We start from the raw sequence: 135049 nt of genomic DNA, 5'->3' as shown, positions 1-135049 counted from the left end.
ATAAACCCTGCATCTCCACTGGAGCTGGGCCTTTAAAGTTCAGTAAAATGTCCCAGTTTTTGGCGGGGCCGGCCCTAACTGAGAACACACTCATCCTCAGTAGTCATGCTGATGCTTTTTGTGTCTGAGCCAAGGTTTTGTAAATCTAAGTCAGCCCCGTCTCTTGTGCCTCATAATGTGAAACAAGAAATAGCCCAGGCTTATAAAAATTGTGAGGTTTGGCCTCAGCTCTTATTGATTATGCAGCTCATAAATGAAGACCAAACTTCTGGTTCCTGTCCAGACAACAGTTGTCATGGAGCTCAGTGGCAGACATGGGCTGCTCTCTGTTAGCTCGGGCTTGCACTTCACAGTTTAAGTTGAACTTGCTTTTGTTTGTATACATTTCTCCTAAATAAAGATTTTGGTTTTTTTTTTTTCAGTGTTGTGCTCTTCCCAGGATCAAAATACTGAATTCTATAGACTGGTTTCGGTTAAATACTGCTGCCATTAAAATAAAGGCAAAAACGTTGCTGATTTTATTGTAATCAGGATGTCCCCCCTGGGAAACTGTAGTCCTCAGGACAGCTGCTGGAAAGGAGTGCTATGGGCAGTGCATGCGAGCAGGCAGATGTTCTGCCACCCCTTTAGTATCCACAGAAATGAGGGCTAAACAGACATCTGAGCTACTGATGTTGGCTCAGCTGGGAAAAACATAAATCTCTGACTAGCGCTGGTCACCTCTGAGTGCCACCCTCTGTCATCTGATCTGCAGCAGGAATTCTTTCAGTCCACGACTCATCTCATAAAGAAAGCTGGCAGAAGTTAGCCCAGAGTGTCTCTCTGTCACCCTGGGTGACATGGGCCTGGCAGAGGTCTATAATAGCTTCTCCTGTGTTTGCATGTCTGCAAATTACAGCCACTGATTGTCTGAAATGACTGTGCTCTGCTGAGAGGTTCCCTCCTCCTCTCTTTGCACCTGGAATCCATTTATGCCACTAAAACACCATTTGTAGATTTTAAAAGTGCACATAAAGGCTGCACTGAAATGCTGCTCCAATTATGCCAAATTAAGCACATGCATTTGAAGAGGTGAACTGGGCTCATAATGAGCTTTAATTCTCAGGTTATTGATGTGAGGATTTCAGCTGCATAGGCAAGCATGCCCCCTACAAGCCAGTTTGGCCCTGGGGCCTCAGTCAGCATGCTTCTGGCAGAACAAGGCTTCATTTCGAGGGCTGGTTCAGTCGCTGTCCCTCCTTCCCTGAGGCACAGAGCTGCAGCTCTCCAGAGAAGAGGGGGAAAATTCCTCCACTTGGCACGGGGACACTGATGGAAAGCTCTTGAGCGTGGATGACTTTCCATCCAGCTGGAGAGCCCTTGCACAGGCTGATGGCTACCACCCAGGTTGAATTCGTTTCCTCAGCACTGAACAGCAGGGAAGGGATAAAGCAGCCACCAAATGGGAGGTTTCAATCAGTCAGTGAAGGGCACTGGTGCTGTGAAAAGGAGTCCCTGCTGCCTGTTTGGCCAGCTGGGAAGGATGACTATCCTAGGACACTGTGGGTTTTTGCCCTGCCCAGGCAGCTGCAGCCTCAGGGAACACTTTGTGAATGATGGAGCTCCTTCACAGACTTTGGGAAAAGCCCTCAACATGGCAGGAATATGCTTGTATAAAATGTGCACTATTATTCACTCTGAACTGTTTTGTGTGCTGACTGAAGAACTTACTGATCCTTTACAAAAACACATGCATCTCTTCACTTGAGTTCCGCACAGGTCCTTGAAGAGGCAGGTTGTATTCTGGGTGCCCTCAGGAGTTATGGTCCAAAGCCACATCATGTGAGTAGGAGGGAAGGAAAAGTATCCTGGGGTTCATGAGAGCTGTTTTGCTATGAAGCACCATGTCCTGCAGGCAAACACTGCTTGTGCACTATAAATGTGGCAGGGGAAGCTGGGAAGAGTAAGAGTTATTCTGGAGTCCTGCTCTGAGGAAGGGAAGCCTTAGAGAAATCCAGTCCAGCACAAAAGGACATTACGAGCCCTCCACAACAGATGGCTTGAATTATTCAGGCTTAAACTAATGCAAGCTTTCCATGTCAGACACTGTGCGTTTCACTTAATGAGGACTAAAATGTTTTGGGCAGTGTCTCTTTAACGTGCTGCTGAAGTTTACATAGAGAGATATGTATTTTGGGCTGCTAAAATAATTCTGTGTAAGAGGGAAACTATGAACAACCGAGGGAGGAAATAACACTTCTGAAAACTAAAATCTGTTTCAGAAACTGATGTATGCTTTAAAGAAGAAAACACGTTATCGCTGAGAATTCCTGGCTTTCCACTGTGTGCCAATCTGAATCCAGTTTTGCAATTTCCACTCAGCCCTATCAGTTCTTGCTCCTGGTGGAATTTCTGAGTGAAAACAGGAGCAGTGGGCCCTCTGACAGTACGGCTGTTCCTCCCCAGGGAGTGCTGGGGCAGTGGGGTATGGTGGTGGTTTTCCTAGGAACGTGACGCCACAAATGTGTGCATCTATTTAGCTGCTCAGCTCACCCTGGCAATATTTATTTCTGGCCCTAGTTCTTCCAGACAAGCTTAAAAGCAGCCTCCTTGAAACAAAGTTGAGTACATGCTTGCGTATTTTGCAGGACATTTTCATAGCCTGAGGTCCAAATAACAGGGTTTTGTGTTTGTTTTTTTTTTTTTTGCTTTGTGAGACACCAAGCTGTTCAAGGCGCACGCTCTCAAGCTGAACACTATCAGTTCAGCTGATGGAGTTAACAACAAAAATGAAGAAGGAAACAGAGCTGGTAAAATAGCTTGTGATTATTATCTGAGGGCTGGGTGGAGTACCTATTGGAGAGGCAGCAGTGCAAGCAAGCACATCCAGATTAGAGAAGCTGATGTTACAGAACTTCTTTCCCTGCTGAATGTTTTGCTTCTCTTTGAACTTCCCAGCTCACTGGAAGTGACAGCTCTGTGACCTGCATGCACCAGGGAGACAGGTCCCAGCTTCCCATCAGGGAACATCAGGTCATGCTGAGGAGACAGAAAAGAACTGCCTTTCTTTTTCAGGAATATACTTCGAGTTATTCATGTGCTCCTGAAGTCTGTTTGGTTCCTTACTACGTGAGCTATGAGGCTTTCTAATTACAAGTATTTAAGCCAGCCAAGATGAATGCTGCTTTAAAGGTTACAGGTATTACTCTTGCAACTGCAGCCAAGAAACTTTGATACGTGTGAGGTGAGACACACAACAACTGTCAGCATCTTACAAACTATCTGAAGTTCAGTAAAAAGAGATGAGGCTCCCAGAGTATCCTGGAAATTCCTAGGCACCTCATGCCTGCTCCTCAGGTGTATGGCTGGGCTCACCTATCCCTGGACACTTTAAGAACCTTTTGAAGGTCCAGGAGGACTATGACCTGGTTCTAGGAGTCATCTGCCCAAAGCACTGCTGTTCACGTGCCACAGGAGAACAGCAGCTGGTTTTCCCTGGCTCCCCACCCTTTTTTGCTTTCTTGCCAGCCTCGGGAAGGCGTTTTGTGAAATCCTCACCAATATTCAGTGGTTGCGCTGGGGAAAAAATGACAACATAGAACATAAGCACTGACATGCAGAGACTCCACGGGTGGTGGTGACACTGACAGAGGCAGACTTCTGAGAATGCATGGCAGACTTCAGATGTCAAGTTACTTCTGGAGCCCTAAGTAGCTGCTTAGTCTGCTGCTTTTGTTTTCACGGCTGCAAATCTAGCTCCTTGCTAACACACTCTGTGATCTTTCGCTGTGTTCAGAGTCATGAGTTTGTGTCTCAGACATTCTGCCCAAGAGCCTTAAAATGGCCCGAAGCAAAGCTGGCAAAATACACAGTTGTTATGGGATGCAATGAAATCACGCTCCTGCTGCAGTCAGATGCAGGGTGCTGCGCTCAGGCTGCAGCCGGATGCTCTCTGGCAGCGAGCAGCTGGGGGCAGCAAGCACCGCTCAGATGGAGCCGGAGCCACACACCCCACCTCCAAAGGTGGCTGTCTGTGTGAGGAAGGTCCTCAGCCCTCAGAAACTCACATCTGGGCCTGTGCAAAGCTCTGGCTTTCAAAGCAGGACTTCCAGGGGACAAAAGCAGAGACTAAACATGTGAGATACAGGGACTGGATATGCTTAGCCCACACACCATGCCAAGCAACGATGTCTCCTTCATCTGGGTGTTTTTAGCTGTGTTACTCATCCTCAGAGGGGGCCTCATATTTCAGCATAGTGTGAGGAGGACTTCAGGATGTACTGAAGCACCTGTACCAACTGTCCGCCAGTGCAGGGGTTCAGTGACATTGCCTGTTTTCTCTGCAGAAAGCCTCCAAACTGAGTGACAGCCTTGAGATCACTTCAGTGTCCAAAACGATGGTACCAGACCCTTTGTACCCATAACCCTCTGCAGCAGAATACTCCAACCAGTTGTTAATGGTGCTTAATACCTGCACCAGCAAACGCATCACCAGGAGCCTTTTCTCTGGGCCTGAGGACTGCACCTGCACAGCCCACCTCATATCCTTTGGACCAAACTTCTTCCTTCACAGGATGGGGCTAATACATCCCCTTGTGCTGTTTGGACCAGGCCTGGGCTAGGCTGCCCAGGGAGAACCCAGGATGCCACAAGCCAAAGCTTCCCTTTGCTGAAGGTCCTGTGGTCTCTTCTCCCTGTCTCCTCGCCACCTCTCCCTGCTCTCTCAACCAGATGGGACATGGGCTTTGAGCACAACAAGGCTCTGCTCTGGAAGCCCTGGAAACACAGCAAGTTTACAGCTTTATGCTGTCTATGGATAAGCTTGCTCCACAATGGGGCTTTTATTACATGGATCTGGCTGCAGCCTGGTGTCACTCTGCAGAGGCTGCTGAGCTGCATGGAGCAGCTTCACTTGGATGGCAAAAATGCGTGAGTCAGACCCAAGCTTGGTGTAACCTGCTTGTTTATAAGGACCTGTATACAAAGACAGTTCTTTTCTCCTCCTTGGCTCCCACAGGTACTTAAAGCACAGAGAAGCCTCTGCTCTGAACTCACAGAGAGTTCTTCTAGCGAGTTCTTCCTTGGAGGAACCTCACTTCTCCATTTCTCTGCAGGATGTTCTCAGACCATCTGTACTCCCTGGAGCTAGCAGCAAGGCACAAAAGCCTGATATTTGCACTTGTGCACTTTCAATCTTCAGCGAGTATCCAGGGCAGAGCACTAGCTGTGGCAGTCAGGTTGCAGGCAAGGCCTGCAAATGCATGTAGCTTCCCGAGGCTCGACCAAAGAGAACCAAAATGCTGAAGTGCATAGTTCTGACACCCTCTCCACCCAAAAAATCCAAGACCCTTTCAGTTTCCACCTAACTTTACAGGCAGCACCATTCATGTTTGACCTTATTTTTTTTCTAAGCACTGCACGAGTCCAGCCAACCAAGTCTGCTTCCTGCCATGAGCCAGGTATTATTGAAATGACATAGCAGGGCAGGGCTTCAGGCATGCCAAGACCATGTTCATTTGCCTACATGTAGTCATGTTGTGCTATTTTAAGTACATTAGCTCCCCCTGCACAGCCTCCAACCAGCTGCTTTACCCATCCCAGAACATCCAAAACACCCGTATGAGACTGGTGTGTCTGACACAGAGTCCAGCAGGGATGAGCAAAGCGGGATGCATACACATGCCTGAAATAGCATCAAGCAGCTCCAGCTGGGCATCCCCACTGTCCATCAAGCTCAGACCATGCAGTGACTGCGAGTGCATGCAGTCTGCAACAACAGCAACCGCTCAGCAATTGCATAGCATTGCATGCAGCAAGGTGCTGAGACCGCTGCCCCAAGAGCAAGGAAAAGCAGAGCAAGGAAAGGAGGGATAGAGGCACAGCAGTGCTCCCTCCAAACATTAAACTGTCCTGGGAATAGCAAGAGAACTTAAATAAGGGTTTTTAAATAAAGGTAGGTTTAATTAGAACTGCTCAGAAATTAACTGCAGAGGCAGAGTGTATTTATGTGTGCACTCAAAAATCCTCAGGCAGATCTGGGTCAGCATAGCTCCAGTAGGATCAATGGGAAATGCAGCATGCAGGAGGCACTTGCATGCCCTGCATGCCAGCCCTCAAGGCTGCACTGCCTGCATTCAGAGGCCTCAGTTACAGAGCAAATCACGGACCCTCTCCCCTTCAGCTTTCATAGCCCATCTGCTGCATGTCATGAGAACCAGGAGTGTTTTAACTTTCTTCAATAAGGCTGAGATTCTCTTGAAGTCATATGATTTGATGCCATAGGTCTGAGGAAAACACAGAGCCTTGAAACAAACTCCCACATACGATGACCCCAAGCTGCATTGCTAAGCTGCCGTGCCCTAAAAAGACAAAAATAAAGGGTGCTTTTGTTCTCCCAACAACAGCACCTGGGGTTGGGGTGCTGCTCCTGACACGGAGCACTGAGCACAGAGCAGACTGCTACCACAGGGGCAGCTGAGGGAGGGCCCGAAGAAATCAGGGCAGCGGTGGAAATTCCGGGAGTTGTCAGAATTCCAGATTTTTGCGCCAAGAAATCTCAGCATTGTCTAATATCATTTCAGGCTGATTCAGCACAAAGCGAGCAGCACAAAGCGAGCTGCCCTCGCTCTGCGTTTGGCTTTGGTTGGGACAGCAGCGGGAGAGCCAAGCATGCTCCTCGGCCCACCACTGAGCCCTCAGCCACAGCCTGCAGCACGCCAACACAACCCCGGGGCTTGCCGCTGTCATGGTGCAGCGTGGAGCAGCTCAGCACCACGCAGAGCAGTGCAGAACAAGAACGGGGCAGGGCGATGCAACGCACCACCGCGCACTGCAGCTCCGGGCGGTGCAATGCAGAGGAGGGCAGGGTGCTGCGACGCACAGCAAGCTCCCGTGGAGGCAGGAAGACAGCGGGAACGCGGGCGGCAGTAGCGAACCGAGGCACAGCCTGCCCGCTGCCGGGCGCTGCAGCCCCACGGGGCCGTAGTTGACCGCGCGCTTGCACAACCCTAGCCCCACCCCCACGTGACCCGCAGGCCCCGCCCCTCCATGCAAATCGTGGGGCAGCGGCGGCCAATGGGGAGGCGAGCTCCGCTGTTGTATTTATAGACGCTATTTAAAGAGCCCCTGGGAGTCTCCGCGCGGCGCTGGGCGGCGGCTGGGCGAGAGAGGGGAGGGTGGGCACGTGCGGCCGAGGCGGGGGGAGGGGGGGCGTGCGTGACCCGGCGGACCTGCGCGCTCCTAACCGCCGCCACCACGGCCCGTGCAGACCGAGCGGGAGGGTAGGGCAGGGCAGGGCAGCCGTTGCAGTGGCCTGGGGAGTGCGATCCCCAGGCTTGAGGCTCGCTGAAGTGCGTTCTGCTCCGGCCCTACGGTTCTCGAGGCGGTCGGGGGCGTTCTTAGTTTTGAAAGCGACATCTCCCAGAAGAGCTCGGAAGCATAGCGGTTCTGGATCGCCCTCTTTGGCCGTGGGCTTGTGGCAAACTCATTTGCTGCTCCCTTCTTTTCACGCTTAAAGAAAGGCATTCCTTTTCTTCTTCTTCTTTTTTTTTTTTTTTAAATCAGGATATTTTTTTTTTACCAGTGAAACTGAAATGGAGATGCAGCGCATCTCAGTGTTTGTGTCATTTCCAGGAGGCAGTGAAAGGCAGCGCTTTGTCATTGCTGTGCTGCTATACGAGCGATGAGGTGCTGCTCTCGTGCACTCATCACTTAGGAATGGCCACCTGAGCGTTGCCCTGTCCGAATTCGCAGACATAAACAGAACTGTGTGACTTCGTGTCTCTGTCAGTAATAATTGCTTCTTGTGCAGTTTGAGTCACAGTGTGAAGTCTTGCTGAAACCCACAGCGTTCCCCCTCCACCTGGACACAAAGCTCTCCGTCTGTAGGTGTGTTTTTGTACAAATTCTCACGCCCAGGTGATGGTTGCCCCCCTCTCCTTCCCACAGCACCTCAGAGTGCTGGTTCTGTAGTAAATTGCAAATATCTTCTGCTGTGTTTTTCCTTTAAAACTCCAGAATGTGCCTGTAGCAAGGCAACTTGCCTGCTGCTGACTGGACGGGGGCAAGAACTGCTCCTAATGCTTGGCACACTCCCACATAAAGGTAGGCTGAAAGGTTTCCCTCTAGCTTTTATTTGGGTTTCCTCAAGCAACCAGGAAAGGGAGAAGGAAAACAAAACCAAGACATTGGGGGAAAAAAAAAACAACAACAACCACACACACACACACAAAAAAAAACACAAAAACACACCCCAGAGCCCACCGCTGTGAAGAGAACTGACTGACCGAAGGCTTCCAGGAGCCTCAAATATGTGCTGCTAGTTCCTGGCCAACCATTTGCTTTGATGGTGCTGTGAGTGAGCAGATTGACTTGACCTCTGTTTTGTTTGTGCCTGACAGTTGTTTCCAGGATAAAGCGTAAGTGGAGCTGGGGAAGGGAGAGGCACCGTGAGTAAATCAGTAAAAAGCAACAGATTTCTCATGCTTGCACTCTTAACCTTACATCTGATGTCCATGCAATCAGTTCAAAGATTCTAGTCCTCCAACAACCTTCATGCTAAAATGCTGTAATGGGTAAAGTAAATCTTATGAGAGCTTTTTGAGACACTTAGGCTGCCAATTTCCTTTCCTGTTAAGGATCTCATTGCTGCCACAGTGGGAGAGAGGATGAAACATATTTCACAGATGGAATGTTCTTCAAGTGAGCTGTTTCAGTTTGGTTGTGGGTTTTTTTTCCTCTGTTTACTCTAACCCTATTACTTGCACTTCTGTTGGCATCTACTGTAAAAATGACTATGATGTCTACATTTGGTTTTAAAGTTCTGTGTTTTAAGACACCCTGCAGTTTAAGTGAATATAAGGAAATTTGTGTACTAAGCTCCTTTTAGAGTATGACATTGCCCAGATCAGCAATTCTGCAGCTTCTTATGAATAGTACATCATAATCGATGAAAGCACAAATCAACCAGATCCAGAAGTGTGGAGTTACACTTTTTGTGAAGTGTCATTGGTAAATGCCATCTGCCCAGCAGTTGCAATGCAAAGGATGCTCAGTCTCCACCTTTATCCTCAGTGTGCACAAAGATGTGAACCGCTTTCAGTTTTAAAATGAGCAGATATCTGAGGGCTGAGTGGGAGAAAGGAAGGGAGGAGGCTTTTGCATGTCCAAATGTGTTGGAGCAGAAGAGCAGGGACAGATGCTCACACCAGACCCCTGTGGCTGATGAGCAGAAGGCTTGTCCTGCAGGGCAACGTCAGGTGGAGAGGAAGGTCCTGTGCTGACAGAAGGGAGGAAAACAAGCTCCATCTGTGACTGTGCAGTAGGCTTGCTGGAAGGTTCGTACTGAAATCCAAGAACCCCCTACGTGTGCTGGCAGGGACTGCTACTTGCTGGTGAGCAGCCTGAGTCAGGAAATGATGCTGAAGTCTCTCTGTTCCTCTTTCAGGCTCTTACCTGTGTTTGTTAGTCTACTCAAGACTCATTCTACTTATCAATCCTGAAGCAATTTTTGTTTGTTTGTTTTGTTGGTTGGTTTATTGCTGTCCCTGAGAATGGGATAGCGTAGGGTGTATCTTGGGCTATGTCCTATTACCAGACTTGCAGCCCCATTGGTATGAGTATCAAATCCCCCATAGCTCTGGAAGCAGCACACATCTGATTACCATAATTGTGTCCACACCAAGACTTATGCCAATCACTCTCTTTAGTGGAGATGTTGAATATTAATCAAGTAGTCGTAGCAAAATATATATATATTAAGGGAGAAATGTGGTTTTACTTTCTTGCGAATGTTTCTCAAAGGTGTAAGTTGGAATTCTCTGAACATAGAAGTGAGCTGGCTTAAACTGCATTGGCAGAATTAAAGCTGAATTATTTGCCTTGTCTTCCGATCAGCAATAAGGACAATGCAAGGGGCCCAACAGGGCAGCTTAAAGAGGGCGAAGTGGAAGCGCTACCTGTTTGGGTGGCAACAAGCCACCAGGTAGCTGCAGGATAAGGCCAGGTGGTACAGCTAAGGCATTATTATACCAGAGTTGCCACACTTGCTTTCCTAGTGTAGTTATGTCAGTAGGGTTGTAGGAAGATGTCAGTTCTCACATACAGCTTTTTGGCTGTTTGTCAGTCTGAAGTCTGCTGTTCCCATCAAGCTGCCAATCTGTAGAAGCACATCCTGAAACCCTGTCAGGCAGAAATCAGGCAGGATGGTTTGAATGGTAGGTCTGAGTTTGAATACTTGGTCTGGTCTCTTCAAAAGTGAAAGGAGTGCTTGCTGGAACTGCTCCATAGGCATTTGGATGAGGCCAGTAGCCAGCAGAAGGGCTTGGGATGGAAACAGATTTTACCAGCACAGCCAGATTCAGGAGATGCAATGTGTTTATAGTCAAAAATAGAAGAAAAAAAAAGAAAAAAAAAAAAAAAACAGCTCTAAATCCAAAATATATCATACCCTGACAAAAAGAAGTATTCAAGCCTTCTTTGGAGTAGTGTTCAGACTGCTTTAGTGTATATTTTTCAGCCCTAAAATTGCAGTAGTCTTTCAGTCCTCATACCAGCTTGAGTTGTGTCTATCAGCCTTGGGTCTGAGGGCATTTGAGCATATGAGAAGGAGTCAGAGTACAAAAACTGGACTTCGAGTTGTGAGTTTGGCTTGCCATCTGCTTAACGGGCTCAAGGAACTGGTGGAGTGCAGATATGCAGAGTAGTATCCCACGGGAAAGGTCAACTCAGAGGAGCTGTTGTGGAAGGTGATTATATTTTTCACTTACAGTGGAAATCCAAGCGGGGTTTTTCAGTTGGATAAAGTGTACTCCAAAGGAACATTCCAATAATGTATTTGGGCCTTCTGGAGGTAGCCCTAAATTTGACTGTCGCTACAGGCTTTTCTCTTCTTCCTTCTGTCTGTCTTGTTAATTATTAATCCAGCGTGTTGGGAGCCACATTCTTCTGAGTGACTCCTCCCATGTTTCCAACCTGGGCAACTTGTCTTGCGTTATTAGTTCTGCAGACTAAAATTACTCCTTCATGAAGTACTGCACTCTGGAAAGAAGCGGGCAGCAGAGTGTACAGAAGGTGTGTCATCCAGGCCTTGTGGCACGTTATAATACGAGAACTGTCTTGCTTATTCATTATGCTACATTCTTAAATGACCTTTACAGCATTCGGTAAAATGGCTTCAGGTTATTGTGGACTTTGTGGTCTTTTCAGCACATGCAATTAATGAGGAGGGAGAAATAAATCTAGCATCAGAATTAGTATTTTATTGGAACTGAATCCTGTGCATAATTTAACATTTTGGGTAGTGAACATTCTCTGCTTTCTTGAAATAATTTAGAGGCAGTTTTGAAATAGAACGCATTTGTATAAACATGTCTTGGGATGAAAGATCTGCTATTTAGTTTTCTCCTACATTGCTGTCTATAGGATGTGCCATGCAGTAATCTCTAGACTGTGATTTGCAAAGTGTTTCTCTTGTAAGTAGGCTCAAAATAGTGTGGCATAATTTCATCCCCTTTCTCCTAAATAAAGGACTGCAGGATAAAAATCCAATGCAGTATATTTCTGTGTTTGTATTATAGATGGGAAAACAGAGGAGAAGCTTGGTTGACTGTATCCTCAATCTAGTGGTTCACATTTTTCAGTACTTAGCAAGGAAAGCAACTGTTACAACAAATGGATTTCTCCAAAACTATACCCTTCAGAGTTACAAATGGCTTTTAAAAACTGTCCCAAAGTTACCCAGTCAATCTGCAGCAGAACCAAGTGTATTGTTCAAAGGCACTCCTTTTTTGTCCTCTCCTACCTCAGTGGAAAGCTGGCTTTATAGATCCATAGCGAGAGATCCCACATTGATAAAATCAATAGTACTGGTATGACATTTGCATGAAATTGGATATGAAATTTGCAAATATATTCATGCCCATTAAATACATTGTTCTGCTTACAGAAAAAACTTTGTTTCTCCTAAATCCTTCTAAAACTAGCTTATTTAGGATCTGATATTGTTAATCTGACTCTTGGAAAAGCCTACAGATTCTGTTGAAGCGCTGAAGAAGCTCTCAGCATGCACCAGAGCAGCAGAATCTGAATCTCAGGCAACAGACGCTGGTGATGGCATTTAGAGAGAGCTTTTTGCTGTAACTGTTGTGATGTTTACTCAGCTAAGAACATGTAGTTATAATAAGTGTTTCATATATGCTTTCAGTACCTGTAAACAAAAGCTTTCTCAAGTAAATGAACACCAGTGTTGTTGTTTAATATGTTTGTAAAGCTGGGGCTCATTTATTTTAAAGTTAAATGAAGCCTGTAGGGTAAGTTAGGGTGTCGGATACCACACTTCAGACTACAGTAATTTGCACTCTTTTGCCAGTGACCTCAGCATTTACCTGCATATGTGTTATCTGCCAGAAAGCAGAAATTTTGAATTTCTCCAGGATGAGGAATCCTGTAAATTAGCACAGAAATGCATTTTCAAGTGCCTGGATCAGAGCTGTTTTTCCAGTGTCAGTGACACCATGCTCATACCCCTGCATGGAAGAGATTGTACTGAGTTACCCTGCTGTGCTTTGGGGCTGTGGGCTTGGAGCTATGCACAGAGCTGAAAACCAGAACCAGCAGATTCAATCATAGAATCACTCAGGTTGGAAAAGACCTTAAAGATCACTGAGTCCAACCATGAGTTAACTAACCATAGTACCCTAACGAACAACCCTCTGCTAAATCATGTCCCTGAGCATCACATCCAAACGGATTTTAAACACATCTAGGGATGGTAACTCACCATCCCTACCTCCGTAGGGAGCCTATTCCAGTGGATTGAGGGTTGTAAGCTTTAGAGGACAAGTTAGGACTCAAATGGAGCAGGAAGTACAACAAGCTAAGGTGTCACGAGAATATCGCTTGGATACTTTCATGGTTGTCCTGGTCTGATCTGCTCAGGGAACAGGCCCCTGAGGACGACATATCAGAACTTTCATTCAGTCCACCTCTGTGCATTTTCATTTCACATCTTAGAGGTGAATTGCTGTTGGTCAGAGGAAACCTGCAGCTCCAAAGCCTGAACCTGATAGCTTGCTTTGTACAGTTACGGTCAGGTTCCTGGTTCATCAGGTACAGCTGACATCATTTTCCTGTTGATCTGGTAAGCAAGAATTTTCAGTCTGCTGTGTTCAGGGTACAGAATATTCAGGACTTCAGCAAGGAATGCTCCTTTCTGGAGCACAAGAGCAATGCAGCCTTCCTTCCTAGAACCACTGGAGCAGCCTGCAGGGGTTCCCACTGATCTCCTCAAATTAATGGGGAGCTGCTGTGTTTTGTTCTTGTCAATGGTTTACAGGCTGGTTTAGCCTGGTTCCATGACTAGCAGGGTGGAGGGACCCACTGATCTACACCCTGGAAAAGGGAAACAGGGAAAAGGGTTGAGAGATGGGCCAAAAACAAAACAACAGCAATGATCTGAGGAGAAGCAAACAATTTTACTAAATAAGATATTGGGATACAAGATAACACACTGTAATACAGTATAATTAGAATTGAAACAAATAAATCAAATATATATATAGAGAGAGAGTCTGAAAGCTGAAGACCTTACTCTAATGCTGAGGTGAGGCGATCTAGGGAGCACACATACTGCCGAGGTCAAAAGGGAAGGATGGAAAATGTTTTGTGGATGGTATTTATCTTCTCCCACTGAGCAGAAATGGTAACAGAACAGTGATCAGTTCTCTGGAGGATGTAGTAGTTTTTCTCTTCTGGGACAGGTACCTGGAGCATTAACTCTTTAACTCCCAGTGCACTACATGATGTTATGATGTGGAATACCAATAACCAAACATCATAAAACCATGACAGTTCTTTTCTCCATCTTGTGCTTCTGTTCACCCAGAGCTGGTTAGCTTTACCCCCCACTCTTGGTACTGCTCTGAATGTATTAGTGGCCCATAATTCCTGGAGAAACCCAAAATGGAACCATGTGCTTGGTTTTGGCTATTATATCAAAAGTGGGATTTTTTATACTGGTATCACAACTGCTACTAGTGATAGGGTTGTTTTGTTTTGTTGGTTTTTGTTTTGTTTTTGTTTTCTTTTAGGGTATAATTGCTTGATTGTAAAGCAAGTTAGAACTTTGCCAGGAATTAATTTGTCCAAGTGTTCTCAGAACTGCAGAACACTACCAGTGAAAACCTATACTAGCCTCGAGAGATGTTGTTAATGGTCGGGGGAAAGATACTTCTTCAAAGGAGACAAAAGCTGCATCAAACTACCTGCATGGAATATCACACTGAGAAAGAAAAACACCTGTTGCAGAGTAGAGAAATGGCTTATTTGTGAAACTGAATACGTTGGATTCTCTTCTCTTGCCTGGCTGAGTTGTGTGCATACACGTTGAGCTTGAATTCTCTCACAATCAAATCTGAAATTCATTTGCTGCAGGTGTTTGTGTGTACAACCAAGGAAGTGCCCAGGCATCTCAAGTGCTTGCAGAAGCTCACAACAAAAATAAAACAAACAAACAAAAAAGCTGTAAAGACTGTTAAAGAGACGAACTGAATAAACTGAATATATTAGAATATTTGTATTTCCCATTCCCATACTGTAACAAACAATAGCTTTACAAGGTATTGTTGGAAGAAAAATGCTGGCTCTTGGAAGAAAAATGCATAGACAAGAAATACAGAAGTGAAACCACAATGTTGTAAGTGAAGTCCGTTAACAACTGCTTCAGTAAACAGTTCACACATACAAAAAGTTAAGGCTGGACAGCTGTGGTTCTGTAATGTGTTATCCCTCATCAAACTGAAGTAATAAGAAAATTATATGCTGACAATTCCTATCATTAGCTTATGACTTTCTTGGGCTTTATTCCTGGGCTGTTGCAGATTTACTGTGTCATCTTGGGCAAGTGATACGAACCTGTGATGGCTCAGTTTCCACTACTGCAAAATGAAGGCAATGCATAAAGGTGCATAAGGATGATTTGGCCTCTGAAAGAAACTTGCAAAATCAAATTGAGAGCTGTTGAAACAGGCAAGATGCTGTTCTGTGGATTGTGTGTAAAAGATTGTAATAAAAAATAGCTTCATTTCTTAATGTCAGGCCATGTCTTGGCCAATATCCATTTTCTCTATAAAACTCATGATGCCATATGCAATTCGTTGCTGAAAATGTCTGCTTTCACACTGTCAGGCTAACTTACTAGCACAAAGGCTCTCACATCTGTAGTGTAAAACAGTGTACTTTTAGTATCTTCAGTACTTTGTATCACAGGCTGAGTAGAGCTGACTTTCCCTCCCTCCTTCTTTCCCTCCTTCTTTCCCTCCTTCCCTCCCTTTCATCCATCCATCCATCCATCCAACCATCCATCCATCCATCCATCCATCCATCCATCCATCCATCCATCCATCGAATGTAGTTTTGGTGAGGGAAGGACCTGTTTCTGAATTCAGTGGATATGCTCATTCAAATGTAGGAAAAGTGCTGGAAAAGTTAAATGTTTCCATTAAATTCAAGGTTAACTGAATAATAAACAATAAGAAAAAAAGAATTGTTTTTTGTTTTAGGAATTACCAAAATAACACAATAGCAAAGTTTAGGAAGCAAAAAACTGCCTGAGGTGTTTTTTTTTTTTTTTCCTTTTTAATTAAAAGGGAAAAAAAAAATCTAAATTGAAAGGATTACTTTCTCCCCCCCCCCTTCTTTCCCCATATCCACACAGACAAACAAAAGGCCAGGCTAATCATTGTGGGGCATTATAAATTGAAAATGTACTTATGCCTATGATAAGAGAACACAGTTTCAAAATAAGAGCTAATTCAAATCAGAAACTAGGATCCAAACAGTGAGCACTTTTGAGGACCTCAGATATCCAAGCATTGGTACTCCAGGATTAAAGAATAAAGCAGAACCTTGTAAAAAACTGAGATGATTATTTAATGTTTGTCTGATCTTCAACTTTTCATCTTCTGTTGTTTAACTCTTTTTCAGTAGCTGTGGTGGCCATTCAGATGGTCTCTTCCTTTCAGAGCAATTCTAGAAATCAAAAACTGGTGGACCTATTCTTTCTGTCAACAGACTTCCACTGAATCTCCATCACTTGGTGTCAACAGTATTTTCACTCACCACGGCTGTCTTTTGTTGCATCACTGGCGGTGAGAATTTGCTTGGAGTGGACATGCTGCAACATGGTCTGCAATGGGATGTGATACTGCCTTGGCTTTGAGAAATATCAACAGAAAGTGATTTTGATTAATTGTTATTATTTATACAGTCATTATTTTAGGTTATTCTGCTAGAATACTGAAAACATTTCTGCTTTAACTTAGTTGTACAGTGTTACTGAGGTTTTGAAGTATTGTAAGGATGGCTCTCTTTTATTAAATACTCTTATTCATCATGTTATCTTGTCATTATACAGATAGCCTAGTCTATACTTTTATTTATTGCAGATCTGATCTTCAGTTTTTCATGTGTTTCAGTTTTAAATAGAAACAGTAGTATGGCCTATCTTTCGTTGTTGTCTTTTTAAAAGAATAATTTGGACACAATAAGGGAGAGAACATGGCAGAAAAGCTCTCTCATGGGGACTTCAAAGTCTTTCTAGCACCCGGTGGCATTCTTTAGCATGGTTTTTTTGGGGGTGGACACTGGGAAAATGCCTATGGAGACTTTGCTACAGTTTTGGCCACTAAGAAGAGTGTGAATATTTGACTCCGGGGTGGAAATGAGAAACAAAGAGAACGCTTCACCCTTCCCCAACGCTGTTCCCCCCCAGTGTCTTTGAAGCTGTTCACATAGCAGAAATGGTTTTCTTTGGAGTCCTGTGCTGAGAGAGAGAACAAAAACAGTTGTTGGCTGCTTACCATTCTCCCGCCTTACTCCCAACATTGGTATGTGCCAAACACGGAGCAGATGAACAGGGCAGAGGTTGCATGGAGAGTGTTTGCCTACTCCTCGAGATATAATCCTCTAGCTCTTCTAACGTATACTGAACTCTGGGCCAGTCCTGTGAAGAGACAAATATCAGAGGGCACTATGGTGGTCTAGAGTAAGGGAGGTGCCATGATGTAGAGTCTGATATGAACTTGAAACAAAGCATGTAAAATCCTTTCAGTACTTTGAGCTTAATATGAAGGTATTCAGAGTGAAACTGATGGCATTAAAATGCTTTCTGCTTTCCTAGTTACAAAGCAGGCTGTTTGCAGCAAAGATTATAGACCATGGAAAATTGATTTGGGAGCACTGATGTTGAATCACACTGCGTTACCTCCATTGAAATCATCATAGGATCATTAGAACTGAGTACTGTATGTATTTCCAGAGCCACATAGGACACAAAGACACTCTGCTTACCCAAAGAGAACTGTCAGGATACACTATAGAGCTATGTAGAACCAATTCGTGGTCACAAAAAATATTTTTGACAGCATATATTATGTCATCTGGAAGAACTGATGAACTCTTCTTTTCCTGATGGTGCAAAAAGTGTTTTTTTTTCAAGGAAAGCTGTTCTGGAAAGAAGTGGGGGATTTATTTCCACATATCTACACCGAAACTCTTGTTTTCCTGTAACTATACTGGCTTTATTTTTAATTGCAGACCTGAACAAAGACTTAATGCCTTCACAATTAGCAGTTGTAAATGGATATGATGTAAGGACTAACTTTGACTCAAAATTCTATTTTTTATCCAATTTAGATGGATGATCTCATATATGAAGTTACATGAATGAAAGTCTGAGCCTCTTCACTGAGACTTCAACAGAATGTGCCTGAGTCCTTAGAGCTTAGCACCTGAAGCTGCTAATGTTTCCAAGATAGCTTGATGTAGCTGGAGTAAGTGCACTATTCTGTGTTGACAATCCTGTCCTAGAACTGAGCTAATAAAGCTGTGGAACTTTGACCATCACTGCTGGTGAAGTAGGCAAGCTCTGTAGCCTTGCCCTTAAGCAAACTCTTTCCAGTTCTTTGTATGCTGGCAATGTTGAATATGTCTGTTAAGCTCATTTTAGGTCTAAACTGTTGTCTGTTTGGGACAAACTCAACGGCAGGTTTAGATTTAAACTTCTCATTTGTTTTATTTTAACTACAGATTAATGTGCACTGCCCATCCCATCACCATGATAGATGGGAGAACAGAAAACAAAATGGAACAATGTGTTTAAACCTTGGACATAAAATGCTGGATTCTTTCTCCACATGATATTTTATGACAGCAGAAATTATTCTGTTATTTGGTACAATATTAATTAAGGTGAAGATGCTGTTGTAAGACAGGAGACTGATGTGGTCTTCAGATAACCTTCAAATAGGAAGCATAAGTAGATGCAGCAGCCTACTGTATGAAAGCCAGCAATTAGGAATTTCAGTGAGACAGTTAGATGAATGCACAAAACATTGCAAATTAAAGAAAAGGGAAAGAAAAATGAAAGAGTAATTCTCAAGGGAGACGTTATATGGAGAAGCAATAAAGTTGTCTTCTATGCTGTCAAGAAGCTGGCCTGTTTCCAGACATGATTAGGTGAGGCTGCATGGCTGCTGGAATACCTGTAAATGATGTGAATACTGCCGTGTGGCTTGTTTCCTTACAAAACTGCCCCTGGATAAGAGGTGCAATCTCCAGCTCCAGAGTAATAGCTGAGAACAAATGGGCAAGAACTCTAGTCAGTACAAAATTTCACTGAAGTCACTGGTGGCTTGTAGGTGTAGGAGCTTGCTTGCTCACTTTTGATTGCAGGATCCTGGGCCTTAGCTGCCAAAAAATCTTATGAATTGCTAGTCTTGGAATCTGTTATTTCTCAATCTTTCAAACATGCCAGAACTTGGCTGGCAATGAACTATTCTTGCTGGACAGGACCATATAAAACCTCTTTGAGTGAACTGATCACTTGATTAGATTGTCTCCTAGGGAACTGATTTAGTGTAATAATGATAGTGAATGAAAGTGGCTGTTGCTTCACGGGAACGAGACTGTTCTGCTGCTCATTGGCGGGTTCTTTGATCAGTGTTCAAGGGTTAAGCTAATGGAAGCTAGCTGGTATGCAGTGGAGTGTTGAGTAGACATTACACTCCTAACTATGCCTTTGGTGAGGGCATGAGAATGGCGTGTGAGTATTTTTGCTCTTGTCTTTTGAGTAATCAGGGCTCTCTCCTGCAACTTTTACAAAACCGAAATTCTGAAATGTCTGAGATAATAGATCCAGAAGAGATGAGCAAGGAGTACAGAGGCAGCAGGAGGTCAGAGCAGGTGATCTGTTTTGTTGTTGTTGTTTTGTTGTTTTTGTTGTTTTTTTGCAGTTCGATTACTGATTTTTATGTCTGTCTGAGATATTTATGTACAGCTTCCTGTGCCTTACATTTCCATACAATGGGAATAGTAGTGTTTCTTTTATTTAATAACAGTGATCTGTAGTCCTTGGACAATGTGCTGCTATGGTTAAAAGTACAGTGTGAGCTCCTTGTGATGGGAGGTATACTCTTCACAGTGTTTTGGGTAGTTCAAGTCATCTGGTACACATTCACAGAGTTGCAGTCAGACCTCCCTAGCCTAGGTTTTTCGAGGTCTCTGTGGGGTAGGAAGCGAGACCAGCAGGGGTTAATGTGGTGATGACCTTTGCAGCTGGACTCCAGCTGCTGGTTCCAGCTGCCAGTTGTACAAAGAAGGGAAGGGGGTGGGGAGAAATGCTGCTAGTCCAAAGGTAGGGAAAGCTTTGCACTTGAAGAAATTAAAGAGCTCTATGCTCATTTGCCTTCTGAGAAGCCCATTGTACTTCATTTTCCCCCAGTTCCCTAGTGAAGTGAGAATCCTTTCTAAACATGAAGGTATCCTGGAAAAGACAGAGACCATCCTCTATAATGAGAGCAAACATAGCAGACTGTGTAGAAGAGCCTGAATGTGAGCTGGCCTTCCATACTGAAGACGTACATATACCTACATAGCCTTGGAGCAGCTGTTTTCAGTCTAAGTTGATATGGTTCGTCTTTGTTCCACTTTACCTCTCTATTGCTTAAATGGAAGGTCTTTTTTTTTCTGGGGATGACTGTGAAACTGTCTCTAAAAGTATTTTTTCAGCTGTATTTCTACAGGGAGTGCAGAGAGAAGCTTAACTGATTAGTGTAAAGTCTAGGAGTAATAAACTCAAAAAAATGTTCTGGAAATAATATCATTACCTATTTTTACTGTCAAACCTTACTTCCCTTCCTCTCTCTAATGTGACATTTGCTTTTTACACCTCTGCACAAACACCTGAAAACAGGCTATGTGTTCACTGTAATTATGAGTCAGCCTTTACCAATGGTGACTCAAATATGCGACTCTGGCACCTGTTTCATGTCTGTCTGGGTTTTGGATAGCACTGATGGTGGCACGTAAAGCAAAGGTAAACACGAGTGTGTTCCTTTCCCAGAAGCTATTTGTTCAATGCGTTGGATGATAAAGAACAAAAGCTGTTATAAGAAAAGGTGTTTACAAAATTGCAGCTGCAATAATAGGACTTTGTGGGGGGTGTCTTGTATCACTTGTTTCAGAGAGGGAGCGGCATTCAGACTGAGTGCCACTGACTCTAACACTTCCTTTGGAGTGTCGTTTTGTCTGTTTTATGCAATTTTGGTGACAGGAGGAGTGAGAATAACGTTAGCGAATTGTATTAACGCTAGCAAGGCATATTGTGAATGAAGAATGCTATTTAAGTGTCCACTATTACTATTATTCTCAAGGGGAAAAAAAAATCTCAAGTGAGTAAAATGTTCTGCATCTTGCCCAGCAACTGCAGGTCTGTGAAGGAAGGGAGAGTCAAGGCAACATTCTACCCTTGTCTTCCCATGTATATCATTCCTTGAAGTAACGAATTACTGTTGTGTGCAATCTCAATCAGAGTCAGCACTGCACGAAGAAGACCTGGATAGGTATCTGTCTGAAATGTGGTTGCTGAGGTACAAATTCACATGAAAAGTAAGCTGAAGTGTAGGGAAATGCTCCTTGCTGAGTGTTGCATTTGAACCTGGCAGGTAAAAAGGGCTTTTTACACCTTCTCAAGGACATTTGTGACACAACAAATGGCAAATTATTAGTATTTACAAAAAAAGTTACAATTTCAGTAAATAAAGTTTGAAACCAGTTCTTGAATAGAAATCCATCTTTACTGAAAACAGGGTCAAGATGGGGGAAGAGCGAGACACGAATCTGCGTCGGGCTCCAGTCAAAATCTAAAAAAAGGTAAAGCTAAAGAGCCTGTGTGGTTATTCTGCCTGCAAATACTGTCCAAGGGCAGGAGTGTGCAGAGGGGATCGAGTCCTGATCAAGTAGGTTAAGAGTGGATCTGCAGCTTATCAGCTTATGAATGTGGGGGAGGATGACTTAAGGATTTGGTCTTGGGACAAATGGTTTTCTTTCTGTCTTTGTCATTTCTACCTTTATAAACCTTTACAACACACTACAGGTTTTGGATCTTGCACATAAATGCTCTTAATTGCTTTTACCTGATTATGTTAAAGGCAATTGTAAGTAAGGGTCTAACATCAACACATACTCTACTGGCATGATTGGCAGACTTAAAATCAGGATACTGGAACATTGTCACTGTGTCAGCAGCTAAAAAACCATTCCACGGGATTCCAAGAGCTCTCCAACATATCTCCAGTGATCCCCATTGGCCTGTTTATGTCTCATAGTTCAGGAGTCTATGTACAAGTGTTTTCTAGTGGTTGGCATTAATCATAATAGTCAGAACAATGCCAGAAGCCCAGAGCTGTGGAAGAAATCTTTATGGCTGTGGTTGAATTAACTAGGACATGTTTTTTTGCCAGTTAGCATGAATCACAGTCTATTCCTGATAAATACAGTGATAGCTGAGCTGTAGTGCTTCACTGGCAGAGGGGGAACACGACAGGTGTTTGTTTTTCCTGTGTTTTTTAAGCGTGCACATTTGCTAGCATAAAACACAATTCCAAGAAGCAATATTCTTCCAAGGACCTAGGGCACAGACACAGAGGAAACATTTGGGAAATTCTCCCAAAGGAAGAAGTATGCTTCTGTTTACCCTAAGAAGTATTTGGTTTGGTTTCTCAAGGAATAGAAGATACCATCTTGCACCTCACATGTGTCATGCACAATATTTTAACTGAGAGGAATAGCACAATGCACCAATATAGTCTAGGGGCTAATCAGCTGGAAGTAGCTTTGCCAAAAAGAACCTGTGACTGGTGAGCAAGTTGTCTCTCAGCCAGCAATGTGTCTTGTGTTAAGGAAGACAAGAGCCTCCATTCTTGGAAAAACGTTCCAAGCAGATTAAAGGAGGTTTTCCATCCTTTTTATTCAGCACTGGATGAGAGACTTCTGGCATGCTGGGTTCAGTTCTAGAATCCTCAACATGAGCAAGATGTGGAAATATGGAAATGAGCCCAGCAAAAGGTTACTAAGATGATTAAGGGATTGGAGCATCTGTCATATAAGGAGAAGCTGAGAGCTGGGCTGAGGAGGCTCCACAGGTTTTTGTCAGTGTGTATAAATATCTGACAGAGGGATATAAAGCAAAGCATGTCAAACCCATGGGCTGCCCAGAACAACTACTGTGGCCTGACCCCTGCAGCCATGCCATCTTGGAGTTTGCTCTTCCCCACCAAGCAGGCAAGCCCAGCCCAGTCCATCATTCAGCAACAACCAAAACATCAGCCCCAGACAATTCCTATTCTCTCAATGCAGCCCAGACAAGCCAAAACGTTGGTCTCTCAGGATATAAAGCAAATGGAGACTGGCCTTTTCAAGTAGCATCCAGTGACAAAACAAGAGAAAATGGGCACAAACTTTCTACTTTAATCAGGAAAAAGCTTTTTTACTGTATGGGTGATCAAACACGAGAACAGATTGCACTAGAGGTGCTATCTCTGTCCTTGGAGCTATTCAACACTCAGTTGTGCATGGTCCTGAGCAGCCTGGCCTGGGTGACCCTGCTTTGAGCAGGGGGCTGAACAAGTCATGAGTGTCCAACTGTTTGGCTTACCTGGGCTGTACTGAGTAAAGAGGAATTGTCTTGGGCTACATATAACATATAAAATATAGTTAATTATATAAGTAACAAAAATTTTACTTTTTAATATATTTTTCATTAAAGCAACCAAAAAGGGGGCAAAAATAAAACATAAAACTAGTGGGTTGGACATGTATGGACTAGATGATTTTCAGATTTGCTTTCCAGCCATAACTGTTCTGATTTTGTGCAGAAAATGCTAATTCAGGACAGGGAAATGAGAAGTGATTTGCTTCCTTTAAGACCAGCTAGACAAATCCTCATGTAACATGCTGGAATGTGCGTGGAGTCAATGAATGAGGCTCTGAAAATTTTAGAAAGTTATTCAGACGTGGAGGCATTGTTGGTGTGAGGAAAAGCCACAGTTAACTCTGTGTGTTGCTAATTGCACATGACCATAGAGAAGCTGATGGATCAGGTTTGTTCCTTGTTGGTAAGTCGTGATTTGGGATAGACAAAAACATCTTTAGCTTCCTTGGCTGGTTGTGTGGTTGAAGAGACTGGATTCAAACCAGGCATCATGGGAGGCTTAAGCTATTCTAAGCTAGGAGTGAGAAAAGCAGGCGCTCACCAGAAAGCCTCAGAAATGAAGTTTGGTGAGATGAGTAGAACTGAGGGAACAGGGACAAAGATCCAGCCAGAGTAGGATATGTTACAACAGAGGCAAATTGGCATCAGGCAGCTCAGCAGCACCAGCTCACCTGTTGCATCATCTGTCCGTGGGGGAATGCATTACAAGGGAGGCTCCTGTTGCCGTGATATCTTGCATCTTTCAAAAGGCTATGAGATTGCCTGTAGCCAAAGTTTGCTTTGGTTGAAGGACACTTCCTCAGAAAATCTGGAATTTCAAGAAGCAAAAAGATGCAAGTATTGTGGAAGATCATGTTAAAATTTGTATTTATGCAAAGAAATTAGCTGATAACAATAGAACATAAGAAACAGTGTTTATTTTTATTATTATTATTTTTTAATTTCCTTCTTTTTTTCCTTGAATAGGAGACAGAAAGGAAAGAAAAGTACGGTTATCTACTTTATTTAGGAACACATCCAGGAAACAAATGCCCCTCGCTCTTTCTCTCTTCCCTGCATCTAGTTGACAAGCTATCAAAAATTTGGACATTCAGTCTTAGTGTCTAAAGACATTCTATGTCTTTAGATCATGTATGAGAATCTAAGTTTGAGAAGGTATTCTAGCTTTATGTGCTCCACCTCCAATTTATGTTTGGAATCAGGTGACTGGATTGAATTTTTCCATTTCTGTTCTGCATCCTTCCCATCCCCGCTAAATATTGATCTTTAATTTATCCAGAGAGTGATTTAATCATTTCCCATAGATTATCCAGGCTCAGGCACCTTCTGGTCTTTATCCTTGATAAATTGATAACCTGGGAAGATTTAAAATGTTCTTTGCCTTTCTCAGTGATGTGATGACCTCAGTCTGAAGTGCGTCCTTCCTGAATGTATAGATGTGTGAACTGAGGGCCATACTTCATGCGCACATGCATCTGGCATCCAAGGACCTGGTTCTTGATAGAACTACATCCTGTGGCAGTCAGCTGCTCTGGCTGACAAAGGGTGTGGAGTGAAGCAGCCCATTTTCCTATTAGAGAGAGGCTTCTGCAAATAAACAGTTGATGTCTATGCCACATGGGTGGGCTGTTCAAGTGTTTGAAAAGGCTTTCCAGAGGACTGAAGCATTTCAGAAGCAGTGGTGAGCTTTGCCCAGAAGCTGAAATGAGGGGACGGAAAAATTCTTCATGTTGTGAAGACCCCAACAGCTAATTAACAAGAACAAAGTGCTCTAGTTTGCCTTGACCACTCCTTAGCCCTCTAGACAAATCCAAGGGGACACAAGGCACTTCATTGAGTTGCAGTATGCATACGTGCAAAACTGCCACTGAAGTCATCATTTTCTTTGCTAAAATCATTTTAACTCACTGAGACAAACTTATTTTTTCCCACAAACACATCAACAAATAACTTGCTCCCACCCACGAACATGCAAACAAATGTATAAGTTACACCAAGTGTTTCTCCTCCTGGCTGCCAAATAAGAAAGGGAGATTGTTACTGTGACTTCTATTTTTAAATACTTGGGAGGTGCTCTAATGCTACAGCTAGAGAGACTGTATAATACCTAGGCTCAGTCTCAAAAAACTCCAGTAATACTGCAAAGGCTCACAGAAATAGCTGAGTGGTGAAATTCTCCTCCTAAATGATGTTAGCAGAATCATACCTTCTGCTTTAAGTTGAATGCATGTATCAACCTCCTTAAGGGTAGCTACCTTGCTAACTGCTAGCAGGCTGCAAATATCCTAAGTGCTTTCCACAGCTTTGTTGTACGTGAAACCCAGCCTATTAAAACATAGCCCAGTGCTGGCCCAGCTGTCCCCCTCCTTTCTCTATTTTGGGCTGTGGCTAGGTGTATGGACTAAGATGTTTCACCGGACAGAAGCTGGAAGAAAGGGCCTGTTGTTCTGAATGGGAGGTGTGCTATGTGACATACTGCGCAAAGGATGTGTGCTTGGATGGGCTGATGTGCAGAAATCATTAGTAGGGTGTGTCAGCACAGAGGGGGGAACCCAGGCCTAGGAGAAAGAGACAGAGAAGTGAGAGCAAGGGAAGATGAGGGTGGAAGGAGCAAGGGGTGGAGAAGCAGAGACTAAGACTTTCCTCTTTTAGCTGTTGGTTTGGTACAGCCTTCATGTGCAATAGCACTCTTAATAGACCTTAGAAATCTGTTCCAAGTATTCAATGGACTTACTGATATGAAGAAAGGAGACTTACTACAGAGCTAATCTGTAAGTGACGTTTATTCAAGGATAATAAATGATTCAGTGATGACAATTGAAGTTAGTGGCAGCATTTGGGCCTACAGAAGTCACTGCTGGATATAAAATATCTGAAGATACACAAAGAAGCAAACTCTGGAGTGCATAAAAGAGAGAGTTCCACTTAACCGCTGATTTGCCCACCTTAATTAGCCAGATCTTCTGCTCAGAGAAGCTGAGTTGAATGTAGAACCTGTTGCAAGAGGTAAATAGAGCCAACTTTTCCCTTCCCTTAGAACTTTGTGAGGTTGGGATTAATTTGTCTCATACGGGTGGTTCTGTTGCAAGAAGTACCTCAGAACTGACCCAAACAGTACCCTAAAGAGTTTCCTGGTCTACACTTGGAGCGAGTGGTATGAACCATCTTTACACTGACAACAACACAGTTGAATTGGTGTCAAGATATTGCCAGCTTCTCCTTTAGGACAGCCCTTTGCCCTGCAGGTACAACACAAAGAGGCTAGTGGTAGGAGGCAGTGCTGAATTTGGCCAACTGCATTAAAGGGACTCTCAGTAACAGAAAGGTGATTGTGCAGGAGGAGCAAACAAGAGGGTGTAAGTTAAGGTCCAGAAATGGATATTCCTGTTTGCTCTCCCTGCTCCACACCTTTTCTAACCACTCTCCTTAGTTCTACCTGTGGCTTAGCTTCTAGTCTCCCTGGAACCACTAATTCAAATCCTGGCAGGATTACTCAGCCCCTCTGTAATTTTGAGGTTAAATGAAACTGTAAACCAAAGATTTTGTGGCAAAGTGTTTGCCCTGGTATGCTTAACCGAAGTTGTCCCAATGCTTTTTGTACGTGGCATGCTGAATTCACTGCCGTCCTGTCACTGGTTCTTCATTCCTCCTGATGTATTAATTTATTTAATTGCTTTACTGCTCCGGTATTATTAGATTAGTCATGTGTTTTGAGGGAGATAGTGTAATATACATTTACTGTCCACAACTTCTGCGTGTCCTAATTGATGTAGTTTTCTTTCCATTCCTGAATTTACAATGAATTATATATGAGTTGAATATCTGCTCATTTAACATAGCCATTAATTTTCACAATGGTACTTTGAGTTCAATGTTTAAGAATTATCAGCTGAGATGGATTCTTTATTCTTGAATATGAAATAGGCTGTGGGCAATTTGGAAAGGATAAATCCAAAATGTTTTTCATTATCTGTCAAGCTAGAAGCAGATTGGATGGAGATTTTGTTGTTTTCCTGTAAGAGGAAAAAAAACAACAGCAAAACATCGGTGTCAAATTGTGACCCAACCCATGCTTTTTTAAACTCTCTCTTTAACTTTCTAAACTTAAAAACAACCTTCTATGTTTTTCTTTTTTTTTTTTTAAATAAAATATTGCCAAAAATATTCTCCTGACCTGAAACCTTTAGCTGCCAGGATTCAAGTCTTCAAACATGCTTTTATAGCCAAGTTACAAATCCATGAAAAATAGATTTATCGTCTAAGTAGAAATTAACTCGAACATCCTTAAGCCAAGATTCACATAATTCCTCTATATTTCAGGATAAAACGTCTGTTATTCTCCCTCTTCCCACCCAACTCTTGAAATGCTGTATATAAAAGCCAGGTATAAAAACAAATGCTTTTTAAAAATAGGTAATAACTCATGTTGTTAAAAGATAAACCTTTGCAACCTAAAAACAACTCAAGGCAACTTATCATTCATTTATTTTCTCAAAAGGTCTTCCATGCTTTAAGCGAAATAATGAAAACTAAGTCATGATGATGTTGCCAAAAACAGTGGTGACTAAGTGGACTCCTGAGCAATTGCAGCACCAGCAGCATTTAACTTGTTGTTCAGGAGTTCATATTATTACTTTTTTTAATTATTATTTTATTTTTGGAAATAAAATTCTAGCCCCATTGGACAAAGATTTAACTCTCTAGGTTTCTGGGACTCCTGGAGAGCACATCAACATGGTGGAGCTTTGCCAGCACATAAAGCTGTTCTTACCATACCTCATATGCTCCATGTGCTATTCTGGCTCACGTTCAGCTCTCAATCCAGAAGTCAATGAATTTATTAATGAGTTTCTTTGTGCATGGGTACGTGGCTGTAGCAGCTCCTGGGGAGGCCCAGCACCCCTGCAGCCACTCCTGGGTCCTGCTGCAGCAAGTCCTTTGAAATCTGTTATGAGCCCCACAAGCAATTAGGGCAGAGTTTTGAAGTGATCTACCGTATTTCTAACAATACAAATGAAGATATGGAAGCTAAAGATAATTGATAGGATAGTAGCATTAAATAATTCTTTGTGACTTGTCTAACTGGAAATTTCTGTTTAATCCATGCAAATACAATTTTGGTCTCCAAGCATCCCCACTATCCATCCAAAGCCCATTTCCCACCAGCACACTCTGCTCCTTCCAAAGCCCAAAGCCCTTCCTCAGGACGCACCCTAGAAGCACCTATCTCTCCCTAATTGTGCACTGACTCTGCCTGCTTGACTCCTCCAGTTCTGCCTGCTGAAATCCTGCTGCCTCATGAGAACTGCAGAAAACTTGGCTTAGTTTGCACTTCCTACAAAGTGTGCCCAGATGGGACTCTAGGAGAATAAAAGGAACACATCAGAAGAAAAAGTGTATTTGCAGTAGCTCTCTTCAAGAGTCCTGCTGATTGGTCGGTTGGTTGATTTTCAGAGCTGCAAAGGATGTAAGTATTTGTCTTTTTTTTCCCCCATCACAATGGTTGCAGATTAAAGCTGTTTGTATTTTAATAATTTCCATAGCAACATCTCACCAGCATTAATTTGGCTAAAAAAAGCTGTGTTTTATTTGTGATATTACAGTAAAGTCTATAAAACGTCACTCATAAAAGGCATTTTGAAATGTGTGTGAAAAAAATAGGGAAATCAGGGAAGATCATATTTTATGAAGCCAGATGAAGTTGCTGGCAGTTGGTAGCATGGAAGAGATAACAGAAAGTAGGGTTTGTTTGTATGTTTTATAAAAATACACAGTATTTAATTCAGAAGTGTAGAGTTGGAATAATAATCTCCATATATGTAGCAAGGAATAGCTACTCTGTACTATTTTTTTCACGTAGATGAGTCCATGTGGTTTTACCATAGGCTGCTTGGGAACCACAAAAAGGCCCTTTCACTACAGAGTATGAGCATTCACATGGGCACTTAGACCACAGTAACTAAATTCACACCCTGGCAAGTGTCACAATAGATTCCCCAAACAGTAACAAGTAATTGCTGTGAGCTGGCTGCTGTTGAGAGGGACTTGCAGGACTCCCATGGTGGAGAGGTGGTTAGTGTCATTTGTAGGCTAAAAGAGCTTGAAGCTACGGAAGAGGAAATGACTCAGGGTAAGAGAGGAAAATCAACTGATGGCACTGTTTATTAAAGGAGGTGGAGGAAAAATAAGCATAACATCATCAGGTCTGTGCAAAGTATTTCCAAGGTATGAAATTGCTAGCATGAATTATGTATCAGTATATCAGAGAATCCTTTATTTAGAACATAGATAGACAATAACTGAAATGTTCTTGCTTTATTTTTCCCCCGGCCTCCCCTCCCTTTTCTTCTCCTCCCACCCACTCTTTTTCTCCTTTGTAAACTCTGGTGGTTTAGATAAACTGAAACATTGATCTAGCCTCATCTCCCATTAGAGTCTGCAAAAGGAAATATCTGCAAGCAAGATGTTATATAACCAGAACCAGTTAACCATGTGCATCCTTCCTTTATAGTGACTCCTCTGTTGTGGATTCAACCTCCAAGTTATGCGTTTTCAGTACGGGTAAAACATACAATTTGAAAATGAAAGTATAAACAGTCTACCTTATTTATTCATACCCCAATTTGTACGTATGAACAACAGTAGCATAACCACTTACATTAATTTGACAGTAAACCAAAAGAAAAAATGCCTTGAAATGAGCAAAAAGCAGTTCTATATGTCATTTATAAAAGTCCCCTCACACAAAGAGATTTCAAAACCATTGATGTGCACTATGCTCTGTGCAAATTTTTACTCCCTTTTGTGTCTGTGTCTGAAATAGAGCACATTTTGACAGACTCTATACATTTACGTTGTATGAGCTTTGTAAAAAAAAAACTGCAATGTAAAAACTGCTGCACAGATTTGTTTGTGTTTTATTTAATAATTTAAATTAAGTAGGCTAAGCAGAGAGAATGCATTTGCTAGCTGAAGTTTCGACAGGATTTTGAGTTTAATATTACTCTTGTTAGTCTGGGAAAAGCTTGGAATAGTCTAAGAAGTAGGATTTAGGTAAAAGGTACCATTATTTTATGTAGGAGCCAGCCTCCTACATAATAGGCTAGAGGACAAATAGGGCGTCAGCGTTCACAAGAAAGAGCTAAATCTAAGCATATAATTTGGTGTCTGGCAGTTCATATTGACATAAACACACCCATTTGGGTCAATTTTTGTGTTTGGGGATAGGGCACACTACTTTCTTGAGCTTGTGTTTGAAAACTGTCCTTCAAGCATTAGAATTTGTAACACTGGCTTCTTTCATCAAGCATCTGAGCTATTTGTTTGCCACATTTTCATTATAACAAGTTTAGCAGTGAAGAAGTATGCTTTGAAAAAGCATATTGGATAAAGACAATAGCATCTGTTAAGGGTTGAGGAGGGACTTCTGATGTGACATCGTTAAATGCCACACAAAATATTTCAAAAATTTGTCAGAAACCGTTCTTGAAATGTTGCTAAAGAAAAGATGCATTCTTCCCCTGCCCCCACACAGCTAAAACTCTGCTTTGCTACGTTTATCCATTGTAGCTCATGCTTTCAATGTAGGATTTGTGTACCTTCTCCTTTAATAGAACAGCTTGTTTAAATGAAAATGCACGCCTGTTTTGTTCTATAAAAATACCTTATTTCTAGTCTCCTTTGCTACTGCTCAAGACAGATCTTCCCTCATTACCTGCTTCTGTCATAGTACAACTGTTGGAAGCACACATATGTGAAGAGAATGGCGGCAATTAAACAATGTAGGTATTGATTTCATTGCCAAGTAAAGCCTGGATTCCTATTTCAGTGTGATCTTGTACTCTAATATGCACAGTCACTCCAAGACCTGCATCTAAGTTAAATGTAAATGTAGGCGGAACGTTTTTTTTTTTTATGTATGTGTGCACACATACATGTGTATGGACAGATATGGTCTGAAAGCAAGGGAAGTCAATGGAAAGACTCAGCACTGACATTACTGTGCTCTATGTTAAGATTTACCTCTGTAAAAATTGATTTTTCTTCCCTTTTGCTTTTAATGTGTCATCACACAGGAATTCTGTTTGTCTCTATACAATCTCTTGCACAATACGGCTTTTGAATAGGATTTTACTAACTGGTTCCTGCACGTGAATGTATGTGAGACACATTTGTACTCACCTAGCCAGCCTTTATCTTGTTTCTCCTTAAAGCAAACAAACTGCAGGACAGAATAGACTCAAATCAAGTCAGCTGAATTAGATTTCTGTAATGCACTCTAACTATATTGTTTGTTCACATATATATACACAACCTCTATTTCTGATTGTACTGTGATAGTAATTCTTTCTCTGCCTTCAGTCAATGAGTATTTTTGTAATTAAAGTTTAAAAGATGGACATAAACTGCGAAGTTCATGCGCAAATATGACCGTATCTTTTTAAGGAGTAAAGTTAATTTTAAGCTTTTTTAAAACTGGAAAAAATATTTATTTGAGCTTCATAGACAAATGAAATTTCAGACTGATTTCACTCTCTAAGCTTGGGGAAACTTAGATATTAACTATTTCTAAGGAGCGTTTCTCTGTTAAAAAGAAAATTTTGATGAAAATACAAGAGTGACATAAGATAATACTGGTCTATAAGGAGCAGGAGCAGAACATATATAAGACATACAAGCTGAAAAAGAAAATCGAAAGACTTGTGAAAGCAAGTCAGAAATCACTCTTTCATTTAGGAATCTATGTGGCAAAGGGGAATTTTTATCTCAAAGAGAGCTATTGAGGAAAAAAAGCAAGCTAAGCTCATTCTCTGCTGCCTTCTGTCAGACTGACTGTAGGCTCTTGAAATCTGTTTGAAATGGTAAGAGATCTTCTAGCTTTAAGGTGATACAGCAAGAATGAAATGGAAGAGTAGAGAGCGAGAAGGAACATAAGAAAATAATCTTGCATTACATGCTTTAGCTGTCAAGAAAGCATGAGTTAAGTGAACTAACTGGGTAGAGATGGGGGTTGATTTGTTTCTAGGAGAAAAAGCAAAAGAGAAGAGAGAAATGATTTTACTGCCTTGATTATTGCCCACCCCCCAAAAATCTCTTTGTTCTGTTTTTTTCACAGCCACGAGTCCTAAACAAACATCAGCATCCTTGCTAATTATGTATGTCAAGGTGCTCTGAGAACTGCCTGGAAGCCAAATGTATTCCATGGTGTCCTAAACACCGTGCTCCACAGTCATTCGCTCTCCATAATTGTAGGGTGAGGACAGGGGTAACAGTTTTCAGGATCTTATTTTTGGTGAACTATACTATTCGCACAATGACATTTTGCAGTCCTATATCATCTTCCATTCCTGGGTCTCAAACAGATTTGTAAGCTTTACTAGCAGAGATGCTTTATAGGCATTTCAGAAGAATTCTTTAAAGGCCGCTAAGTGACATTCCTTGTTTGTGAAGAACTGCTCTTGACAAAAAGCAGAGCTGTGCTTCTGTGTTTGTCTTCCTGATAGAAAATGATCTGTCGGCTCTTATGTCGATACATTGCTATATCCACCTTTCACATCATCAAGCTTTCACTCTTCCCCTTGCCCCATCCACGTGCCCTGGTTAAGTAGATCATTCTTCTCATGCTCCTTACACTAGCAGCATTGGTGGCAGGTGAGCCCTCCCTGGCAAGCACGCTGTGGAAAGAGCAGAAGTACATCTCCTACAGAGATGTATTTGCTTCAGCATCTTTATCCTTTTGTACCACGAAGCTTAAGTCGATACATGACATGAAGAAAGATTTAGCATCACTAGTAGGTGATGCTTTCACAGGCATGTGAAACCTCACAGATGAGCTCTGAGCCTGCTGCAGAAGCGCCTGGGCAAGCTTTGTTCTATGCTATGTGAGAGGTCAGGCTGGCCTCCCTCTGCAAAAGCAGGGAGGTCAAACCATGGGGTTCACGTTGCTTGTGCTCATCAGTGGCTTATAGAACTAATGTTTATAGAGGGCTGCTAACCTGCACACGTGACTTACTGGGAAGAGATAGTGTAAATGAATTTAGATTGTTATTTTGGGGCTGATCTGAGAATGTGAGTAGCCACTCCCTGTACACAAAAAATCACATGGAGAATGCCACCAAAATTATCTAGCCTCTTAAAACATAATTTGGAAACTTAAACAAGGCCATAGGGAATCTCAGAATCTTGTACTGACAGTGTGCTTAGGAGCACTCATCAGTGTGACTTCTCAGTCATTGTGAATAAGGCTTTCAAACACATCTATGGTGCCTGCAGTAGGTGGGAGAAAGCTCATGCCAGTCATGAGTGGGGTAGTTCCAACAAGAAAAAGAAAACTTTTGAGGATTTCATTAACTCTTTAGCTACGTTCTCCATAAAGCTGTGCAGTCTCTGCTCCTTTAATATCACTAGCCATAGACTGTATCTTCCAGACAGGCCAAATAAAGCAGAAGCCTGCACAGTGTCATGTCAGAAACATGTATGCTACATCTACACAGCATAGGGCAACTCTCCCTTCTCCAGTTTTGACACTGCTTGCATCCAGATGGATGCAAACTGCGTGTGATAACATTTCTTAAGCATGCCCATAAGCTAATCTGTCTCCTCACAAGTAGGGCCTGGGGGCAAGTGCCACATTGGTCCCCACTCCTGGTATGGTTCAGCCTTCCTGCAGAAGATTGAGAGCATCTTTATCAGTAACCACATGCTTCCATCTCCACAATTGGCAATACTGGCTGCTGCAGAGCTCAGAGCTCAGCAGGAGATGCAAGTCAGAAGCCCTGGCCTCTCACTGAAGTGAGATCTTGCCTCTGAGAGGAGCAGGGATGCCTGCCATCTGGACAGACTTAAGACAAAGCCAGAAGGGTGATTTGGCCACAGCTCAGTCATGCTCAGTCCTCATGCCGCATGTGAGCGTGAATGCAGCAAAATCAAGAGCTGACAGGGTGACAAGCCCAGTGATTCACGTTTGCTTCTTAACAATGATACTTTTCATCCTTTGACCTATTCGGGAAAGGTCCGCTGACAAGGAACTGCTCCAGAAATGCCTATCCCTCTGACTTGGGGCTACATGAATGAAGTGGGATGTCAGCTAAGTCCAAGGAATCACTTAGATGTCTTTGAAAACTGAGAATGCGAATTAACAATTCAAAAGGCAAATTTGGGATAAAGATGGGCTTTATGGAAGGAGGGAAATGTAAGGAATTCCCACTCTAACACGTGAGAGGCTGATGTGTATGTTTGTAAAGCTGATTTCCCTGGACTTACTCTTACAAAAAACTTTAAGTGTATTTGTTTCCTTGCGTACTTTGGTGTATTTATTGCATTTCCTCCAAAAAATACATTTTTATAAATGGTGGATTTTTCAGCTAAGTCTGAACAATGTCTGACAAATAATAAAGGAAAGGTGTTAGGGAAGAAAAAAAACATTTCTCCCACTGAATCTGATGTTAATGAAGTTTTAAGAAATAATATGCTTTTACAGTTACTTCTGATCTCACTTATAATAGGATCATTCCTGAGTAGCTTAATTGACTTCAGTATATTTATGTTAGTTTATAAAACTAGATTCTGATGTAAAACACTGTACAAAATATCTAGTGTGCTAAGCTGTCTGCTTCTTGTTCATAACTGTTAGGTTCCTGACTACACTGAGATAACAAAATTCAGTTTTAATGGATATGTCTGTTGCTATAGTCCAAAATGCCTTTTCCGTGCCTTTTTTTTTTTTTTTTTCCCCTTCTCTCTTCTATATATGTACTTAAATACTATTTTGGAAGTCACATTTTTCCAAGCGTCACCTGGTTACGAGGACCTCTTTAGAGAGAAGTATTTCAGTGAAGCTCCTTTTAGAATTACTGTCCCAAGCACCACGGCTGTTTAAAATCTCCAGTGCAAAACTGACTTCTATAGACATTGAGAAAGGGAGAAGACTGTCTTGTCTGTTTTCCTGATCAGCTGTAACTTTGTCTTCATTTTGCTCAACACGGTCTCTGGTGGTTTGTCTTGTCCAGTTTTAAATGATTCATGTGGTAAAAGTTGCATATTAGACAAAAGAGCACTAACTTTGTGGGATAAATATTTGGAAATATATATTTTCAACAGAAATTAGTGAGAAGAAAAATGAGTAAGGTAGAATCTAATCAATTATTGGATCACAGCCTTCTTGCTTTTCTTAGGAAGCAGGTGCTTGAAGCTGGGCTCTTCTCTCATTGCTACTCTTGTGATTATGGAGCAATTCCTCTAAGTAACTGCAATCACTCCACTAGAAAACTGACACTTGTGAGAACAGAACTGAGTGTGATGGCCACATCTCTCCAAGAAAAGCAAGCAGCAGTGTTAGTTGAAATATTTTGGCCCCTTCCCCAAGCAGCAGCAAATTTTGATGCTTTGTAGGTCAGGTTTCCTCTCTGAGAGCAGGATACAGAGGTGCTGACTTGGGTATTTCCTTAGGGTAATGTGTCTATTTAAAGTACGTACAGACACTTGCTGATTACCACAAGAGTGGCTAAAAACAGCATGCAGTCAATTCCCCCTTGCACAAACACTACTTGCCCCAAGAAACCGATGCTTTGGCATCCTTTCTTTTCAGGGTGCTCCCAAAACCCAGAGCAGCTGCTCAGGCACATCCAACACCCCTTTCTTGCCTCCATCCCAGCCTTTGACTGGGAGGAATCCTTCCCCGGGGCTGACCCCATAGTGTGGAAAAGTGCCTGGATCATTATGCCTGGCTTTTATATTGCTGCTTCATTACACAAAGGGAATTAAAAAAGGTCTAAATTCCCAGACAAAGAGGAGAGAGCTTCAACTCACAGAGTGTCCTTAACAATTTTGTGTGCGTGGTTACTGCTTGGGATTTTTAACTTTTCTGTGAAGAAATTCATCGGGGTGTGATACATCATGCGCAAGTCATCAACTCCTTTCACCATAGCAATATATTTTCAAACAACAATAGTGCTCTTTATTAAAGCACTTAAAAATAGCATTCTAGTGCAAAAGGTTATCCAGTGCCTTTCTACTGTATAGTGTGTCCATGGCTCTGACAATTTGCACTGCATGTCAGTGATTTATTTGTGAAATCCCCAGAGAAAAGGGGCAACCTGCGTTAAGGTCTTAATGCATCAAATTCAATAATATATATTTAAAAAATTAAGAGTTGATAATATAAACATATTGAGGAGGTTGTGAAGAATATGCTTTCTACCTGTAAAGATGTTGAGAATTGGTATCTAAGGCCAAATGAACTGGCATCTCTGTTGCAAAGCTCAAATTTTATTTTAATGCGATGTGGGAGAGACTCACCAGGGTGGTGGGAGGAGAGAAAGAGGCTGAGACCCAGTGGCACATAGCAAGGGACTGGGGCTGCTCCCTGGCTCTACTGCCACAGATCTGATCTGGATCTGACCCTGGGATGATACCCTGGCCTTGCAGGACTCTGGCAGGACACTGGCCTGTAGCAGGGTTCTATAATGCTGGCCCTTCTTAGGGCCTCAAAGCACCAACCAGTGGAACTCATCGCTGCAGGATTGCTTTCTGTCGATGCAGGACATGAACTGCTTCCAATAATTTTAACCTAGACTGCAGATTTACACCAGCTGAAAACCTGGCTCCAAGCAGACTGCGAGGGAATTTCCTTGACTTTTCTCCTCCTTCCCTTTAGAAATGAATTACTGCTGCATGTTTTCCATTTTCCTATAAGCTTTCTATCCAATGACCCAAACACTCCAAAATAAACATGTACATTTCCTTCCTTGGTACTCTATGTCAGGATCTATTTAACTGCCTCTGCAAAAGCAAGTGATCCTAAAAATCCCACAGTCGTGGTTAAACAGAAGTTTCCTTTATATTTTTAGGACCATCTCTGAGTATATGCACTACCCTTCAGCATGCATTCACATTCTTGCAGCGGTTATAGGTGCATCTCCTAGGGCTGCATACTGCTGCTGGACTCTACTAACTGGCGTTAGACAATTTTGCTGTGATTTATTCCAGTTCATGTCTGGAACAAACGCAGCTGTTCCTGATCAATTCTGAGTGTGTGAGCTGATAAATAAATGTACAGTGGAATCTTCTGAAATGAAATGGGATGACAACTGAGTTACAGTGCAGCAAAGCAGAACCTATTATCTCCATGATGGTGACCTTTCCTGAAAATGCAATTCTAGCATTGGAGTGTGTCAAGGTGTGAGGAAACAGTTATCTGTGCTGCTGCTGCTGCAGATACATGCTACTTCTTTCTGTGTTTATTTGTGTATTATCACTTGTATTATAGTAGCAACTAAAGGCCTAAACTGAGATCAAATAATTGTTTTGCAGGTTGCTGTAAAATACATACACTAAGATAAGTGTAATTGGTCTGGCTGTAGGTGTTGTGCAAAGACAGCGGAGCAGGATGGTGAGGCAAGGGGTAGAAGCTGTATGTGGGAAGCCGTGCTGTTGCTGCTGCTGCACTAAAGGAGAACTTGCTACCAGGAGACATGCTGGTATCACCCTGCTTGTACCATATCTCATCATGCTGCTGGAGGGTCTGGCCACAGGACTTGTCCCATGTAGTATACTTTCTACCAAGTGAGAGCACAAAAATTAGTATATTCAGACTTGGTTTTGGTTTACAGGATAATCTACTAAGAGTACAAGCAGGCTCTGTTTTAAGGGCCCTGTGTCTGGAAACGTAGATGATGCTTGCTTCTCTCCCCACATAAAATCCCATCACTGTGATTTAGTGGTGTGGTAAATGCACTGTGACCACACAGATTTTGGCACTGGTGTGCGTGAACACTGAAGTCACAGGGATTCGATGCTGCCATCATTTGGACAACCCAACTGATGGGCCATGTTCTAGCCAAAGAGCTGCATATGTGTGCCACTCACGCAGGACCTGCACACACCTTGCTGTGTGCAGGTTTTCTGGCTTTTCCAGCAACTAGGTCTCCTGGGCTGGCTCATACCTTGACTCAGCCACCTCCCAAATGAAGCAGTTTGTGATGAAAGCTTGCCCTGGGATTCTGCTTTCATTTTCCCAGGGGAGATGGGGAAATACATCCTGTCCAAGACATATGTGAACAGCTACTTACGCTGGAATGCTTTCAACTTCTTTAAAAAAGATACATTAGGTCCTCATGCACTGTCCTGAGCTGTAGCAACACGTCCAACCTAGAGGTCTAAGCAAAACAGGCAAAAGACCATTGGTGTGGAAAAGGGGATGTAATTTTCAAAGTCCTGACAACATTTTTTTTTCCTGAAGTAAAAAGTCTGCAGAAAAAAGAGTAGCTGGAAAGAAAGAAATTCATTCTTTTTTTCTTTATGCAACATTTTAATATTTTTCCATGTGTTTCTGATTATCTCAAGGAGATGTATAGTTTTACCACACTCCAGAGAAACAAAACCCTTGGTGAGCTAGAAATCAGCTAGGTCTCAAAGATTTTAATAATACTCAGGGATGTGTGTGAAGACCAGTGAGTGAAGGCCAGCGATGCTGAAGGGAAGGAGAAGCTAACACACAGAGCCAGACATATGCAGGTGACAGAACTGCCATTTCCTGAGAGCTGCTGAGGACTGCTGTTAAAAGGCAGGATTAATCCAGTGTTTGGCTCCAGTGTGGCTCCTACCCTGGCTCAGCCACACATGTAGAATCCCCCTCACCGCTGGCACAGTGCTTTAAGCAGGAGGGATTTTGCTGACACTGTTTAGCTCTGGGCAAAGTACAGGATCTGCTCAGGCACTCATCTTTCTCCCAAGATCTCCCCAGCTGAAGAAGGAATCACAAAATTCATCAGCAGAGCATCACCGAGCAGCCAACCCTCACATAACACAGAAGACACAGATTGCAGCAACATGCAAGTGTGCTGGCAGCACACACAGAGGTTTTGGAAAGCTGGCTTCAGCTTTCATGTCGCAATTCATGGCTCAGTTCAGGTGCCACTCATGTGAGTTAGCTGTATTTTAATTGCAACGTGCCATTTTCCCTCCACTACTTGATTTCTCCAGTCAGCTTCTATTTGGCACGGGCACAAAGGGATGGTGAACTCGTACTGTGTCCAATGCTCTCCTTCCCCTTCAGATGTAGCCTTCAGTCCCATGGGAGACATATCAGCTCTGCAGAGCTGCATATCAGGGTGTCTTGCGTGCTGTGCTGCACCAACAATAGGAGCTAAGTACCTAATTGCTTGATTTAGAGAGGCAGTTTGGACACACCGCTGATTTTTCCAAATGTTTTTGGGCCAAATCTGAAGAAAGCCCATTAACTTCATTGGGTTTGGATGATATCCCATATACACACAAAACTTGAAGAATGATGCTTTAAAAGAAATACCAGAGTTAAATTGGGACATTTTAACAATTCTCTTTGTATTTGAATTTAGTGGCTGTATGCTGACAATGTAATTAGCAACATGCTATGTTAATTAATGCCAGATGACATTGGTGGGATGGCAAAACATCCAGTTTTCTGAAGAATAGCTCACAGTTGAACTGTTCCTCTCTCCCCACCCCATTTTTAGCAGAGGAACATACTCAAAAAGTCAGAGATAGCTGAGTTAAACTGGAAGTCAAACCATTTTCAAATATTTAAAATGTGGCATATCTCAGCGCATCACTTTCAAGCGAAATCTAATGTTATTGCAGAAAAATACATTAACTGTTTCTCCTTAGATCCTACATACAGAAAAGGAGAATTTGAAAAGCATTGCACAGTGGACAAATTAGCTGTCACTGAAGCTGAAGGAGCAGAATTTAGACTTGTCCTTCACATAGCGGAACATTTCAAAGGTAATTTTCAGTGTAAGGACTGTGGATTTCTTGGGATCAAGCAGATAATTTGAAAAGAATTTGCAGTAACATAGAGAAATACATTCACATACAATCTGAGTTCATACATGTTAAACTTCAGTCTGTACATGTAAAATTACTAAGCAAATTTGATAGGGCACAGAAATTAACACCATGTGAGAACTATAGTGTGTAAAATTTTAATTCATATATTTTAAATTGCATGCATAGAGATATTTATCTATGGATATGAAAACTTCTGTATTTAAGTTCATGGTCTTTTACTGTACATCTCTTGTAGATCCTGTCTTGAGTAGAATTAGAGACTATGATTGTACTCTACTGTGCCAGATGAGAAAAATTTGTAAGGGCATTTGTGCTACTCTAAATAGGACTTCAAATCTAGTGGTCTCACTAGCAATAGGGTGGTATAAGGAAGTTGGCAGGATTTCCTTAAAAGTCTTTATTTTCCTGGGAAGAGAAGCCAAAATGGTAAAAACTAAAGGCTGATACACCCCACACAGCAGACAAGTCTCCAGTGCCGCTCAGGAGTGACACATGGACTTGTATCAGAGCCAAATAATGTGCCATGAAACCAAATGCACAGCCAACACAAACTCACACAGCCAGGTCATGAACATTGTCATCCACACACCTTACCTGCCACTTCAGGAAGCATCTGTCCTCAAACAAGGCACCATAATGATAGCCTAAAAGCACAAAACCACCAGAAACCCTAGCACTGTGGCCTCTGGCAAAATTACATGCTCTTGCCTGGCCAGGACAGAAGGTTTGATGGTGATGATCTGACAATATGTGCCACACTGCTGGTTGCAATGGCCATGAACCCTTGGCCTAACTGTGTGTGACAAATTCTCTTTACTGGTATTTTTTTTAATTCACAGCAGGCAAACTTTTAAGCTGCACAAACCCACCCATCTTCCTGTAGTCATTCTCCATTGGCTTTGCATCTGCTTTGCATAGGGTTAAACACCAGGAAAAACCACAGGAAAATTAACTCTTGTCTCAGCTTGTCCAACAATCTCTGTCAGAGAAAGCTTATTATTTATCCTGAGTCTGGAGCTGTATTTTTACATTTCCTCTCCCCACCCCACAAGTGCTGACATTCAGGTGGTGAAAACTCATGCATTCTCAATGTTAAAATGACATCAACTTTACTGTATAATGTTTGGGATTGGGTATATCTGAATAAGGTAAATGTGTGGCTGAAGGGGTTATACCTGCATTTGGGCCTGGTACTTGATTTCACAAGGGAGCTGATATTGGTGGTTTGTCCTGCGAGTCCTCAAAGATCCATATCCTGGGAGGATCCGGAGGACTGAAACATTTCAATGCAAATATGAGGAAGCCTTTGAATTCATAAATATGCTTTAACTTAACAGAAGCATTTAGCTTCAGCACATGGAAGTGTCTGGTATTTTAGACATCTTCACCTGTGCAAAGATAATAATTGTCTGTGCAAATTGCTCTGAGGAAACAATCACTAGAATGAAGTTGATATCTCATTGAACAACAATTCTGTAAAATGTAGGAGGCTTTGCATTACTTGTGCCGACTTTTCAACAACATGTAACAATATTTTTGACCAGTTCATTTATTTCAGCTTGTTGTCAAACCACTTCACCCATATTTTTAAAATAATTTTAAATGAGAGCAAACAGCAACTTTGAAGTGACATTTATGAACAAATCTGTACACAGCAAAGAAATCAAAACTTGCATCCTGCTTTTTCCAGAATCTCAGCAATTCCTTTTGTCTTCCAACTATTCGCCCAATGATTGTTTGCACATTTCACTAAGATCATATGGAGACACAGGGATTCAAGCTGTCATAAGGACCTGAATCTTTCACAGAGGAGGTTCTCTCAACTTCTGATCCCAGCAGTGACTGCGTGGGCTTAAAGATGAACAGCCTCTCCCCATATAAAACTCCATAGATGAGAGCAAGCCATCAAAGCTGTTTGCGGAACATCAGCATTATATGTACAGGACTGGGAAAGTTCTCCTGTGACACAGGCATTTTCCCACTGCGTTAGGAAGAACCACAACACTCACACAGTTTTCCTAGGGGAAGCAAAATACCAAAGCGAGATCCTGTTATCCTAAGAGAGCTGATCAAGGACTTAACTTCAGTTACCGAACATCTGCATTCAAATCCTTTCTTTGCTTCTTTCGCACCACAGATGGGAATGTGGGTTTCCCACATCCCAAGCTTGTGGTTTTACCACCAGGCTACTTGTTCTTTGAAAGCAGGTTTTTCTTTAGGTTTTTACATCTGCTCATGTGAGACAGTCTACTTAATAAGCAATCTGAATCACTCAGTTTTAGCACTCATTTGTGAGATGATTTTGTATGTTACACTGCCATATGTATTTTCATGAGTATTAGAAACAGTCTAGTAAGAACACTGAACACAAAAATGATGTCTAAGGAGTGAGGAGAAACAGGGATCATAAGATGCTTACCAATTTCATTTCCTCTGCGGTTCATAATAACATATACCCTCCCATTGCATATATGCATCCTTGCACAGGCTCCCATAGGAATGCATAGAACTTCTGTCACTGGGTTCAATGACAGAGAAAGCTGATTTCCAGAACACAAGGAGAGCAGCTCGTCTGACCTTTCCTAGGCTCTGCCTGAAAAGACAGCATTTTTCACACAACAGCTCCAAGACGCGTTTGCTATCTGAGCAAACACCTTAGCGTCAGGGAGCAGCGTTAAAAAGCGGCAAGGGGGCTTCAGCTTATTTGAGTGAATTAATCACAGGAACACACTTTCTAAATTAGATGGCACAGTCCCAAAGGGTTAATGGCTTTGCTGCTTAGATAGGTATGGCCCAGAATCACGCTGAGAACTAAAGAAGCTGGAAGTTAGGTCACAGGCAGTTGTGGAAAACAAAGCTCCGGCCTCTCAAACTAAATCTCTTGATCACCAGATGTGTAGGCATGCTGTGTTTGTTTTTGACCTTCCATTTTTAAGAGGGAAAGCAAAACGGCTCCAATTAATCCCTGGTGTAAGCCAGTCAGCATGGCTGCAGCCAGGCCTGGAGCAGGCTCTGTTATTAGGAGCAAGCTTCGACATCTGAAAACATCCCGCCACTTTGGGTGCAGTGCGTGCGTTCAGAGGGTCCCGCGTCACACCTCCTCAGTTACCAGGAATTACGCTTTTGGCCTTTCGTAAGAAAACGGGCTTAATTATGCAATTGTCAGCTCGTTTAACAACAAAACAAAGCAAAACGTTTATATTCGTTAACTTTTGGACTGAACATCTCGGCGGCAAAATGCCGAAGCCTCGCATGTTATTTTGAAATCAGCCAATGGCCATCAGCTGCCTGAGCTTCACGAAGACCCCGCGAGGCCCGTCTGACATTTCTCTGACCGGCTACGGATAAAACCGCTTTATTTTATTCTTGCCGAGGCGGCTTCCCACGCCGCCGCGGCCCAGCAGCTGGCGCGGCCCGCTCGGGGCACGGGGCATTGCCCGCAAGGCGAAGGCGAAGGCGGGCGCAGGCGGCGCAGGCTCCACTCGCCCAGCGACCCGCTTCTTGAGAGAACGCGCACCCCTCCTGCTGCCGCCACCGCCCTCCAAGCGGGTGGCCCCTCCCACGGGCTGCGGAGGGAAGCACCGCCCTCCCCCCTCCGCACACCGCCTCTCCCACCCCCGGCCGGCTGAGGCGGCGCGGCGAGGGGAGGGGAGGGGCCGAGGAGCGCGGAGCGCATCGATCGCTCTCATCCATCGGACGGCCCGCTCGGCGCTCGGCTCCCTCGGCAGCTCCAGCCCCGGCCCTCCCCGTCCCCCGCCATTTCAGACCGGGACGGAAAGGGACGCGGAGCGGGTGCCGCGCGCGGCGGGCAGGGAGACGCCGGCGTGCTCCCGCGGCCCGCGCAGCGCCGGGCAGGTACCGGTACCCGATCCCCCGGGCCGCGCTCTCCCCTCTCCCTCTTTCCCTCTCTCCCCACCGAGGCGGGGCAGGAGAAGCGACTCCCCGCAGCCGGTCGCCCCCCTTCTTCCCCCCCGCCCTCGGTGCCGCTTATCGCGGGAAGCGGCCGGACGGCGGTCACCCGAGCGGCCCGCGTCCGCTCCTCGCCTTCCGTCCCCGCGGAGCGGCGGGACAGGTGGCCAACGCCCTCCGGGAGCCCGGCACCTGGTGCTGAGTCAATCCCGCGCCTCGCGCCGCTCCCCCTTTCCTCCTCTCATCACCCCGCATCCTACCCGTGAGGCCGGCTCGCAAACTTAGGCGGCCCCGGCGGCTCCTCGCTGGGGGAGCCGGGGCGGGGCGGGCGGCGGCCGGGCCGCGGAGGTGCCGAGCCCGTGCTAGCGCCCTCGCAGCGCTGCGGTGCCGGGGCTGGGCGGGCGGATGGGGGAGAGGTGAGAGCCGCGGCCGCGTCCCGCCGAGCCTCTGCGGCCAGCGGCTGCGCTCCCGGCTCGATGGGCGGCGGGGCGGGCTGCCGTGCCGCTGGAACTTGGGAAGAAAGCGGTGGGGAACGAGAGTCTGTCTGAGGAATCTCTTCCCTTCGTAGCTTTTTGTCCTCTCTTTCCGGGAAGGATCCGCTTTCCGGCAGTAGTAAAGGAACGCGTTAGTGAATGAAGCTGCACCGACGGCATCCTCGCTGGTCTGATCCCAACCCTTTCTGCCTAACGTTGCTTTCTTTGCCTCCAGGTCTGCTAAAAAATGACAGAGTATAAGCTTGTTGTCGTTGGAGCTGGTGGTGTGGGCAAGAGCGCCTTGACAATACAGCTAATTCAGAACCACTTTGTGGATGAGTATGACCCTACCATAGAGGTAAACACCTCCGTCTTAGCTTCGTGTGGTGGGAGGTTAGCAGTGCTGTTGGGAGTTGTTTGCTGTTGGACGTTACTGCAAAAACACTATGGAACAAGACTGTATTAAATCAAAAGTAAAGAACAGCATCACACTGGCGTTAGCAAACTGCTGTATTTCTTGAGCTGGCTGTAGATCAACAGCTACAGTGAAAAATGAGCAGTGCTGTGAAGTGGAAATGTGGCGCGTGTTAGTTGCTGTGTTGTGTTGGACACTTTGAACGTGAGTTTGTAGGATCTTGGTAAGGAAGTACTTGCCAAACTCTATTGGAGGAAGGGTGCCAAAACTCACTGTAGCTCCACATCAACCTCTTAATATCAAAATGGAAAGTCACACATAAGGAGAGATTTTATTTCTGAAATGCGTGTGTCAGGCTTTCTCAGCTCTTATCACCAGGATCTGTGTCACATGGTGAGGAATGTGTTCTGGGATGTTATGCTGAATGAGGCAAAAATTTGGAACTCGATTTTTTTTAATTTTTTTTTAACAAGCAGTTGTATATTCCTGTGTGTCTAGAAAAAGATGTAAGATAACTGCTGTAGTGAATTCTTTGCAGTACATGGCACAGTCCTTCAGAATCTGAAAATCTGTTTAAACTTACAGTTTGTTAACAGTTCTGTTATTTTAGAGACTTTTAATGAGTAGGCAGGTCTGGCATTGTAAATATAAAAAAATACGAGTGTTGTCTGAAATCTCCTGTGGGTAGTTTGATTTAATAACCTCAGACTGTATGAAAGGAGAAATGACATTATAACTTACCCAGGATTTTTATGTTCCCAGCACTGAAACTCTGTAACTTATGACTTCATTTATATGTTTACACAATGAGGTGCTTCCAAGCTCACTTGAAGGGATCGTAAGGGTATAAATCTGGGCTTAATGTGGTGACTCAGAAATGGTTCTGGAGTCACTCTCAGGTAGACATGAGTGAAAGGAACCAGTGCCCCAAGATGGTAGGAGGCTGTCTTTCTTCAGTGAAGTACAGGCCTGAGTTGGTGTTCCCCCAAAGAGGGATGCATCAGACTGTGTTAGGGATTACCTTTAATGTGCCTGTGTACTTTGTCTCGTGTGTGGCCAGGTAGAATAACCTATGCTTGCTGGAAGTTTTGTGAACAGATAGGAAGAATGTTTACCTTGCACTAGGAAGGTAGCTCTTTCAGTTATTAAAATTTGAAATCTGAAAACAAAATGTCAACACAGAACATTCTTAAAAAAAAAAAAAAAAAAAAAAAACAAACAAGAAACACAACTCATTGAGAGGAACAGGCAAAATGGGATTTTACTTCTTGTTGCAAAAGGAACTTACAGAGTTGTTGGTAATGCTTGTACTACTTGCTCATCATGTAGGTTTCTTGGATTAGAGGTACATTTAAATATTGCAGAAAGCACTGTTGCGATTCTACGTTAGAAGTTGTCTGAAAAGGACAAACCTGTGTAAACAATTTAGGAACGCAAGAACTTAAATGTCAGTTCTAAATCACTTGAGGGATTTTTGCTAATCAGCAAGTTGAGTATTTTGAGGAATGCCGAAGGCACTTTAATGATAATAAAACATGCGGTTCTTGTAGGAGGGACATTGAATTCTAGAACAGTGGCTTTTATTCAGTAATGGACAAGGTAGGTTGTCTGTAAGGCTGTGGTGTGGTCTGCAGTCAACCAGTATGATTTTCTGGGAGAAACCTATAGCCTAATGGATTTTACCTTCATCAACAGCTTGTTGAGTGTAACAGTATTAGTCTGCTTGTACTCAGCCAAGAACTTGTAGGGAGTTAGTTGCTGTTTTTGCCTTGTGAATCCTGAGACCTTATGGGTGGATGTTCTATCTTTCTACCCACCTGGTAGATCACCTTGTGTGCTCATGGTGTTATAGAATAATCATGGTTAAGTTTATAGGGAGTACATAGTTCAGTTACTGTGGGGCGCTCTGTCATTTGAGAGGCAGATGGGTTCCAGCTGGTGGGCTTGTAGTTGGGCTTAAATGCTTCACTTTTTGCTAGGGCACAATCCCTTCAGAAGGGTTTGGTTGTGCTTCCTGTATATAGATGTAGTTCTGATACGGGGCTGCCCAAAGAACAGTAGCTGTAGGAAGGCTTGCTTTCCATGCAATAGGAGGAAATAAGGCTACAGCTGTGACCAGTAAATAAGTGGTTCAGTAGTGTCACAACTATTATTTTTCACTGACTACTGTTTCTTTTTCTACTGTTTTTTTTGTTGTTGTTGCCAAAACATGCCCTTTTCCTCAAAAATAATGAAGTATTTTGGAGTAGGCAGAGGAAAGATCTGAATGTGTGTTGTACACCATGGATTTCATACCTACCTGGTTGTTCATTTGTTTTAAATCTTTCATGATAACCATTGTGAAACTCATCTCTTTTTAAATTCTTACATTGCTGAAACAGTGCAGGAGAGGGAAAAAAAAAAAACCAAAAAAAAAACAACTGGTTGCTTAACTACGGATGCATTCTCTAACATTCACGGTTGTATTCTTTTAGTGGAATTAGTGAATGAACAAATAACTTACCTGCTTGGGAAGCTTCATGTCTCATGATCCAGTAAAAAAAAAAAAAAAAAGTATTTTTTAACTTGTGTCTGAATTTATTACAGTTGATGACAGGGAAAGACTTTGTGCTTGAGTAACTCCTGTTATTCAGAAATAAACTTGTTGTGTTTATCACAATTTCATATCTTTCTTGAAATGGATGTCAAAACACATTTATAGCCAAGCAATTTTAAGTGGTTTTTTCCTAAGTGTGTACGCTCACCCTCCGAGATCTGGCTTAATGCACAGAGCAGTTGGACTGGTGCCCTCTACTGGTCGAGATTCGTTAAATCTTTATTTGCAATATCTTCTGTGATTCTTTAAAATCAATTCTTTTTATAGTGTCAGCATACATGTACTGGCATTTAGATCATGTTTTCAGTGACTTGGAGAAGGAGCAGTCCTCCTTGCTGGCTGTCAAAGGATTTTTCAATTGGATTAGCAAAATCCCTTGAGCGATTTAGGAATACTGATATTTAAGTCTGTGTGTTTTTCAATGACCTTTGCACCTGTGGAACTTCCACCAACATGTAGTAGTAGCTTTATAATAACTATGATATTTTAATGAAGCTGCTGGATTTCAAAAACATCAAGAGAAGGGTTTTTTTGTTGTTAAAGGGAGTCTGCCCATGTTGGGTTCTGCTATTCCATTTTGAAGTAGAGGGCCACTAAGATGATAGAGGCCTGGAGCACCTCTCCTGTGAGGAAAGGTTGAGGGAACTGGACTTGGTTAGCTTGGAGAAAAGAAGGCTCTGGGGAGACCTCATTGTGGCCTTCCAGTACTTGAAGGGAGGATATAAACAGGAGGGGAATGGCTGTTTACAAGGGTGGATAGTGATAGGACAAGGGGAAATGGTTTTAAACTAAGACAAGGGAGGTTTAGGTTAGATATTAGGAGGACGTTTTTCACACAGTGGGTGGTGACGCAGTGGAACAGGTTGCCCAAGGAGGTTGTGGATGCCCCATCCCTGGAGGCATTCAAGGCCAGGCTGGATGTGGCTCTGGGCAGCCTGGTCTGGTGTTGGTGACCCTGCACATAGCAGGGGGCTTGAAACTACATGATCATTGTGGTCCTTTTCAACCCAGGTCAGTCTGTGATTCCATGATGATTCTATGACAGGTATTGTAGCAGTGTAACTAGCTTTGAATTCTTCAGTTCATCCTGCACTATTTTTTTTTTTCCTGGACTTGGTAATTTCTTACAGTATGGTAACATTTGAATGTTATCTGCAGTCTGTGTGGGCAGGTATTCACTGTGGTGCTGCTGTGGGGGTCTCAGCAACCTGAGCTGTTGATGTGGTGGTTTGATTTTCTTACAGTGCCAAATAGGATTTTTTTTAGGCTTGACTTTTTGCAGGGGAGAGGGTGGAAAAAAAACAACAACTGAAAAAGCCAAGTATTTATTTTTTCAGCAACTTGGTAGGAAATCATAAACTTAAGCTTTCTCTCCCACATCCTTAGTCTTTTCCATCTCAGATCCTCTCTTCTAGTTTTCTTTCAGAACAAACTAGCCGAAGGCATTCCTTTGCTCGTCTACCTGTGGTGTGCTTTGTGCTCGTGCAGCTTTACTGCTGCTGGTGTGGCATAGTAAAATTAGCATTTCTTGCAGGAAAAATTTAAAAATGGTTTTCTTTGAAAATAACTTAAAGCTTTTGTTTAGAGCTCAGCTTTGGGGAGTTGCTTTCCCTCTGGAGTGATGAATTACACAGAAATTTGTATTTTTAAAGTAGCAGTCAAATTGTAAGAAGAAAGTGAAATAGGTTTTTTTATGACTGATGCAATGCCAGAAGTTCTGTTAATACATTGCTGAACTATGATAAAGTTGATAGGATGTAGGAGATCTCCAGTTGATTGGAGTGAATTGGGATAAAGATGGGCAAGCTTTTTTTCCTTCTCATTTAAGCACTGAGATGGAACATTAACCTTATCTTAAAATACACTGGAGCTTGTGTATTTCGCTCAGCTTTTATATTTCTGAGACTGCTATTGCTTACTTGAACACTGAATTTGCACTTCTGTGACATAAATACTTCCAAATCACGTTGGAGCTGTACTTGTATGTTAAGGATAAGAAGTCAGTGTCGTTTTACCTGATACTGTTGAATTGTATCCAGGCTCGAGATAAATAAGAGCCCAGCATTTGTTTACTTGAGCATACTGATTCTATACAGCTGTCTTCTGCTTGTTTTTAGGATTAGCAACAAGAAAGAACAAACCTGTTTTAAAAAACAAACCAAACCACCGAATTGATAAAGTGCACAGCGTATAGTGCTTAAAATTCATGCAAAAGAAGGAAGGTCATGCAGAATTCATCTCCAAGTTGACTAGAATTGCAACTTCAGCTCATCTCACAGCAGCTTAGGTTTGGTTTTTTTTTTGTAGAGTATTAAAAAGATCCTGCTTATATAACAAGAACACAAGCAACATTATGTTAATCTCCAGCTGAAGGATCCGAAAGGTTATGCCATGATTTCCTCTTGACGCCTTTTATTTGCTATGAGTGTTATTAACTGAGAATCAGTTGTTGTACTCAGTGACATTTTTAATGTTTATTGACGTGGTCTTATTATAAGAGATAATGCTTATAGGAAATAGAGGTTTGGATGAAAAAATAGGACTCGCGCGCTCTCGTTATTGCTGAAACTATGTGCTTACAGAAGCCTAGCACCAAAAGGCCTGTAAATAAGCATTACTTTTAGCTGCTTGGGACTCTGTACAGATTTTAGCTACTTGAGTCAGTGACCTGAAAACTTTGAGTTGATAGTGTTGAAATAATTTGTTCCAACATCTCTCGGAACCTATCAGGGCTTGTGTCTGATTTTGTGCTTTGTGTTGCTCTGTCTTGTCTGAAAAACTTGAACTTCAAATGTATTTACTACATTTTGGTAATTTGATAACAAATGTTATATGCAGCTGCTTAGGGATATAAAACAGCTTTTTCTGTCTCAAACTCTGAAGGCTGCTTATGCTTTACTTCCTTTTCAGAGGCATAGCTTTTTGGAGTAGTTGTTCTGCATGTGAACTTTTTCTATTTTATTATTTTGTACATTGTTGTGGCATGATGTTTTTATTAACATCCATAGAATGAAGGCCACATTTCACTTATTTTTTTTTAAAATTGAGTAAGCTTATAGTTAAATCTTTTCAAATCAGGATTACAGCTTTCTTCAATTCTCATATGAAAAAAGGGAGAGGCTTTTGATCTGGATTCAATTTGTACTTTTTGTCCCTTTGTACAAAATGAGAAATAAGAATGCTGTGTGTATGTGCACATGTGCATACGCATGCAGTGTTACTTGCTGAAGATGTAGAATGCAAATCAGAACATGTCCTTCCAGTGGTATTTTCATTTCTGGATTAATGTCTGAGCAGAAATATGGACTACCAACGTTCTTATGCTTTCATTTGCCTATCTGTAAAATTGGATTGTAAGTGTTTTCAGTTATGATCAACTACTGTTAACAACTTTAATATCTTTTGAACTATCTGTGCTTAAAAACTTTGTTCATATTTAACCATGTTTTTTTTTTTCTCTTCTTTAGGATTCCTACAGAAAGCAAGTAGTAATTGATGGGGAAACCTGTCTCTTGGATATTCTTGATACAGCAGGTCAAGAAGAATATAGTGCAATGAGGGACCAATATATGAGAACAGGAGAAGGCTTTCTGTGTGTATTTGCTATAAACAATACAAAATCTTTTGAAGATATTCACCATTATAGGTGTGTATGCTGAAAGATAAATGACTAACTCTTGTATTAGCTGCGTGGGTTGTTTGCTTTTTACACTGGATAATGAATTGACCTCTCATGAAATAGCACTTAAAGGGAAATTTCCAAATTAGCAATGTTGCAGTTTACTTGTCCATTTGTAATTCTGTAATTTTTGGTAATTGAAAATCTGTTGTTTCATTCTGGAGTTAAGCAGGCAATATATCTGAAAGCTCTTCTGTTATGAATATGACTGCCTTAGTAGATATTATTTATGTAGTAAGAAATTATCTAAAGGTAAACTCTGCCTATTCCATAAATAAAATTGTGGATTAAAGATGAAAAACAGTTTAAATTTTACGAATAATACATTGTTAGCCTTTCTTCTCTGGGGAAGAGGAGGAAAATACCCATGCAAGGGTATCTAAATGGGTACCTTAAGTAGTAACGTGGGCTCTGACACCTAAAGAAAAACAAAAAGGATACCCATATGAAATTTCACATCCAGGATGATGGCTGATTGAGTTAGTTCAAAATTGAAACTCATGTTTGCTTGATGTCAGCTACACTAAAATGGAAGTAGAAGCAGTCTCTATTTCTGTTATCAGTACCAGGACAGTTATTGCTTTTTAGCTTCATATTACATTGAATTCTGCTTGGGAGTTGTGTTAGAAGGCAAATCCTACCAAAGATCACTGATTTTAGCAGCATCAGTTTAAGGTTGGTCCCAAATGCATAAGTTAAGCTATTCAAGTTAAATATTTAAATGCTGTTGAGTTTGTGTTGCTGTATAGCATAGGAGTGACTTGCTGTAAGTAATAACCACAAACTCAACTACTTTTCAATCTACTTTGAAACTGAAGTTGCCCATTTTGTAACAAATTAAAGTCACTGTTCCCCACGTAAGGTGGGATACAATGATAGTTCCAGGTAATCAGAGTGAGGAGCTGTAGCTGTCTGGATTGTGTAGCTTTATTTCTCCTGTATGCTAGCAGTTCAGCTCATTTGGTAGTGTAGTGTTGATTTGAGTTGCTAAACTGGTGGAATTCTAGCTACAAAACTAGTTCACTGCTGGCTTACCTTCCTGTAGCAACTGTGGGATCAGGAGAGTTCTGTACGCCCTTTGTTTTCAGGACTGTTGCTTTTCCAAACTGAAATTGAGCTAGCCAGTCTTTGTATACCTTTCACTATGTCTAAATGTGGTAAGTGAAGAATGTGATGGTACCAGCAGCTTCCTAATAAAAATGGAATAGTTTAGAGTTCTCAAGTAGAGATGAAAAATATAAAATATCTCGCGCTCAGAAGACCACCCTACATCTCTCTTCACTGTGTAACCAGATTATTAGAAAGGAGTTTCCTCTGTCTGTAGAGGAGGAAGGAAATGGTAAGGTGTTGACGTAAGGCAAAAAGGAGTGTGAAGTTTGCTTGTAAAGCTTCATAAAGAAATAGTTGTAGACTTGCACAGGAAGCCCCTCTGTGTTTTAACTCAACACTGTGAGCTGAATGCAAGAGCTCCTCCTGTGCATTCACACACCTGTGGATGACTTTGCAGGCTGAAGCTGAATGTTTCTAAATAAATAACTGAAAACACCGACTGCATTAAGGAGAAGACTTATAGACTATTTAAGAAAGCAAGGAAAGAAAAGAAATAAATGATTGTTATTTGAGATTCTTTACAAGTACATCTAAATAGTATTGTAAAAACATTTTCTAACTAGTCTTTGAAAAGACTCTGTACCAGATTTCTCTTTTCAAAGAACCAGACCAGTGGTCTTCAGAGTTTAAAATCCCTTTATCTAAATGTGCAGTTTATAATGCTGACCTAGCCTGAAAAACACAGTGCAGGCAGAGGGCTTTTGACTGTTTTATCTCAGCAAATGAACTGGGTATTGTGAACCCAAAGTATGGGAGATCGGTAGTAAGATTTATACCAGAGCTGACATTAACTGTTGTTTTTGGGGAAGATTCTTGTGTGGTGACATGAGAAGCTATGGCAGTTTGGCTTACTGAGCACTGCTGATAGAAACACTTGCTGCAACATGCCAGCCTTTTAAGAATAAAGTAATAAACTTGATAAGACTTGATCAATGTATTCATTTTTTAATAGCTTCTAATAGTGAATGTGCAGTGAATTAATGTAAGGAATGATGTTGAAATGCCATAATTTAATTTGTTTTAGTGTTTTATAATCTACTGTATAAACTATTAGTATCTGTGAAATAAACTCTTTTTTTTTTTTTTTTCTTTAGGGAACAAATAAAAAGAGTTAAAGACTCTGAAGATGTCCCAATGGTGCTAGTAGGAAACAAATGTGATTTGCCTTCCAGAACAGTAGATACAAAACAAGCTCAGGATTTAGCAAGAAGTTATGGAATTCCTTTTATTGAAACATCAGCAAAGACAAGACAGGTAAAGCTCACAACTTACCAAATCAAAATGTAGCACTCTCAGCTCAGTTTTCATCAAGTTAATCATTCTGAGCATTACCAATCGCTTGGTTACAGCAATGGATTTGTTTCTTCAGAGTAGAAATTCTTGTGGTGTCTTTTCTTTCTGTCAGCTCTCTGACTACTGGTAATTGTGGTAATTGTTTGTTAATTTGTGATTTGCTTCTGTTGCGCAAACTGAAAGAATGAGACCTGGGCTGCTGGTACTCTCCACTGTCAGTTGCAGAATTCTTATTATGCTAGGCTTTGTATGTAAAAAGTACACCTGTTGAGAGGTGGAATGTTTCTCTCGTCTGCAAGAGGATTCAGCAGACAGTGCTTTAGTTTATTCTAAGCCTTTCCCTCAATAACAAAAGAATCTTTTAAGGTGTTAATTTAACATGAGTGGAACATGCTTCAAATACCTTTTTATAAGTAAGCGATTGACCGTAAGTCTTTTTGAAGCTACAGGTGGTTTGAATATTAGATACTAGGAGGAAATTCATTACCATTCTTGACTCAGAGGGTGGTGAGGTGCTGGAGCACAGGCTGCCCAGGGAAACTGGATGCCCCATCCCAGGAGGTGTTCAGGATCAGGTCGGATGGGGCTCTGGGCAGCCTGAGCTGTTGGGTGCAGTCCTGCCCATGGCAGGGAGAGGAATTAGGTAGGCTTTAAGGTGCGTAAGTCATTCTATGATTTCTGCAGGGTGGATTGCTTGTGTCAAGTGATAGTTTTCTAAATCTTTAGAGCATGCATTTGTTTGTTGTACTCTACTGCTGTAGATGGAAGAGACAGTGTTAGGCTCTTTCAGTATTTCTGTAACTCTTCTCTGGGAGAAAGGTGCAGGAGGTGGTATGAAAATAAGCTATACAGTATAAATGAAAGTGGTTATGTACTTAAGAAACCATTCCTTTTTTTTTTTTTAATAGTTGGTTTGCATTGAGTTTTGATATTTTTTACAGGAGAACAGGGACTTACACTCAGTATGGAATTACAGCAGATCTGAGTGGTCAAATAACTTGTATTCTTTGCCTCTTCAAAAGTACTGCATGTGAACTATGAATCAGTACATAGGTATAGCAGAAAAAGGCAAATAAGGGCAGAGTGCAATTTGAGTTATGTCATACATCTGCTGAATAGATGGAGCTGCATCACTTGACAGAACTTCTTCTTAAACAGTACATAAATTATTTCTGTATTAAAAGGAATGACAATTTTATTAGTGCAAATATGCTGCACCCACCCAGGTTTCTGACAAGTTAAGACCTGGACTGATTACTGAAACTTTGCTGAGGATTCAATGGAATTCTAACTTCAGGCAATAAGGAAGAGCCAGTAAACCCTTGTCAGGTAGGGTAAGTAAAATGGAGCTACAGAACTTCAGTGGCTGATGATCAATGAGGCACAAGAAAGAGTGTGGCATATAAACGGTCTGGATGATTATGGTGGTTAGAAGCTCCTGTGTTAGTAGCTGTCATTGAGATGTTAAGATAAAAGGGAAGAACTCTGAAATTGCATTTGAGGTTTGAAATCCAAATGCTGCGCTAACATCTAGATGTTACTTCCTTCAGCCTGCTCTATAGTGTCACGTGTTGTTTAGGAAATACTCTTCTCAAATCCTCTAATGAAAGTGGATTGAAAATGATGTAATGTTCAAAGAAGCCCCAGTCTTGAGGTTACTCCTATAAGCCTACCTAGAAAAAAATTCACACTCACAAATTGCCATTCCTGTTCAGTTTTCTCGTCTTCAGTTATGCAAAGTAGTATCAGCTTTGTTTCTCTTCAACCCAGGTATGACTCTTAAGGGGTCTGCTGGAGCTTTGTACTTTTCACTGGACAATGGATGACTCATGTATGAACTGCTACGACTTATTTCTTGGTGGTTTTTTACTTCATATTTCTAGAGTTGTCAACTGAAATATTATAAAAAGGGGCTGGCCTTTCGTTTTTCAGTGCTGATCGTTACACCCTCTGCAGATGAGTAGTCTCCCAAAAGTCTCAGATTTTATGGTGGAGATACCTACTGGTCTCCTTTGGAAGGTTACAATCTCAAAAGGTGAACCATTAGATATGTTTATTTTACAGTGTGGCATTAAACCTCCTAATGATGCAGTGTTATTAAAATAGTAAGATTGAATGGAATTGAAGGAAGGATCTGATCTTTAAGTACAGCAAGTTCATCTAAATATTTGTGTTTGTATATATATGTGTGTTATGACTTCTAAGTCACATTAACTGATATAAAATACATACATGCACATATACCTTCTTCCAAAGTAATTCTCTGAAGTGGAGGTGTTGAGGAGTCAAACCATTTTATGAGCTGGATGTGGCCCACAGAATGTATTTCTAGTAGGCAGAATTCAGTCCTTGGTGTAAAAAGAAATGAGAGAGGAGGAGATGTCTATACATCTGATCCTTTCTGTGGCTATATGAAGAACTTGTGCCATGGGCAAGTGCAGCTGATGGCCTAATAACTTTGAGAGTTTATATAAGGCCTAAGAAGATTATTCAGCAGCAGGAACATTCTTACTCTTCCATTTGTGCAGCTGCTGGCACTAATGCACTGCTGGAGGGCTCCCCGCTGCCCACTTGCTTTTGCCATTCCCTGTGCCACGGCTTTGCTGGAGACCAACAAGAAGCAAAAGGGCTTCAGGTGAGGAAGTAAGGGAGGTGGAACTACAGAGGAGTTACCTGTGTTCTATTTTGATTGACGAGATGTGTCTTTTAAAAGACAGTGCCGTGTGCTCAGGCATTATCTTGTATCTCTTCCCACTAATCCTGATTTTGTTTAAGATTTTATATAATTAATGGTATTGATAATTGATAGCCAGAAGTAGGAAAGGAAGTAACACTGAAATGGAAGTATTTTAGAAGTTAACGTAATTGGTTTTCATTTCATTCTGACTGGCGATAAAGATATAAACTTAACCTTACTGCATAAAAGTCATGTTGTTACACAAATCCTTGTGTGATTTTTTTTTTTTTTTTTTTTTCTTTTCCATACAAATTGTTGAGTTGAAGAGTAAAGTATTAAGTTAATGGATCTTACAGCTTGGGTATAGGGCTGTAGGTTATTGGTTGTGGTTAATGGGGTGTTCTTTCTTTTCTTGTTAGCTAAACCACTGACTAAAGTGAATATCATGTAACTTTTATAAATAGCACTATCGCTATTTTGTATATGTAAACCAGTGTCTGTACTGGTGGTTTTGTAGTGTGGGTTGCATCAGTTATCCTTTCACAGTCCTTATGCAGAAGAGTAAGAATTGTCAGGGTTTATTCTTATAGCTGTTCTTACGTCTCTCTGTCTGACACAACCTTTACTTTTAAATTCTTCCCTGTGCATATAGTGCATAGTCCCCCATCATGGGAGTGAGAGAGGAGGGGCAGGATTATCCTGACAAAGGGCTACTAGATCTGGTGTTTGTTACTGTGCCATTTACTCAGTTATACAACTTTCAGTTGAATGTTTGACTACCTTCTAAGTCAGAAGCATGTTGAAAACATTGCCATTGAGATCATGGGTTCTTCACATTGTTCAAAATCTAAACTCTGCTGAAGGGTATTTTTTTGCTTCCGTTTCTGTTGGCTGGTTAATTATATTTTAGTTGTGTAAACCACACTTATTTAAGGAAGTAATATTGAAAACTCTTAAAGGAAATTGGTATTAAAATGACTTGTGTTTATAAGAGCGTAGCACCTGGCTCTTTAAAAATGTCACCTTGTGCTAATGAAATTAGCAAATGTTTCTTTGTATGCATTTGTTTTCAAAATAATTTTCCTCAACAGCATTCATAAGACTGTTCTTGATGGTGGCAGTAGTAGCAATTTCTTTTTTCACCCTGTCTGTCTCTCTGTGTCTCTCTGCATTGCTAAAGCAAATCATGGCTCCTGTTGGTGATGGGAAAGATGGCAATAAACATAGAGTGACAAACTGTTGCCTGATTATTCATGTGAAATCTCCATAATCAAATTATGTATTTCTACTGCAAAACAGTAGATTTGCAAAGCGTTGATTCTCGTACAGCCTGTGCTTTGGCACCTAGCAGCTGATCAATATTGAGTCTTTCCTCCTCAGGAATAAGTTTCCATGCCTTCTAGGAAAAAATGAAAGCATGAGCTTTACTTGAGTTTTGATGTTTGTAATAGCGCCTTTAAATTTTTCAAGACCTGGAACCTAAGAAGACTCAACTTGTCAGTAGTTCACTACATGCTTACTGGATGCATCTTGTGTAACAGATATCACCCAAGAAATAAATTAATTTAGTCTTAAATTCGAATGGCTGTAGTTTGGAAGAACTCACAAATAAGCAGCAGTCTTAAATAAGATAGCCCATGGTGTGGTTCATGCAAAGTGACCCATTAACTGTAGCAGCAAATGTTAGCTATTTTCATAATTGGGTGCACAATAAAAAGATGAGCAGGAGAGTAACTTAAAGAAAATCTGTCATATAGAAGCTCAGATTTTGAGTAGTAATAAAGTTCTGGGGTTTAAATTAATCTGTGTTCTTGATGTTCAGTCTCTTTCAATTTTATTTCCAAATAATGAGCTTGTGTTAAATTAACAACAGTGTTGATCTGGCAGAAGAGACAAGTCATGAGATCGACTGAGGAGAGATTTGATCTCCTTTAAAAGCTATAGCTGAACATTAGCACCAACTTAACGATAGTGCTGTACTCTTCTATTTGCTGAAATGTACCAACCCTCATTATTTTTTCTTTAAATGCTTATGGTATCCTTATCTCTCAGTGGTGTAAAGGCATAGCTGTGGAGAGGTAGGGTGTGAGATCAGAGGGTGAAATGCTGCTCTCTTGGCCCTGGTATGCTTGAGCAGCTGTCTGTAGCCAAACGAAGACGTGAACAGCAGCAGGTCACAGTCTGTATGGATGTAGTGCTACCTTAGGGCCAGAAGAACTCAGGTGTGCCTTATATGTGGATCTGAACCAAGCTTTTACACATCATCAGTAATGAACTTGTTGCCTTGTCAGCATGGAAGAATAACTTCTCTTATTACAGTATTTACATTGGGAAGTTATTCTGAAATACCATTGAGATGCTTCTTAGAAAGCACTTTGCCATGACTCAGAAACCCATTCTTCTAAACCTGCTAGCATAATCCTTGCTCTCTAAAAAAGCTTTAAAAACAGTATTCTCTGGAATTTTGTATTCTTAAGGGAATTTATTTATCAACTCCTACTATGAACTTTTTTTTTATATTTTATTAGCTTGTTGCACCGATTTTGCAAAGCAAGTACTTATTTAAAGAACAGAAGATAAACAAGATTACTTTTCTTTGCCAGCCTAAACAGTGACAGGTTCTGGCTTTGGCTAAGAAGTGAAAATAGTTGGCTAGCTGTATGTAAGTGCCCCCTAGTTACCAGTCTCATTGGGCTTTTTGTCTGCAAAATACATTCACACCCACAAAATTATGTGAAAATACTCAGAAATTGAAGCTCTATTTTCAGCACTGGAAGAAATGGAAGAAAATTCTCCATCTACTCTGATGGACGGGATCTTTGATTATCATCTCTGGACTCAATATGAACACAGACTTTCTGTGGGCCATCTGGATATCCATAGACTTCTCTCAAGTAAAGCTCATAATTTTGGTATTTTTTTTCCCTGCCGTGGTGTTCCAATATGTCAAGATTGTCAATAAAGCAGTTTTTAAGGAGTTGTGTTTTACAATGCAGAGAGTGGAGGATGCTTTTTATACATTGGTGCGAGAGATTCGACAGTACAGAGTGAAAAAAATCAGCAAAGAAGAAAAGACTCCAGGGTGCATGAAAATTAAAAAATGCCTTGTAATGTAACAGGGTAAGTTTTGTAATGTAATAGGGTAAGTTTTAAAGTCATTTGCTGAATAACACTGATCAACAGTATTTTGCAAATCAGACATTTTATGATTAACTGATTACATCATTTGAAGTATACTATTCAGATTTCAGCGTGGCAGTCCTGAATAACATACCTAGCAAACACCTATAGATTTACTTTGTTTTTCTTGTTTCTTTTTTTTTGATAAATAGGTTAAAAGAAGATCTTTACTGCATATCAAGTTCTCCATCTGTAAAAATAGAGATTTTGTTTTGTGCCTCAGGAATTTGGGAGGGAAATGTTTTAACATTGATTTATTGCAGATACTGCAGAAGCTGTATATTGAGTGGATCTTCAGGCTGATGAACTGAGGGGAGAGGATCATAAAACTTACAGTCCTTCTGTGATGTAGAAGGAGGTTTCTTGATTATTTTATTTATCTTTTTTTGGAGCCCTTATAAAGGGGAGGAAAAGGCAATGGTGAAGTACAACTGGAAAGAACAGTTGCAGGATTCTCACAAATAATCATTTTTTAAATTAATACACTGCACTGCAAGAAAAAGAAAGGGGAGAGGGAAGAATTGGCAATGTGTGAGAAGTGCTCGTCTAAATCATTTCCAGTGATGTTTGGGTAAACAATCACAATAGCTCCTCGAGTTGATTCTTTGCCTCTTACTGTGAGTGTGGTCTGTTACTCCTCTAATGGACTGTTTAAGCAGGAAGATGATGTGGAGTTTCCTATTGCTTAAAAACTCATTGAAAAACAGTTTTTTCACGCTGTAAAACAGCATGCAGAAAGTAAGAGGAGTTTGACTTCTGTCTTTAAGAAGATTGTTGTAACTGAAGGAAGATTTCCTTTAATGGGGGGGGGGGAGGAGGGAGGAAGGGAAGGAGAGAATCTTCTTTTATAAGCGTGAGCACATCTAGTAAAAACTTACTATATTCTTAGCTTTCTAGTGATGAATGACTGCTTTGAGCTGCATCATTAGATGTTTTCTAAAAAAAAAAAAAAAAAGCTTCATGATACTATTTGTATCAAAGGCTTCCTTTTCATGAAACTGGAAACTCTAGTAAAGACGCTACCCAAGTTTTGCATCCAAGTACCAATAAAATTAGTGCCAATAAAAAACCTTTTTTTTTTTTTTTTTAGTAATTTAAAAAAAAAAAAACAACTAAAAGCAGCTTGGCAAGACTGCTTTTGATGAGAGTAATATGAATTAAAATTGCTTAAGCATCCTTAATGTAGAATTCTTAAGGCCAGCTTTTCCATTTCTTCCTGTTTGCTAGTATAGTCTCAATGTGAAATGTCTTTTATTTCCATGGAAGGGTTTTTAAGTGTTACTACTAAGCCCCTGCCCTACACCTTGTTAATGGATTGACCTTGTTCCCTGAGCTTCTCTTCCTATGGGAAAGTTTATCCCTTTTTACTTATTTTACCGTAACTTATTGGACTAATTCTGATAATGGGGAGTGATGGAAGCATTTATTTGTAAAAACCCAAACTAAAATTTCTTTTGTATATTAGTACTTTAATGCTGTTTGCTTTTCCTTTTCGTGGACTTTCCTGTGAGGAATATAGGAAGAGTATAGATTTTTTTGTTTGTTTGTTTTTTAAGTGGAGGAATCTTTTCATATTTTAAGAACGCGTTTGTTTTTTTTTCCTTTAACAGCTCAGGAAACATATAGGTAGGTCACTTTGAAAGCCATGCCTCCTATTTATTTCCATGGAAACTGCAACAGATACAAAGAGCACAATAACACTATTTAATAGAGCACATTCTCAGCTACAAAATGCTCTTTTTCAACATAGTCACCACTATTAGCAATGCTTTTTCACCAGAAGTGAACAAGAGCTGCATGACTCATTCCTGAAAATCTGCACTAGCAAAAGTGTCACCGCTGCTGAAGAGCACCACCTCACTGTGCTCATCCACTGTTTGGTCTCTGTAAACTTTCAGAAAGTGTTGAGGAATGTCAGTGGGTGCCATTTTTCAACATGGACAAATTCAGTGACACACCCTTCATATGCACTTCCATGTCAGACTGCCCGCTCTGCTGCCGTCTGTCACACAACAACAAAATGTAATGGAATGTTGGTGGGAAAGTTTGACCTCTGCTGCCGTATCAACAACATCCATCGAAGTCATGGGCCAGCATTATAAAGTAGGAGGCATTACTTTCAGAGCAGCCCTTGTACTTCCTTTCCACCTGCCTCCAACTTTTTCTGTCTACTTCAAAGAGAAATGAGTTTTTGTTTTTTTTCCCCTTCAACGGAGATCATTTCTGTCAGCAATCAATATTCTTTTTTTCTTTTTTTGTTACATACTTTTCTTAAAAAAACAGTCAGAAGGCTGTAGTGCTTGCAGTATCTGCTCAGCAGAGGAAACACTTGTCTTCATTTTCAAACGAATACATAAATACCTGAAAGTTACTGATAGTCACTGAAGCAACTTCATGTTTGGGAGATTAAGCTGGAGAAAACATACTCCAAAATTCTTGCACTATAGCTGTAGCACAGTAGTGATGATAGTGGCATGAGAAATCCAGCATTTAAAATGCTCTGGCTTGTATTACTGTCCACTTAGTAAGACTAAATGTATTCTATTTCGGCCTGCTATATGTTAGATGAGCAAGATGAGCAGTATTTAATAGTGTATTTGAGGCTTGCTCATTGTAACAAGTGTTGGAGTGATGCACAGTGTTTATCTTCCTTTCTTGCCTATGGGTTATCAAATTTGTTCAGTGTTTTTGTACCTCTTGGAATATGCAGTTTATGAAAGCTCATTAACTTACCAGTTCTTAATTAAAACTAATTTCATGATTTTTCAGTAGCACTGTGGACGTGTATGCGTAATTTCTTTTTCTCGTGACTCTGTGTGTATGAGATATATTTTAAAAGACTCTATTCGAAGCTGTAGTCCTTAAGAATCCCAATTCCTTGAGAATTTAGGGTGTGTAAGGTGACAGATTCAGGCTACTTGCCAAATCTCTTGCACGTCTGTGAACACATAACCAGACATCCAGACTTCTGTACGGCCATCAGATAACACCAAAGAGAAGCTGTAGCCAGAATTGGATTGCTGTCTGAACATTCTGATTTCTCTGTTCCCTTCACTTAATTGCCCTTTGCAAAAACAAATGCCACGAGCAAGCTCTGTTCTGTATGCAGCAAGTTGCTCTAAACCTCTGCCTTCCAGAGCAGTGTGCTATAGTTCTGAGCATGCTCTCTGAATTTTGAGTTTCTTATCCTGAACCTGGATTGAAAGTGCTCATTCGGTACATCTCACGCTTTCTGAAAAGTTTGTACACAATGACTCCAGTGCTAGAGGGAGAAAGGTCAGCTGCATGTGGTCCCTCGATACTGAAAGAGGTAACTGGGAAAGTTGACCACTCTTGATCTTGTTTGTAGTACTAATGCCTTCAGAGATCTTCTTTAATTGTGGAGTATGCACTACTTGTATTCTAATTGCATTTTTAAGATTTAATTCACAGACTGAAGGACCTCCGTTTTTCTTGAATCTCCAGTTCTAACACACAAATATTCTAAATGTTTTCTATGTTGTATTTACTGTTTATGCTTAAAATGAATTGTGACAGAACTAAAAGTAGTAAATACCTAGTTAACAACTGCAAAGGCTTGCTCTGCAAAGGTATAAATGCAAGGACAAAAGCAAGTTATTCCCAAGTATTTTGCAACATGTGCTGTCTTTGAGATTACCACCTTAGGAGGTGCAATGGAAGATTTCAGCCTTAACTCTGAAGTCATGTGCTTAAAGGGCCACAGTATTACTTAAAACGCAGATAAAATATCTTATATAAAAACTAGTTTGAGGAGAGAAGATTGCTCATTTGAAGACTTGAATTACAATTTCCGTTATGCACATCTTGCTTGAAGATGCTGCTGAAAGCCAACAACTATCCTTGTAACGAATGTTGTTCTGACAGAGTAATGATGAGCCTGGAGTGCTGCTGAAGGGTAGTTTTGTAACAAAATGTGAACGGTCTCATAGAAGAATATTGTGCAAAGATCGTTCTTACACCATTCTTATGTTGTAAGAATGAAACTCTGTTGTTGACTGTTGTGACAAACTGTTGGTGAGGTGCTGGAACAGGCTGCCCAGGGAGGTGTTCAAGGCCAGGTTGGATGGGGCCCTGGGCAGGCTGGTCTAGTATTAAATGTGGAGGTTGGTGGCCCTGCCTGTGGCAGGAGGATTGGAACTCAATGATCCTTGAGGTCCCTTCCAACCTAAGCCCTTCTATGACTGGTTCTTAATACTTCCCTCCTGGTTGGCTGGGATAAGAATTTCAAAAGATACACTGTGATCTATTGCTATTAGTAGATCATTTCCCTCCATGAACTTTGCTAAATGTTTACTTTGTGCATTAAGGCTGAAATTATAAGTAAAATATTCTCCCTCTATAAAATAATGCCAATCTTTTCTGATTCTCAGAAGACTTCACCTTTTACAGAGCCATGCATACTTCTTACGAGGTATACTACATCAATTTTATTTTAGCAAATAATATTTTCAAATATAGAGCAACTTAATTGCGCATGTATTTTATGTTATGAGACCTTGCAAAACTCTATTACCAGTTTTAGAGGATAGGCAATGAAGGACTTTGATCTAATATTGCTTATTTTTAAGTGTTTATATACACACGAGTAAACCAAGAGTGCTGATTTCTATTGGCAGCTTGAGGGCACGGTAGCTGACAGGAGGTCTGCCGGCTGCAGGGCTGGATTTTTCAGCCCAATTCTGTGCTGGTGCAGCTGGCTGCTGTGATATGATAACGTTATGCAGCTACTGCACATAAATAGGTCATTACAAAGTATAGCCTGTAACGTTGCACTTGATTATGAGTCACATCGGGTTTACGGGTGTCTGGTCAAAAGTAATACATTTTGTCAGTTATAGTTATCCCCCAAAAGTAGAGAAACTATTCCATGTGAAGAGACATTAGCTTTTGTCTGTAGCTTAACTGCTGGAGCTCTGAAGGTTTCAAGTGACTGTACATGATATATTATAGACTGCAGACAGTTTGTTCCATGTGTCTTTGCATAAGATGAATGGGAAGATTTATCAAATGTTAACTGATCATTGCAACACGATTGATTCAAATGATTTGTTTATGTAGAATTTTTAATTAACCTGTGGTGTGACTAGTATGTTAGCATGCCTGACAAAAGGACCTGAGTACATAGATCAGTCATATCTATCTCTTTAGTACTGAATTCCTGCTCTTATGTTTGTATTTTAAAGCCATGTATAGATTTTTAAGCGTAAGCAAAGCTAACAAACGCTTCAGAGCTTTATTCTGAAATCCTGCAGTAGTACTATACATCCTTATAATTTAAATGTGGCTCATTCAGGTGGCTGATCCTCAGCCTGCAGCCAGGAGGAACTGCTCACACAGTGGCCACCTGCTCCCCAGAGCTGCTGTCCTGCAGGGCTGCACACAGCGATGCCGTCAGATGTATGCATTCTCACGTAACTTCTCATGCAACAGGAGGCAGCTGCAGTCCCCCACCATCTCAGTTTTTCCCAACATGACCATTCCCAAAGTCCGGGAATGCTCAAAAAGGTGTTGGTGTCCTGACAACTCCTACAACCCACAGCCTGCTCCTGGGGTTTTGTAAGGGCCTCAGTGAGGAGAGGATGCTGTCAGCTCTCCTGCCACAGCCTCCTGCAGAGCAGGCTGCTGATTGGAAACACTTCACCTGGTCAGCTCAGGTGAAACGAGGCTGTACGTAAGCAAGCAGCCAAGTCTGTTAAAGTGATCATAATGTGTGTATCTGTTTATCTTTTTAGGGTGTTGATGATGCCTTCTATACATTAGTTCGAGAAATCAGAAAACACAAAGAGAAGATGAGCAAAGATGGTAAAAAGAAGAAAAAGAAGACAAAGACAAAGTGTATAATTATGTAAATACAGTGTATCCTTATTCTTAAGACGTACTGAAGTAATTTTTGTACATTACACTAAATTATTAGCATTTGTTTTTAGCATTACTTTACTTTCTGCTTCATGATCCTGTTAGCTTTACCTGAATGCTTGTTTTAAATGACAGTGGAAACTTCATTCCTCTTAAAGTGCCAGTATTCTTTGAGTGTTGGTTCTTGAACTAGCAATGCCTGTGAAGAAAAATAAAAACAAAGAAAAAAAAACACACAAAAACCTGAGAAATGTCTTAGGACTCTTTGGTGCATGCACAGTTGCTAACTTACTACTTTTCTTACTGATTGTGAACTTCTGTTCTGTGTGTAAACAAAACAATGAAATGATGCTCTACATGTTCTAACATCCCCCTTAATTTTTACTATTTTTTATTTTTTAAATCTGGTTGGGAAAACAGACTAGTTAGCAAAAAAGACTTTATTTTCAGATTTTCTTTTAGTTTAGACTGACTGCAATATAGAGAGACCAGAAGCCTTTATAGTCTTCCTGTAGATTTTGCTTCTAGGCATCTAGTCTTGTAGCATTTCAGATCAACTTTATTGAATGTAAAGATAAAACTTTCACAAAAAAATTTTTTCACTGCAATTTGTCTCAGTCACTCCTTAAATACTATATTTTTTCTATTAAAAAAAAAAAAAGAAAAATTAAAAAAAAGACACTAATGCACATCTGGCAATGGAAAAAGTAAAAGTTCCGATTAGATTGATTTCCTGTTAATGCATTGCTTTAAAACTTTCACTTTTTCTGTCTGAAGACAACAAGGTGAAATTTTAGCTCTCCTGAGCCCCCAGTGGTAAATCTTCAGGTAGCTTCAGGTAGTTCAGTAGGACGAGATTTCACCCTTAGTGTCTCCAGGAAATACTAGAAAGCCTTAATAGATAAGTTGATTCAATTTCTTAGGTTACTTCATACACGGATCCAGAATTTATCATAAGAATTAAATCAGAATGAATCCTAAATTATATAGTAAATTAAAACCATTTGATTTTTTTTTTTTTCCCCAAGGGTGGCATGAAATGTTTCCACATGCCCATTTTATGTAAAAATAGGAGCAGAATTTTAAATTCTAGTAACCTCAAATCAGTGAATGAATGAGCTTGAACTTAGCTGCTTCATGCAAATAATTTGGAAATCCACTATGCCATAAAAATGGTGTGGAATTTGCACTAATCTTCAGCATAGAACGTGGTTTCCAGATTCAGTGTTGTTTATGTGATGTCTGTGAAGTGCTAGTTTTGTTGCACAGATTAAATGGTTGGTGAGTGGCATTCCAATGTCTAGACTGTCATGAAACTAGACCAAGATTTTAATGTTGTCTTTCTCCGTGATTAAGTCTCTTGTGATTCTTTTTTTTTTTTTTTTTCCTTTCTGATCAGAATTAATGCAGAATTTTTTGAGAAGCTTTCATTTTTTGATACTGTGGTTTAGCTATTCTGTACCGAAGTAAGAGCTGCTGTTTCCAGTGCTGCCAGTTCCTGCTTTCTTCCTGTGAAAGTTACAGCGCCAGGCTGTATTAGTTGCCTCAGTGCCATAAGGCACACTGGTACCCAGTCAGCTGCAGAACAGAATTGGAAGTGTGACTTCGTGTGCCAAAAGTAAACCAGAAATCACTGAAGGAGGATAGTACAGGACAGTGGACTGGTAAGTTCTGGAAGTTTGGAAAAGGGAAGAGCAGCATTGCCCAAATTTAACCTATAACTAAACTGCTACATGGCAAATTTACACAGTATCGTTTGAATATACCAGTGTAACTTAGACCATTTATATGATGTCAAAGGTGCGACTGCAGACACGCATCATTTTGCTTCCTACAGCAAAAATCAGCAGTGACTCTGTTAGGTGGAGAGCTGCAAAAGCTGGCAGGGGAATTGTGCTGTCTGGGTTGCTGCATGTTCTCTCGTGCTCCTGAGAAGTTAACAAATGAGAATTAACAAATTTCCCTGCCTGCACTGACTGCTCTCCCAGCCCCTATCAGCCCCCATCTTTTCAGCATCAATGTGAGATATATTTTAGATTACGAAAAAGAAAGTTGAAAGATTATAATAGGAGAACATAACTTTATACATGTTAAGGGCCAACAAGGAATACTGATAAGTTTTTAATGTCCTAAAACATTTTACAGCTTCCAGGGCTAAAACCATTTTGGAGGTGGTTATTTGCACATTGTAGATTATATATGATTATATATGAAGAAGATAGCAAAGCTGAATAGCATACCCTAGGCTAACAACAGCAATCTTAAGGTGACTTTGAAGATTTTTGGTAACTGAGTCACACTGCATGTAAAACTAGGGATGGTCTAAAATACTCACGTTAATTTAACTAAAAACTATTAGGGGAAATAAATTTAGCAGAAGTATCTTAATAATCAAGCGTGGATTGATACGGCTCTACTGTCAAGATATATATAAAATAAGTTTTTCGGTAAGTGTGATCTGTAGCTACCAATCTAAGTAAATTATTACAGAATTGCCCTATAATAGCCCTTATTGACTTAAAGGAAAAAAAAAAAAAAGAAAAAAAATTCATCCTTGCCACTGTTGTGCAGTTTTGTCTTAATATTTGTAGAGATTTGGTGAAGCATGTTGGATTGCAGCTTGCACAAGTTGATCTCAATTATTCTGTCTTTCCCTATTTGAAATGCTTTCAAAGGACATATCTGGATGCTGTCTTTTCTGGCAGTAACTGCTAACTGAACATGTGAATCACTTGCTGCGTTAATACATTACATTGCCATATGTCAGGGAGTAACACCTTCTTACAGTAGCTTTATGTAACCCTGGTAAACATTATTACTGGTTTTCTCAGAACTGAACGTTATTTTAACCAGTCTCATTGCCCTAACTTAGGAAAAAAAGAAGTTACATCACATAGGATCTCTGTAACAGGTAAATACAGACACACAATCTTCTACACTTTGTTCTATGAAGCAATACAATTATTACCTTCAGAGACCATCAAACTGTATACCAATCATTTTGTCTGAAGTTTACATAAAGCTACATAGATGGTAAACCTTTCCTAACATTTCTTTATTCCACTGTCTTGTGTTTTCATGTTGAAAATACTTCTGCTTTTTCCTCTTGAGTGCCAACTTCTTACTAGAATGACTTCTTAATGTAATATGTTTACCTGGAATGTATTTTAACTATTTTTGTATAGTGTAAACTGAAACATGCACATTTTGTACATCGTGCTTTATTTGATGTGGAACATATGCAGTGTGATCCAGTTTTTCCATCATTGGTTGCGTGACCTAGGAATGTTGGTAATACCAGATACTACATTTAAAAAAAAAAAAAAAAAAAAAAAACCAACACAAAAAACCTCTGTTTTAAAATTTTTAATGTTTTTAGGAGTATGTGCTGTGAGTTGATCTGGAATTTGTCTTTTTTTTTTTTTTTTTTGTCAAACTGTACTGCTCCTATTTATTGTAATGTAATAAAAAATAGTTATTGTGAACTTCTATCCCTGTTTGCTTTTCTCTCCAAGAATTTCAGTGCTTCATCTCTGCAGTGGAGTAGTCTGTGCCCCTGTACTCGTCTCCAGTGAGGCTTCACCTTGAAAACTGCGTTGTTTTGGGCACCTCAGTACAGAAAGGATATTGAGGTGCTGGAGCAGGTCCAAAGAAGGGCAACAAGGCTTGTGAGAAGAATATGCCCCACGAAGAGAGACTGGAGGAACTGGGGCTGTTTAGTCTGGGGAAGAGGAGGCTAAGGGAGACCTTATCACTCTCTTCCAATATCTGAAAGGTGCTTACAGCGAGAGCGGGGTTGGTCTCTTCTCACTGGTAACAGGTGACAGGATGAGGGGAAATGGCTTCAAGTTGTGCCAGAGTAAGTGGTTGGATATCAAGATAAACTGCTTTACAGAAAGGGTTGTTAAGCACTGGAATAGGCTCCCCAGGGAGGTGGTTGAGTCACCATCCCTGGACGTGTTTAAAAACGGTTTGGATGTGGTGCTCAGGGACATGATTTAGTGGGGGGTTGTTAGAGTTAGGGAAATACGGTTAGGTTGTGGTTGGACTCGATGATCTTTAAGGTCTTCTCCAACCTGAGAGATTCTATGATTCTATGAAGTAGACACGTGTTTGGCAGTTGTTCGCAGCTTATTTCTCGTACTTTTCATTGCCTGCCATAAGCAGCACTGACACAGCACAGCGCGTGGTAACGCTGAGCCCTCTGGTGGGCCGTGCTGGCTCTGCACTCTGAGCAAGGCCCGGCCTCAGGTGTTTAAGTCTGGGTTGTAGGTGCCTGTAGACATCTCTTTCCTGAATCGAAGAACCGTCACTCCCAGCCAGGCACAGAGATCAGGTTTTCCTTACTCTAATGGCAGAAGGAATTTGTATCTGTCTGCAAGCCTGAAATGGTCAGAACAGTCATTCTGTACTCATTCCCAGCTGTGCACACTCACCTCTATCAATTGCCTTTTGCGAACTTAGAGAAAATAAAAGTATTTCCTTAGTACTGACTGTGTCCTAGGGAAAAAAAAGAAACAAAAAAACCTGTAGAATTGTTACTGTTCCTGCAAGTTGGCCCTTTGTATCTCTAACCACCTCTAGATAATCTTTTACCACTTATAGGGCAGGGTTAGTTACATTTTTATGTAAAGGTATTTCAGCAGAATAGGTTTCACTGCAACATATTGTAGGGGAGTTAATACAACTGATACGGAAAGGCTTTGTCAGTGCAGTACAAAGTGAAGCACACATCTCAAGTCTCTTACTGGCTTTTTTTTTTTTTTTTTTTTTTTTTTTTTTTAAATCTTTTCTGCTTTTCTGGAACTTATATACCTTAACACTGCGGCTGTTGCTAACAGTTCTGCTGCAGTGATTACTTACCTATATTTCAAAGATCTTTTCTGTTTTATCTCCAGCGTCATTTAATTCTATGTGAGAAAAACCAAAGCAGCAAACCAGCAGAGCATGTAGAGAGGAATAGTTAAGGTGAAAGTCTGCCCGTTGAGCCAAAGTTCACAAAGTTATCCATGGAACAAACAGCCAGGGTCAATCTTCTCATGCAGGGGAGAGGATCAAGTTCTAAACTCATGCTAAGGCAGTTACGCAGCATCAGAAATCAGTAGCTGCAGGAATTGTCTTTGGGGTCTGAGTACTTAAACCATTTCCGTTCCAGTCCATTCCCTTCCTGACTCACTGGTGTTCTTTGCATCACAGTAAGATGTCAGTCTGTCGATGTATTGTACATTATGCAGATATAGCCAAAATCTTAATATCCTTCTGAGAAGGTGCTCAGTTGTGGTGAAAAATATTTATTAAATGTGGACGACTTTCAAACCCAGATTCCTCTTCTAACTGACAAAAGATGCGCAGCACCTCAAATCAGCATTGCAACGCACAGCCGAACCAATATAGAAGCACTGATCTGCTCAGCACTTATGGGGAAACACAACCATATCACCACTTCTGCCTGCAGAATTATTCTCAATTATAGTTCAAGGAGGCCAAAAGAAGTTGAGAAAAAATTACCTGAGTAATACAGACCCCAAATCTTTCCAACACCTCCTTAAGGGTAAATGAAGTCCCAATTTGCATTCTAAATTAGATGGAAGGATTTACTGTTTATTTCTTGTGAAGTTTCATTTCTTTTATTGGCTGTTTACGGCTTTGTATCATTAGAGTCGCAGCAGTTATTCTTTGTCATCACTGTAGTAGCGCTTTTTCATAGCTCTGTATTTCCTGAGGAAGTACAAAGCCTCCAACTCTTTTATAACAAACTCTCCTCGTGCAATTAGCTGCTTAATTTTTTCAGGATCTTTCACATCTTTGTTTTTTAGAAAAGCTGCTTTCAACCGGCTTCTAAAGTAGTCTGCTCCTTTGGGATACTCCCTTCCAAGGTACAGCAGCTTGAAGGGGAAAAGAAAGATAGGCTTTTAGATAGGCTTCAAAATACAAGGACTTTGTTTAGCTAAGGGAAGTGCTCACTTACATTTTTATAAAGGTTCAGTACTTCACCTCTTAAAGAGCCGGCCATTGCACATGTCACTCAACTCTTAGTTCTTATGCGTGTCAACGCTTAATTCACCTGCAGGATAACCAACGCGACGTTAGCCTGTTACGGAAGCCAGCACGCTCCAGCCTCACTTCCCACACCGACTGCAGCTTCTCTCCAGCCTCGCCTCAGCGCAGCGCCACTTGCCCTAACCGCCCTCTCCCCCCTCAGCGCCCGTTTCCCCCCGCCCGCAGCTCTGCCCCGCGCCTCCTCGCCTGCCACATCGGCACGGCCGCCCTGCCCGCTTACGTTTCCGCGGCCTGCTACAGAAACGCTTGCTGCCAAAGCGCTGTTAGTAACAAATCAATAAAGAAGCGTTAGTCGTTAAGCGCGATGCTTTTTTATTTCTATTAATCGGAACCAGCCCCAGCTCGCTGCCCGTCGCTTCGGGCGGTCCCTCCCTCTCAGGCCGCCCCCCGCCAAAAGGAGAGAAGGGCGAAAGGAAGGTCGTCACCTCACCTGCTCCGCGCCCTGCCATAAAGCGCGCTGCTTTACGACGCGGCCGTCACGCGACGCACCGTGTTCCGCGCCATGGGCGGCCGGGAGAGCTCTGGCCGTCGCCACGGCAACGCAGCGGCGCCATGGTAAGGGCGGGCGGGGGATGGATTGGCTCCGGAGTAGTCGCGTTATTTAGCGACGGGGTGGGCGGCTTTTCTGATGATTTTTGTGCTCTGTGCCCCGTTCTCTGACTCTTCCTTTCCTTTGTTTTTTGTCCCCAAACTTTTAGGGTCCAAAGAAGCAAAAAAAGGTAGGTGGAAGCGCGCTGTGGTGATCGCGTCGCGCCCCGCGGTGCTCACTGTGTGATGCACCAGGGCAGTTCTGTGAGTACAGACACAGAGTCCTCATGCTGAAACTGAAGAAAGCATCTGTCACTTCCAGATTCAGCGCATCCGAAAACAGTATTGTAAGGACTTTTTTTTGTCACAGTAAGCCTGTTGTGACGACGTTATTGTATGCAAATATGTTTAAAAGTAAAAGGATTCAGGCTAACCCTGCTGGGCGCATGTTGTGGGCACTGAACTCTCACCAGCAGTGTGAGCTTTCTGATAGCCTTGGTATCCCGAGTCACATTCATGCATTTATTTATCACTGTGCAAAGTGATGTGAACAGCTTTCCAAATAGTTATGCGTGTTACCTTCCCAGACTGAACCCATGTAAGCACTTGTCTCTCACCAGTGGGGATGTACGGTCCTAATTTCAGTTCTCCAAAATTAAACATCCAGGGTAGCTACCTGAACTGATGATGCATCTTCCCCTCACGTTGTCGTGACTGCTGAACTCATACACACTCCCTATTTTCTCTGTTTTGAAAAATCGAACACACATTCTTTGAATTTCTTTCCCTTGCTTGTCAGCAGCAGAATGTTGTTGTTCAGCTAGTGCACACATACCCCACCTGATGTAAGTCATTCCTTTTCTTTCATGTCTTCTCTTTTGTCATCTGCAGCTTTGCTTTCAGCTATAGCTTAGTCTGCTGTCGTTCCTTGTTTTCTCCAGGCTCTGGAGCCTGTACAGAATATAATTTTTTGTTCCTCACCTATACAAAAAAAAAAAAAAAAACAACAATAGCAATCCCAGCCCCACTCAGCCAACACTGTGGACTGTGAATTCATTTTGTAGTACAAAATCAGCCTCCTTGTTTTCACAAGTTCCATAAGTTGATTTATTTTTCGGCCCATCCTTCCTTTTCATAGAATGATTTGGGTTGGAGAGGACCTTAAAGATCATCTTGTTCCAGCATCTCTCACTGTAGTAGTCTTTTATTGATTTGTGTGTGGTTTTCTTTGTGGTCTCTGATTGCTGTTGTTTTGGAGCCTTGTCTTTGCAGTACCTGCCTTCAGCACTCCTCCTCAGTGACACGTCACCCACTCACGTGGAATCAAGCTGCACATTACCCAGTTACTTATTATCCAGTGCTACTGCAGCACTAACTGCTAAAAAATAATACTTGAAGTTGTAACATCTACTTTCTTATTAGATCTACTTATTATTCAATAAGTAATATTGAATTTTCTGTATTCAGGAAACCTAGCACAGAATTATATGAGGGCTGCTCCGAAAGTAATGCCTCCTATTTTATTGTGTTGGCCCATGACGTCAGGCAGATGTTGGTTGTATGGCAGGAGAAGTTAAACCTTCCTGCCAATATTCCATTACATTTTGTTGCCATGTGACAGATGGCAGCAGAGGGACAGTATGACAAAATGATGTCTGACATGAAAGTGCATGTGAAGCAAAGGGATGCCACTGAATTTGTCCATGGAAAAAAATGGCATCCACTGACATTCAGCACTTGGTTAATGTTCATGGAGACCAGCAGTGGATGTGAGCACAGAGAGGCAGTGTGTGGTGCGTTTCAGCAGTGGCAGCTGCTGAATAATGTGAAAGGCAAGCCACATTCGGGATGGCCATACACAGGTGGCACACCACAAAACAATGAACATCTCAATCAACTCATCTGCACAAATTGACAGAGTATACGACCAAGGAACTGTGTGCAGAGCTAAATATCTGCTTCGGTGTGTTGAAAATAATGGTGGCAGTGTTGGAATATCACAAACTTTGTGCCAGGGGGTCCCACAAATGCTCACATAGTAACAGAAGAAACATTGAATGCAAGTTTGTCAGGACCTACTGAACTAATACAAGGCCAAAGATGACAGTTTCCTGGATCACATCATTACTGGCGATGACATGTGTTGTCACCACTACAAGCCAGAGTCAAAATTACAGTTAGTGAAGTGGTGACATGTGAATTGCCTGTTGAGGAAAAAGTTCAAGATGCAGCCCTCAGCAGTAAAAGTGATACATTGTCTTTTGGGATAGGAACGAGGTGATCCTTCTGAATTTCATGGAATGTGGCAAACCACTGACTCTGACCACTACATCAATCACAACACTGACTAAGCTGAAGGCTCAAACTTCCAGAGCCAGGCCAGAGAAGACAGCCTTTCTTTTGCAATGTGATAATGTCAGGCACCATAGCAGTTGGAAGGCTGTGGAGCACACTGCCTATTTTGGCTGGACTGTCCTAACATACCCACCATATAGTCTGGATTTTGTTCCTTCTGACTTCATCTGTTCAGGCCAATGAAAGATGACAATCGTATGGGCAACATTTTTCTAGCAGCAATGCCATCACAGCAGCTGTGAAACAGTGGGTCACCTCTGCTGGTGCAGATTTTTTACGAGTATATGGAAATTCTGGAGGCTTCAATGACTGTGTAGGAAGTCAAAAATCTTTATTCAGGGTTCACATTAGATGGGCAGAATTATAGAGGGTTGATACCTCCCCAAATGCATTTAAATAATACTGACATGTGGTTTCTTTTAATTTATTGCAAACATTAAGTCCAGTGGAAAAAGCAAAGTTGACAAAGCTGAAAAACTGAGATTACAGAAAGAAGAGGAGGAAAGGAGGCTGAAAGAGGAAGGTACCGTGCACTTCATTTACAAGGAATGTGATGACACAGTCATTTATTTTAATTAAACAGAAAGAATTAACCTGCTGAGCTGTAATGCACTGATGCTAACATTGTATTTCAAAAAATGCATTTCTCTTCTTTTGTGTGGGTCAAATTCTGTGTTACCTCTTACTGCCTCCCCCATCTCACTTTCCTGTTAGAGCCATACTTTTTCCTGTAATTACTTCTGCTATGATTAGGAGCCTGGGGATGAGAGTGTCAGGAAGAATTAGATTTTTTTCCCCTCTCTTACCATTACATTTTGAAATATTCTCAGTGGGATGGAAATGCAGTGTTCTGTGTTTATCTTCTCCCAATCCTCATTATCAGAAGGTAAGAGAAATTTTCTGAAAAGGCCTTTTTTAAAGAAGGCTGACAGGGTACACCTATTGTCAAGAGCTAGCTGGGTGTCTGCTACCCCTTTGCTATCCTCGTGGCAGTTAAAGCTGTGATCAGAGTTGTTGATCCTAAGGAGAACTGACAGCCATTGAGACATGCCTAAAAACTCATCTATTTCATTGAATAAACATCTGTAAGATGGAGTTTCCATCAAAGGATGTAGGAAAGCAGAAGAGTAGCTGGGAACTGAACCACTCAGGTGGTTTCACAGCAGACATCGGATTAAGATCCTGGGCCTACTCAAGCTGTAGGGATGGGAAGAGGGAACATCTGTTGTTGTTTCTGAGGGGAAAAAGGCAGCCTGCTGATCCTTTTCTGCACTTTCTTTGTCATGGGCTGGTTGGGGTAGTGCTGTAGTAGTGGGTTTTAGTACTGTGATTCAAATGAGTTTATCTAATCTCATTTGGAAGATTCTGGGTAATATCAGCTATGCTGCTTCTTATTATACTTGTTTTGTCATTACAGCTAATAAGAAAATAATGTGCCTGGTTCTAATAAAATGTAATTGTGCTCTTGATGTATTTCCCAAACTTCAGAGGAAGCCCGACTGCAAGCTGAACAAGAAGAAGCAGCTAGACTTGAAAAGGAGAGGATTGAACGGGAGCATATGAAAAAGCTTGAGGCAAAAGTTAGTTCATAGGCAATAGTGACTGCAAAATGCTAATTCCATTTCTAAACATGTGACAAGGTCTGTAAAACATTAGCAATTCAGTGTGAGAATGAAAAGGAATTTCCTTTTTGTTAGTGTTGGAAAGCAAGGAAATTTTCTAGCATCACTAGATCAAAATCACAAAAGCAAACCACTGAAAATTGGAAAGGTGTAAACCAAGAGGTAGTGCTTACATAAAGCACAGTACAAGAGCAATCAAGATATAAATGGTGCTGTAGTGGTACTGTGCTGTATTCTTTCTCTAAGGCAATGTTTGCCTTAGTGTTGCTTGGTTCAGAAAAATTCCCTAAAGCAAAGTAGTTTTGTTACATAAAGGTATTGTGGTTCAATACGTTAACGTTGGGGATATGTCATACTCCAGTTTGAATAAATAATTATTTTTATCAAAATTCCCCTCTAGCTTAAATTGGATAATTTTTTCATGTTCCCCAAAATTTTGTGTTGCATCTGTTTTGAGGTCTTTATTGTTTTTTCCTCTTCAGTAAAAGCCACTCTTACCTGTGCATCTTTGTCCTTCACACAGTGTTCTTCCCTTACACAAAAGAAAAAAAAATGAAATCATAGAAATTATAAGGAAAAAACCCCCACAAAACATCTTGCATTCTTCTTTCAACGTGTGCTTACATTTGCTATCAGCTCTTGTTAGAGGTAGTTCTAGGATGATGATGATGATGTGAAAACTGTTGATGTGTAAGGATAACGGTCATATGCCAGGTGCTTGTCATACGGCGCAGTAATTATGTGATGACAATAACGTATTGCTAACTACTGCAGCCTTACAAATGGAATGCTTCTTAAAAAAGCAACGTTTGGATTTGTTCAAATAGTAGCTCACTCAAATATCCCAGATTATTTTCTTTGATAGAAAATGCTCGTAAGAAGGAAAAAAAAAAAGTTTAATTCCTCTGTTTGATATACAAATATTTTATCAGGATCAAGAACGAAGGGAAGTTGAACTAGCCGAACTTAATTCACTGGAAGAGAAGTTTGTGTGTGCACAAAGGTGGAAAACAGAATTTAGAGCTTCTACAAAGGTAAGCTTTCAAGATCTGTTCACTGGCATAGAGTTTAGACAACACAGAGGCTTTAGGCTATGTCTGTGTTATAGGACCTAGGAATACTTCCATTTCTTGAATTCAGGTATGTGCGATGACTGCCTCTCAAGTTCCATCCCAAGGTAGGAATTTGCCCTGCTCACTCTCCTTTTTATAACTCGCTGTACATGGAAAAGAAACGTGACAGTGAGGAAGCTGTCTGGGTGATTAGGGCCCCATAGCTTACGCCAGCAGTAAGAACAATGTTAGTGGAGCAGAAGTATCTTAACACATTATTGTGAAAATAAGCCATTTCTTTCTGGCATAATGATGATGGTAGTACAGGTAGCATTACAGTCCTGTTTAGATACTGGTGTGAATGTATCACTAAATACATTTGCCTTTCAGAATCCTTCTTGTCGTAACTATGAAAGTCATTTGCACCATGTGCCTGTATCTACTTTTCTTTTATACTTTTTCTGTAGTGGGAACATTATATTGCTTGTGATGGAAGTCCTGACCCAACAGTACTGCAGGAAATAAATACTTTCATGAACTTATGGCGCGAAGATCAAAATAAGGACCTTCAATTTGTGATGGAGAAGGGAGAACAGGTGCTAAATGTAAGTGTTAAATATAAGTGGTATTCTTCAGTTTAAGATCACTAAACATATCCTTAATACTGCTCATCAGTACCCTCTTCCCCTTTTTTTTTTTCCGCTGAAATCAGTTATAACTTTCAGCTTCCTTTTTTTCCTCACCTATTTTTGTTTTTTATTAATTACAAATTTATTGTTAAGTATAAATAAGAAGACTATAGACTTTAAACATGCTGTGTATTTAAGGGACTTCTGTGTAATGTTTCTACACTGAGCATTTCCATCCTATCTACATTTTAAAAAGTCTTGAGCCAGCTAGAAACAGGGGGTGAAAGTTGCTTGTGTATTACAACTTCTGCTGGACTGCTTTTGTTCTGCATGTTAAACTTCCTTTCCTGCAATGCTTGCTGGATGCTAAGATTTTCATCTGCCACATATTGTCTTCTTCTGAGCCAGCAGGGAACACGGTAGGCCTTTCCAAGCACACCAACAGCTAACAGGGTCCCTGCAGGTATTCAAGGCCAGGCTGGATGGGGCCTGGGGCAGCTTGACCTTGTGGGCAGCAATCCTGACCAGAGCTGGGAGCTTGGAACTGGGTGGGCTTTAATGCCCCTTCCAACCCAAGCCATTCTGTGATTCTATGATTCTATGATTCTATGATTCTGTGAACGCCATGAATTTCTTACACTGCAACCCAAGCAGAACGTACAGCAGTTGCTCACTTCCATTCCTTCTCTCCTGCTGCCATGTCTTTCTCCTGACGTACTTCTTCCTCACTCCTCTGTGTTTCCCATCCAATACTGAAGAGCTACAGCTCTTTCATGTCCTGCGAAAATATCCTTACTTTACACTATAAGATCAGTAGAATATTATGTGATACTGAAAGACAGGCATTTTCACTTTGCCCCCATTGGAAGTCAAGGTGATGTCAGAGAGTGTTAAAAGAGTGGCTGTTTTTTCATGGTGCAATACATTTCATAGAATCATAGAATGGTTTGGGTTGGAAGGGACCTTTAATATCATCAAGTTCCAACCCCCTGCTATAAGCAGGGATGCCTCTCTATAGAGCAGGTTGCTCAAAGCCCCATCCAGCCTGGCCTTGAATGATTCCAGGGAGGGAGCATTCACAACCTCACTGGGCAACCTGTTCCAGTGTCTCACCACTCTCACAGTAAAGAATTTCTTCCTAATCTCTAGACTAAATCTACCCTTATAGTTTACAGTTTCCCCTCATCCTGTCACTACATGCCCTTATAAAAAGCCCCTCCCCAGCTTTCCTGTAGGTCCCTTTCAGGTACTGGAAGGCCATTATAAGGTCTCCTGGCAGCCTTCTCCAGGCTGAAGAGCCCCAGCTGATCATCTTTGTTGCCCTCCTCTGGACGTGCTCCAGCAGCTCCATGTCCTTCTTGTGTTGGGGGCTCCCAAACACGATTTGAGCATTTCTTTCCTGCTCTGCACTTGTTTCTGGAGAAAAATTCTAAACACTCAAGTCTGAGAAGCTGTAGATCAGCCGTTCTTAACTGATAAGGACCTCTTGATAGGGACCAAGTGAAAGGTGAAATCTAAAGACGGTGGCAATGCTAGTTATAATCCTGCTGTTTTGCTACGCTTTCAGTGAGTGGTAGCACTGCAATGCCTCAGGTTAAGAGGGAAAACAGTCTGGCAAATCTGGAAGGGAGGCATAAAATATAGTCTGGTTGTCTTTCTCAGTGTTGCAGATCTGGGAGAGCACAGGGAAGAGAAGAGTGGTATGTAAGATGCCTTTGTAGTGATAGCTCTCCTTTGCTTTGCACAATGTTTCTCCTCCCTGTCAGACAAGCGGTGCTGCTTCCCCCATACATTTGAGGCATGCAGAGACAACAGGAGCATTGCTATTTGAGGGGGCTGCAGATGGATGATGCAGTGCTTCTCAGCCTCTCACTGGGCAGCTGTGGCACAGAGCTGTGCAACGGCAACACTGCAGGAATGAAATGAATAGGGAGAGAAGAAGCAGAGCTCCAGATCTCTGGGTGTGGAGCTGGGAGGAGAGAAGCTTCAGAGGGCGTGGGAGGCTGTGGAGCAACAGGGGCCAGGGCCAGGGGAAGGAGGGCAGGAAGCAGAGATGGTAAAGCTTGGAGGAAAAGAAGATGGCACTTGGGACAGCAGCCTAAAAAGACAGGAGCCACCGAATGAGTTTCACATATAACTGCAGAGTGTGACTTTTGGCTGTAGTCTGATTGAACCAAGACTGCCACAGGCAATGATCCACTTGGTTTTTGCATCAATACGTTACTGTTAAAATTCAGTATTTTTCAGACCCCATTTTGGTTCAGACCCCATTAAAAAATGCTGTTCAGTTCTGTGAACTGTTTACTAGTGTTTCATAGACCTCAGAATGTTCACAGCCCACTGTGGTAAGCCTTTCTGTCTCTTTTGAGATTGCTTCATTTCTGTGAGGGTTAATTTTTATTTAACACCCTCTCCTTCCTCATTTTATACATTTTCATTTTGTAATTCCAGTGGTAATGAGAAGGCATTCCAAATACAGAAGCATTATAAAGTTTTCCTTAATCATCAGTGGTCAGCTTGAAATAGTAGTTTTACAAATGTTGTCATCTACTTGATCCACTGTCATTTTCTTTCTGAAGGCAGTTTTAAAATGGCAGTACTCCTGATCATTTTACTGTTGCTCTTCATCTGCTCTCAAGTTATGAGCCTTGCCATGTGGAGCCCTACACTCTTCAGTTTTTCTTCTCTTTCTGCACATAGGACATTGTCACAGCATTTTGGGTGTGTTTTTTGAAGTGTTAAGTGTTAGCATCAGTTAAAATATGTAACAGTAGCATGTGTGATCTGCTTACCATGTCATTCATAGCTGACAGCAGCTCCTGATGATTGTCATTAAGCAGAACAGATTAGTTAATATTTCCAGTTAGAGTTAATATTTCACTGTGACAGCTGTTGAGCAAGAAACAGGTCATATAGATAAAGTGAAGCAAGTTATTCTTCTCTCTGTGCAGCATCTGTTAACATGAATAGGTATAATTTGTGGATGGGGAGTGAATAGTAATAAAAATTCCATCAAGAGGTTTGAAATTTAGTTTTACTAGAGAGTGTGTTAATAATTGCATCCTGTGATAGATCAATGTCTTTAAAACTTCAGCCAAACAGGAATTTTTTAGTCTTACACGCTCATTTAAAAGTTCAGATATTGGCATGCATTGGAAGACAACAGTGTTACCGTGGAGTCCCAAACTTCACACTAAGGACTATTCTCAGAATTAAAGCATAACTGCTGTATGTCTCAGTATTATATATTTTCTAGATTTCAAAGCTGAGATTATTGATGCAGAAAATATGTTTCAAAAATAGATCTGTAAGCTTTTCATTAAACCTAATTTTTGGCCAACAAGTGTCTTCGAAGACATGACAAACTGGTTCAACATGCGGTCTGTTTTATAAGCTAAAATTTCACATCTCCGTGTTGAGGAATGGAGGAATTGGGCTGGAGGAATGAAGGAAGGCAGACTTGACCTGGAGTTTCCAGCATTTTGCATGGTTGCCTTCTATGCTGGTTTAGTACAATCTCAATACATATGATGAATTATCTCTGCAACAAAGATATGTCTAGATGCAAAAGAAGCAAATCTGCCTCAGTTTTTATGATGGAACACCCTGTATGGCAGGATTGGTGGCAAAACAGAGATATTTTTCTCAATACGATGTCTTATAGTTAATTGAGAAGTTGCAGTTTCTTTTGTTGGACACACCACCAAGTGAGATAACTGAAAAAGAAACAGCTCAATACCAGGAAACGATTCTGGAATTGGAGAATCTTCTTCATCAGAAGTACAATGAAGCGACAGAACAGCTGCTTAAAGTAAGTAAGATTTACTGCTTCCAAGTTGTAACATATGCAGCACATGGAAATCTTGCTTCAAGTTTTTTGCTGTGATGGTTGTTCTTGGTGTTCTGCTTTGTTTTCTTTCTTATATTGTGACACAAACCATGTATGGAACAGCTACCAGACTTTGAATCTTCTGAAAATCTTAGGTTTCCTTTTGAAATTGCTACCATTAAGGCATTACGGTGATCTTAGGAGATGTTGGAAATAAAGAACACCCTATGAAACCTGTTTCCTTTTGTCTCCATGAGCTGAATTACAAGTTGACTGACTGCACAAAAATTTGCAAGTGTGAAAAGCGGGTCATAAGTTTTGACAAAAAGTATCATCTGTGCAGAAAAGCACAGTTTATTACTCAGTAAACACTGTTTTTTTAAAAAAAACTTCCACTGAGAAATACGAAACAAACTACTAATGAAGACAGGCAGTCCCATTAAAGGGGATGATGTAAGACCTCATATTTGGTGATATTTTGATTGACAGAGTTGATGATGTCTGAGGAAGAAAAAGTTTTAGCAAAGAGATCTGAATTTATAACCTGGCATGTTCTAGTACATAAATAAAACTTAGCTGAGCTTGGTCTGCTGTCATTTTTTGCTCCTATGTGTCCTTTTTTTAATTTACTCCAGCGTAGATTTAAGTAAGTCCAAGTAATATAAGTAAGAAGAGAACATGACTTCATCTGCTTTCTTCTTTGTAGTCAGCTATTATGTATGAAGATTCTGACACCGGAAATATGCAGACAGTCATAAAGGATAAAAATGTTACTTTCTGTATTTGGGCCAATCTGAAGAAGAAAGCAAGGTACAGCATGTTGAAATTCTTAATTCACTTTGAGACTTGGCTTTGTCTAACCAAGTCAAGTACTCCAAGAACCAGTTTCTTGTAACTGTTTTCATGTTGAATAGGGTTTATTCTACAGCCTTCCAGCTTCCTCAGCTGTCTCAGTTTCTTACTAAGTGGTGTATGATGCTTTGCACTCAGTTCTCAGTATGAGCGCTGCTGATCTTACTAGGGAACTTCTTTTTCTTTAACTTACGTACAGATTCAAGAATCATGCCTTTTGTGACACACATCATGGATTTGATCTTCCAAAGTCACTGGCTGTGAGCAGCATTGCTGTTCGCATATTGCACACCCACTACGACCACATATCTCCACTTTGGCTGCAGTGCCAGAGAGTGCCAAGACTGGAAGTCTTAGATAGCGAAGAGTTGACTCAGCATTCACAAGACAATGCAGGAAAACCAGAAGAGGAAAAGGAAGCCAGAGAGGAGCCCAAAGTGATTACTGAAGAAGAAATGCTTCCTGTCGAGAGAAATGTAGGTAAATCAGCTCATGAAAGGATGTTCTACAGCACTGTTCCCTCTGGAGACCCAGCTGACGTGTGACTGCTTCTTAATGTGCCCTGTACAACTTTCTGAAACTTCTAAGGGTAAAGACAACTTGTGTTAACACTGTGCCGTGAACCTTCTGAGGGGATGGAAAAGTGAACGACCAAAGACCACCTAAAAATGGTAGAAGGGGAAGTTTTGACAGGACATAGCAGTTGTTGTCTGTTGGCATGCATGAGTTGGCATTTGGTCGGCAGTTTATGAGCAGGATCAAGCAGTGATGGTTGTTAGGCACACATTTGCTGCAGTCTGTGATGTATATCAAGATGAATATATTCTGCATCCCATAAATTGGCAGCCCCATAAGATGATTGCAAGAATGTAATATTAGGAAGATCAAAAGAATGCACAATAGGATTCAGAGCTCACTGGGGCTTGGTTGAGCAGTTTACCTGCTCAGTTCCTGTATGTTGATTTTTTTGCCACTAGAGGGCTTTCAAAGTCTGTTTCTGACTGCTGGATTCTCTTTCTTTGCAGTCTTCAATGAAGTGTCATGGCATTTGGTGTTGTGGGGTTTCTTGTGTTTTTTTTTGTTTTTGTTTTGTTTTGTTTTTGTTTTGTTTTTTGTTATTGGGTTTGGGTTTTCCACTTTCGGTATCATCAGTGACCTCCAGATAAGTGACTTGACCACTGCCTGGAATCCTATTTTTCTTGTTTTTTTTTTGTATGACAAGACTTGTCCATTGGCAGTTTTTCACCAATGTTTTTCAGTCCTACTTACAATTTCATTGCTTCTATTTTTTTTTCTTTCTTTTTTGTGCATTATCATGTTCTCTCTGAAGCCTCCACTTCTCTCAGCCACTGCAGTCTCTCCTCCTGTCTGGCTCAGCCTTCAGCTCCCCATGTTTATGTGGGTAACACCTTCTCCCCTCGCAGCCCAGGTCAGGAGGTGCGTGTTCTTCCTGCTCCCAGGCAGGCGCACGGTGGCACACAGGAGGTGCCTGTGCCTCCATATGCATGGTGTGTGTGCTGAACTGTTATTTGCTTATTGCTGTGCTTCCAGAAGAGTCAGCTATGCCAGAGATGAAATCATATCTGGGCTGGAAATTTGGCTGGAAATCTAAGGTGATGTTTTGGAAATAGAAAACAGTATGAGAGGGAGTAAGTATCGCAGGCAAGGCACAGACTGAGACTGTAAGCTGAGGTTCTGGCAGAGTTATCAGTGTGGCTTTGGATTGAACACTGGGTTCAGTTTTCTTTGCGGCACTCTTTTGCTCTAAAGTCAGCATAAATGTTAGTTTTGAGTACACACACTGCTAACAAAAAGATTGGATGCTTGACTAAATGCTGACGGTGGATTAAATGCTGGAGGTGGAATTTGCAATTGAAACAATTATGTTTATCTCTATTTAAACGTTCAATTCTAAAATTGAGGGGTATCTTTAATAAAATTTATTTTTCTCAGGTAGGTAAAAAGGATTTGTCCTAAAACCTTAACCCTGTGGCAAGATGAGTGCAAATGCTCCTGCAGGAGTGGAGCTGTACTCTTTCTCTTTGAGCCACTGTTTTAAACAAAGTGATACTCTCTTTTTTTATTGTGTCTCTCTACCTAATTAAAAATCTTTTCCTTTTTATATAGAGTGCTATTTCTTTTAGAAGAAATACAAATAGCATAACTGATATAAATGAGGTGACAGAAGAGGAAAGTGAGAAGAAATTAGAAAGCTTTGATATACCACCAGAAGGTACTGTGTTCTTATTTGCAACACTATGACATTGCTTATTCTCAATGTCTTGCTGACTATATGGAAGGATGGTGATACAGATCTCCACTTGAATAGAACAAAGTTTGTAACTATACTGCTGTCGTGCTAATGGGAGTCTTGTTGACATTTCTGTTAATGATTGCTAAAGACAGGGAGAAAACTGGACAAAGAGACAAATGGCAAATAGGCAAACTCACACAGCCACTTTTGGGAGGAGTCTGAAAGGACACTACTAAGTTACCACAAATCCACTGACAACAGGCAGCCAAGGGAGGAGAGAGGAAAGTAGGAGAGGGCAGCAGTGAAAACAGCAAGAACTTTTGCAGGTTATTATCTGGATTTAACTTAGTTGTACCAGTGTTAAGAAGTTAATTTAGCTTGGAAAAATTAATAGCTTTGTTTAGAAGACATTTAAACATTATTGTGTGGTAACATTCTTTTTTCTTCTGCAACATCTGCTACAATGGTTTGTGTTTGATTTTTTTCTGGGCATTTTTATCCATGGTATCGATGCCATCTAATTTTTTTATTATTATTATTATTATTTTTTTAGTTAATTGAGGAAAAACTTGAATTTATACATCTGTTATACATAAAAAAATACTATGAATTACTTTTTCTAAAAATTTTGTTTCACTTAAGTGCTTTTTGTTTTCCTCAAATACCATCTACCTTTCACCTTCAGCACGTGGCCTGTACTTGCATTATATCTTTTTTATTTCCCTTATTTGTCATCTCACCAATCTTACTGAACTTGGCCAGAATTTACTGTCTTGTACACCTGTGAAATTCTTCTGTGATTAGTAATGCAACTGGTTTCTGTCACGTTTCTGTATGAAGCACTTTGAGTTGACTACAAAGTGTGAGTAGGGATTAATCTTCGGAGTGCTCAGTACTAAAACACAAGAAATGCTCTTCATGGTCCAGCAATCCTCTTTCTGTTTCGATCGGCTGTTAATGGATATGTGGCACACCAGTAGGTGGAGCTGAAATGCCACAGAAGGGGAAGCACTTTAAGCACATGATTTCTGGTGCAAACGCAAAAAATAACAGAAGCATGAAATTTCAGTGGCTTAGGTTAAGCACCACGATAACTCACTTTGCTTGGTTATTATGTAGTTCAAATTCTACAGATGCAGGAAAAGACCAGTGAAGAAGAGGAGATGATAACTGATGAAAACACTGTTGATTTGCAACAGTTTGTCCCTGTGGGTGGAGTGTACCACATCGATGGGCTTCAACTTCCACCTCAGGTCCACCAAATCAACAGCTGGAGTGTGGTGGAGGTAAGTGAGGAAACACTGCATCTCGTGCAGCCTTCTTCCCTGCCATCCTAAGCCACTCCTTAGAGCTGGCACCAGGGCATACACACAGTTTATACATGTGTTGATCTCTTGAACAATTAATTAACTGAAGTTCCAAAGTTGACAAATCATGTTTTCAATTAGACTTGGTCAATTTTTGCAGCAGCTGAGATAAACAAATGTGCATACAGTAAGGTGTGCACTTGGTCCCTGCTCACTAGCACAGCTAACACAGATAACTTAAATTGTTGTGCTGGAAAATGCTCTCGGGAAGTAAAAGAAAAATTTATTTTTCATATCTGAAAAGTATACATAAGGAAAGATGGTAAGAGCATTTAACAAATCCATTTTCAGCCTCCACAGGATGTTTGTGATCAAATGGGCACAAATGGTAAACGTGTCTTTTTCTCCCAGAGTTTTTATTGTGAAAATGAAAACAATAAGTGGAATGTACAGGTTAAAGAAAGCAGGACTGGGAGCAGACTGACAAAGCTCTCATGTCTCTCATTTCACATTTGACCTCTTTCATTCCTTTTGACACTGTGCAGACATACAGAACTTGTCATGGCTTCTACCTGCTAGGCGCCCCTGTTTGTTTTGTAGACTTCAGCTCTATTAAATACCTTCACTTACCACATAGCACTGCCTGAAAGGGCCAATGGAGCACACGAAGGGTGACTACCAGTGGACCTTTGAACTCTCCTACTGCTTCCACCACTGTAGTTGCAATGAAGGGAAACACGCACTGCAGCAGAACCTTTACCAAGTGCTACTAGTAGCGTTTCACGTTAGCGCTTGGTAAAAAGTCTAGCAAAATACTTTAGGAGAAGGATGTAATAAGGAAAAACATTTGTTGGAAATTTGCAATATGAGCACACCATTTATACAAGTAAATTTTAAATTGCATGTCATAAAGATCTACAGGTGGTTAGGTGGACTTCAGAAAATGAAAGAGCCTGAATTGACTGATAAAACATTTTGTCTGTCCTCTTCCTATTTTGTCAAAGTTACTTGATAGTGGCTTGGAGGTATACCCGTATCCCCCAGAAGAGTCTGAAGATACCACACATCCACCAATTCAGATAACACTTGGACTTCCTGACAGCGTGATCTACTGGAAGGAGCCTGTGATAGCCCGGTGGGATCCTGCAGGTACCAAGTTAAAATAAATTCATTTTGTTTGGCTAATAGAATTTCTGCCTGAGTTTGAATCTTTTAGAAAACTACCTAAACGTAAGAGCCAGTTCAGAGCTAAGAAATATTTTAAGTATCTTCTTGGTTCTGTTTTGCTCCTGCACTGTGTGTAGTCAAGGACTGCTTCGAGGCTTTTGATATTAATAGAAAAAACCTGCACTATTTAATGGGGCAGCAGGACACCTCTATAGCACAAATCAAGTTTTGCTAGGATGAAGACAGCTTTGAGGCAAATTAATCCCTAACCTACAGTCATGTTACTTCAAAATTTTGAAGTTAAAAACAACTGCGATATTCAGTTATTAAAATCTAGGCAGAATAGGCAGAAACTATTAAGGTAGTTTGATGGCTGAAGTTACTGTTGAAGATAAGATTGCAGACTGCTGTTACTATAGCAAAAGCAATAGTTACATTAGTACATGTTGTTCTTTTGAGTTTAAGGAGAGTCTTTAATGTCAGTATTAATGTCAAGATTAGTCCAGTTTTGCATTTATCAAGTGAAGGGAAGCTTTTGCCCTAAAATATTAGGTAAAGAGAATTTCTCTCAACTCATTCTGAATGTAAGGAGCTCTTAATGTACAGCTTTTTCTTTTTGCCTCTCTTTTGTAAAGGCCAACAGTGGAGAACAGATGGCATCAGCAACATAACATATGAAACACAGGAGGAAAACATCACTTTTGAGATAGATGCCTTTTATACAATAGCATTTCTGCAGGACATTCATCTCAACATGCCCTATCAGGCATGGGAATTGCGACCCACCAGTACAGATGAAGCAGTATTTGTGATTACTACAGTCTTTGCAGAGGTTCAGATACAAATTAAGGTACTGTAACTTAGTTATTTTATATAAAAGACTGGTAGGCTGAAAATAAATACAGAATCATGCTGTGCCTTGTTAAGAACTATATGTGCTTCTACAAGAAGAATCTGAATTTCAGTCCTTCTCTGTTGAAAATAAGGAAGGATTCTCCTCATTTCCAAGCATTAATTCAAACAAAATTACAGGTGACTTAAATTATTTTTGGTGAGCTGGTCAGAACAAAGCATCTGTTGTGCAACATTCCAATAAAGTTCTGATATTGATACTACTTTAGCAAAGTAAAAAATTGCTCTACCAGCACTGAAAAATTGCTTCTCTCCCTCCAAACTGTGCCAAGAGAAATAAAAACATTTTAAACAACCTATGTTTTATGGTACTCATTCCTTCTAAAAGTTCAAATTATGCACAATTATTCAGATTCCTGTTGACATATAAATTGGTTAAAATTATATCTGTTACTGAAGTAAGTGTGATTGTAAGTATGGGGCAGTAAAGTGGCTTTCTGCAAGATCTGTGAATTAAGAGCTAAAGATCAGGTGATATCTAGTGTAGACAGTATCCAGAATAGCCATGAGGCAATAAATAGTTGATGCCTGAAGCAGAAAAATACCTCTTTTCACCAATAAGATGCGTTCATTGGTTTATGCAACAGGATAATCAATGTATGCTGGCTGCAGTAGTGGTGGGAGAGAAGAATGTGCTTTCCCATTTGATAGGAAAATGGATGTGCCCTGTCACCTTAAGAAGAGTTTTGAAGAAGTCTGGTCTGAATATTTTCCCAGAAGAGTATTCATACAAGTATGTCTGTGTGAACAAAAAGGTGCGTGCAAGCAGTTTTGCCTTTTTTTTTTCCTTCCATCTCTTCTTCATGTAGGCATTTTCATGTAGCAAGTTGTACAGAGGCAGCAGGCATAGATGTGAGTGGCAGCTTAGCCAATTATCTGCTTAAAGATTTTTTTTTTTTTTTAAGCTTCATTAGGTAGAAAATGATGCATATTTTTTAATTTTGTATTACAGGCTCCCCTAACAGAATTTAAGGCATATCAACAAATGGCCTTAGTTGCATCTGCTTTTGCTTTTGGCTGGAGCAAGTGGAATCTGGAATCAGGTCAAGATCAAGTAGTGTTCAAGGTTTGTAGCTTTAGATCAAATTTCCAGGGACAAACCAGTATAGAAACATACCACACAAAAGCACAGATGATGGAAGTTGTTTCTGTCTCAGTCTTCAAGCCCTGTCCTGATCTATATCCACAGGACATCAGTTCTAAGATTTTAGGTTAGCTATTTAGGTTAAAAAAAAAAACAAAAAAACAAACAAGCACATCTGTGTTCAGCAGAACTTCAAAGCCTGCTTCTCTCCTGCTTCACAAGTGCATTTGTGAGGAACAAGCCTGAGAGCTGTAATGGTACAATTCTCAATAACAAAGGCACTTGCTAATGTGCTAAGATGCACAGCTGATACAGGTCAACTACTGGGGCTTTAGCTGAGGCTAGGAGACACAGGTAGATGCTGATTTCTCATAAAGTGACCTATAAGAAGGTCCCCTGAATTACCATCCAATTACCACCTGGAAGCTGCTTCTTAGCTTCAGAGGTGTTCTCATTTGTTCTGTACTATAAAGAAGGGAACACACAACTTGATTTGTTTCGTCACTGAATGGCACATGGTCAAAACTTCTCCCAGACAGAGAAATACCTCCATTTCTGGCTGTAGGTACAGAACATACTGTTGAAATGCTGAGAAGTTCTCCCACCCCTGGGTTAATATTTGTATGAACGTCACATGCCTTTAAGCCCACTACTTAATCTAAGCAGAAAAGAAATACATGATACCCATTGCTGCTAGCTATTCTTTATGTATAAGTCAGAACAGCAAGAAAGGCAGTGACCAATACTTGCCATTTACAGAGGCAAACCATGGAATAAGTTGGTGTTGATGTTATTCTACACAGTCATTTAGGTAAAGCCCTAACATTACATTAAGAGTTCAAAAAAACCAGAAACAACAAACCACTGATTTTCTGTAGTAAACTCAAACATGTACTAGAATTAGTCCTATCAGCTTTATCTTACAGCCCATTTTTTTCCTGCATCAGGTAAGTGAGCATCTTAAAGCAGATTTTGTCAAAGATGAAGACTGGTCTCTTTACATGTTTAATGGTCAGAGAGCACAGAAGCTGAAGATCACTGAAGCCAGTGAAGCTTTTTCAATGGAACTAGAAGAAGATTCTGAATTTCACTCCACGCTCTACCACATGCTGAAAGATTTTGCCAGCAAAGCAGCAATTGATAAAGTGAATACAGCTAACTTTCTGTTTGTTGATGTTGTCTATCAGCTGCTCCTTGCTATGAGAGTTTTAACATACTCCTAAATACTTCATGCTTTCATTTAAAACTTTATTATCAAAAACTTCCAATAAAGTCACAATTCAAGTCTGCAGTCTTTTTCTATTCAAACTATTGGAACAGCTTTAATGACTAAAATGTAACCATTGCATTTTTGTTAAAATAAGTTATTTATTCTCTTGTGGCTGAACCATTTAGTCATATTTATTGTGAGCCACGTTCAAAATCACTACCTGTTTTATTCTAAACCTGAATAGAACTAAGACTCCCCCCCATTACTTGAAAAAGTTAACTTTCGCCAGAATGAGAAGAAAAAAAAGTATTTTTCAAGTCATGAAAAAACAAAGACAAAACCCCTCAAAACGCCCACAACCCAAACCATGACCTTAAATATATTACCTATCTCAGTGTAGCTTCTCATACTGTCAACTAGAACTCAGATGTGTAACTTCACACAGGTCCAAACCTTGGTTATACTGGGGGCGGTCCATTGTGTTGAAGTCCTGTATATGGCCACAACAGTTGCTGTAGTGAAGTCCAGGAGTCCCCTGTTCCTACAGGTGCTGCATCTGCTGGTCGTTGAAGAGACAGCCCAGTGAGGAAGCTTGTAAAAGCAGCAAGCAGTACCAGGATGGACACGGAAACCCAGAGTGTTTTGTTAGCGTTGGAAAAGGAAGTCTTGAAATGGGACGCCCACGATGACACTAAATTGCACCTGCAGAATACAGTAAGTCATGTAATGTTCCTTCCATTCCTCTTCAGAATTTGCAACTCCTCTCCCAACCCTCATCCTTAAACAAAACAAAAAAAAAAAACAACCAAGAGCTCCCACAAACCAAAAAATAACACAATAACTCACCAAGACAGTAAACCAAGATTTGAAAAAGCACATACACCATTAACTATCACAGGTGACAGACAAGGATTCTGTTGCACTAGGAGCTTTGCACAGTGCTACAGATCAGTAAGTTTTTTATTTCGGTGACACACCTGACCGACAAGCCCAGTTCAGGCAGCCACGTGCTCCATTCTGAAGAGGAATCACAAATGCTGCCTTGTAGATCGTGAAAAATTCTGTGTTTCACTGCTTTCTAGGACTTTGGTGCCTCCCACATGAAATTGGGAACATGTATTCTTTGTCCAACAATAGAGAGAAAGTAAATGTATAGTTCTTGCTGCTATCTTTTCAGTTTTACATGCTAGCATGCAATTGTCTCCTTGCCCAGAAATGCTCAAACTATAAGGTTTAGCTTAGGATATCCATGCAGTTTTTCCTGTGCAGAGCACATGATTCTTTCCTATAGGGCAGGAGTTTAAATTTAGGGGCTTTGAAAGGATTCTTCTTGAGGACAGCCCTCTTTGAGCTGGGAGACCCAGAGAAATTAGCTGCAATAATCTGAATTTGGTGGTGATAACTGCTTGTCTCTCAGTTTGTGCCTGCTGCTAAGTGTTGCACAGGCACAGGAATTAAAAAAAAAAAATCTGTGGTGTTCTTCTTTTGTGTTTTTAAAATGAGAGTAGATGTCACATGGCCCCAGTAGCTCAGAGCTCAGCTATTAATACCAGCACAGAGTAGTAAATCAAAGTAGGATAGCAGTGTGAAGCTCCCATCTATCTCCCCATTACCTTCCCACTTAAGGTTCCTAATGGATCCCTGACTCAGAGGTGAGTCTGGCATCTGGTGTTATTCATTCCTGGTTAGTTTGTTTCAGCAGTCAGTGTTGAGAACCAAACTCAAAACGACAGCTTTGGTTCCTCTTCCCACAGCCAACCACTGCTTTACCTCACAACCACGTGAGGGGGAAAAAAACAAAAGAAACTTACGCTGACTTCAGGTTCCATTTTGATGGACACTTTCCTTTTTCAGAGGTACTTTCCTTTCTTGATAGTTGTTCTTGCATTTCAGCAGGCAATTCCAGCTGCTCATTTCTAAAAGCAAGCAAGCAACAGTTCCAAAGCTTCTCCATCAAGCATTTGATTTGACAGCTCATAACATAGAGGACGTTTCTGTAGAACTTACTTAGTTTCAGAATGGTCGTCCTCATACTCTGTCCAGGAATAGGTGCTAATGAATCGCTGTAGGGAAGGACGCTTCTCATTTTGCCTTGCTCCTAGTCGTCCCCTGTCATATTTTAAACATACTAGCCTTAATTTCCCCACCAGAAACATATCATGAAATTACAAGTTTAGCAGTAGCCTACTCATTTGATTGGGACTTAGACAAATCAGTTTCAAGATTAGTCACCTAAAACTAGGGATTTTTTAAAATTAAATCCAAATCCATTAACATTAGCTACCTGGTTTTCATATTTTAGTTCTAATGCAAGAGAATATAGTTTTTCCAATTAAGTGTTGAGAGATTTAAAAAAGAAAAGCTGCAGCATTTAGTCATAAAAGCTCATTTACCTACTGAAGCACAGAGTTAACGTGAAAGATGCAGCCTAATGTTATTATACCTCAGGACACTCTGTAAGTTACTTTATATGGGCACAGCTTGAGCTGAAAATTATTTAACCCTAGACAAAGAAGAGGCTGAGCAACTTTACCAACTGCTTGATCTCCTGTTGAATTTATCACTCCATTCGTCTCCACCAGTTTCTTGCAGTTGGGCCTAGAGAAGAAGCATAAGCCACTTATGCAGCTGCCTTTTCCCAGTGAAACTCAGCCATTTCTGAGTAGGGACACGTGCCTCACCACGAGAGCCCTTACTTACCAGTGGCACCCCAACACCTGCATTTCCAGCGCTCCTAGGCAATGTTGCAATGCTAACTCTTCGTAAGGATGATGATGGCTGTACGAATAAAAGGCATTACTGGCTCTATCAAGGAATGACTGGATTACTCACCGAGTGCACAAGACACCATCTGTTTTGGCACAAACTGTGTAAAAACTTAACGTTGCTACTTAGCTTGAAGTGACACACAACAAGTAATTAAATGATACACACAGCCCCAAATGCATGTGTTTTTTTTGTTTTTTGTTTTTTTTTTAAAGTAGCATCTTTTCACATTAACTGCTTTTCCCCACCTAAGTAGAGGCTTCCAGCAAAACACCAAAAGTGAATGCATTCCCTCACAGGAATTCCTCCAATCAACAGGAGTTGAATTCATTTTTCCATCTGTGCTAAACCATTCTCTTCTAATGCCAATGGGAGAGCCACATGTGAACAGTATTTCTTAGCCACTACATGAGAACACAGTCATTTTAGCTTCTGTGAACTCCTCATCTGCCCTAAGCGGGGCCACATGCAGCTCCCTCGGGGCTGAAGGAAAAGGGGGAAATCAAGGCAAATGAGAAAATATCCCTGTGTTTGATGACACCAGCCCATATTTGAGAGAAAACCATCATGTCAAGCATGCACCACAGTGCCAGTGCATGACTTGGCAAAGGAAACCACACACACTTGACACTACGCATTAAACTGAAAGGGCCATACCTTGAAGTTAAAGGAATTGGGGAGCTTTTTGTTTGTAGATTCGTCTGTGAACAGATTAGACATCAGGAATTTTTACTCAAATGCAGTGAGTTTTAGTTGCAACTAGAGGTCCGACTTTTTGCAGTATCTGCCTAAGCAGAGAGTACATCAAAATGCTCCCAGAAAGCAGAAATGAGATTTCAGGGGGGGAAAAAAAAAAAAAAAAAGCTCTCTATTTCTAGATAAGTTCTGAATATACACATATATTACACATCCTCTGCAAGGATCAATTCCTGTTGCTATCAGTGTTTCTACCATTATCAAGTCAAACACCCTGTTTTAGGCCAATCTCTACAGTCAGTTATGGTTCATAGACAAAATTTAAAAAGAATAACCTGTGGTTTAGGCTCCTGAGAGGATTTTTAGCAGTGCACAAGTAAGACCACCTTATCTGCTCTTAAAATACACGCTTATTTCAGAAGAAATTCACACTTCTCCTGGAAAAGCCACAAGTTCATGACACTGTCTGAAAACCCAACCACTCTACCATTTGCTAAATGGGGGAAACTCAAAGCACCTGCAATTCAGCAGCTGAAATTCAAATTTAGAAAAGAGCCACAAGCACCTACAAAGTCAAAACTGAACTACATAGAAATAACAGCTGGGAACTCTGCAGACTGAGCAAGCACCTAAATGTACTGCTCAGAAGCAGTAAGATTACCAACACCATACTCACTGTGCTTGTGGAAAAGCCAGAACACTGCCACATCCTTGCAGTGTTTCTTCCCACTATGCCACAGTTCTTAACACTTTATATACAACTTTTCTGATAACATATCATTAGTGCACTGCTAATTTTTCCTCTAGTTTTAGAAAAGGAGATGCATCAGTCATACAAACCTCTCTACCTAAGATGTTGAGCTTTAACTAGGCAGGTCTGCCTGGCAAACCCCAACAAGAGGAAGGGCCAACTGGCTGGTTTGAGTTACCTCGATCTCCAAGAGAACTGAATGACCTCTCATTCTGGAGCAGGACCTGCTTCAGCTCCTCAAGTTCTGCATGTTCTTTTGCGTACATGCGCTTCAGGTTTTCCACGTGCTGAATCATTACTTCCACAGCTTTGCTGATACGGCTCTCCTGACAGAGTGAGACGGCCATAAGTCAATGAAGTGGCTCTCTGAGGAGCTACACTGTGCTTAGACTTTAAGATTTTATTTTCTCTGCCGTCATCTAATCTGCTTCCATCTTGTACAATAGTGGACAGAAGTGAGAGGATGTTGCATCACCTCTACAAAGTTTCACTGCAACCCATCTCTTATTTCACACCAAAGTTACGCAAATCTCATTTCTCCAGTCATTTTCCTTATTCTAATGTGGTTCATACTTTAACGTTCTGAGTCCTTATAACTCACCCTCTTTGAGCTACAGTCTGAACACCCACTACACATTTGCTAGTATTGTCAAGACTTACCTTCATGCTGCTCTTCCACATGCTTACACACAACGTTTGACTAGATTTTAAAAAGTTTCCATATATTTTACTTACACTTCCTCCAAAGCCCCATTAGGACCCTTCCCAGAAGGCAGAGAATTACCATTAGAGCAACAAGACTGTTGTTGCCACATTGTATCTTTGTGCTCTTTACTGTAACCAGCCCTAGACTATCAGTTTTTTTTTTTTTTTTAATTTTATTTTAAATCAGGACCACATTGCTGCTCTGTTCCCTCCATAATGTGGTCACTCTCACAGTGCCTGGGATTCCCAACAGCAACACATGCAGCAGTCTGAGAAGGCAGAGCCAGGACTAAACCTTACTGGTCAGTTTCCTCTGCATACATGAGTTCCCACATCTAGTCCTGAAAGCAGAAGTCCAGCCAACAGGTACTGCTAACCCTCAACAACTAGAAGCTTTTATACAAAATGTGTATGTGGGAAGCATTACCTGGTTAATAGCTCCCAGCATCTCTGCTCTGCTGGCAACTCTGGCTGCATACTGACTGAGAAACTGCAAGCTTTTCTGCAGCTTCTTAATAATTTCCTGTGCTTGGTTATCTTCTTCACACAAAGGAACTAAAGCCTAACAAACACATAGAAAAGAAAAACAAATGTGAGCTGTTTTTAGAGAACAATGGGCAAACTCAACTGATGACACTGAAGGGCAATGTTTGGGCTCAGAGTCACCACACTGGCACTCAACAGCCTCACTCAGTGTACCCTGATAGCAAGCTAAAGTGGGCAGAGACCTCAGCTTAACTAGCATAAAATTGAGTACAGGGTTCTTTCTGGACACCTGTGCAATAGAGAAAATCCCTACTGCCTGAGCACTCAGATGCAGGTTACCCCTCCAATACTAAGTTTCTCCTATTTTAAATTCATCACTTAATTTTGTTCAGATTAATTCATGATGTATTACAAATTCTGGAGAAAAAGAGCCATACTGGGAGACATTGATAACTATTGTTCCTGTGCACCTCACTCACACTCACCTCCAGCATCTTCAGAGCATTTGTAATCTCCTTTTTCAAATTCTCTTCAGCCAACTCTCGGGATCTTTCTTCAAGCCTCACCCTCTTGTCCAAAGTGAACAAGTCGCACTTAAAACCTAAAGACAGCCTTAGAAATTCTGCCTATTGTGGAAACAAAATGATTTCAGAACAATCTAAGCAGTGCAGAGTTGTGTTTTTTTTTTTTTTAAAGTAGATATGAAGGCTGAAGTGACATTTTGGAATATACTCCATAATGAAGTTATAGAAGAGATACAGAAGATAAAACAAACATGGCTTGCTTTCCCAAAGCCAGTCCTTCCATCTATAGTGATGGAGGAAATAATCCGCAGCCAGGACAGATGAGATCCTGGCAGCATGCAGCGTGCCATCTGTCCTTTGAAAAATGGACTAAACCAATACACTCTGCCACGAGGACGTCACAGCTCTGCTCTCCTTCACCTTTGCAAATGAGTGTTTCAGTTGCAACAGTGTTTTAGTCAGTCATACAGATTTCCGCCTTTTCACATCGCAGCCCTTCCATAGTTTGTGACAGAAACATTGTTTATGTCAACACACTTGGGAACAACACTACAAAAGCCAATTCACAAAAGTAGACTGGGTTTAAGTTACTCAGCATCATTCTTTTATATGGGAAAAGATAGCAATCCACAATTAATGGCTTATCTATAAGGCCCTTCTGTTGTCCATGGTATGTAAAAATACAAGCAGCAGACTTACCTCCACCTCCTTCTCACTCTGAGAGTCACTGTGAGATAAGAAAAAGCAATCATGTAACAGACTGCCACTCTGAATTCCCACATGCAGGTATCACTGAAAGTCAGAACACTTACGGCTCATTTTGCTTTGCTTTATCTCCTTTAAGGCCACCTGTAGTGGGTGAACTCCCTGAGAAGAAAAAAATAAAAGCTTTCTCAACCAAAATGAAAAAAAAAAAAAAAAACAACAAGAAAAACCAACAGCCCACCAAAATGGTTTGTGATAGTCTTTGGAGCGCCAGCAGAAATCATGGCTGTAATTCCCCCATGTTAAACTCTTTTTTCTTGTGTACTCAGTAGGACAGCAACCACAAAGCACTGACACTTGCATGGAGCCAGAGAAGTGAGCTGAAATCACTTGAACTCACACCTTGCGTGCATGAGAAAGGTTAATCCTAAACTTTGGATTAAGCTCTCAACCCTTAGGTTCAGGATGTTACATCATCACTCACTTCTGTTCTACTCCAAAGGCAAAAGGGTGAGGTGACAGAGTGGGATCACTAAGCACAGTTCAACAGAAGCATTTTCCAGTTAATCTGGAACACAGTACCCTAAATTTTAGTTAGCATAAAGGATGCTGCTTTACAAATCTCGGGAGGAGGCATGCCAATTTCAGACACCCCCAGCTCCTCTGCAGCTCTTAAATTCTTCCTCCTGCCCAGAGGAAGCTGGAGCTGGTTAGATCACTATCTGCAGAAGTCAGAGAAGCAAGTTTTTGCACGCTAACATCTTCCCTCTACTGCTAACCCAATTCTGGTGTTCAACTGCAACATCCATCCCTTAAAACAGAAGCCTCATGCAACTACTGGCACAGCCCAGGCAGTTCTCTACATCCACTCGCACAGCTCTTGGCACAGGTGACCAAGGCACACACCTGGTAAGTTCAACAAATGAACTCAATAAACCTCTTACCTTTCCTGCTGGGAACCACAGCTGGTGTTACCTCAATCTGTTCTTTAGTAGCTTCATTTTCCATCTCCTAAAAAAACACGAGCACAGTCAGACCAAGGCAAGAGCCACGAAGCCCTGGAGAGGCCCATCCCCTACTGCTTTGCATCACCACCGCTCAGCCAAACCACTCAACATTTCCACATCACCAGGACTCTCACCAGGTCTTTCTTCATAGGATCTGCTTTGTGTTCTTCCATCATGGAGGTGGACTCCTTCTTGATTAGGTCAGGTTCTGGAAAGAAACATTCCAGAAAAAGAAGTGTAATAAAACCAAAACAAGCCTCCAACACACCAACACCCAGAGTACCTGCCACTGACCAACAGGCCTGAAAAAAGTTTGTAGTAATGTGTACTACACGTTTATGAGCAAGACTTACTTTTGACCAGAATTGCTCCAGGTGAAGTCACAGAAGTTCAAGTAATATTCTCTTGGATTTTCTGTCCTCCCCTCCCCACCCAGATGTTTTCTTTGTTTCTTATTTAGAGAGATAGTTTATAATGAGTTTTTATTTCAACTTCGATTAGCACAGGAGTATAGGAGAAAAATTCCCATGCACAAGCTAGAGAAGAAGCAGTGAGTGTTTGTAATTCTTCACTTCCATGCTATGAAACATCAGACAACACATCAGACACAAATTAATTCAGCTACCATTATGGAACATCTTGATCATAACCAGGTCAAGAAACACACAGAATTGTGGTATATCAGGAGCCTGTAAGCTTCCAATGCCTGACACCTGGGCTGCCATTCCTACTCAAAAAAACCCACCAACCAGTAGGGTGCTGGCAGAGCCAATAGAAGAGCTCTCCTTGCCAAAAGGCTGGTGGCAACAAACTGCTCAGTTCAGGAACTGATGATGCCAATTCAGATTCTTTCAAGTGCCATAGTGTAGAAAGCATTTAAAGCAGTCAGAAATAGCCTCCAGAAAGAAAGCTATTAAAGGGAAAATATTTAAGAAATTGAAAGAAGTCTTGGAGAGTTAAACTGATTTCTTGTGTGCAAGTAACTCTGGTAGCTATTTATAGCTTTTAGAACATCTAGAATTTTTTTTTTTTTTTGCTGTTTATATAGTCACACACACCCACATACACAGATGCACAGAAAGAAATAGCACAAGAAAAGAAAAGTTTCAGGTCTGAAGTGCTCTCTCTTTTCATCCTTCACATAACCAACATCCCCTGCTCAGTGCTCCCTTTGCCCCTGCTATTTTTTCCACAGCCTTAAGTATCCAACCTGGCTCCCAAGCACCTTTAGAAGACGTTTTGTAGTAGTATTAAAGTGTTGCAGATTCAGCAACACTCCCATCCTAATGCTAGAAATGCTTTCTGCTGGGAGATGTAAAGCTTGCAGCAGGATCTCAGACTTTAAAGCTATTAGGACTCTTCCTGATCTGCTTTGCATGTCTGTTTCCTCCTTGCTAAAGGTACTTTCATCAACTATGAAAATTAACTGCAAAGGCAAATTAGTAGAAAGAAAATATATTAAGAACAGAGACTGAATTAGATTTCAGGAAGATAGCACCCAAGAAACAAAACAAAACAAGAAACAAGACGACAAGAAAAGAGCCCTATATTTGGGTAAAGGTTAAAGATAGTTACAAACAACCACGAGTTCTGTAGTGCTTATTCAGATCAGCCATGCACACATTCTAGTTTTGTTTTGCTTTTAGTTTTCAAGTGAAAGAAACCCCATCAGATCTGGTAAAAGTGATAATTATGGATGTGCGTTACTATAGGGAAAGTAACATACACAAAGGTCTCCATCTCATCTCTCCTCCAGGCCCACCCCATCTTCTTACACTCTAAAACATCAACTTCAAAAGGAAAATGCCATTTAGTACAGTTACCAAACCTCACGAAACAATGAAAAGATTATTTTTCCTCCCCAAATGCCCTGGGGTTTAGCACCCACACAGTGTTACACCAGCTGATTTCACCAAGTTATTTCATGCTCACATACAACACCATAAGGCACTCTCCTGGGCACAGCCTTACTCCTACTTAGCTTTGAGAGCACTTGCAGGTGCAAGCATTTGCAACAGCAGAAATTCAGAAGTTGAAGTTACTTACTCAGCTTCCTCACTTTAAAGGCATTCTGGAAGCAAACTGTTTCCCTACTGCACGAACACCAGTGTGGCTGCAGCAGTTACTGTACCTGACACAGAACCAGTCGCATCCCGATCGTTGTTTCTCTCCATTGTCACACAAGTTGGCACAGCTTCCTCCTTTGCACATGAGTTCTTGGGTGGCTTTTCCTCCATCACAAGGCAGCCTAGGGTATCAGGCCACAGAAGACAGAGCACTTATCAGTCAGTAAACACAGAGACTTCACCATATCTATTTTGAGAGTTTCAGCACAAGTAGTTTACACACCTGCGCTCTGGTTTAAGGGCCCTACCTGTTACCGGTGCAGTGCTTTCTGAAGAGGATGTAAGAACTTCTTGGGGAGAAGTTAAGCCATCACTGTCAAAACAAAGTTACTTTTTAGATGCTCATCCATATTATACAGTCTCAATATTTTTAAAAGCCTCACACAAAACCTGACCTGGATGGGATCAGACCAAGTGGTATTGACGGCTCTGCACAGTCCATCTTAACAGGAAGAGAAAAGAGTTAGTATCAGATTGCCTTGCAGGTAGAAAATTTTTTATGCCATCAAATGTCTTGTGTGGAAAAGACCTTAAAGCCCACCCAACCCAACCCTTGCCATGTGCAGGGCTGCCCCCTCACCAGCCCAGCTGCCCAGGGCCACGTCCAAACTGGCCTTGAGCACCTCCAGGGATGGGGCACCTGCACCTTCTCTGGGCAGCTGTGCCAGCGCCTTACCATCCTCTGAGTGAAGAATTTCCTCCTGACATCTAACCTAAATTTCCCTCTTTTAGTTTAAAGCCATTCCCTCCTTGTCCTATCACTGCCAAACCATGTAAAAAAAAAAAAAAAAAAATCAGTTTCCTGTTCATAAACTTCCTTTAATTACCAGAAGGCCACAATGAGGTCTCCTTGGAGCATTCTCCTCTCCAAGCTGAACAGGCCCAGCTCCTTCAGCCCTTCTTTGTAACAGATATGCTCCAGCCCTCTGATCACGTTGTCTCAAAATCTTAATAATTACTCCAGCTGTACCAGAATTACTTCAACAACAGAAAACCAGATGGTACATGACCGCAAAGTCTATAGCCACCTCTACTCATATCATACAGCTTACTGTGATACTACTGCTAGGAGTGATAACTTTCAGCAGAAATTTAGTGAGATAATCTTGTTCCTGACAATACAATTAGCTTCTAACACATTTTCATATGACCAAAGCATGTATTACTATACCACTTTGCTATCCCAATGCTATGCTTAAGAGCACACCCATTTTTCAAGGTCATAAGAAGTGCACAGAACTCCACTCAGCTATAAATGCTCAACTCATTTAGGTAGGTAAGAGCACTACTTTTAACAACTTGACTGAACAGACAAAAAAAAAAAACAACTAGTTTTGCTCATGTGCCTTTAGCTGCTGCAGTGTGGTTCCAGTCCCAAGTCTTACTGCGTCACAGCTGAGAACAACATCATCTTGAGCCTTTCAATATGCAAAGAGAGACACTGAACGGGAAATATCCTTCTTTCCCCTCCACTAGAGCTTGACTGCCCTCGCAGAGTCTGTGCCTCAGCCAGCCGATGTTTCCTCTAATGCAAATGCAGGCTATTTTTATTCCTATTTGAATTCTCTATTAAGCTTAAGGAAGTTCAACATTGTGTTAGTCTTGTTCAGGCCAGTGGGACTACAGGAATAGTTGGGGAGAAGAAAAGAGATGAATGGTGCACTGGAATGAAGTAAGGGAATCCTGAAGGATTCCTGAAGCACAAGCGTGCACTGCCAACACAAAGTGGATGGCAGCTGGAGCTGACCAACACAACACAGCATCCTGCATGACCTCTCTGGGTAACCTCACTGTCAGTGGTTTCCTGTTTTGCAATGAAGGAAAATCCTCAACTCCATTTTTGAAGACCTCATGCTAGCTGCTTGTATTGGAACTGTAAAGGTTACACTTCAAACAACCACAACTAAAACACTTTATACATTTTACTTACATACCATCAAAACAAGCATAAGAAGCCTAATTTTGATCTAGCTTCACAAGTATTCCTTTATTTAGTATCCCCTGATTTCCTACAGTGACAGCACTGACAAAGCCCTGGAGTTACTTACATGCAGAAGGTCTCAGCCTGGTCAAGAATGTCTGCAACCACAGTGCAAAGTAAAAAAAAAAAACCTAGAGATACCTTTCCTATTAATCTGGGGTATTCAAATGTCTCTGCACATCACAGGTTTCAGAACAGGTACTGGACACAGTCTGTTTACCTCTTCCTTAGGGCAAGCTTTAATACTTACATTTTTCCTTTTTTTCCTTGTTTTCCTTTAGGAAAAGGAAAATGCCACTTGCAAGTCCAGTTGGAATTACAGAAAGCTCCAGAACAATGAAGGTCAGACATTTTGAACAACTATGCAAAGCTGCCGCTTCCCAGGAGGATTAAAAGTCACTGAGATTACCCCTCTAAGACAACATAAACAGCAGCAGCACGAAGGAGGGAATTCCTCACCTTCTCTTCCCCTGCTGAGCAGTGTGCCAAGACCACAGGCAGTATCTATCTCCTACTTTCTACCTTCATTGCACTTTCTGCCTCACTTTGCACTGCAGTGAGACCAGGGCAGCTCTGAGGCTGCACGCTCACTGGTACTGCACAGCTTGTTTCCAGGTTCACAGAAACCACTGATCAATTTTCACCACTGCCCATGCTATAGCTTGTAAAGCTAATTAGAAAGCCGTGCCTGTGTAGCAGGGCTGAGGTCTGGATTTCAGCAGTGAGTGCTGCAGCACTGAGCACAGTGCTGAGCCATGGATCATGTGGCTATCACCATGAGAAAGCCGACTGACAGTTCAAACAGTAGGAGGAAGCAGTTTGATAGATGCAGGATTCACTACAGCAGTGAAAGCATATCTGAGCACATGATTGAAGGAAGGTCTTACATACAGCAAATACATCTTTTTTCAGCTGTTACAGCTGTGGGAAGAAGTGCAGAGAAAGGCAGCATTCACAACTAAAGCATCCTGTCATCACTTAGAGGTGTATAAGTGTGGTGAGGTCACTGAGACTTCCCCAGCAAAAGAGTATTTCTGTTCAAATAGCACTGGCTGAAGCCTATAAACCATTTAAAAAGTCATCTCCCAGGTAAAAGCATGACCCAGTGGCACATGAACATTAATATTTTTAGGTCAGTAACGGTATTCCAGGACAGAGCCCAAGCAGAAGGAAATATCCCAGACAAAACAAGATGTCTCTGCGCCCTGCTGGCTGGTGCCAGCTCCATTGCAGTGCTGCTAAATCTCCATCTGCCTGTTTGTAAGGCACAAAGTGCAAGAATCCATTCAGAACTATATTTGGGGTATCAGAGACAGCACTCACCTCAGTAAGTGAAGAGTCCATCATTGTAATGGAAACAGGAAGGTCTGAATCAGTATAGCCACCAGCAGAGTATATTTTCCACCTGGCAATACACATTTTATTTGCATATTGCCTGAACAACAGTGAGATACATTGCCTTAAGCACATAACAACCAAAGTCACCGCTATCTGTACAGTCAGACAGCTGGTCTCCAAGAGAAATTCATGACAAACATCAATCCCTCCTCCCCCAAACAGCAAGAACCACCACCTGTCCTTCCCAACCTCCTCCACACTGCACTGCTCTAGAGAAAACCTATGGCAAAAGCTTCAAAAGCTGCTGAATTTCCTGCTGCAGACTGCTTGCTTCTACATCTCCAGGAACATCCTTAGCTTGCTTTTTAAATATTCACTGACATTAGTTAGCTTGCTTACAGAGTCTTAAATAGTTCAATCTGTTTAAGAGATCTAAGGAGGCAGTTTGATAGGCAAGATCTTAGAATTCCTGCACTAAGTTCTGCCAAAAAAAATTATCAAAATGAATAAGAATTTGGCTCCAAAATGCAAGTGTCATCATAAGTTAAATACTGAAATAGACACAAGAACACCTACCTTCTGCCTCAGCATGAAATGCTGTTCACTGCCACTATATCTGCATGATGGCCATACCAGTGGTTCAGTAAAGTTTTAATAATACTCTTGCTCCTTTTTGCAAAGTGTTCCCCCAAAACACCATTATCTGGCCATTGAGTGCCCAGTATATTAAGAAATGCTCATCTTTTGAACCTAGCTTGCACTGAGGATACAGCTTCTTCCAGGACCTGCTGTATCCCAAGCAGTCTTCCACCCTTCACCCCAAAGAGGTTATCCCGCCATCTTACCTGCACCCTACTGATGTCACATCTGAAATGGATGTATGCCACAGACCATAGCTTTCAAAGAGGCTGGTGACAGATCTCCATCTGCAAGGGGGATTCCAGCTGTGCACAGGAAAGTTAATTGGGCAGGAGGTTTCCAGGTTTAGAGCATCTGCAGAAAGTGAAAGCAGCATGAAGAGACACGGCCACAGGCAAAGTTGTCACAGTCATTTACATCAATTTTCATTTCTTAAGTCTGAAATAATGAAGAAACAGACCAATCTAATAAAGATTTTTTAAGAAAGTTTTCATCTTCTATGAAACACTGGGTTATCCGAGCTTTGCCATTTTTGTACATGAAGAAATGTACAGGGTGTTACTTTCCTGTAACACCCAGGGATAGGGATTTTTCATCAGTCACGTCACAGAAGCTTTTTGTATGGCAAACTATTGGTCTAGTGAAGTGTTGTTTTGTGGTAAGGGGCAGTGGAAAATAAATCTTTGACTGAGATTCTTGGATCAGTATTGACAAATATTCTTGAAACAATATTTGACTGGTGCAAGACACAAATACCTGCTTCTTTGCGGCAGGATCACAATAATACAGTAAATTACAGCTACATTGTGTTAGTGCATTTTAGAAAGCACATACAATCAAGTTTATCTTCCATTTTCCCCCAGCACGGGGCTAGATTATGACTTACTCAATAGCTCCCTATGCTGTTGGGGACCCTTGATCAGATAGCCACCTTTACAAACATTTGAAAGCATTAAAAACATGGTTCAACCTCAGATCACATGCAAAGTAGGCTAAAGCCAACAGCAGGTTTTCTACAATCTAGCAGCACGTTTGGCTGCAGCAAGACTGCTCTATACAACTTAATTCCTCCTATACTTCAGGAAGAGGCAGAAAATTGGCAAACACCACTAGGTCTTACCTAGTAGAGGAGTAAGACTCCAGTATGAAATATCTGAGGGCAATGTCCTGGGAAACTCAGTAGGTCTCTCACTCCACACTGTTTTTCTATTAGCAGCTCTGCTGCCCTAAAAGAAAGTACTTAAGTTCAACCATGATAAATGTACTGTTGCCAGCAGCACCACACACATGCAGAATTGTTTTTGCATTATATAATACTAAGTTATAACGCTTACGCCCACGCTTTTTCTAGAAAAACTTAGATCCTTGATGGGCAGAACTTATAAAAGAGGTAGAATAATTCAAGTTCCAACTTCACAATTGTAACAGGTAATATTGGTTTCAGCTACGTTTGGGAGTAGATAACAAAAAAAAAAAAAAAAAAAGGATGAAGGTATAAATACAGGGTGCAAAGGACAGGAGAGGAAAGAAACTGAACCAAAGCCACCCCATTTTTTCCCCTTCTCTGCTTCCAGTAAAGCCAGAGTCAGACCAACGAGGCAGACCAAGACAGGGAGCACTTGCCCAGTGCCTGGCACCTAGTAAGCAGAACGAGTTTCCTTCAGCAGGGGTAGCTGGACAGCTCCAGCTTAAGTCCTGTTGCATGGAGAGAAGGCACTGCCCACATACCTTACAAACATACACCATTTATTTGCCATATAGTGCTGAAGAGGGATTATCTCCAGATGGCTGAAAGAAACTTCTGAAATATTAACACAGCTGCATTTTATCAAACGTTGTATAAAATAATTAATAATAGAAGACAAATTGAGAAATGCAGCTCCATCTTCAGCCTCTGATCCTTCTCAAAAGGCACCTTACCTAGTGCCTATACTTTGTCACAACACTGTTCAGAAGCAATAGTAAACTGTGAAACATATTTTAATCTAGTTTTGTATGTGTGCACATGTACATAAATATACAAACAAATATGTATATAAAACATAATCAAGTAACTTAATTGACTTGGCAGAGTTTCTCATGAGGAGAGACTTTTTCCCCTAAGTAATGAAGGAAAATACTACTAAAACAAGCATCATGTTTTAGCAGCCTTGGCAATGGTCAGAACCACTTACCTTCCCTTTCGCTGGTTCCACTGATGTAGGCAGCAGACTGTGGATAGATTCTTCATCAACACAGAGCTGTTGTAGTGGAGAAACAGCAGGAAAAAAAAAAAAAAAAGAGTTTTATCTAATTTAATTATTTTCAACTATTAGGAAAAAACACACAATTGTTTCCCCTTGCTGTCTTCAGTCTTTAATTCTGCAGACTTCTACACACAAAAGTTTTATTTCACATGCAGCTGGTGCACAGTTTTGATTCTGCTCCTCTGATGCTCCCGTTACAGTCTAAGATACATTTTAGGATCTTATGTTTGTCTTTATAAATACCTTCCTATTCTCTGTTAAATTCAGACTGCTCAGACCCTAAGCTATAACGTTTTTTACTAGAGCCAGTTGGGAAAGTCTTCCCACTACGTCTCCCCCTCCACCTCCTCCTAGAGATGAAGAAAGTATTTTTATTCAAAGCAAATTATTCTAGAGTTATATAATTTCCAATGCATCTTCACAGAAGAGCACGAGGTAAAAAAATCATTTTTTATCTTCTATCCTAATCCCTTTATACTGGAAGCGTTTTGTAAGGAGACTCTCTGCAGAAGAAGGGGCTGACTGGGGAAGGGGACAGTTGGAGAAAAAAAATAATAAATCACATCATGCATCAGGAAAAGCTCCCTGAATCTACATTCAATACCATCATGTAGAACTGTTTACATTGAGACCAACAGCACACCAGTGAGTTCTAGTCCATCTTTACTGGGAGAGAAGAATGTCATGCAGCTCGGCAAATAAATCTCACCTGGACTCCACAGCCAAAAAAATAATGGAACCGCAAGTGATTTGGTAGCATAGCTCAGCTATAGATGCCCTTTCACCAAAGCACCTCTTGTGCAAGCCTACCTTTTCTTCCCCAACCAGACAAGCTTCATACCTGATATATCCTTTCACAGAGTCGCTCTTTAAACAGCTCCCCTCTCAGCGCAATAACAGTGGCTATGAAGAGACATTTGTCAGTTTTAGAGTGCTCCTTACAATTTGATAAGGAGCAGTCCAGTATTAAAGTGCCTGTAAACTCAACGCTGCCTGTCACAAACTTATAACGTTTTGCTTTGGTGTTGTCATACTTACAATAGTTTTCACAGGAAATAGTTTTAAAAGCATACTTTGTTTTGAAAGTTCCATCAGGCAGACAGAATTGGGAACCTTTTAACTTGTGATTATGTCTCCTTTGTTCTTCTTTGAAGGGGGGATTCTTCCCCACACTGTCAGTGTTACAGTTCCCTACAGAAATGAATGATTATTACAGACTTTTGGAAGAGAAGGCTTTGTACAAAGAGTTCACACAGAACCACAGAATGGCTTAGGTTGGAAGCGGCCTTAAAGCCCATAGAGCTTTCCACTCCCACCATTGGCTGGGTTGCCAGCCATGAGATAAGGTTGCCCACAGCCCTATCCAAACCAGTTTTGAACACTTCCAGGGATAGGCTTCACTTCATACTTAGAAACATTCTTTGTTCAAGTTTGGTTACGCTGGGGCCTGCCCCTGGTGGTTTTTTACTTTGATACAAGATAGATATATATCTTGGGATATAAAGATATACATATCTTGGGATATAAAAACTAAATCTAATACTGTGCAAGTAAGGAGAAGGAAGAAAAATTTTATAAGTGCCATCTCAGTGCCTGAGTAAAAACCTGAAGGCAGGTCATTCAGCTTTTTCACTGAATGATGGCTTTAGCAGTTAGCTTCAAGTCATCATTCCTCATTTGAAACACAAGAGGAATTGTGCCAGGCTGACATGGGTTTAGTAGCAAGCTTCCTCATCTATCAGGTTTCTGATCTGTTATCTCATCATGCAAGATGAGGAAGTGGGGAAATGGAGTGAGAGACGGGGAGAAAAAACAAACAAGCAATCCAGGCCTTTTGTCAGAAGGGGCACCAGCCCACCATGCTTTTTGCAGGAGCCAATATAAAGCACTGCCCTTGTCCTGACCCCAACCCTGTTTGTCCTGTTCTTTATAACAAATTCCAACTTTCCTACAAAGCTACCAATTTATTTCTATTCATCTTTAGAAAGACCTCTACAAACTACCTGGAGTCATTTATAGCCTAAGTCTTGGCCATTTTCAAGGCAGGAAACTTCAGGTCGTTTCTTTATTTATTTTAGATCAGTGCATCAGCCTCCTTTATAGTATCTGGAGTTCTCACTCTTGATTCATGCTAGCTTGACTTGCAGAAACACTTCATCTATTTAGTGCCATCTTTCAGTTCTATTTCCACTGTTACACCCTTTGATTACAAAACACTGTACAGCTTGAAGAAAGCAGCAATCATGAAAGCATGCACATGTGAGTGATGTTTTGGCATTGTCCATAAGTCAGCATGCACAGCTGAGAGGGTGTAAGAGCTGTACCTTAGGGCTAAGGCATAGAGCACAGTGTAATTTTTCTACAAGAAAAACTGCAATTTCACACTCATGTGCCATGAGCTTATTGCCTAACACAAATCACACTGTACACTGCACTTTGAAATGCATGCCTGAGGCCAGATATTTAGTGGGCTTAAATTAGCTTTACCTGGCAGCAAAAGCCACTTGTGTATTTGGACAGGAAAAGCCATGTAGACTGGAATTAAACCAACAACTTATTCAACCAACTTTGTAAAGAGGGGACATAAGCAAGCAAGATGTAGAAATAAATTTTCATGGCTCCATAGCAGAAGTTGCACATGTACAATGAAGTGACATGATTGCTTTCTAACAAAGATACCACGCTGTTACTTGTGTACACAAAGCAAATCTAAACATCAAGCAGAACACAGAGCATAAGACCCAAGTCTCTTTGGCACAGGAAGCTTAAGACAGAGAGACTGTTAGGGCTATGCAGGTGTGTGAACAGCACCTTCAGTAAAGGTGAGGCTCCCATGGAATTACTAAACCTTCCTCATAAGTAGTGTTAGCAGTCCACAGCTCCAGTCTAGCCCAGCCACCACTCATGGGAATCCCACCCAACGCTCTTCCACAGAGCATTTTACCACAAGTGACCTGCAGGTCAGTATTATTTCCTTTTGTCACAACTTATCCATAAAGTATTTGCCCACAGAAAGGTGAATGCTGTCACATTACCAGTAGTTACTCACTTTTCTGCTCTTCCATCTTTTCCTGAAGCAACTGGCAAGTGCTTGTTAGAGCTGCATTCACATCCTTGAGCTTTTGCTGCTCAGAAATGGCTTCCTTTAACTTGCATTTCAGGGATGTGGCTTCCTCACAGGCAGAGTGAAAGGCTTCAGCTTGGTCCTCTCTCTAAGCACAAAACAATATTTAAGAAAAAAAAAGAAAGGGAAAATAAGAAAAACAGCCTGCTTAATACAAGGAGCTTCTACAGTTCATGTAGATGAAACCGAACTGCATCTGTTTTCTCTCAGGAAGTGATAAAGCTCCCTCTGAACTTCTGCATTTTTACAGTTGGGGTGGACTGTGTATGGAAGCTATTTTTGGCTTTTTTTTTTTTAAAGCCACCACAAATATGCAATGCTGCCTCTTTCATCAGCAAACTGTTGTCACCACCCCCTCACATTTTACTTCCTTTGCTGGTTCCACTTTCGCAATAAGGCACTCCATTCTGAACACAGGACTTCCTTTCCCAAGAGCAGCAATGCACTGTATGCAGCGTTTTGCATCTGCCTGCATCTTTTTGGCAAAGAGGAAACTAGTCTGTCCCTTACCTGTTTGCTGACATCCTCAAACTGCTTCATAGCTTTTTGCAGCTCTAAACCAAGAGCTTCTGCCCGGCCAGCAGCTTCTTCTTGCAACTGTTTGACAGCTTCTATCTCACGTTGCCTGCAGGGTGCGAGAGCACAAACCACAATCCGTTACTGACATTTTAGAGCAGGCATGCCTGGGAGATGACACATGCTAGTTGTTGAGACATGCATTAAGAACCATATTCAGCCATTACATCTCCAGGACTGAGCAACAGAGGCTTTCTGCTTAGGAAGAACAATTTAACCTAGTAGGCAGACAGTTTTTTTTTTTCCCCTCCCTATAGTAACTCTGGAAGTAGGAAGAGAATTAAGATTTTTCCCTGGTTTTTAACTAAGCAGTAAAAGGGCTGTGCCAGCCTCTGCCAACTGGGTGTCATAGTGAAAGCTTGTAAACTATTCAGAGACATCTCAAAATTAAAAATCTTATTTGATCAAATTGTGAAAGCTTGGTCTAAGTTCATAAAATAATCAATACTGAGTCAGTCATTCTAGCAAAAACACCTTGGAGCTGTACCTGCAGGTAACAGCTTCCTCTGGTTGAGGTATTTCACTTGACAGTGAGCAGGTGCCATATCACAAAACAGGTGCTAAGGTTGACCACTTTCAAAAAGCCTCTTATACTCTGCACAAACACTTTACTCACTTATTTTTTGTCTCATTTATACAATTATTTCTTTTTCTTGTAGCAGCCACTACAAAGAACGGTTATGCAGAGAGGCAGCTCTATAGAAGCAGTATTTTTAAGAAATTGGTATTTTTGCCAGCTCCTTCTTGAGTAAAGGAAGAGCAGGTGGGAGGTCTAACATTAACAATGTGAGGTGCATCTGAGTGAAGTGAGAGAGCAGTATGACTGCTCTGCATCAGCTCACAAGGATGCAAAGCCCTGCTAGTATGCTGCTCACATCCTGAACCTAGGGAATGGCAAGCATGTAAAAATCTATAGTTTAGCATAGGATGGTGGAAGACTGACACTATAAATAAGTTTAGGACAAAGAACTCAGATCAATTTTTCTGGAAAGAAAATTAGAAAAAAAAAATCCCAACTTGGCTAGCTGATTTCCTAAGTGTCTGAGAGGAGGTGAGAGGGAAGAAAGGTTTCAGGTTTGCTGTCTCTTGCTGCCATATTTGTTGTATTAAGTCTCCCAGCAGGAACTACAGGCTAAAAAACCTCAGATTTAAAGCTATATTTTCATATTTAGTGAGGTACCTCACTGTCTTGTTTTCTCAGGTGTACAGCTTCAGTTATACCAAAAGCAGTAACAACCAGAGATACGTATTTCACAGGTCTTGCTTCACGTGTGATCAGCAGTTCATTTAATGGTTGCACCTGCTAGGTAGGCAGTGCTCTCCTCCACTTATCCCCTTCTAACTGCTCAGCTTATGGTCTTCCCTCATATTTTAAAATAAGAATTCAAGATCATAAGTTAGTTCATACACAAACCTGAACTCCCACTAAACTAAAAACACTAAAACTGATCCATTCTCCAAAAATCCATGGGGAAAATAAAAATGCCTTCAGAATTCAGTAAACTTTAATCACTTAAAACAAATGAAATACATCTATTTTTAAGGGATACCTGGCAGAGAGCTCTTTCCTTAGGTGAAGTTGCTCTGTTTTGGTTCGCCTCAGGTTGCTTGCCATTCGAATAAAATCCTTATCTAGAGATTCTTTGTGTTTTTCCAAGAGATTGAGTTTTTGGATCCAAAGGTGTGTTTTCTCTCCTAACTCCTGCTTGAGAACCTGTGGAATTTTGAGATTGAGTTGCCACGTGTTTAGGAGCAGAGACACAGAGTAAACTAGAACCCTGAATTACATGATGCAGGATAAAAGTACTGAGAAAGAACTCAGTCCTTTTCCTCCGACATTGTTCATCTATTACTGCAAAAATGGAGGCCTCTGACTTTAAAGAATGCTTAACATGGAAGCCATATTTGGTTACATTGGTTCAAAGGGAAAAAAACACTCATCCCACAGATGTGGGCCACATTAGAGTTTAACAATGTTCACAAGCTTCAAACAAAAGAAAAACAGCGCATAACGGACTACACTACAGAACTAAAAAAGCCTGAGCATTTTCATTAGATAGGTTTAATGGAGTGACACGGGACATGGCCATGAGCAAATGCCCACATCCTGAAGATAAGTTCCTCAGCCAAAGCAGGCAGCACGTGCTGTTAGAAATACCATAGCTTGACATAAGTGGCAGAGACCTACATCAAGATGTTATGCTGTACACATGTCCCATCTTCCAGCAGGAAAGAGGCAAAAAATGTTTTTACTGTCATCATGTATATATGATAATATACACATAAATACACATATACACACATATTTGAAATTTACTTGTCTATAACAATTTAAAACGTTCCAGCAAAGCACGTACATAATGTATTTTACAGAAGATAAGGGGTAAAAAAAGTGTTTAAGCTTAAAGTGACAGTGGGTGGTCCCAGTTTCCAAAGATCTCACCGTTTTTTCTACAAAAACTTCCTGTAAGACTGAAAAGAGTACTTTTTTTTTCTTGCATCTTCTATTGTTCAGCTCCCTGTACCATATTTCCCACACATCCACTGCATTCTAAGTGAAGACAATATGCTCGACATGAAATCATTTCATGTTTCCAGAACCTTGAGGATGGGAGACCTATTTTTAAAGCATCCTGCTATTTCCTGAACCTCTGCTACTCTAGTTCCTAATTGTATAAAACTCTGTGAGCCAGAATAGGTCAATACTCAAAACAAAGTTCTCAGCTTTACATGTTTAATGGGAATACAACCATGTCATGAAAGGTAAATCAACATGCATCTTTCAGCTGAGAAATACTGAAGGAGGAAGTTTTTCGAGACCAAAAACCTGAAGAAGTGCAGGAAGACTAGGTGACTCTAATAGTTGTTTCCTCCTGCCCAGGACAGGATGGAGAGGGGCAGCTATAATATTTTGCAACACTAGAGGAAAGAAAAAGGAGTATCTTTCTGCTTAAAAACTAACAGCTTAAAGCAGTATGTTTTGTGGTGTCACCTGTTATTACCCAAGTAGGTTTTGCATCTACTTAAGAAATAAAAAGATTATATATAGCATTAATATGCAGTACAATGGATTAGTGTGTAACAAAGTTCTTAACAGATTAGAGGAAAAAAAACTTACATCCAGTAAGGTGGCCATCAAGAAACTGCTGTTATGTGGAAAACTGGGGGAGAAAGAAGTCAGGGAGAGAACAAGAGCAAGAGGGTTGAGTAGTACCTGCAGACAGTTGCTAACAAAGGGAGAAGTTGTTCTTGCCACAGTTACTTTGATTCTATACCCTCAAGTCTTAAGAGAAAATGAGAGTAGTAGTAAGTATACATTATGCCCCATCCCTGGAGACATTCAAGGCCAGGCTGGTTGGGATCCTGGGCAACCTGAGCCAATGGGTGGCAGCCCTGTCCATGGCAGGAACTGATTGTGCTTTAAGGTTCCTTCCAACCCAAACTATTCCATGATTCTATGATTTTATGATTAAGTTTTATATTTCTGTAGAAACCTTTTCTGATGCACATCCAGTAATAGCTGAACATTTTGCTTTTTAAAAGAGAATCTGGTTGAAAAGCCTGCCTTCCTCCTCTTCCTGGTGGAGGAACCATCTGCCTTGTAGTCAAATAGAGTGAAAAGAGAAAACTGGTGTTTTAAAAACATACAAGTTTCAAACAATGGACAGAAAAGCTTCATAGCTCATACTACTGTGTTGTCATCTGACTTCAAACCTACTTGCTTCATCTACCCTTTCCTTCAAGCATCAAAGATATGTGTCATACAAGACAAGTCAGGAAAAGCCCAGCAGTTGAGTAAAAAGCTATTTCTTCTCTGTCCTCCCACCACTCACTAAGAGTCAGAACAAAAAACATACTTTTCCCTATACAGCCATATCTGACCCATAAATGGACTGCCATGACCTCTAATAACACATATAGGATGCAACAGTATGATATACTGGGACCATACAGAAAACTTCAGGCAAGTCTGACAGAAAATAGTATTAGAGAAATGTTACTTACCATAAGTTTTCGCTCCCAGGCCTGCTGCACGTTCACATCAGGATCTTCTACCCGTTCTAAAGAAGTCTTGATAAGCTCCTCTGCTGCAGAAGCTTCTTCTTGCTGAAAATAAAGATTAAAAAAATAATCCAAAATTCTAGTCTAGTGCTACTCATAATCACTCAATTAATAAGCAGTAGAATAGTAGATGCCAAATAATATTGTTAGAAGTGCCCCAACTCTACATCCAAATAAGTTGCATTTACTTTTTGTAAAAAGAGTGAATATGAGCTGATTAATAATGTTTGAAAGGGTTGTAATTAAAAGACTGACAACAGACCACAGCCTTACTCATATAAGCTAGATCACTGACCAGGTTTTGCATGACAGCCTTAAACTTTTCTCCTGCATATTCAGGTCCCTGAAGTAAGAACAGTACTTCACGGTCCAGTGTTTCATCCAGGGACATCCATTCAGTCTTGGTAATCTTTGAAGACACAGAAAAGCCAGCTAGCTTATTTTGACATCCTTATTACAGACCAGCATCAGTGACATTTAGATTTCTCTGAAGTATCCTAGCATTGTATTTACCAGAAGGTCAGAGCTACTGAAACTTGAAGCCTGCAAAAGCTTTTCAAACACATTATGTCCTGGAGATTTAGTAAAAGAAAAAAAGCAAGCAAGCCAAGCTCCTGAATGATCCAATATAAGTTAAGTCAGAAGCAGGCAAGAAGTCAATACTTGTTTTCCCCTTATTCAGAGTAGGTTTTACCAAGTGAAGTAAAAGCAAGAACTCCTACTTCCTTTACAGGTCATTAGGTGGAGTTGTATCTCATTCAGTATTTGAGAGGTAAACACAACAACTTCTGCAGCTGTGCAGAGTTGCAATAGGTAACAGCACATTACTTTTGAATCAGAGGTGTCCAGCCAAATATACCTCTTACTCCTGGACCTGCATTTTCAGTCCTTCACAGGATCTTCTCCCTCAAATGCTACCTACTTCTTGGAAAATGCAGCAAACAAAATCAAGTAGCAAAGTTATAGCGAAGACTTACAGGGAAATAATTAAAAAAATAAAAATCACTGCAATAAGACATTTGTTATCAGCTCTGCTGAATAACTTGCATCTGAAGAGAAAATAACATTGCAAGGAAGGACAGGACTCCATGGAATGCTTTTAGGGAAGTGGGCACAGAATAGCTGAAACCAAAACCACAACATAAAGTAGACTGCTGGTGCAGCAGTTCTCCACCAGAGTACTGAAAAGCTACGAGAATCAGAGATTGAACTTCCAGTGTGCATGACCAAAGTGCTGTTCACAGAAATTAACTGCAGAGGACACAAGCAACACTACATCTCCAACCCAATAGGCACAACTGCACCACTAAGATTCATCAGCTTGTGCCTGGCTCATCAGAAGAATCCCTCTCACACTCTCTTCTGAGTTACTATCAAAAGACTTCAGACAGCTGGGGAGGACTTCCAGATGCAAGGAACATCGTTCCCATTGAGAGGCAAAGGAATGCTACCTGCAAATAGATGCTCGTCAGTTTTTAAAGAATAAATTAAATGAAGACTACAACCTTCTCAGCTGTTTACTTTGGTGCTCAGTCTTTTTCTCTACGCTAAGTTTCAAGAAACATCTGTCCTCCCGCAATGCAAAGACATTGTTTGTGTCCAGTGTAGGCAGTATTTACTTTCTTCATTAGCCTGTTAAATGTTTGATGACTCATCTCCTGTCACTCTCTTCTTCTGCCAGCTAAATAAGTGACCATAGTTCTTTCAGATACACATCTGCAAATGTTTGCTCTGCTTTTATGTGGGCTTTCTCTGACATGCTTAAAACAACACTCTAACCCTCACATTTAATGCTTATGTGCTAGGACTAATGAATCCTAACTCCGGGATTATCTAAAAATCTGCAGAGAATGAGCTTTGTTTTTAATTTACTGATGCAAGACAACTGGGATAAGATTCAATAGGATCTGATTCACACCTCAGAAGACTGAGCAAGCTCCAGTTCACAGTCCAGAGAATTCATCTCTTCAGAAATACTGCCATTAACTTTGCTCATCAACGGGAAGCTCAAACCACTTCTAAAAGAAAAAGGAGAAAATAAAAATAAGAATCAATCCTTTCTGATTTTTTCATTAACTATTTTTCCCGGGGCTTGCTCTCAATACTCACGAGATCAACTCTTGCTGCATGTGCCGCATGTTCTCCAGCAGCTTACTCTTTTCTGCCCGCAAAGTCTAAAACATATTTATCAGACCTAGTTAGAGAGTTAGTCTGGCATGCAGAGGCAGCACAGGATATGCACATTTCCCCCCATATAGACAATAACTAAGCTTATTTCCATACCTCTATAATCGAGGTACACTCCACGATAGTTAATTTCAGTTCTTTGATGTCCTGCTCCTTCTGCAAAGAACGTGGAGAAAAGCTTTAACGCATACAACCTGATAACTAGCACACTGACCTGTAGTTGTAACTATTGATTTTGTAGTATTGTTTTAGTTACAAAGCATACTCAGCATTACACCACAGCTGCAAGCTGCAGAAGAATGCCTCATCTACTAGCCAACAGGAAGCACTTGGAAGATCTTTTTCAGAACTCCTAGAATTAAGGGCATAGGAAAATGCTTTCCAGGTGCTATGTTTTAATTTATCAGTTACCTGGTTGCTGTATCAGCATTCTGCTTCTAGTTAGAAATCTGGACCATATCATGCAAAACACAAATTTTTTTTTTTTTTTTAAACCAACTCATCCTTAAATTTACTTGTTTAATTTCCATAGCTTTCATGATTAAAGGCATGGGGCTTTGTAAATTAAACAATGCCTAATGGAAGGCTGACAGAGAACATATCAACTCTCACAACAAGACTGACTTGGTAGAAGTAGCATGATGCACCGGGCTTCAGTTGCACTATGTGCTGTACAGACAACTGAAACTTTCCTGGAGAAAACAGGAACTTGAAGTAAAGAGCTGTGTTCTCCCACCCCTTTAATGAGTTCTACCTTCTCTTCTCACTTGTTTTCAGTGAGCTGAAACTATTTCTCTTTGGACACAGAGCTATGGTTTTTTTGTTGTTGTTGTTTTGCTTTTTAATAAAAATACCTTTGAGGTAAACCCTTGTCCCACTGATCCTAAAGCCAACTATTTGTTGATTTCAGATTTTCCACACCAATTTCCTCAAGTTGATGTAAACCAATCACCCCTGACCTACAGAAACACATACTCTAGTATTCAGCATTTAATATTCCCTTCTTGACGACAGACTAAATAAACATTGAAAAGAAGAATACATAGAACGCAAAAGTTTAAAGTTGTTCAAATAGGGAAAAGTACAAGCTATTAAGCTGCTTCTGGGAGCAGAAGTGAGTGTGAGAAGAACACCTTATCAGCTATAAAGTTACCAGCTGGATCACAATTTGATTCTGTCTTGTCACTATTTGAATTCAAACCATACTCTTATCGTGGCGAACTGATAATCAAGTATTTCATCAGCTGATTTAGAACATCTTCAGCTAAGTGGAAACTTCATTAGCCCGGAAAGTACTTTGCATAATTTACTATGCCAAAACCTGCATGTGGTCTTGTGTTTTTGTATTTAAGTACAAAATGCAAGTACAAAAACCCATCACAAAAGTAGTTAACTAGGCTTTCCTGAAGTGTATAGATCTGAATATGGAGAAGACAGATTTTTTTTTTTTCCACTGAGTTCTGGATCACTATTTCCATTTTGACACAAAATTAAGCCATTTAAAGCTAATTAGATGATGGAGAAAGATAATTTGCAGGTACATTCTTTTACTGTCTAGTGAAAGAAGTAGCCTTCAGAAGTCTCTGCATTTTTTTTTCCCCTGAAGTTTGTTTTAAAAGATTCTTTTTTTTTATTTTTAATAAGGAACAGCAAATTCCAGCAACCTTTAGTTATGCTGACTCACTATCAGGTTCTAAAGCAGATCTCGCCTACTTTGAAGACATTTATAGGATCAGGTTCTGTCATGTGAGAACACTAGAAAACAAAGCACTACAGCAAAGACCACAGCCTTGCCTTTTTGTAAAGCATCCCATCTCAGTATTTTTAAGGCATCAATAAAACAAAAGCAACTAACCTGGATTAAGCTTGCCTCTTTATTCACCACAGTGCTCTCATAGATATGTACCTGCACCTGAAGAGTGCAGAGAACAAAGTCATCAGCGTGAACTATAACACAATTCTATTCTTACCTAGCATGATTATATCTCAAAGTTCAAATCTTGCACCCAATTAAAAGTGTTCTAAGGTCTCAGTCAACCCTACTCTTTTCTTGTCTGTCTGGGCCAGCAGTATCAGCAACATTAGCCAGAGTGCAACTTCCTAATGCATCTCCTCAAACAGTGAAGAAAGGGTTTTCTGAAAGTTTAACTTTGAGGGATAAAATAAAAATGTGGTTTGCCTATATTGCCCAGATTTTAGCCTCTAGACAGCAGCTTCCATTGTCAAAGCTGTCTAACTGGCCAAATTAGGATCATGCTGCATTTCTTTAATACACACAGGTTCAGGGTTATCTACTTCTCAGAGAACAAAGCTAGACCTGAGTAAACCATAGTCTAACTTCTCATGTCTCCTGAAATCTTACTTGAAGTTCTGCTGCATTTTTGGAGAGATCCAAAATCTTCTTTTGAAGTCCATCAGTGTCCACGCTATTCCTAACGTTCTGAACAAAATAGAGAATGTTTAGGCACAGCTGAACAGATTGACAGCTTCTCTTTGAAGAAACTAGGAATAATAACACCTCCACCCCCAAGATACTGCCTACTCTAAAGCAGTAACAGCATTTATGCACATACAAACTTTATTCTCCTACTTCCTCTCATGCTTCTACACCTTTCAAAATAAGAGTCTGATGCTGCAAACATGTTGGACAATAGGAATTGCACTGTCATTTTTCGCTTATCTGTTTGTTTTTTTTTTTTTTCCTTCAGCAAGTCCTAGAAGTTGAAGGCAAAAAAATGCAAGTTTTTAGGGTAACAACCTCTATTTTAAAGGCAAGTATTCACTGTAGACAAGGTTTTAGTCAGAAAGCCAAATTGTAAGGGTGAAATTAACTTGATGACACCAGCATCTCCACTTCAGTTCAAAGCAGACTATTTCTCATCTACGTGAGCTAAGCTTGTCCTACTGGAATAGTTCCTATTTCCCAGTTTCTCCAAAACACTATTTGAAGTGAAAGACGAAGTGCCAGAAGAGACCAGCAAGCTTTTCAGGCCCACCACGAGTGTAAGAACAGAAACATGCTGTTAATCAATGTCTGTTGAGACATACTAGTATTTGAGAAAGACTAATCTCAACATAGCAAGCATGCAGTGAACAACTACTACATAGTATATAAGTATATAGTATAACTAGTATATAGTATGCTAAATATGCGTGTATGTATATACACATACACACACTATATATATATATATATATATATATATATATAGTTAGTGGGAACTATTGGTAACGAGCAGATGGTTGGACTGGGTGATCCTGTGGGTCTTTTCCAACCTTGGTGATTCTATGATTCTATATTTTGGCATGATGATAGATTCCCAAAACCATATTTTTAGATTACTTTTTATGATCTGTTTCTGTAATCTCACTTTAAATACCATACAAGTACAGTCTGTAAGCAAATATTAAAATTTTATCATCTGACAAGGAGTTCTTTATCTAAGTAAATATTCTATAAAGTAAGAATTAAAAACTCCCCTCTGAAAAGAAGCACCAAAAAAACAACAAACAAACAGCCTATAGAGAGCTCCATTAGCCTCCTGCGGATCCACTACTGGCCAAGGACTGATCTGGGACTGGAATTCCCAGCCATCATATTTCTTAGAACTACAGCTCCATAAAGAACTCCTCCTTTGGATCTTACAGGAGAGTTACAGAAGTGAGTATCAATCAAAAAGTGTTAACTGGAGGTTGTTTTGATATCGAGTTAGTGTATTCATAACTGTACAAACTAAGCTTAGTTGAAGTTTGTTTCTAAAACTCTGAATTTGAAAAAAAGTCAAGAGCTGCTTTTATCCCATGCCCTCATGCTTCCCACCTCATACTCTTGCTTGTCCAGCCAGTGGAAAGTCTGAAGCATAGTACAATTTCAAGATAACGAGTACTACAGCAAATCATTCTTGTTAAACATAAGATATCTTGACAATCCAATTAGCATATCAGGCTTCAAAGCCTCACCAAAAATTTAGTAATTAGTAATGAGCTTTTAGCTAGACAAGAACATGTACTTGCAAGGTCATTATTTATTTTACCTCTTCTTGAAGAGAAGCTATTTTGATGAGAAGAGATTGATTTTCTTTTTCCTGATTAATAGAAAAAAAAACAAACAAAAAGAAACAGAACAGTCATTTTTAGTACATCAAGTTCAAAATCCAAAGCCAAACTAAGCAAAAGCATTGGAGCACAAACACATAAGGCCCACACAAAGCTCTTTGCATTCCTTTGTCTCAGAGAGAAGAACAGGGAGTGCTGAAACTTATGCAGCTTCTATACTAGCTGAACTCAGAGTGACTCCAACAGTTCAAATCAGAATAAAACTTAGACCACTAGATGATAGGAAGAAGGAATTCAAGGTCAGAGAAAGCAAGGGTAGTTATGCTCATGTTTGAGTTCAGACAAGTCTGAAAACCTTGTGTGTCATATTATATTTCTCCATCACTGCCTCCATTTCAAAGGAAGAAGAATAGTAGTGTTCTACTCAGTGCCTCCACAGTTCAGGGGACAATAACTAAGTGTCTTGTAAGCAGAACTACAGAACTTCTCATATTTCTCTCTCCTACTCTATCTCCTCCTCACAAGGAGGAGACTGTATAAACCAAACCAGAAAACAGAAAAGAAATGCATGCACAGCGGAGCAGAATAGCTCCTCTGCATGGACTTCTTTTTGCTTTCATGTAAATGCCCATCTAAATACTGTGCCCCAACAGCAGCACACAGCTGTGGAATTTTATAGCTACTCCCATGCAACAAGACAGTAGTCACTGAACATTGTGCATGGTAGCAACACAGAAATATGTTCTTCAGCCAGACTGTGCTCTGGCATCTAGTGACACCTGCTAAAGCTGCTGCAGCATCAACATCTCTGATGCTTTACATATCTTACAATCACATGGGCTTTGCCACTCAGACATCTAGTGTGCAATTCAAATGCCTTCATGTGGGCTTCTTGTGCTGTATGAGAGATGCTGTCTGGCTTCTGGCTGTCAGGTCAGAATAGACAGATGTCCATTGGGCCCTTGCTATTGGTACCAGCTCATAATTGATAATTCCAAGAGCCCAACTGATGACTTTGAAAAAAAAAAAAAAGCTCCTTTGTGTGTGCATGTGAACAGAGCCTCTCACCCTGATGGTTCTTTAAAAAAGTGCAACACCTAAACTTCTGGCAGAACACTGCAAACATTAAATTAGATGGAGCTTAATGATGGCAGTGTGGTTATCATTAACAACAGCTCTCAATGTCAACTTCCATGGTAGGCTGACCCTTTTAAATCTTTACCCCAGTTTATGTTAGTTCCATACAATAACTTCACAGTGTTTTACTGTGAAGCCACATTTTGAACATATTTAAATGCCTCAGTACCTACTGACAAAGGGAAAGCCATATTACTGAGTTTTTATGGTCTGAATGGTCACGTCAGTGTTACAGATGGCATGAGAAATTGTGCAACATCACCTGAGAAGTAAGAGCACCTACCAGCTGTTTATTCTGACAAAGTATCTTCTGCCCCTTCTCTTCCAAAAGGTTCAGGTTGTTCTTTGCTTCTTCTAGTTCTTCTTCCAGTGATTTGGCTTTCAGCACAGAATGCTGGATGCTATTTGGAGGGAAATAAATCCAAGTTACATGTGGTCATTAGATAGGGCTGACATACTAAGAACATTGTATTTTTAGAAGCTGTTTGGGACTTATTCTTTGGCACAGATACTTAACAAAAGTTACCGGCTCTGCTTTGTTAAGTAAAGGCTCACAGATTCATTATCTGCTTTATCACATCTCTTCCACACTTGCAATAAGGGAAGAGAGCCCAAGCAGACATAGCACTAAAGACAGTATGCTTTTGTTTGCATTCATCTACCAATCTAGTTTACTGTAGTCAAATACCAGATTAACTTGTTCAATTTTTTTTGCTCTGCTAACAATGAAGTATTGAAGATAAGAAAGCCATTTCAATTCAGTTTTCAAGGATAAGCTTCGTATCATGTTATTTTCTCAGCCTGATACCCTAGCCTATATACATTTAGTCAGTGTGGCAAAGCCCTTTTTCTGCCTAGCCCTGCGCTGTGCAGCATCACAAAGCAGACAGTCTGACATGAGGGCACACATCCCACACCAGCAGTGCTGCAGGCCTGTCGCCTTAATATCCCCAGAAGATGTTGGGAATGTTTTGACAGTTGGCATAACTACATCACATTTGAATTAATTGGCTAAGGTGAACATTATCAACTCACTAAAAGTAGCCCTATACTCATGGCATTGATGGTTCCTCTGGCTGCAGCAATACTTGCCAGTGAGACAACATACTTTAGTTCCTCACAGAACTAGCAGAATAGCTCTTACACAGTGATTTCCTCCCTGCTTGGCAGCAAGCAAAATGAATAGTTCCCCTCAAAACGGAGCACAGAACTGGAAACTTTACAGGGCATAACTCTTCTCTTGGTAAGATTAAAAACTGAGGTGACCGGGTGAAAGTCTTATTTACCCTTCAAGTTTATTTATATTTACTCTAAAAGTTTGCCTAGTTGCAAGTCAGCCTGCAAGAACCAGGCTAAAAAAAAAAAAAAAACGAGTAACTGTTTTAATAAAGACCAGGAGGTACAGAGCAGAACAATCAGGCAAGAGGATTAAGCCTCACAAATGCAATATCAAGCCAAGAAAGTTGCTGGCATGAAGCACTAGTGAGGCTGCAAGCACAAAGCAAGGCTGGACTACTAGGTAGAATATAGATCCACCCACATTACATTACACAGTAGAACAGATGGTGCCAGGGTCTCCCACCTTTTTATTTGTTGGCATAAATTCTCATTATCTGCCAGTAATTTGTTGTTGGTCTCATCCACAGCTTCCAGGGTAAGCTTCAGCTTGTTGTTCTCTTCCTGAAGCTTCAGGTTGTTGTACTGCAGGTCTGCGACACAGGTTATCAAGTCGGACGTCTCCCTGTTTCAGTACCAAAACCAGAGGAAAAACAAACAAACAAAAAAAACAACAAAGTCAAGGAAAGTGACTAACTTAAGACTTTTTTTTTTTTTTTTAAAGTCCTGAAGCTGAGTGGCAGCAATTAGAGGGGCAAGATGATGGCTCATAAAGGACTTTCAATGCTTGCAGTGAACAGCCATTTGCAGTCAAAATCTAAAGTATCAAATCATGTTTAGGTAAGTTCTAAAACTCCACACACACTAGCACTAGACAAATATTTTGTCTTTAAGAAGTGTTTTTAACTCCCTACAATGAAAGTACGTCACCAGGTGAGTGTCACATCCATATGCCTGCAGGACAGCACCTTCAGCCTTCACTTTTACCCACTCTTAGGCTTTAGCTAATACTTCTAACTTCTTGAGTTCTGAGTCCTTTCACTTCTCCAAAACCACCCTGCAACTACACTTTCAACTGAAACTTGAACAATGATCACTTTTCTGAGGTCCTAAAAATGAGAGAAGTGTCAGAAAGTAGATCTGAAGATTCGTGACTACACAAAATGCAAAAAGCAATCTTTGAAAATTCCAGCATTAAGTACTTCTTTGGATCAACTTAATCCAAATCTGAGACATGATTATTAATCAACAAATAACCTAAGCAAAACTAATTATCAGGTTTTTCAGGAGATAACAGTTTCTATTTTCATGCACCTAAGAACTTGGGGAAAAAAAAATAAATTCAGGAAAGAGGAAGAGAAAATTTAAAATGGAAAAAACAAAACCCATGATTTTCCCTCTCAGAAAAACTCTGATCACAGGAAATTAAGAAGGCAGACAGACACAAAAGGACTAAGATACCAGTTGGGAAAGTTACTACTGTTTTTCACTTTGAGTAGAAGCTGTGAGGAAGAATATGGCACTATCAAGAGCATCAGGATTTCCACCAAAATAGTTTTCGAAACCATCAGCTTCAGTGGTTCTAGGAATTTCTCTTAAGTAATCCAAGGATAAGAGTACTAAGTTCTGCAAAAGAACTGCTTTAACAGACTTACATGTCTCCTTTGGACACATCACCCCCAAATGCCTCCAAGCTTCCTGACGTAACATTCATCCAAAGAGGTGTCTTTTTTACTGAAAAAGATTTCATTTTTCCATTCGTTATGGAATAAAAACACAGTATTCTGATACTATTCAAGAAAGTAAAGTGGTTTGCACCTTCAAAAGTGTTTTTATGTACTTTAAACTCCAGGTCTTCTATGCTTGCTGTTGGTTCTTCAGTAGCACTATCATCCCTGAAATACAGGCGCATCAAGAGTCACATCCAAGAGTATGAAAGAGGAGCTTGTTGATCTTGCCTACCAAATAGTAACACTTAAAGTTTTCAGCCAAACACCACCCCACCTCGTGGTCATGACTGGACCTCATGAACATGTTCCAAAGTACAGGAAGTACAAACCACAGGAAAACTTTCTACTCTCCCATTTTCACAAAAAATTTGAGATAAAATAAGAAACTCTTACCACTTCCTCTTACAGTCTTCAATCCACTCTTTCATGATGGCATGATACGTTTCAAGGTCCACAGAGACATCTTTCTGATCTGGGTCGAGCATGTTGCACAGCTCTTCAAGACCACTGTCTTCTAGTCCTCGACTTGTTGTGTGTCTCAAATAATCCACTATGTTGGAAACTGCTACTTTTCCTGAAATAGATATGTTGGACCATGTACCAGACTGTGAAGACTAGTAGGCTAATGAAAAAAAGCTGCAAGAGGGCCTCCTACTGATCTGCCTTAGTGAACACAAAATTACCCTCTAGAGCTGTAGACAAGCAATCAGTCACTACAGCTCAAACGAAATGTTTGTTGTTGCTGTTTATTTTTCTTTCCTTCTTCCCCTAATGCAGAAGCATGAAAGTTAAGTTACTAATTCTGCAGACTTCAGTTTGAGAAGAACAAACATGCCTTATTTGCTGTGTTACTGCATTCAGGCCACTCATCAAATTGAGCAAAACATGTGACTGACATCATCTTACTCTGCTGGACTCTTCTGTCTAACAATGTTAGTCACGTTTGAGATGGAACTTGGAAGAATAACCTCCTGCTCTGAAGCTTCCCAGAGTTCTTTCCTAATGAGGAACACTCTGTAAGAAATAAGGGGTCATTTCCAATATGGCTGATTGGCAGAAATGCTTGCTCCTCTACTTGCTCTGCCTACTGTACAGCAAGTTACCTGGGGTGGAGGAGAAATAAGGGGAGAAGGGAAGGGATGTACCGTATAAAAAAGACACGATTATATGATATGCCACATACACAGCCACCTAACTAAGGCAGCTACTCTTTCTAAACATAACACAGATTACCAGGCCCCAAGCTGTAACACGATCTTAGTTTTAAAAATGTATTGGCTGAAAGCTGAAAAACAGCAACAAAAAGCACTGACAAACCTGTATGTTTAATGTCACACGCATAGAATATGGTGGTCAGTAAGTCTTCTTCACAGATCAAGCTCACATCATACATGTCATCAGTTTTGCAGCCCTGTGACTGCTTCTGTCCTGTGAAGAATAAGTTTGTCATTATCCATCTTTATTTGCTCATAGTAATTTTCATGCATGATACCTTCTAACTGCAGTATTGTTTCTGCAATAGCATAAGCCTGCACAGCATACTACAGTTTGAACAACAAGCATTTTTTCAGGTGACAAAAAAAAAAACCAAACAACAAATAACAGCAGGAAAACTGATGATAGCTGAGGATTTGAATTTGGGAACCAACCTACATGTCTACTTCCACACATGCACGTTTGGGAACTCTAGCTTTTCCTTTGCTTAAGGCAAATATTACATAAATAGAACACGTTATGAAGCCAAGTCTCTATTTCTTCCCTTCCAATCTTCTCATCTCTCGGTCAGGTTGAGACAACAAGCCCAAAACATCAATAATAAGAATTAAAAAAAAAAATCCATACGTATGCTTTGATCTTTTTATATTAAAGGTGGACTATACAGATAGCTAAAGCCCCCTCTCCTCAACAAGGAATCAAGAAGTCTGAAGTAGTATTTTTTATTCACGTTTTACATTGAGATTCACATTTCTCAGGGAGAAAAAATGAGATTGCGTTCAGCTTTTTAACAAACTTACTAGGTTAGACTTATCCTAAGACATATTGTTACCCATTTAAAAAGTAAAGAAATTAATCTGTTTAAGCATTAAGTTTATATATTCAGAAGCTTTTGTTTCCAGAACTTTTACCTCTTTCACTCAGAGATAATCTCTTTGGCACAGGAGGCTGGATCGCAGGACTTTCCAACTTTTTATCAGATGCAAACAACAGTAAATGTGGACTGGACGTCATGTACTTCTGTTTGCGGTGCACATCTTCAGATTCAATGCTTGCTAAAGCACGCTGGTTTTGGGCATTCTCCTCTCTGGATGTGAAGTAAGGTGGAGAACAGTTGTCCATGGCACATACTGGCAACCATGTGTTGCTAGTCCTCTCTTCCCTTTTTAAGACAGAGTACGTAGCATCTGCAGAGCTGCAGTCCGAGATACGTCTGGAACAAGGTGACAGCAACTGGAAGTCTGCAGAGAAAACACTGTCACTGCTGGGACTGAAGAAGGGGGGACTGGTACTATTACGACTTCTGAAAGTTCTTTTCTTCAGTATTTCTTCTAGATTTTTTTTGATATTGCACTGTGGACTATCAAAGTTGTGAGACTGAAATTTTGGTATTTGCAAAGCAGGGTTAGAGACTTGATCCATCATTTGGATTGATTTGATCTTCCTGCATATACTGTCCACTGGGTTGTGATGCCGTTTGTTAGCACCACGTTCTGCAGACATTATCAATTCCCCACTCTTGCAAAGTATCTGAAAAGAACAAGGACAGATGTAACAGTCAGAACAATGGGCACACATCCTTAGTGCCATCTTGTTCACTGAGCAGAGAGCTCAAAGCTTTGGTATCAAGGGATGTGAAAATCCTTAGTCCTCATACCAATATGACAGCAGCCTTCAACTACAACATGTGGTTCCCCAGGGAACTAGAAGTGCTGCAGATTTGGAAGGGGTGGGAAACACAGGAAGAAATACATTTTGAAATCTTTCTACTCATTCTTAAATACAATAACCAAGACAAGCTGGATGGGGTTGTGAGCAACCTGGTCTAGATGGAGGTGTCCCTCCCTATAACAAGAGGGTTGGAACTAGATGATCTTAAAAGGTCCATTCCAACCCAAACCATTCAGTGATTCTGTAACCATGCCAAGGGGAAAAGGGAGGGTAAGGAATTAAAAATAAAAAAAAAGATAAACTAAAACTCCCCCCTCCAACATAACAGTTACCTATCTTCTTAAAGGGAGCAGTAAGCATCTTTACCCCCATCCTAGTTTATTTGAAATTTTTTATATATATATAAAAAATAAATTTATATTTATTTTTACATAAAATTTTTTATTTATATATTTAACATAGAGCATTTTATTATATCAAAAAAAAAAACATCAATAGAAATCCACATAACTTCCCTAGTTATTATTTCTGATCAAATTTGTAGCATATGCTTCCTCTTGATCCCATAGGATCAAGACTTCTGTTTAACAGCAACCAGCAACAGCTATTTCTCAAAGATATCTCCTACAGCTTTAGGTATTTGTAGATCTTAATTTCTTTCCATTGCATCTTTTTACTCAGATCAAGTATCATAAAACAAAATAAATGAATATCAGCTTCCCTAGGAGGTTAACTCCACATTTTCCCTTTAGATGCAGAAAAGTTGGTTTAAACAATTCTTTACTATTTTTTTTAAAGTCAAATATATATTTTTCTCTAATACAGTAACATGCTTCATTAGCATTTAGTATAAGAGATACTGCTTGTACAATCCTGTAGTGTAAAGAGGAAGATCACATGCAATTATTTATGAATCCAGACTACCAGCAAATACTCAGTGTTACTTCATCTACTGTAAGCTATGTACATACTAACTGCTTGGTTTCACAGATGGAGATCTTCACTGCTTAAGTTGTATTTTTTTTTCTTACTATTAATTCTTTAAGTAGCAGCATTTACATATTGACCACATCGTTGGTCTGAGCAACACTTTATGAGAAATAACAATAGTAAGATACTCAGCATGCTTTTTAAAGAAAAAAAATAAAAGTCCATTTTTAATTATCATTGTGGTTGATTTACAGAATTTAGTCCTAAAAGCAAATGCTAGAAAGTAATGCAGTTTCTTATATTAGAGATACACAACATACTTCAAATGAAAAAACATAAACACATTGCAGTTAGACTTAATTACATTCTTTAAGTGTACAAATGCCTTCAGATACAAGTAACTAATCATAAAAGAACACTGATCTCTTAACAGTAATGTCTTTTTAAGTATTATCTACATTTCCCTGATAAAAATTAGCATAAGACTTATACTCACAACAGCAGAATAGGATGCAGAAAAAATACCTTCACTTCCTCTCAGATAAGAATAGCACACACTAACTAACCCTATTTTAGCTGTTCCTCTGACTAGGACTTAAATGAAGGAACCTTGGTAGTGATTCAGGCAGAGAGGGTTCACCTGCTGGAAAATTACCTTAGCAAAGTACACCTGCTGCTGCTGCCACTCAGCTGTCAGGCCAATGGGGCAACAAGTTGCAATGAGGCACAAATAAAATCTCAGCATACAACTTTCTTGCTATCTTATTTGTTATCTTTTGCCCCTCCTGAGTGTGCTACCCAGATTTACAACACACTTAGTTTCACTACCCTAGTACTCCAATTTCTAAAGGGAAAATAACAATACAGTTTATTGCTCCCTCAGATCTGAGGTACCCTGGATGTTTCTCACTTCAATTAACAGTTTTCTTATTTTTCCCTAGTGCTGTAAGCTTTCAGGCAGCAGATCTCATTTAGTTTTTCCTGTACAGAAACTGAACAGAGAACGCAAAAATCATATAAAAACTCATAGCTCTTATCAGTTTTTAAAGGAAGGCAGAAGGTGAAATATATAGGTCTGAGGTGAAATGTGCAGGTTATAGAGTCTCTATGTTGCCATCTGATCTGAAACTTGGTTCTGTGAGAAAACAAGTTTTGCTATAAAGACTGCTAGCACACTTCTCTTTTCAACATTATATTCTCAATCAAGATTTGCTTTTTAACACTGTGGATCATTAGGTATATGTTTTACAAACAACAAGAAATAGAATCGGTTAATACAATGCTTTTGAGAGAACATTACTGCTTGTCACATAAATTCTAACCATGCACCTCTCCAGGCTTCTCCAAGCTCTTGGAGAAATGGCACCTCCCAGTCTATCACAGGCTACTTTGGCACACCTAGAGAAAACTAAAACTGATGTCACTTTGTGATTAAACTCCAAATATGGAAATGCACTGACATTCCTCTGTTTTGTGGAAAAATGGTAACTAAAACAAGAAGTAGGCACTGCCATTCAGTAGTGTTGCCAGATACCAGGTGTTGGTGCAATTGGTTCTAGTTTAATTAGCGGGTGGGTGAGCACTGTGACTAGACACTTTTTTCCAGGAGTAAAGCTGATTCTAATACAGAGGTAACATTTCCAAGAGCAAGCCAGTCCATTTGAGGGCCTCATCTCTTATTTCTTTTATCTTTGAGCAATTCATTATGTGTACAGGAAGCTATTTAACTTCCCAATTTGAAGACGAGACCTCCCACGTTAAAACAGCACTCACACTTTCACACCTTGACAGGAACAAGTGGCCTGTTCTCAAGAGGTTCCTCCAGGTGATGATGATACCCATGCAGTGTGCAGCTAGCAGAGCAGGCACTGAGCAATCACAGGGCAAACAGTCCTTGCCTACTGACCACGTAATCTATACTAAGATGGAGTCAAAAACAGGGGTACAGATAAAAGTGTTTCACTAATAGGGTCTGAGGTTTAACTAGACCCTAATATGTACTCTCCTAATAGTCACATCAACATACTGTACAAAAGTTAGTGTGCCATGTATTCTAGAGGTGTGAGAAAAGTATTGAGGACCAACATTTTAGAAGTTTTACAAGTGCTAATATAGCAGAGATCCTAAGATACTTGGCTTCTCTTGAAAGCACTCCCTGAAGTTTTCCATTCAGTGCTTAACATTTTTCTCTACGTAAGTTATATACTTTGTATATAAATACAAGTATACAAATATGTAAACCCTTCTCCACCACTCCTGGTATCCATGGGTAAGGAAAGAGACAGCACATTTTATGGATGCTGCTTGTACAGTTTGGGCACTACGTCAAGAATGCAGAGCAGACTGCTTCCATCTCTGACTGCTGATTGTCCATTTATCACTCAGGTTCTCTGTGTAACCTCCACCGTTCCACCCACAGTTTACAGCAAAATGTTGGCATCCAGCTGCTCAGTAATAGTGTTTATGTTTCTTGCCCAGCTCCATGGGTGAGACTGTGTGACAAACATACTGCTCTGCCAAGAGCACATGACTACGTGCGTAACACTTACTATAGTTGGTAGCCCTCTAGGTAGCTTCTTGACAAAGACAAGAATCCTTTTTGCCAAGTTCATGGTGATGGAAGTAAAGGTCAGAGGACTCCTTGGCTTCTGGTGCTTCTGTCACTACAGAAAGGCATGCTCTGTGTGATGTGTTTGATAGTATATGCTTCTGCTAACGTACATTGTAAATGCATTCACATAGGTGGTCAGATCTCTTTTCCAGCTTGCAAACTGAAGAAAACTTTTTCAGCTGGACTCTTCTTCCTGGTGTTTGCCCCAGACATTTCCATCCATGAAAAAAATGTTATACTATTCTATGGGTTACCGATCTTCACAACTAATACTTCTTTTTGTGATGTTTGCACCTTTCAAATATTTGTTTATTTCTCTTCTTTCCTGATACTTACAAACATCCCTTGCCTCATATAATATCTTCAATTTAACTTATTGATTAATTTATTCATTCATTTACTTTACCTTTTGAAATTTCTTCCCTTTTTTCAATACTCTTCTGAAAACAGTAGTACGTGGACACAGCATTGGTCACATTGTGGATCTCAACAAAGGCTCTGTGTGAGGCAATGTGCACAATGACTAGCAGACAAGCTTTTCTACATCTTGCACTGTAACTCAAGCAGTTTTTAGTACAGTTCTTCTTGTAAAGTCTAGAGAAAAGAAGAAAAGCAGCTCCAGAAATGATGCAGTAGCACAGGAATCATGCTTGCAGACATTACTGTGCTGAGCGGGCAACAGAGTGAAGTTTTACTCCAGCTACTAATGATCTCAGTAATTGTATGCCTTGCTTCTGTGAGAGAGTATCTCTTCCCTCCAGAACTGCACCATGAAAATACAATGCTCAGAGAATTTAGGGTCTATTCTGAAAAACAGTGCTGAAGAGTGTGTTCATATGACATTTTAGGCTTCTTATATGTCAACTGATGGCAGATAATTTTACTCAGAGAACAGGTTTTACAAGGTGAATACAGAACTTGGATGCAAAGTTTACTCCATTCTGGATGTACGGTGCTAAAATCCAGAGTCAGCTTTGAAACATCACAGAATTATAAAAAACAGCCAGATAAAGATGTTCAGAAACCATACAGTTCATCACTCTGTCCCAGGGCAAAATCAGTTTACCAACTAATTCTAAAACTGGCTTGGCTAATCTATTCTCTAAGCTTCTCAGTGATTATAGATCCATAGCCTTTTAAGGCAAGCTATATTTCACTGTGCTACCATTGGAAACGTTGCCTTATCAGCAGGCTTAAATTCCCTTGCTGTGTGTTAAATGCAAATTTTAGTTGTTTGCTGTTTCCTACTTTGGAGACTCTGCCTCAAGTAGTTCAATCTTTTAAGATGTAATGGGTAGTACGTACAAGCCATAACAATGCTGTGGTAGATGCTGTTCACATACCAGACAGCAGTGAGATGAAATTGCCAAAGAGTTAACATACTAGGTGGAATGCACAGAAGAAATGAGGATAAGAGAAAAGGGTCATGGTAATGGTACATTTATACCTTGACACTATAAGAATACCATATTTGCTGATGTATCTACTGGCCACCTACACACAACAGCTACACCTTTTACTCAGGAGCAAAAAACAGATCACCAGTGTCCTTACCAGCAGTTTAAAAACAGGCACAGTGACTGCAGCCTGTATTTTTAGGGAAAGATTCGGGAAAACACATGGTCATGACAAAAGTCACTAACATATATTTGGCTCCAAAAGGTAAATCTCCACCATGCAACAACTTTCACACGTCAGCACTGACTGCCAATCCCAGAAATTGGCTTTTTATCATTTACAGTGCCAGGATAAGCAGCCTCTGCCCTTTAGATCATCTTTAAGAATAAGCATAGGTTATGTTCTTTCTAATAAGGGATCATGCTGCTACAGTGAGCTTCACTCTACTTCCCTCACTTAGAGTATTGATTACATGCCAGAGCCACTTCCTCATTTATGTGAATCAGCTGAGAAATGGCAGGATTGACAATGAGTGTTTCATGTACAGCTCATCACCCTGAAGTCCTGTAGAATTTAGTGTGTTATGATCCGTAACCCAATTACAGGCTACTTCATTTTTCAACACTACAAGTTTATATATGCCTATGCACATCCATGGGGTGGTTTTTTTTTCTGGTGAGTGTAAGTACTCTGAGTGCATTTCCTTCTGAAACTATTGTCTTTTGTTGCAATCTGCAATTAAATCATGTCCCACTTGCCATCCCAGAAGTAGTTAGATTTCTGGGAAGAGTGAGATGCCCATCTTCTCACAGACTCATGGCAAGAAAGCTATAAAGGGAGAAGTGTCTTTTAAATTTTAATCAGTAAGGTAGAATTGACAGATCTGGAGCTCCTTGCTCTGCACACAGATTTCTTATTTCTTTCCAGGGAAATGGTTTTGAGATACATTTGTTAAAATACCCCAGCAACTTAGAATACTTGCTCATACTAAAACTAAATACATTCAAGGCTCAAAAGTCACGAGGCACTAAGAATTTAAGGAAACAGAAAATCTTTTTTCTTTAGCCTCTGCCTGATTTCCACACTTTTTAGGTTTAGGATTATGAAGGTCCTAATGTTAGACCACTAAGGAAATTTAATTGGGAATTGGGTTCATTTCAATTGATCAGGTCTGTGTAAAAAGCCACCTGTCTAGGGCTCTGTCTGAAGCCAACGAACAGAAATGGACATCTTCAGATGGGAATTCAATCCTTCTCTCCTAATGTCATAAGCTCTGTAGCCAGGAGGTGTGTTACAAGGTCCTGTTTCTCTCCACTGAAAGGTAGACTGCAGAAGTACTTCAGTTCCTAGTCGCAAAGAACTAGTGACATTTTAGGTACGTTAGGAATCCTACCTACCCTCCAGCTTCTTCCCCACAAGGTCTTGGCTCTCTTGCAGGTCCTGTATGGTGTCCTAGGTGTCCTGGATTGTGTTTAGGCAAGGAAGCCTGTCTCTTGCTAGTGACAGAAAAGAAACTTTACACTTTTGGACACCTTACTGCCATTAAGAAACCCAACATGACAGTTTTGACTAATTTAAGAGGATGCTGGCAAGGTTCTGCGTTTGCTCTTGAGATGATGATCACCTAATCTTACAGTAAGTCAGTTTAGGGTCTGACCTGTCTCCTCCCAGCTGTCTTCTGGACAGTCACAAACAAGCTGCAGTTGCTACGAGAAGATGACAACATGGCAACGCAGCCATGTTTGCAAGAGTGTGGGACTCCAACACCACCAAATTCAAGCAGCTCAGACTTGAATTTGTCTGAGCTTCAGACAAATGACTTCAGAAAGCGGTCAGAAGATAAAAAAGGCTGAAGTTTTCTTTCTACAATGTAGTAGTTATCTAAATCATTTTCCAGATCTCCCATTCTCTTCCTCTTCCCCCTCAGTTCCTGTAGGAGAAGTAAAGCTGAATGCCTCCGTAGATTGTGTTAATTTGTCCCATTTCACTGGCAGGAGAAGGGGAATTTATTTTCAGTGCCTAGTACATCCTGGTTGTTTTCTGCAAGGACAAAAATCATGAAGACCATATATTTTATACTGAGAAGTAGTGAACTTTGGGTGTTAATTTTCACAGACTCTGTTGTGTGTTGTGATTCTGTACCTTTGGTCTGTGTGTAAAAAGCAGCACCGAGGCAGCTATAGAAGGGAGTATTTGAGGAGCTGTATCTTTCTCAAGTTCTTGCTTGTCAAATGTCTCATGAATGCAATGCATAACCCTCTCCTAAGGCTAAGGGTTAACCGTCATCAAGAAAAGCCTCTGATCTGTCAGAGCATGAAGAAAATAGCAAGGAAAATGTAAACTTCACATTGAAGAAGATGCAAGTAGAATACATTCTGCTGCATAAAGGTCCACATTGGCATGGCCTTTTTAAATGATAGAGGTACAATGGCAGTTCCCAATCACCGTAAGAACTGCATGAGATCAAAACCTAAACTTTCCTTTAATTTACTGCATCTATGCCGGAGCAAGCTGCAGCTAATGTGAGTTATGTAGGATGACCAATTATGACTGGAATTAGCACAGAACAGAGCAAAATTCCCCCAAAAGCAGAAGAGTAATTTTACCTTCAGTAGTGGTGTCCTTCAGAGCAGTCTAATACACATACCTCATGTCAGGGAAAAGTTCCTTACAAGCCTTAACATTGCCTGTATACTTTTCATTCAGACTGCACATACATGAGCGTGCATCTGTCCCACATACAGGCTGACTCTTATTTTTGCTACTAAACAAGCTGCTTCTGACTGTGAAGCTCCCATAGTAAATTTTTTATTGCTTAGGCTTCTAATCAACAAATTCCTCACTTCCCATTTGCACCTTTTCCCCTTCTGATACCCTCTCTCATTTTACAACGGAAAACAGTGAAGACAAAAATATCAGATACAGAACCAGCAAGGCTAGGTACCAGGGATGGTGAGCTCTTTGTCTGAGGACCAGAACAACCACACGACTGTGGCAAGTCCAATAATCACTTAGAAGTAGCTTATGGAAACAATTTCTCTGGCTCCTTCTTCCTGCCTTTCTTCTGTTAACTGCTACACCACTTGACCTCTTCAAGCCCGCAATCTAGCTTTTACTCCAACAAATCCATGAGACAGCAAAGGATTGGTGATTTTTCAAAATTATTATTTTTTGGTTACTCAGCTTTGTATTTTCATTTGCGTATAAGAAAACCACATGCAAGAGATTGATAGAGAAGTGAACAAGAGGCTGCATCCTCTGACTGTATAGTAGGAATAACCTCAAGCTAGTAACATGGGATATGCCACCTTTTTCTCAGTGGCATATTATCACTGGGGAGTAA

At 40.8% G+C, this 135049-nt stretch overlaps 4 protein-coding genes and 2 long non-coding RNA genes across 11 annotated transcripts; 3 read left to right on the top strand and 3 right to left on the bottom strand.

Moving 5' to 3' along the window:
* Window positions 1-15669: 15669 nt before the first annotated feature.
* Window positions 15670-44474, bottom strand: LOC146545388 (uncharacterized). Its single transcript, XR_014885296.1, has 3 exons — window positions 44023-44474; window positions 16836-16978; window positions 15670-16189 (listed from the first exon to the last, which is right to left on the bottom strand). It is a non-coding gene; the product is annotated as an uncharacterized LOC146545388 (long non-coding RNA).
* On the top strand, window positions 21134-30266 carry LOC104912306 (uncharacterized). The gene is made up of 3 exons (XR_004161034.2): window positions 21134-21186; window positions 28298-28493; window positions 29460-30266. It is a non-coding gene; the product is annotated as an uncharacterized LOC104912306 (long non-coding RNA).
* On the top strand, window positions 43623-68547 carry KRAS (KRas proto-oncogene, GTPase). 3 transcript variants are annotated; one of them, XM_085217882.1, is made up of 6 exons: window positions 44471-44593; window positions 50714-50892; window positions 53130-53289; window positions 59002-59117; window position 60452; window positions 64939-68547. In XM_085217882.1, the coding sequence occupies exons 1-6, from the start codon at window positions 44483-44485 to the stop codon at window positions 65053-65055; spliced, it is 684 nt and encodes a 227-aa protein (XP_085074008.1). In that variant the 5' UTR covers window positions 44471-44482; the 3' UTR covers window positions 65056-68547.
* ETFRF1 (electron transfer flavoprotein regulatory factor 1) lies at window positions 66429-71635 on the bottom strand. 4 transcript variants are annotated; one of them, XM_010715704.4, is made up of 4 exons: window positions 71553-71635; window positions 71031-71126; window positions 69926-70947; window positions 66429-69562 (listed from the first exon to the last, which is right to left on the bottom strand). In XM_010715704.4, exons 2-3 carry the CDS (start codon window positions 71073-71075, stop codon window positions 70732-70734), a joined length of 261 nt encoding a protein of 86 aa, XP_010714006.1. In that variant the 5' UTR covers window positions 71076-71126; window positions 71553-71635; the 3' UTR covers window positions 66429-69562; window positions 69926-70731. The 4 variants fall into 4 exon arrangements, with proteins under 4 accessions (XP_010714006.1, XP_010713999.1, XP_010713994.1 ...); XM_010715697.4 differs by having other exon boundaries at window positions 71548-71576; XM_010715692.4 differs by lacking the exon at window positions 71553-71635 and adding an exon at window positions 71343-71541.
* A 368-nt stretch (window positions 71636-72003) lies between these two features.
* DNAI7 (dynein axonemal intermediate chain 7) lies at window positions 72004-92866 on the top strand. The gene is given in 16 exon segments (XM_019616805.2): window positions 72004-74427; window positions 74429-74528; window positions 75494-75585; window positions 76560-76661; window positions 77147-77284; window positions 80973-81119; window positions 81844-81947; window positions 82189-82465; window positions 84117-84222; window positions 85363-85529; window positions 86555-86699; window positions 87353-87567; window positions 88217-88384; window positions 88582-88695; window positions 89661-90637; window positions 92506-92866. Coding segments are annotated over 15 exon segments (2187 nt in total). The 5' UTR covers window positions 72004-74391; the 3' UTR covers window positions 89937-90637; window positions 92506-92866.
* IRAG2 (inositol 1,4,5-triphosphate receptor associated 2) lies at window positions 87663-126620 on the bottom strand. Its single transcript, XM_031555277.2, has 39 exons — window positions 126008-126620; window positions 125199-125309; window positions 124275-124455; window positions 123970-124046; window positions 123807-123885; window positions 122618-122776; window positions 121319-121436; window positions 119877-119927; window positions 118205-118282; window positions 117698-117754; window positions 115939-115998; window positions 115765-115829; window positions 115574-115673; window positions 113951-114064; window positions 113599-113700; window positions 111144-111307; window positions 109528-109642; window positions 108943-109105; window positions 106735-106796; window positions 105822-105887; window positions 104768-104873; window positions 103854-104001; window positions 102994-103075; window positions 100085-100131; window positions 99938-100002; window positions 99695-99811; window positions 97698-97771; window positions 97501-97567; window positions 96664-96718; window positions 96551-96578; window positions 95813-95953; window positions 95269-95403; window positions 94315-94462; window positions 93347-93390; window positions 92624-92701; window positions 92457-92521; window positions 91931-92032; window positions 91735-91839; window positions 87663-90625 (listed from the first exon to the last, which is right to left on the bottom strand). Exons 1-39 carry the CDS (start codon window positions 126597-126599, stop codon window positions 90382-90384), a joined length of 4365 nt encoding a protein of 1454 aa, XP_031411137.2. The 5' UTR covers window positions 126600-126620; the 3' UTR covers window positions 87663-90381.
* Between the last annotated feature and the right edge of the window lie 8429 nt (window positions 126621-135049).

Source organism: Meleagris gallopavo, chromosome 1, assembly GCF_905368555.1.
Source record: "Meleagris gallopavo chromosome 1, MGAL_WU_HG_1.1, whole genome shotgun sequence".
NCBI lineage: Eukaryota > Metazoa > Chordata > Aves > Galliformes > Phasianidae > Meleagris > Meleagris gallopavo.
This window is presented reverse-complemented; position numbering and strand designations above follow the sequence as displayed.

Bases quoted from the DNA above. Each gene is read 5' to 3' on its own strand.
- KRAS (XM_085217882.1), top strand. From the start codon at position 44,483: ATGACAGAGTATAAGCTTGTTGTCGTTGGAGCTGGTGGTGTGGGCAAG. The intron at 50,893-53,129 runs GTGTGTATGCTG...TTTTTTCTTTAG, and splicing joins GAAGATATTCACCATTATAG to GGAACAAATAAAAAGAGTTA. The intron at 53,290-59,001 runs GTAAAGCTCACA...TTTACAATGCAG, and splicing joins CATCAGCAAAGACAAGACAG to AGAGTGGAGGATGCTTTTTA.
- ETFRF1 (XM_010715704.4), bottom strand. From the start codon at position 71,075: ATGGCCGGCTCTTTAAGAGGTGAAGTACTGAACCTTTATAAAAAT. The intron at 70,948-71,030 runs GTAAGTGAGCAC...TTCCCCTTCAAG, and splicing joins TACTGAACCTTTATAAAAAT to CTGCTGTACCTTGGAAGGGA.
- IRAG2 (XM_031555277.2), bottom strand. From the start codon at position 126,599: ATGTCTGCAGAACGTGGTGCTAACAAACGGCATCACAACCCAGTGGAC. The intron at 117,755-118,204 runs GTAAGATTTCAG...TGCACTCTTCAG, and splicing joins AAAATGCAGCAGAACTTCAA to GTGCAGGTACATATCTATGA. The intron at 99,812-99,937 runs GTAGGGCCCTTA...CTGATACCCTAG, and splicing joins AAGCACTGCACCGGTAACAG to GCTGCCTTGTGATGGAGGAA.